This window comes from Lampetra planeri, chromosome 18, assembly GCF_965212315.1.
Source record: "Lampetra planeri chromosome 18, kcLamPlan1.2.h2, whole genome shotgun sequence".
In the NCBI taxonomy this organism is placed as follows: Eukaryota; Metazoa; Chordata; class Hyperoartia; order Petromyzontiformes; family Petromyzontidae; genus Lampetra; species Lampetra planeri.
In genome coordinates, this window is record NC_136124.1 from 9,530,389 (window position 1) to 9,674,567 (window position 144,179).

The 144,179-nt window shown below is 47.4% G+C and overlaps 1 protein-coding gene across 2 annotated transcripts; it reads left to right on the top strand.

Moving 5' to 3' along the window:
- The first annotated feature begins 8,666 nt into the window (after nucleotides 1-8,666).
- Nucleotides 8,667-95,960, top strand: LOC144723627 (tyrosine-protein phosphatase non-receptor type 14-like). 2 transcript variants are annotated; one of them, XM_078602506.1, is made up of 19 exons: nucleotides 8,667-8,868; nucleotides 14,697-14,866; nucleotides 36,844-36,941; nucleotides 39,214-39,281; nucleotides 40,391-40,461; nucleotides 48,830-48,917; nucleotides 52,960-53,048; nucleotides 54,503-54,556; nucleotides 56,488-56,575; nucleotides 59,439-59,521; nucleotides 67,744-67,810; nucleotides 73,647-73,731; nucleotides 76,557-78,307; nucleotides 78,966-79,112; nucleotides 80,685-80,903; nucleotides 85,668-85,796; nucleotides 86,415-86,649; nucleotides 87,953-88,113; nucleotides 90,771-95,960. In XM_078602506.1, exons 1-19 carry the CDS (start codon nucleotides 8,698-8,700, stop codon nucleotides 90,897-90,899), a joined length of 3,903 nt encoding a protein of 1,300 aa, XP_078458632.1. In that variant the 5' UTR covers nucleotides 8,667-8,697; the 3' UTR covers nucleotides 90,900-95,960. The 2 variants fall into 2 exon arrangements, with proteins under 2 accessions (XP_078458632.1, XP_078458633.1); XM_078602507.1 differs by lacking the exon at nucleotides 54,503-54,556.
- Nucleotides 95,961-144,179: the final 48,219 nt, after the last annotated feature.

Consider the following 144,179-nt stretch of genomic DNA (forward strand, 5'->3'; position numbering starts at 1 on the left):
AATGCTTCCATGTTCTCTCCACATTAAACCTGTGTGTGTGTCTGTTATTAAGGCCAAGACCAGTGACGGTTATAATTATTTGGACCGGTCTTGGGCCTCCTCTTGGTCGACTCGGCCTCAAATGAGTACCTGGTGCGGTGTGTAAAAACATCGCCACTGGGGAGACAAAGGCGGTCGGGCGTGGTGCTGGCCACCCACCCCCTCGTGTGCCGTGCTGGCCTTCATAGGTGCTCGCTAACAGCACTTGCCCTAACAGTCTGTTAAGGCTATATGGGGGATCTTTGTCTTTGTTTCAATTTTTTGTTAAAGTTGTACTCGTGAAATTAAGTTGGACCGGGCATATTTGCTTCCCAAGACGTCACTGTTGTTGTCACGATGCCTGGAATGCATGAATCTTGTTTTTATATACAAAGCTATGGCACTATAAAAAAGCAGCAAAAATGGCTGAGGTTATTTCTCTACCACCATCGTAATCATTGACAAGCACTTATTTGTATTTTGAAAAAATACCGAGTAACTTAACGTTGGATGTTTCAGGCAAAGGGCCCCTCTTTAGGGTAGCTTGAGAGAAATACAACTTACGTTCTTCAAGCCAGCATTTTAAATTGTGGCCTCGTTAAAAAGTGACAAGCAAAAATGTAGTTTAAAAAAAATTCAGTTGTTGTATGAAATGTTTTCTCAAAGTGTTCCGATTTTTGATAGATTGTAAACTAATTGCAACCTTGAAGATCAGTTTAACATGTAGGCTTTAGCGACCAATATTATTCATAATAAAGGTTTTTGGGTTAGATCGCGTCAGTATAAATGCGTCGAAATCCTCCACCACCCGACACGGCCAATCAGTAAGGGATTTGTCGCTTAAACAAAACTCCAAACAGTTACGACTTGAGCTCATCGGTGTGGTGAAGAGTGAATCCACAACATTTAGAATCTGAGTATGACGTTTTGCTGGTAAGTTCATCCAGCATCATCGGGCGATTTGCTAGAATGGCAGAATGGCAAATCGCCTGATGATGCTGGATCTAATTACCAGCGAAACGTTATACTACTCAGATTGTAAATGTTGTGGATTCACTCTCCACCGCACCGGTGGGCTGAAGTAGTGAACTATTTGGCGTTTTGTTTACGTGACAAATCCCTTACTGATTGGCCGTGTCAGGTGGTGGAGGATTTAGACACATTTATACTTACGCGATCTAACCCAAAAACCTTGATTATGAACCTTGAAGATAATTGCGATGCGGTTATTTGGAGGTACGATTGATGTGATGCCTTGCAGTGCTTCAATGTGGCCCATGTACAACAGCCAAGTAGGCCTCTGACCCAGCTGTATGGATTGAACTATCCCGTAGTATGTAAGAGGTGTCCTTGACTACTGCAGTTTTAAAAAATAACGAACAAGTGTTTCACCAAACAACCCCAGCAGGACTCTCCTGAAATGTCCTGGGACTTAGCTTCGGCTTCCTAGAATAAACAACTAAATTAATTTGCCCGTGACACTTCGTACGTACGTATGTTCAACTTCTTTCGCGCCGTACCTAGCCAACCGTGCTAATCGGAGGTTGTGGGGTCCACATTGCGAGCAGTGCAGCTAAATCTCTTGCCACTGTACTTCTATGGCCCCCTGCATCCTTCGCTCGCCACATTTAACCCGCACGACAAACCAGCATGCCCTAAAGCATTGTCAAATTGTTCCTATGATACTCTTAGGTTTTTTCGGTAAAGTCACGTAGGTAAAAGATTAAAATTAATAAAAGTAAAATAAAATAAAAATCACGACGTTTCGGAGGCAACACAAGCTTCCGTCTTCAGGTGGAACCGTCACAGCCCGACAGCTGTATCTTATGATGCTCCCCGCCCCCCCATTCGGTAGCGGGATTGACAAGAGGGCTGTACTTGTATGTTTTGATTACATGGCATGTGTTGTTTTTTTTAAAAGATATCACTTTACATGCTGATTTCGTGAAATAATGTTTAGAAAATTCGCACACGGCAGCAGCAGCAACACATTTTGCCGCACGTTCGTGAGCTGTACGCACCACAGACTCTCGCTTCTCTCAAACCTACCACCCCCCGCCAGTCCCTGGGCCAGCTTTGATTAAGTCATTGGATGCGGTGCAATACGACCGTAATTGTAACAAATGCCTGGCCCAATGAACGGCCATCATAAGTGCCCCCTTTATGCCCCGTGCCTTCTAGAATCCTGAGCCGTGCTGGTAGCGATGGCAACCGCACCTCACTCACCTGCCAGAGGACTGGTTAGCTGCATATTTACTGTCTGAAGGTATGCATGCTATGCAAGGGCTGTCTGCTGCTGGGAAAGAGCAGTAAAATGCCATCTCTTTCACCTTGACATGAAAAGCATGCCTAGAGTTTTAAAAGCTGCGTGTGTGTTTGTGACTTTTGGTGCAGTCAAGCTTTGTTTGGTCACTTTATATCACGATATTGTTTTTTCCAACTGTGCTATCCGCATCATGCCATGAGTGAAGAGCATCGCACTGCTCGACAACGAGAGAATGGTCCGCACAAGTGCGACCTCATTACCACACTTGGAGACAATACTTATTTATCCTTGTCATGACGTTACGACCAATATATCGCTGGAATTAGACAATTGATTGCGGATCGAAATGTACAATGATGTTTTTTTTTGTATCGTTTTTGGTGACTGGGCAGAGAGATGATGAAATCACTACGTTTGAGAGCCCGATTTAATCAAGGGTGCTTGGTAGAATTTGAACCCAGATATAAGCAGTGGCCATTCAGCGCTCTTACCTTTAATACTTTTTTTTCATAGCCCTCTTTTCAAATGTAGCAGAGGTATTTTGAGGTAAAACAAAGTGGTGGGAAAAATATACATGAAATGGTTTGTAAGTCTTTGCTATGGCATTAAATGGACAACATTGTAGGGGCTTAGTAGTATTTGGTAGCCGGTAGTAGACAATGTCAAGATGTGTGCAATAGTATTCTTGTTTATTGATTATGTAAACTTATTGTGCCTACACCGATTATACAGTAGCGCTGTATATATATCATGTAGGCATGCTATGTTTCATGATTACATGTTAACACTATGGCAATTGCTTCTCATATTTTTGGAATTCCCATTATATTTAAATTGCACCATTTTGAAATAACAAAAAAAACAATGTAAATAATTTATCTTTCCAATTGGCTGCATCAAAAAAGTGTCACAATTCGCTCACGCCCTTTATTGACCCGAACTCTAAGCTGGCTTGACCCTTACTGATGGTAATGGGACCCCACCTCCAGAGAAACCCTGTGAGACCGATGCCCAAGAGAATTGAGCAGTTGACGTCGTCACGCACGGTACAGCTGGACTCGGCTGCGTCGCAAACCTCTGGCGAATAACCTCCTCATTCCTTCCACGTGCGCGGGTCATACAGGCGCTTGAAGCGCCCATACAGAGCTCGTTTAGGGCACTGTGTAGCTGTAAAGTGGCACTTTCTGGGCTCTCGACGCCCCGAGTTGTTTTACATTACGGCATGTCAAACAGTGGCCGTGGACGTATTGTTTAAAACAACAAGTCGGCTCCTTAAGTGGCCACCAAGCACATCTACTGTCAAACAATTCATTCTGCTCCCTTGTAAATTGGGTAAGGGCGGCATTGCATGGCTTCTTGGCTGGGTTGGCAAGACGGATCACGGCATTTCGGTTCGGATTTTCTCAAACGGCGCATTCTGTTTATTGACTAGATGTGGATTAGAAAACATTTGTGGGTTAGTGACATCGTATTGGCTGTTAAAAACAAACGTGGGCTTGGGCAGGACACGTCACTAGAAGGGATTATGACCGAGACTAAAAATGGAGTTGAAGCCGGGAGAGGAAATATGCCCAAGAGGCCGTACACTGCGAAAATGTAGCGATTAGATCAGCTCATGTGCAGGTTCTGGGTGAAACGTTTACTTCGCCGGACAGTGAGCGATGGCAATTGCTTGGCCAGGTCTTTATCCAGCAGTTGCATGATCACGGCCGATGATAACACAGATCTGTGTGCCAGCGACTTGGAAGACAGGTGTTGTCGGGTTTGCGAGGTGCAAGTGGGAGACAGCACAGCAAGTAGGTTACTGACCAAATTGTGTGCTGACTTACTACGTGCATTCCATTTCTGTAGGTGCGTGGGTTTTCTCCCACCTGGAGAACAAGATACTTAAAAAACATGACTTTCTGAGACTGAATCCTTCATCACAATCCAGCCAGCATTCAGAATCACGAAAGCTCAAACTGTGCAATGCAGTGGTTTCCAACTTGTGGTCTGCTGACCACCGGTGGCTCTAGAAGGCCCGCGGAACCGTTTCGGATGCAATTTATTTTCACGAAACGCAACGGTGTCGTGTTTAGTGTACGGCGGTCTACGAAAATGTCGGGAGGGTTGCCAGCGGGGCGCGGTTCTAGAAAGGTCTGGAACCTCCGCCGTTATACCTTATCGACTGGTGAAGCGGCAGGACACCTTTCTGAGTTGGTGTTTTGACACCTTATTTTATAGTTACAATATTGGCACTCTTTGGTTCTTTCGGTAAAGTCACGTAGGTGAAAAGAAATAAAAATAATAAAATTTAAAATAAAAATGAAAATAAGGAAATTTAGTTATTTTCATTTAAATTTGCATTTTTTTATTTTTATTTTCACCTATGTGACTTTACCGAAAGAACCAAAGAGTATGGATTCTTGCAGTCATGAAAACTTCAAATCTAGAATATTGGCACTCCATTGTACATTATACGAAAACAAATGACCCCTATACTAAAACAAAGGACATTGACCTGGATGATTTATTCGCACGCATCTGTGAAAGACTCGACCCTTGTCACCCCTCTGTGCGCAATGGTATGCTCCAAATTAAAAGCTTTACACCTGCGTAGTAACAATGGCTGTGTTGACCAGGCATGGTATGCAGTTTGGAGCATTCCATTAATGATTATCTGCAGGGATCGGTGTAATCAGGCCTTTGCCGCGAAAAAGAATATGCAAAAAAATACTGAAAACTATTAAACTTGGAGAATGTGAGTGCATGTGCTAATGCTGGTGCTTATTTTTGTTGAGCGCGCAATAACAAGTCCGGCGCTTTTTTTGTTCGCCCTGTAAAGAACTCGTAACAATTTTTGTTCCGCTGCGTAATGAAAATAATTATTTAATATTTTGTTACAGCGTGGATGGAAAATAAAACCACAAGGGACTGTTTAGCAAGTGTTTATATGATATTACCCAAAGTTCCTATATTAAAAAAATAACCTTTCTAAGTCGTGCACGGTGAAATAACATCTACACATTTGTTTATATTTTTTGTGGGGGGCGGTGGGGGGGAAGAACTATGCGCATGAAAAAAAATCAGTGGGGCCAGAAGCGTTCCAGAGCGGATTGGACCTAAAATAAACTATTTTCTTTTCACCAGGTAAGGCCCACTGAGCTATGTAGCTCTTTTTCAGAAGTGACCTGGCCGCAAATGATCTTTATGGCGGTACCCCGGGGTACCAAATAATGCAAATTGGCCTAGGCAATTAAACATTTTACTTCTGGGACACTATTTTTTCCAGGGGTGTCACTTAACTCCGCGACTGGGGTACCAATCAATCCGAAATCAGTGCCACTCCGCAATGTCGAAACGCCAAACATTGGCATAAAAAACCCGTTATCGAAAAATTAAACTTTGAATAGTGCATCGTGTAGAGTCGATTGCCGCATCGCCGACCATCAACAGACTAAAAGTGACTGCATCACGGATATTATGCGAGAGCCGGGGTACTATGGCCGTGAGGTTCAAATAATAGCCCAACGAAATGGCTTATCACGTGCAAATGTACATCATCCAAATACTCTAAACGCATGTTTCTAAATTTGGAGGGGAAAGCCGGAGGACCCGGAGAAAAATCCACATGACCACGGGGAGAGAGACACCGCAAACTCCAAATATATAACAGGCGTCAGGGTCGGGATCGAACCCATGACCTCCGGTGGCGAGGTAGTTAACATCTCATGCTCGACTTTTATTTAACAGAACTAAAATGGCACTGCTTTGCTTTGTGAAAACAGCGTGTGTGTTTTGAATACCGGTGAAAGGTAGAGTAAGAGCCCCCCCCCCCCCCGGGTTGTTTGCTGAGAAATTGCTGAGATGTTTTCAGCCAAGTGAGGAAGTGGTGCAGTGAAGGGGGAGTTGGCAGAGGGTGGGGGACGGTGGTTGGGGGGGAAGGAGATGGGGAGGGAGAGGGTGGGGGGTGATTGAGAGAGTGCGGGGAATGACCGAATGACTCGGTGAGGATTTCTGGAAGTGGCTTTAAAGTGCGGGCGGCCGTCTCTGAATGCCTGGGCACATTCTCGACCGGGCCAAGCCAGATGACCTCACGCAGAGGTTGTTTGACTCGGTGTGGACACACACACACAGACACACACTGACGACAGCGCAGACAAAAATAAAAGTGGGGTACACTTATAGATTGCAGCCCCCTCCCCCCGTTCCACCCCCATCCCTCGGGGCTTTAAAACTTTGCATGGCTCTCTTCTTTAACAACGCAGCGCTTTTGAAAAACCCTTGTTCTCAATTGTAAATAGATTCGATACATCGTGATGCTCTGTTCGTAACAGACGGTGCCTATGAGTAAATGAACCGGAATGCGCCCGATCTCGAAAGATCTCCTGAAGCCGAGCCGGGGGTTCGAACCTCGGTCGTGCTTGGATGGGCGACCAACCGTGCTCAACAAATTCGTTGTTGTACTGCACTTCTGTCCCACCACATCAACGCTCTCCACGAACCTCCACTGACCTGCGTGGTGAAGTACGCTCGATAACCCCCCCCCAACCTGCGTTGGGGAAGGGAGGCCGTCGGCCAGCAGACGTGCGTAAATAGTTTCTGAATACTTTATTGTGTTTATGAAACACAAAAGGCACAGTGCACGTTTTGCAGCCTTTTTTGTGTGAAGGCAATAGCCAGCTGTTTCTTTAAGTATCGACGCTTCCTTCTAACACGTGCTCTCAGATGTCTTGTGAAAGTAGGGGTGTCGAGAGAAAACGCGCAAACAGCATTTTATTGTGCCAGGGATTTATTGATTTATTTAGCGATGGGCACATCCCAGTCTACCCCTCTTGTGCCCGTCTCGTGTATCTATGCTTTTCTTTGCCAAAAGCCTTTGTGCTCAGAACGCTTCCTCCACTCGGCTTGTGGCCTTTAATACTGTAAAATTTTGCAAATAAGGCCCAACTATAAAGGAGGTATTTTCATTCATTTTGAATGTTCTTTTTTGTCGCACGGTAACAATGAGGTCATCGTGTTTTGAAACCAGCATTTGTGGCACGGTTCATGGACAGATCTCAAACTAGTAGTGTATTTAAGGATTATTCCCCCTCCCCCCCTTGGCATTTATATCTATCCATCTATCTGCGAGCCAGCTTAGCTTTTTTTACAAAACAGTCCAGGGTCTGTGTGTGCAATGCAGAGCTAATGAAAATGATTTCCACTTTTCTATGCTCTGCGTGCACAATCTATTGGCCCCACTTGACATTACAGCCCCGGAAAGTCTGGGCTGGCTCGTTTTTTCCCCCCTCCTCTCTCCGATGCTCCACATATGGACTAAGCATTGAGCCATGTATTTTAATGAGCCTTCAGCATGTGTTCTCCCTTTTGCAGCTGCTAACGAAATTACCGTGTTGTGAATGCATTTGCCAGGGTACAAACTGCGCTAATGCGGGAAATATTCGCCGTTGTAGGGCCAACGCTAACGTGTGGATTTTTGGCAGCGAAATAAAAAAATAAGTGGCGGGCATATCTTCCCACAGTGAGCAAAATAAAGCACGTCCAAGTTGCATTTCACACTTCACTGTAGCTGAAATGGAATTCTACGTGTTTAAATAATTCTTAGTCTTTGACTGCCGTTTTTTGACCAGAGTTTATGTGTAAACTGTCTAACGCTCTGTCCTTTGTTTTTTTTTCCCCTGCTAGGTTCTTGCGGCACGGAAGATAAACAAGCTAATGGAATATTCAAGATTGTACTGATGCCTTCCAGGGAGGAGCGGTATTACTTACAAGCGTCCCGTCTCACCGTGGAGCCTCTCCCACTATAGCTGGATACAGGAGGACGTACGGTTCCTGTTGGAACTTGAGGGGCAGAATAAAAATCCAAGCATCAACGCAAATTCCTGCGAATACAAAAAAAACCTTTCCTGAAAGGGTAGCGAAGCCATAATAAATTAGGGTTGTTATTTTTCTTTTCCGGAGACTCTTTGGAAAACAGGACCCGATTTCAAAATCCCCTGCAGGACAGGGGAGTCATGAAATGCAAACGTCAAAAAAAAAGGCAAGGTTCTAGGAAATAAAAAAAAACATCTCACCCGACGTATATATTCGTGAAAAATTCAAGCCGCCAAAGAAGCCCCTGCCAGGCAGGTGAAAATTGGCCACGTGCGCAATCGCGCCCAGAGCCGACTCGGCGCAACAAATGAGTGGGGACCAGACGTGGGCGCCCGTCTGCTCGGCGGCGAGAAAATCTCTTCCGCCGAACCTTCGCGAGCGTTGAAGTGTTGACGGCTGGGGGGAGCCGAGGGCCTAGCGGAGGCCGGTGGGGGGGGGGAGGGGGGGGGTCGGGTGGGTGGGGGGGCGGCGGGCGGGCAGGCGCCAGATCTCGCCGGGGGGGGGGGGGCGGGGGGGTGACTGACGGGGGTGCGAAGCGAGCGAGGTAGCGGCGCGCCATGCCGTTCGGCCTGCTCAAGCGGACGAGGCGCTACAACGTGTCGGGCCGAGCCTGCTTCGTGACGCGCATCCGCCTGCTCGATGACTCGGTGGTGGAGTGCACGCTGTCGGCCGAGGGGACGGGCCGAGAGTGCCTGGAGGCCGTGGCGCAGAGGCTGGAGCTGCAAGAGGTGCGTGCGTGTGTGTGTGCGGACATGCATGCGTGTGTGCGGGCGGACGTGAGTGCGTGTGTGCGCTCGAGGCGCTGGGTGGGGAGTTGGAGGTGAAAATTTGCATTTTTGGGCCTCTGCCGGTAATCAGGGAAATTGGCGTCGTGGATTTAAAATTCTACCATTGGCAAAATTTTGGTTAAAGGCTCCCTTTGTAATATAGTGTCAGGGTGGGCAAACAACACGTGGAAAAACTGGTGTGTTGTAGGTGGATGCTCCGTCATCAGCAGAGCAGACCACATCAAAGTACATTGCTGTGTACTGCACTCCATTTGTTTTTTCTCCTCGTCTTCACCAAACCCACTGGATCGGCGTGCTCAAGTTACGGGTGAATACTTCCCGTAATCCGCGCGGCATGCGGAGGCCCTCATTCAATGGTGCGTTGCCAAAAACGGCCGTACGTGCGAACGTACGGCCGTTTTTTCCCTCGCTTTATGCCGTTAACGCGTTCCAAGGGAAGAGCGCAACAGAGCGAAACCGCATGGGACGGTTGCCTGCCGAGTAGCGCGCAGCGCCAGTACGCACAGACAATATTGTCCCACGTCTGACCGCATAGCCGCGTACGAGTGAATTCGGACCGCATCCAGCGATATTTTGGGTAGAAATAGGTTGGCCACATGCGTGTGCGTGCGATCAAACAAACCGAACCTGCATAAAGCGAGGGGAAACTCATACAGGGTAGAAAGGTGTGAGGCTGTCTGGAAAATGCATTTCTGTGCTCCAATGAGTAATGGAAGTTGATCATCTCTATCAATGGCTTTGAGCCGGTGGGTGGAAATTCCTCATTTTTATGGCGGGGGGTCCAGTCTTTGTGAGCGTGTCAATGAATGGTAACACAGATCCCGAACCCAGGATTCTTTTTGATTCTGGCTGTGTAGCTCTGCACGGGGATTAGTCTTCGGTTACATTATCGGAGATGTCAATTGCATTATCCTTCTTCGGTTGCTATTGCTGATAACAGCGATGACGACTGCCAATTTAATGTGTGCGAGCACCAGCCAGATATTGTGTGTGCCTTTGAAATTGTGTGCATTCCCATAATGTTGAATATGCAGTAAAATTGTCGAAGGACAACCTGGTGGTGAGATGAACTCTGAATGAACGGCACCCCACAGGCACCAAAGACAACAGCGCAGCCGTTACATAAACGACCTATTAAATAACAGGTGTCATTGAGCACATGTGATGTCCCCTGGCCTCTTCCTCTAATAAACATTTGATGGTGGGGAATGCTTGCATGGGAGAGGCAATAAATCGACCCCCCTCCTCCAGCTCCCCACCACACTGAGATCACCTTTCCATTGCGCTATGCGAAGCCACTAACACATGGCCATGCACCTCGTGGGCTGACACATTAAAGCAGGGTGCTCAACATCATGTGAGTGCATAGCGCACATGCTTTGAGTTCTCTGTGATAGACCCCGAGCTTCTCCGGTACACGCTTGCGCACGGAGATGTGCCGTACGTCGGTGGAACGGAATGCAATCGTTTGAGTTTTCAGAAATGTGTGGGTCGCACATTGTGCACGTGCACGCGTATAAATAATGCGTTTGCCGCTTGGGTGATTGCACGCAAGTTAATAAATAGAAGGTCAGTAATTAATTTTCTCTGATCATCAACGAAGGATGTCGGTTCCTATTTTATTTCAGGATGGCCTAAAATATTTCTTAATGTCAGGACTCAATAATTAATGACTTTGTAATAGAGTAAAAAATGTAATTATTTCCCCTTGAGTTAAACTTTCAAGTTTATTTAGTTTTCCTAGGTTAGAGCTCAAGAGACCAGGAGGAGGAGTCTTGTTTGCAAGAGTGACCTGGGGCATTAGGCTGCCAGTAGGGGGCGATTATCGCTATGTACAATCCCAATTGTGTAATTTGTGGCACATTTATGAACTAGTGCAAATTTGGACCCTGACGCCAGCACACAACGGTCTCGTGCCACGGTGGCAAGATGTTGACTACAGAAGGTCGTGGGTTCGATCCTGACCCTGATACTTGTATAGTTGGAGTTTGCATGTTCTCTCTCCCCGTGGTCGCATGGACTTTTCTCTGGGTCCTCCGGTTTTTTTCTCCACATTTAGAAACATGTGTTTTTATTATTTGGCTGCTATAAATTTGCACGTGATAAGCCACTTTGTTGAGATATCATTTGTGGCCAGGTTGCTAATGAAAAAGCTATATAGCTCAGTGGGTCCTACCTGGTAAAATTAAATTATTTAGTTTTTAGTTTACTCTTGATAATGACTTCAGCGGATGTTTCACATCCACTGTGAAGCAGATGGCACGTTGTGTTTGTATGGCTAATACACCTGCGGTTATAATCGGGGCGGCCGATGGATTCCAACCTTGAACCTCTGCCAACAGCCTATAAATGCGCTACCACTTGGCCATGTCATCGCCCTAAGGAGGTCAGCTGAAATCTCACATGGAGGTAAATGGTCTCTCATCTCGATGTGTTTGATAAAATGAGTACCAATTTGTTTGAACTTCAACCAATAGTTGTCCTATAAACACACTCCCCGAGATTTGAAGTTTTCGTCACTGCAAGGATTCATACTCTTTGGTTTTTTCCGGTACAGTCACGTAGGTGTTGCCTCTGAAACGTCGTGATTTAATTTATTTTAATTTTTTACCTACGTGATTTTACTGAAAAAAACTAAGAGTACATTTGCCCCCTGCCATGGGGATGTGGAATTACTACTCCTGGCTTGCGACCACCAACAGAGAAGAACAGAACCAGCTTATCAGTAATTTTTAAGTAAAAGTACACCACGCAAAACTCTTAACAACCGACATTCTATAGTTATTGAGTTACCATACCCAACCCCGAGTGCTGACGAGCTTGATATAATTTCTGACCTTTGCATCACAAGGGGGGGTATAGCTTACACGAATGGAACTTCAGATGTGAGCTTTAACGATTATCGTCTGTCTTCACTCCCGGTCTCAAATGTCATCTCTTGCGCCCATCGTCTCGCCACGCCACTGCGGAGGGAGTTTGACTTTAATGCTGATTTAGGAGCCCAGCCGGCGCCTTTATCTCGAGATTTGTTGTTCTTGAGGACACCCGTGGCAAACCTGTGCAACGGACTTGAAAGCAGCGGCTCCCAAATTCCAGGCCTCTTGCCGCCCCCGCCCCGCTCTCCGACCTCGGCCAACCACAGGTTGAATTTCCATGTCCGTCACCTAGCAGCCGAATAATGTATGTAGTTATCTAAACGACGAGTGAATGTTGCAGTGGACTGGAAAAAATAGATACTGAATAATGGTGGTGGTGGTGGTCGGCTGTTGTAAGGTTCAAAGCTCAGGTAGACATTATTTACATTTAAAGTAATTTATTGTATCAGAAGCTTTTGACATTTGGGCACGATGAAGACAAATTGTTTTGTTGAGCTCGAGTGTGGGATGGCTGAAGGAACAGACCAGGGTGTCGACTTTGCAAACGACTTGGACAAGTGCACAATACAAGTTCTTTTGGGTTAGATGGCGTAAAAAAACCCACCTCTTATTATGGATAATATTGGTCGCGAAAGGCTACGTGTTAATCTAACTCGAACAAGGAATCAAGCGATCATTCTGAGTGGTGGCACCAAACAGCTTCAGCTTTGAGGAATTCTTGATGTTTGAAAGGAAATATAAGAACTCTCATTACTTTTAGAATTGAAACCACAAATCCTATTTTCCATAATTAATGTTGAAAGATGAGGCTATTTCACTTCCGGTCATGGCAAGTTCAGTCATGCCTCGAAATCCTGTAAGTGGACCTCCTGTCCCAAATGGATCTCTTTACAGCAGAGACTCCCCGTCTCGCTGTTCTCAATGATTCGCAGAAGCTTGTGATGTTAGTGGGTGCTTCAAGATGGAAAGCTGTCTCAAAACCATTTAAACCTGTTTTGGCTATTATCAGTTGAGATACTTACAGGGAAGTAACCTCCCTTTTCCTCCCAGTGCAAGCTTTGAGCAAAACGCGTTTCAGGGAAGAGATGCAAATCACATACTTTCGTGCTGATTGTTGAAAAATTGAGTGGGCTTGATCAGTGCACATCGCTAGAAGGCATTATGGTGTACAGACTAGATCAGGGATGGCCAACCTGTAACAGACCAAAAGCCCCAAATTACCCATGAGTTCTGCAAAGTGCCAAGTGGATATATAAGTGTGTGTATACTGTATATTGACAGTTTTCGGCACAGCACGGGAGACATTTATTATTCTTCGGAACTGTGATGGTGCACTCTACATGACACCCCTTTGAGAGAGCCACATGTGGTGTATGAGAGAGCCGCATATGGCTCGGGAGACGCCAGTTGGCCACCACTGGACTAGACTAATCAAAACATTGGCAGCCGAAGGAGAGATTATGCCCCGGTACGACCACCACGGAGAGATAATTTCACGTGCAGGAGTGAGGTGGATTTATACATTACAGGACTCATGCGGGGTATGGCCACGAGAGTGAAGAGTAAGCGGTGACTTTTCACCCACCGCCCACTTCGCGACTCATTGAATTATAATTTTTTTGCATCGTACATTATTTTTGAGTACACGCACGATTGGATTGTATGTACTGTGAATGTAGGAATCGATTTTTAAGTGGCCAATCAATGCATCCTTACGTGCGCACTCGGGAGACCATCTTCCAGCGGCACATCGACAAGAGGTGGCGGCAATGCATGCGTACGTGACGAGCTACTGTTTCTCATTCCACTGCTGTATGAGTGGCTCCCCGTGCCGTGCGGGTTGTGGGGGTTATATATCCATACTGCACCACGCTGGTCGGGGTGAGTTGGTTGAAGATGGGGACGAGCATAGACGTTGAAGCATAGTGCAGTACAAAAGTTAGTTTTTGCTGCGCTTCTCTCTGCCAACGACGCAGCCCTGCTGCAAGCACCTTACAACGGCCGTGTTTTATGCATGCTGGTTATACCAACTACCCAGCACTACCCAGGCTCCACTCTGCCTAAATTCTGCAATCTGATGAGATTCGGACCTTTGTCGTTGTTGATGTGATTTTGTCAATGGCAATGAACGGGAAGATGCAGCCCAGAAATGTATTGCTCACGCCACCTCCTGGTGGATGGGCCTCCACTAGAGGGAGCTCCAGGGAGCCCCTGCGGATGGAATTTGATCTCTTCCATGCCAGCCAAACAACCTGGAAGACGTGGGGAGTTACCCGCGCTTTACCGACCTTGCTGATCGACTCACTATGGGTGCCCCCATTTCTTGCTGGGATGACCGAAAGGTGTGGGGGTTTACCGGAGGATGTGGGGAGATTTAAGAAACCTGCCCATTTTCTTGATTCTTTCGGTAAAGTCACGTAGAAGGGAAGTAATAAAATAATAAAAATAAAACATAATAAAATAATTCTCACGACGTTTCGGTCACAATGCAAGCAGCCGTCTGAATGACGCTGTCTCCCCGACAGACCTGGTCTTCACCTGAGGACGGCTGCTTGTGTTGTGGCCGAAACGTCGTGAGAATTATTTTATTATGTTTTATTTTTATTATTTTATTACTTCCTTTCTACGTGACTTTACCGAAAGAACCAAGAAGATGAATCCCTGCAGTCCCGAAAGCTTTAAATCGAAATTTAACCTGCCCATTGTTTCAGCTGTCAGTCTGGGAGAGATCAAATCAAACTGGGGACTTCTGGATTGGAAGTCCACAGTGCGCCAACCGTGACGCAAGGGGGCGGCGTTCTTCCCGCGGTCAAAGACAACGAACGTAAATCGTGACATTTGTGTGCGGTGCATTATTGTCGTCCTCGTCGTCGCCGCCACCGTCCACCGCAGGTGCTGCTCTTCGGACTGTGGTACCGGACTCGGCATCGGCAGATGCGCTGGGCCGAGATGGAGAAGCCGCTCAAGAAGCAGCTGGAGAAGCACGGCTGCGAGTCCGTGGTCAACTTCGGAGTCATGTTCTGCGTCCCGAGCTGCGCTCTACCGCAGCAGGAGGCCACCAGGTGCTGCACCGTCACACAATGGGATAGCTGTGATGATAATGATAATGACAGTCGTAATGATTTGTGTTGCGATACTGCACCCTCCTAAATGCCCGGGGCATCTCGGAGAACTTGATAGGACATCTCGTCTCAACACATTAAAATCGAGAATTCCTCCTCGGAGAGAAATGTCTTTCAGAATCAGAATTTGTATTTATACTGGAGGAATCCGATGAGCTATAAAGCTCTTTTTCACAGATGTCCAGTCGAGGCGGGTCATAAAGTTGACATAACAATACAAAAACACGATAGGATTGCAAAGTATAAGAATGGTAAGCAAGTTAGATTTTTTTTTTAACATAAGTATACAAGTACAAGAATGCAAAAGCAATTCCTGCTGATTGTCCAACGCTAGATGCAAGGTTTTCAAGGCAGCAAAACAACAACAACAACAAAAACAGCTCTAGACCACAGCAAGACAACACACTGTCCCTCAAACATTCACAAGGGCACCCCCAGTAGCAGCTGTCCCCTGTGCAGCGCAGGGTGGTAACTCGGTGCCTGGCCTGCAAAAGCGGACATCAGTCGTCCAGTAAGGGACCGTGATTGCTACGTTGCAATCCCAATTGAGTAATTAGCAAGGACATTTACATTTTTTTTTGCAAATTTGTTTTAAATGACACTTGCCTAGATTTTTCTAAAAACATTTTTTTAGCCTGGGCAGTTCAAGTGCAATTTCTATAAACCCCCACGACTTGCTTGGCGTGGGGAGGTCGTCATCCAGCAGTGGAGAGACAAAACAGCTGTACATTTTGTGAGAAGCCTATTGAGAAAAGAAGTCTCTCGTTCAAAGGAAAATCTAGGTTTAAATAATTGAGTCGGAATAAAATACCATTCTGCCAGTTTTTGTTCACGGTAAATTGCTCCAATTGGCTGAATAATAGCAGCGATTTGGCTGTTGTTTTTGTCCGTCATCTTTTTTTACAGGGATTTTTTTTCCCGATAGGTGAAGTGGGCTGCCAGATTTTGACCCAGCACATCATCCCAGTTTCAATTACTTCAAATCGTCAGCGCACATTGCATTAAATTAGAATTCGAAAATCACTCGTTTTGCCATAACTGTTCGGTGCCATAAACATACGGGAGGCCTTTTGGGTGTGCAGAGATGGGTTTGGTGAGGATAACTACGAGCCAGATATTGTCACAGTGGAGGATGAAGCAAACACATGTGATTTCAGTCTTGGTTGGTATGTGTGAAGAATTGTAACGATTATTACATACCCAAAAAAAGGCTAACTAACAGAGTATCAATATACTTTTACAGGAGGGTCATCTCCTGCATTGGGATCATTGGCCAATAATATGAATGTGGGAGGAAATTTGAGTACCCAGAGAAAACCAAAGCTCTCAAGAGAGGGTTGGTGACCGTTTGTAGCCAACCATACTAACCCATACTCTTTGGTTCTTTCGGTAAAGTCACGTAGGTAAAAAATTAAAATAAATTAAATCGCGACGTTTCGGACGCAACACAAGCGTCCGTCATCGGGCGGGACAACCTCAGCAAGAAACAATTGCTGAAGTGGGCAAAAGAGCTGCTAATAACAAGGGGTTATAAAAATAACAAGTTTTTTCTTGCTGTGGTCATCCCGCCTGATGATGGACGCTTGTGCTGCATCTGAAACGTCGTGATTTTTTTATATTTTTATTATTATTATTATTTTTTACCTACGTGACTTTACTGAAAGAACCAAAGAGTATGGATCCTTGCAGTCACGAAAAATTAAAATCTAGACATGCTAACCCATGTCTACAACACCTGGCAAGCCCTGGTTGCCACCCATTTAAACACGAAGCAGCTTCAACTCTTGCGTAGTTTCTGAGATATGATAGGATCAGCCACATTTATGGTGATACGATCCATAACATAGGTTATTTTAGTTAGATTGCGAAAATATGAATGTGTCGTTAAACCCACCCACCACCTGACACTGCCAATTAGTAAGGTTTGTCACGTGAACAAAGCGAGCCAATTGGTTACTACTTCAGCGCAGCGGTGTGTTGGAGAGTAAACTCATAAGATTTACAATTCTAGTACATCTATGGTGATATGGTTGTTGTAAGGCTCATTGAAAGGGGTTAGATGGTGATGGGACTGTGGTTAATTAAATATGATTGGATAATTGAAACCATAGATACTGTTGACCTCTGTCTGGGGCATTCCACAAATGTTCAATGCAAATACTGTTCTGTGTGCGGAGGGTCTTCACATACCACCTTTAAAAAGATTGTCCGTTTTGACAAAACGGCGTGTGGCTGTTGCTGCTGGCAGCCAAGGCTGAGAACACACACCGGAGGCTGGAGCGATGACATCAGCTGCTCGTGCGCGAGTGCTACAGATGGATTTTTGCGTCCGACCGTGAGATACGGCGACGTTTTTGGGGGGGTTGAGAGGGGTGGTTTTTGACCAGCGTCTGGGTCATGGCTGACGATGACGGTGATGACATTTGCACGGCAAATAAGTACGAAGCCGAACTGCATATTTTCGAACTGATTTTACCACAGGTGTGTGTGTGTGTGATAAAAAAAAACAAAATCTAACGCTTAGAGTTGTTTACACCATTCCCAATGTGTGACGTTTGCAGGATTTTTTTTTTTATATATTCGTCAGTCTTGACGCCCGGTGACGAAATTTCTGACTGGGTGTATCGGTCTTGCTGCTGTGACATCCACCATCTGCAGAGAGGAAACGCAAAGCAAAATGTTCCTACAGCTCTGGTGTTTGTTCACACCGTTCGCCCGTGGGTGTGACCTTTGCAGAGATCTAAAACAGCACGTGTGTGAATGTCAGCACTTTGTAAACACCTGAAATGGAACAGTTTTCTTCTTCTCGCGTATGGAATAGTTGGTGTACAGCAACCGACATTTCTATATCCAAGCTTGAAAGCCACGTGACGCCATTGGGTGAGGCTGCGATGTTCATTTGGTCGATACGTAGTTTTGGGGCCTGTTGTTCTGGTTTAAGTGGCCTTGACAAGGGCTTCTCTCAGCGTTTTAAGTTACTCTTCTTGCCGTGCGAGTGACATTGGTTCGCATGTGGAAGTAACTGCACAGGTGGACCAAGTGAAGGTTGTCGTCACCCACTTGTCTGATGCCGACAGTAGCCCGGGCTGATTTTTTTTATATATTCTCATCCGAACCGATTTTCGAAAGAATCGGACGTAAAAAATAAGTGGATTTTACTCGATGGCGGACGCTTCGAGCCTTTCGGAGAATGTGGGATTTTGGAGCTACAAGTGTTGCCGTCCCCCATACATCCACGCATTTATTTATTATTTTTCAAATTCTCTATCGTGGAGAGCAGTTAACAATGTTCGTCATACTTGGCTGTGCACGAATGACCACGTGAGGTGATTGATGGCATTGGGAGGCTTTCTTGGCTCGCGTGTGGGAGTTTGCCTTTGGTGGGAGAGAATTTATGTTTAAAAAAAATATTTTATATATATAAATAAATAGAAACCTTGTGATTTAAACCCAAAAAGTTGCCAGGGAAGTTGGGTAATAAACCAAACTCTTCAGGGTCAGGAGTGGTTATTTTTTTAATTGATTCGTGCTGTTGAGTCACGTGCGACCAAATCGGCTGGAATGCGCCCGGTCTTGGGGTTGAACTCGGGTGCGGCGCTTGGATAGGCGAACACCACGCACGGCAGGTTGCCAGAGGCTGCGGGGCTACTTTGTGGGCAGCAGGGGGCAGATCAGCAAAATTAATCGTTCTCTTACTTCTGTCGACTACGTGTGCTCCCCCGCCTTCACCCACGCACACTGACCAGCGTGATGAAGTATGGTCAAATAGCCACCACGACCCACATGGTGTGGGGGAGGCCCTCATCCAGCAGTGGATTGACAAATAGGTGTACGTGTACGTTTTTCACGTGTCCAATAATTTTCTGCTTTTCTTCAGTCATCACCAACCGTAATTTATTCTATTCGCAAACCCCACCTTCTAAGTTCATGCTCTTCACAATACTGAATTTAAACATTGGAGGTTATCCTGCTTCGAACATGGTCCTAACCGAAGCCTGCTTGTATTGTCAACACCGAAAAACATCGCCGGCCGATTTCTCTTCACCACAGTAGTGATTAGGTCAGGAGGTCGGCAAACCAAAATAACCAGAGGAATTTTTTTTTCGAATGTGGTAAAAACCTTAATGTTTAAAGAGCTGCAATGCATGTGAATACAAGACTGTGGTCTCGACAACACATTCCTGCGGAGGGAGCTGCTGGTGTATTCCGCAAATATGCCCGACTGTGAGGGCGGGCACAAGCCGGCGTGAGTAGGTTAAACGTTGAGTTTTATAAGGGCACCACGGGGTGACCAGCCCCTCCCCACTCACCCCCCACCCAGCCCCACCCTCCCCACCCAGCCCCTCACCAGCCTCCCCACCCAGCCCCTATCCACCCTCCCCACTCAGCCCCTCCCCACCCTCCCCTCCCCACCAAGCCCCTGTCTGCACGACGGACGGACACAATAATCCACTGTGGGCTGGTGTAACCTGGCGGTTCCTACCAGTATAACGAGTCATGTAGCAGCGCCTTAAAGAGCCGCGTGCGGCTCCGGAGCTGCTGGTCGCCGACCCCTGGACTAGGCCATGCTCTTCGCTCCACGTGCTCACATTTGAACGTATGCACGCCCACACTAAGACGAAGCTTCCCTGTGCAGCCATGCAGATTGCTGGGGCAAGTGCGATTTACTGAACACCTATTAAGGGTGGCACGGGGTCAATGAGGTGGACAATGCCCGGCTGCCTGTGTCTCCCCGTTGCTCATGTTTACACTCAACACCAGGTACTTATACTGGTAGGAACCTCCTGGTTACACCAGCCCACAGGGGATTATTGTGTCCGTCCGTCGTGCAGGGAGGGGCTGGGTGGGGAGGGAGGGGCTGGGTAGGGAGGGTGGGGAGGGGCTGGGTGGGGAGGGTGGGGAGGGGCTGGGTGGGGAGGGTGGGAAGGGGCTGGGTGGGGAGGGGCTGGGTGGGGAGGGTGGGGAGGGGCTGGGTGGGGAGGGTGGGGAGGGGCTGGGTTTGGAGGGTGGGGAGGGGCTGGGTGGGGAGGGGTGGGGCTGGGTGGGGAGGGGCTGGTCAACTCAACGTTTAACCTACTCACGCCAGCTTGTGCCCGCCCTCGCAGTCGGGCATATTTGCGGAATACACCACGCTGCGCCGCCGTTGACCCTGGCCGTTGACCGAGCAACCCAACGTTCCTACCAGCTCCCTCCGCAAGGACAATGTGTTAATGGCCGAGTTTATCTCGGGGAAGCCCAGGACTGGTTCACACATTACTCGCCGCCGATGTTAGCTATGGTTATGTATTGAACTCGGGTCATCGGCTATGATCGCCACTCGCTCCTGCGTGCGTGCAAAGCAATATGAAATACATAATCGCCTAATAGACGTCACAGTCGTTCCCTTGAGAGAGATCATTAAAAAAAAATGTTCGAATAGAAAAAACCTGAGCTTCATTTGGAATGCACAAGTGAAATTATTTAACTCGCGAAAATATTGTGAGACACAATAACTTCGCATTCGCAGTGCGCCATGCATTCCTTTATTTCCTGTTGAAGTTGTAAAAAAAATTGTAATTTGAGCAATAGACTGCTGCTTTTTGATTGTTTTTTAAAAGGAGGGGAGGGGGGAGTTGGGGAAATCATGCTGGCAAGCCGCTTGTGAGTGGAATAATAATTTTTCATTTTTGTCTTTTATGAAATGATGTGCTTTTTTTATTTGAGTTAAATATTCCACAGCACAGTAGTGAATCACAGCGTGGTGCCACATTGAAACCAAATCCTTTAAAATATCATACACCATGCGTAATATCACATGACACCACGTAGGTCGTGAAGTGCTTCATCTTGCTATTTGTAGGATGAGTTTGTCATACAAGCCCATGGGAAGAGCCGACTTAACGTCTCTACCGAAGGACAGGGCACATTCTGCTGTATAGAACGATATATTTTTTTATTTGACTAGATTAGGCCCACTGAGCTATATATATCTTTTTCAGAAGTGACATGACCACAAATGATCGTTCAATGAAGTGGCTTATCACGTGGAAATATATGGCAGCCAAATTGTATCAACACAGGTTTCTAAATTTGGATGGCCTGGAGAAAAATCCACATGACCATGGGGAGAGAGAACACGCAAACTCCAAATATAGAGGCGCTAGGGTCAGGATCGAACCCATGACCTGTATACCAGGCGAGGTAGTTTATATCTCACCGTCATCACGTAACCTGAAAAGTGTAGTTGATTATGCTTTGAAAAGCATTTGAAAAGCATAAGCAACTAACTGCTAACAACCTTTCAATTTGATGAAGTGTATTTGCTATGAACGTGTCGAATGAAGAATCCTTCAATAAAATAAAATCGGCGTCTATTGGCAAAGGAAGTCTTACTAAATTGAAAGCAAAGAGCTCAAGTCGTAATTCTGCTCATGAAGAGCAACCATTCTTCAGACATCCAAAGATCCTTTGGTCTACTGGCGTATGGCAATTGGATAAAAGCCATCGATTGCTGTGATGTAATCTTTTTTCACGGAGGTCTTGTGGGACCCTGTGTCCGTTTGATAAAAAAAATAAACATTCTTTTGATGTCCAGGCTTTAAAAGAAATAAATGGAGCCATTTATATTGATGTTTCCCTAATAGCGTATAAACGTCTGACACTATAATGACTTGTGGAAGGTGCAGTTGTTATTGAGAGGTCTTAATCCAGCAGTGGACTGAGAATGCTCGATGGCGATCGATAATGACTGCAATTACTCGGGGCTCTTAATCACAGCACTGTGGCTTCCTCACACAGCGGATTCGTGGCAGAGGACGTCGCTCGGCTCTAAGAAAGCCATTCGCTAATTTCCGGTCCGTTGCATTGCACTGTGATCCTACGCAGCAGCAGCAGAGAATATATATTTATTACGTCTTTGTACAGCCCAGGTGACTTCTTGCAGAGTGCATTTGAACACTCATCTCAACGGCAATGGACTCAGCCTCGCTGTTCATGCCTCGTGCCTCAATGGAAGGGGCGTGTATCTCGTGCAGACTTTCTTGGTGTTGAGGTCTACTACATTTTGATCCTGCTATCAGGCCTGGGTTAAGTGCAGTAAATAGAGGGATGGCTTTCAGGCAGGGAAGTATTGCTTTTATCCTGGCTGTGACGATGAAACTCGCCGCACACGACAAGAGCGGGGGGGGGATCCTATTCATGCGATTCTGTTTTTCCCGAGTGATCGCATGGTCAGCTCATGGAATTGATGAACACTAGGTGGCTGCATGGCATCGGGAGGTTAATGTTTGTTTTGGGGGCGGGGGGGTGACAGAGAAGAGTCGAGTGGCTATTTAAATTTCTCTTGTTAGGATCTTGAGCCGACGCGCACGTGAGGTTTTTATGCTTCGGGGTTGACGAGTCAAAAGGACGTATTTAACTTTTCATTTCGGAAAAAAAAGGTCCGCGTTTTAATTGGACTGGCTTGCCCAGCTTGTCGCCGCCCGAGGCCAACTCGTCGTTTTTTTTCACGCACCGCCGCTGATGGCTGGCAGGAAATTGAAGTTGAAATGAAAGCGGGGCGCGTGTTAAAGTGTGACCGCCAGCGGATGTGCACGCAGCCATTCCGCCTTAAATCACCGCCGGTGTGACTCCCTGCACAACGGGGCTCAAGGCACGGGAATTGGCGTTGGCCGGTTTGGCGTTCCATCCTCATTGCCTCCGATTAGGCGGTGCTGGGACGTTACCCAAGGGTGGGTGTCACGCCGCATCGTAGATTCAATTCGTCGATTCAATTGGGTTCCAACGCTCACGATGCGTGCATTAAGCCACGTGTTTGTGTGTGCGTGTGAACATTTTATTGGGGAGCGGTAGTGCAATGGTGAGCGTGCTATGTTACGAACCCGGCAATCCGAGTTCAATTGCCGTTCGCGGTCCACACTAGTGACGATTATCTGAATCGGTCCTGTGCATCCTCCAGTTCAGCTCTACCTCAAATGAGTACCTGGTACGGTGTGTAAACATCGCCACTGGGGAGACAAAGGTGGCCAGGCATGGTGCTGGCCACCCAACCCCTCGTGTGCCGTACCGGCCTTCATAGGTGCTCGCGAACAGCACTTGCCCCTCCAGTCTGTTAAGGCTATATGGAGGGATTTTGTTTTTGTTTTGCGAACATTTCAGTATATTTGATGCATATACGTTGTGGCAGTGGGATGCGGCATGTTTCGCCCCCTGCGCGATGAATCTGAGTTTGATGATATCAGTGGCGAGGGATATTGAAACCAGTCCTGCATGGTGTCCCCTTCACCAACTCACACTGACCACAGTAGTATAATACAGATAGTCCCCGAGTTACGATGGACCGACTTACGATATTTCGATCTTTCGATGGCGATAGCGATACGACAAAATTGTAAAATATTTTAAATTTCGCGCGGCAGGCAAACGCAGCAGCGTACGAGATACGATACTGGATTTTTTTTTTTTATAGCAGATAGGATTGTTTCCTGAAAAAACTTTCTATTAAATTGCAGTTCTTATAGGTAGGCTAAGAATTTACCTTGTTTTTTACTTTACATTTTACTGTGCAATACAGTGTTGTAATTAATAAATACATACAGTATATAGTTTATACTGTGCGGTACTGTAAATTGCTTTGTTTTGCTAAATTATCACCATTCTTTAAGACTCCTGGGTAGGCTAGGCCATCTTCTACTCACGATATTTTTGACTTACGATGGGGTCGTCGTAACGCATCTCCATCGTAAGTAGAGGACTACCTGTATTGTCAAACAAGCAACTATGAGCAAGACAATGTGGAAGAAGTGTTCAATCGGCAGTGGATTGACAAAGGGCCGCAAAATGTGTTCATGTTGTGTGCAACTAGTTCATGTGACCCCTGCAGCCACTAAACGCATTGCAATGCACCAAATCGTGAAGCAAAAAATAAACTTATTTCGTGGAACGGCAATGCCCGAATCGTGAACATTCACTGGATAGATAGTCGGTTTGTGAATTGTTGATCGCCTGATAGCAAACATGTACTCCATTGCATCGTTTGTATGGATGTGAAAATAATTCGTGTGAATAGGCTCCGTCAGTCTACTTCAGTGCTGTGATAAAACAGAGGCATTTTTTTCTCTCAAAGTGCCTAATTTACTGCATTACTACTTTGTGCCTGCTTACAAGTACTATTTTTCGCCTGTGATCACATGGGAGATATTATTCCAAGTCATAGCTGTCACTTCGGTAAAACCTGATGTGCGGATAACGAGGTGCGATACGTACATACGTAGCCGGGGCATGGTGGCACACGCTCGCAATCACATGCTTTGGAGGAACGAGTTGAATGACGTAGATTGATCTGGGAAACTCAAACCCGTCGAGATGGCTGCAAGGTGGCCAAGGAATGGCATTGCAGCAATCGTGGCTTTTGAACCTGCCTCTGCGGACATTCGTGGAGTTTTGACTAAGTGCTCCGTTTTTAACCTCTTACAAGAAAAACACCCTTAAAAATGAATCGGCTAAGCGTCCCAATGTTTTTAGGTCCAGATCTGATAAACAGTCCCAAGACTTTTGTTACCCACTTGGGCAACTATGATATTTGTAAAAATTTAATTTCATGAGAAAATGCCATTCTGGCTGCAAGTGTATTTCCAGGGAATGCTAGGCCGTGTATTAGTGAGCAATAATAGACACCGACAGACACTTCCGTGGAGGATACCGCATTCAAACTGCCTGCCTCGTGGCACATGCTTTAATATTTAATTTTCACTGTCACAGTGTAGGTGAACTTATATGAATTTTTTGTTTTTGATCATAGTTTACATTTAATTTAATTAAATCAGGCATTCATTTGTTTTTCTCAAAATTGCGTTCTTCTTCTTCTTGTGCTGGAAAATAAAGTCATCACGTTATGTGCCAAGCAGAGACGTCCACAATTTCAATGGGTGCGGAACTGATGGAGGCACTGTAATACGCATAATTTCATTTCCACTAGAAACAGAATGCACAGCCACCGTACGCACGCCATTGCCACGGTGCTATTTTGGAATGCCGAATGCAAATCCCATCAGTGTACATAAGGTTTGTTCTTAGTTTTTAATCCCCACTGAAGTATAATTTTGGTTTACAAATAATGGCAGCGTTTGCCGGCGTTGAGATGGTATGAGATGTCTCGCTTTCTTGTAGATTTGCAGCTGTCTGTGACTGCTGTTATGTTTGTGGATATTTGTAGAGTGCAAATTTTTCCATTCCTTTCATGGTTTTGTCCCAGTTGGTCTAAGGTGTCTGAAGACATATTTGTTGTGAGAGATGCAGTTCCCAGAAAGTTGCGTGTGGGTATGTCTTTGTGTGGTTTAGTTGTGTGGCCGGGAGTCAAGAACCATTATATGTTCACCTTGGAGTGGATGTCTTCTGGCTTTCAATTATTTAACAAAAAAATGTTTAACCACGTTTTTCGATAAGATTCCATGGCTGTACCATCAGAACAATTTCCATATGGTACAGATACAATGGGAGGTTTATCGATGCCTGAGTGCGGTCAAGGGATGGGTCCCTAACGATCAACAATATTATATATGCTCATGACCTGGTAATTTCTGCTTACTCTGAGAAAGAGTTGGAGACTGGAACCTAGAACGTGCCACTAAGAGGTAGGGCCTTACCATTAACCCCACATAAACAAAGCATCTGCCTGGGTATTATTGTCTGTCATTAAACACTCCACCCTCTCAACTCTCCATGAGTGATGGGGCAGTATTGGAGAGAGGGAAGGAGTTCCCATACCTGAGCTGGGTGCTTGTGACTAGTTCCGGTTGGGCAGCAGAGGTCTCTGAATTCAATGAGCGGCATTATCTTTTCATCAGCTGCGTAATGCTGTGTGAAAGCTACCTGGCCTGTCCCTCCATACAAAGCTCCAGGTCTTCTCAGCCACAGTAATGCTCACCCTTTATGATTACAAAACTTGGACCCCTCTGAAGGAACATCTGTGCCAGTTTGAAACATTCAGGCTGGAACTAACTTCTATCCATTTTGCGTTTACCAAGGCTAGATTGTGTGATGAACTTGCAGATCCTTGAAAGATCTGGACACAGTTCCATCAGTGAGCTCCTCCGGCAGGCAAGGCTTCATTGGTTGGGACATGTAGCTCACGTGCCTAGCCACCGCATGCCCAAGCAGCTTCTGATTGGCCAGATAGAGGCGGCTAAATGGGCATGGCATTGGCTAGAGAAGAGATGGACTGATGTGGTACAGGAGGATCTGGAGTGGAGTGGACTTGCTGATGACTGGTTCCGGCGGTATCAAGATCGGCCTCTATGTAGGAGGCTCATGACGGTTGCTGCTGGGCAGATAGACGGATGTCGCCCTCCAACAACAACGGAGAGCAGAGTAGCAACACTTAAAAAAACGAGCGGAGCACCAAGCGGGTAAAGCGCAGCAAGTTGGCACAGTAGAGAGTCCAGGTAATGCATCTGTCGGCCATCTCACTCAACCCAGAACACCTGAGGCTGTTCTGTGACCTGCCCGCGAGCCTTCGACACGTCACATGGTCTCAAAGTGCACCTAGTCTGGCACAAGCACTGGGGTGACAGCACCGTCACTTAGTGGCGAATGGCAGCTGTTGTGCCGTGTAGTGGTTAGCACACTGGGCTACGAATCTGGCGACCTGAGTTTGATTCCCGCTCATGGCGAGCATCAGTGGCGAATATCTGAACAGGTCGTGCGTGGGCCTATGAAATGTCGACTCGGCTTCATATGCCTACCTGGTGGGGGTGGGTGTACGCTTGCCTCAAGAGCCTCTATGTGTAGGCTCTTTGGGAATTTTTGTTCAATCTTTGTCTCGATGTGGGTGGATGTGTGTAGGTGTGTGCATGCCAAGTACCGAAGTGTTTGTGTAGGTGTGTATGTGTAAGTGTGTGGGCGCTTGCTAACGGAAACTACCTCAACAAGAAGAGCTTTATACGCGTATGAGGCGTGGCGACTGGGAGCAGCGAAGAGCTTAAACCATTAAGTGCCTGTTTAGTTTGGTGGAAGTGCATCCAGGCCATTACCAGAATAATCGGCTGAACATTTGGACATGCAGCAAAAAAAAACTTTACTCTTTCATTTAAACATTAATGCAACCAATTTTTTTTCTCTAAATAAATGCATTAATTACAGAAACAGTGGTGTCTCTGTGTACGATGAATAATGAAGAGTTTATAAAAAAATTTTTTTACAATAGGTGGACAGAATTTGTCATTTATAATAAAGTTAGAATAAAATAATTAAAATAAATAGTTTTCCCGTTTATTCGTCAATCCACTGACGGATGAAAGCCGTCCTCCTCATGTCTGGCCAGTCATGGGAGTTTGACCATACTTCACCATGCTGGTCGGTGCGAGTTGGTGAAGGTGGTGAGGCCCAGGACTTGTTCGCATATTAAGATATCACTCGCCACTGATGTTAGGCTGTGGCCGGGAATTTAACTTAAGTTACCAGGCTTATAGCGTTGGTGCCCTAATCACTGCAACACCACTCTACCACACCCCCCAGTAAAAGTAGAACATTGCAAGAGTAATGATGTATTTCTCAAGGGAACTTTTGAGGGTCTTGCGTTTCAGCAGTAGATCCATTTCTCGTGCAGTGTTGCAGCGTATAGGGGGGGGGGGGGGGCTACGTGCTAAAACACTCGACTCAATCCATAATTGACTGCATCTCATTCTCGGTCTCAAAATTGTTGAACCCCTTCGACTCTGCCAGTCCAATTTGGCTCGTTTGTAAAATAATAGTTTGAACATGTGCGGCCTCCTTTTTTTTTTGCGGGGAATAAATACGTACATGCAAAAGCGTGCGTGTGTTTTGACGACCGGTGTGGTGGTTAGCGCTACTCTGCTCAGAACCCCGGCGACCCGTGTTAAATTTCCTGGCAACGGTTGACGTTAGTGGTGATCATCTGAACAGGTTTTCTTTCCCAGGTCAAGTCAGCCTTCAAATGAGTACCTGGTTCGGTACGTCATCTCTTGTGAAAACATGGGGCTTCTGCGCAACCCAACACTGTGCTTGTCAGCACCGCAATGCACCGCTCAAGATTTGGCAATGCCGACACCAGAAAAGCGGTGGCCTGTGCAGAATATTTGGAAGAGACTATAAAGGTTGGATCGGTACTGGGGGCGGGAGACAAAGGCATCCAGCCGTGGTGTTGACCATACCGTTCCAGTGCTGTGCTACTACTGTGTTGGAGCAGTGCTGCAATGGTTAACGCACTAATTTGTGAACCTGGTTTAACCCCTGCCTTAGTGAGACGCTTGCTAACCGGCAGTCTGCATTACGCATGCGTGTATGTTGACGTTCTTTCGTACCATACGTAGCCAACCGCGCTAATTGGAGGTGCCGGGGGAAGGACAAGGCACGAGACACGAAAAGCAGCTCCTAAGAAACGAGTTTTTTTCCAATTTTACAGCTTATACGTGGGCCGTTGGCCGTTTTTTTTGTATTGGATGGTTGCAATGAGCTGACGTACACACCGCTGTCCTCGGTTCTGTGTGTGCCCTAATTTACGGCTGTGGGCTTTACTTTGTGCTCTCGCCAGGCATTCCCCCCCCCCTTACCAGAGCATCGTTGTCTTGCCAACAACACCGGAGGCCGCACACCCGCGTGACATCTGCAGACTTTGGTGGGATGGTGGGGGGGCCCTGCTGTAGCCGTGATTGAGTTCACCTTTCTTGCTCGGGCTTTTCAACTTGCTAGTTGGCTCCGTTATCCATGCGCATTTCGATGGCGTTAGGAATCCGTCGTTCTTGCATATCGTTTGATTCGCCGAGATATTAAATGAATACAGATGTCAAAATGAATCTGTCGAGGATGTTTGATTCGTGAGATATTTTTTCCCATTAAATGCCAGGTAGTGTGTGTCGAACCGGAGACAATCCGATGCATGTGTGTAATTATTCACGAAGAGAAGGATACCTGTCTGGAAATCAAGGAAATCTGAAAGATTCTTGAAGCTGGAAATGTTTGGCAAATCGTATGGAATAACTCGTGCGTTGGCTACAATGTTTGAGAACGCCTCAGCTCAGCGGACAAAAAATAAACGTCACTATTAGGTGTTCTAATCTTATGTTTTTAAAAAGATATACACGAATGATCTTGAAATGTTCTCCACGTTTGATGTTATCCTCGGGCGACCCAGATAGTGTATTGTATGGTGATCATTATATATTTTTTATAACATTGGTAATGGTATCTTCGGTTTATACAACTATTAATGAGATAATTAAAATTCGTTGGTTTTTTCGGTAAAGTCACGAGAGATAAGTTCTTGAACCTTTACCGAAAGACCCAAAGAATATGAATTCCTGCAGTCACGAAAGCTTTAAGTCAAGAGATAATTCAAATTTAGGACATACATTCTATTTTGCGTTTTTTGTCATTCCAACTCAAGTTAAATTACGCTGTGTGGCTATGTTGGTCTTATTTTAAATTATAATCACCGTTATGACAGTTGGGAAAATAACCGTGGTGTATCATTAACGTAATCAGTTGGGGTTACATTTAAACAAAATGCTGATGAACCATAAGAAAGTTGACATGATGATAGCGATGATGATAGTGATGAGATATAATCGATGACGACGACAATGATGATAGCGATGATGATGATAGCTGATAGTGATGATAGCGATGATAGCAATGATGATAGCGATGATGGCGATGATGATGATAGCAATGATAGTGATTGTGATGATGATAGCAATGATAGTGATAGCGATGATGATAGTGATGATGATGATCGAGATGATGACGATGATGATAGATATGATGATAGATGATGATGATGATAGAGATGATAGCGAGGATGATGATGATGATGATAGCGATGATGATAGCGATGATGATGATGCGACGCTGCCTCACAGTAAGTCCTTTTCCCCCTCACAAAAAAAAGACCTCTTGAGCTATTTACGGAAATACACTCAGCGTGGCCGCACTGCCGATTTGAGGATCGCGATGCGTCATTGATCTGCGAAACCGTGGCATTTGCTTCTCTCGCGCGCGCGTCGCGTAACAAAGGGAAAGAGCGGCAATCATTAAAATTCTGCTTCAAAGCCACAGTGTTTTTTGCCGAGCCCACGTACAGCCGGCGTCGTGGGTCTTGCCGTGAGATGACGGGCCGTGCGTCCGGGGTACGACGGTCTCCGTGCGTGGAGCGGGTCTCCGTTAACCCTGCAAGGCAGCGCCGCTCCTCAGTTGGCTCGCAGCAAGGTAAGCCGGTGTTTGAATTTGTAACAAAAAAAAATACGTTTAATTCTCGCGCCCGTCGTGTCTACAATGTCGTGGCTGCGGTGTGTCATTGCTATCCAGACTCGCAAATAAAGAGGTCATGACAGCGTGGATCATGTGGCTGCCTTTGTTCAGGATGTATCTCGCCTGAGCAGCTCCAAAATCACGTGGTGTGAGTGCGTGAACATTACCGTATAAGTATGTAGGGGGGGGGGGGTATACACACCAGGGGGAGTGGTAGTGTAGCGGTTAGCGCGGCGCTGCGCTACGAACCCACGACCCGAGTTCGATTCCCGCTCACGGCCAACACAAGTGACGAATGTCTTAACCGGTCCTGGACCTCCCCTAGGTCGGTTCAGCCTCAAATTAGTGCCTAGTGCGGTGTGTAAACATCGCCACTGGGGAAACAAAGGCGGTCGGGCGTGGTGTTGCCCACCCACCCCCTCGTGTTCCGTTCCAGCCTTCATAGGTGCTCGCTGACAGCACTTGCCCCCACAGTCTATTAAAATTATACGGGCGATCTGTGTCTATACACACGTGGGGAGTGGTAGTTTAGTGGTTAGCGCACTGAGCTACGAGTTCGGCGACCCAAGCTCGATTCCTGCTCATGACCAACATCAGTGAAGATTATGTTAACCAGTCCTGGGCCTCCCCTAGGCCAACTCGGCCTCAAACGAGTACTTAGTATGGTGCGTAAACATCACCACGACGGAGACAAGGCAGCCCGGATGTTGTTGGTCACCCACCTTCCTCGTGCGCCGTGCCGACCTTCATAGGTGCTCGCTGTCAGCACTTGCCACAAGAGTCTGTTACGGCTTCATAGGGGATCTTTGGTTTTGTATGTGTGAATGTAATGGAAATTTGATAACAGGTGTATTTGTGGATTTTGCAGCAGGAAAAGGGAAACTATTTCCAAGCAAATAAAATACTCCTGATTTGTCTGCTCAGTTTACTGTACGAGTAACGTAGTTGGCCACGATTTGCTTGACAATTTTCTTGCAAATTTTCCGACTTGATTTTTAATCGTTAACCAGCCAGTGGCCGGAAATTCCAAATATCGGGCGTAATGTATTTTGACAGGTATGCAGGACATTCATTGGCACGCGCTTTCTGCGTGATATCACAAAGCATAGGAACCGTAAAACTATAAAACGAGAAATTCTGCAGTAATTTCTTTCAAATCCCAAAAGGTGTTCATGGAGAAAATGTGGCAAAAGGCACCTGCGGTTGGCAGTCTCTCGGCAGCTTTTTGGAAGCCCCCAGGGATTTTTTTTATTGAAATCAGATTTTGTGCTTTCATATGCAAACGCCCCCCTGTGCACATTCCAAGTGCGATGTTTAACCGTACTGTACTTGTCCAATGCCTTATATATGCCACACGGATGATTGTCAATATGAAGTTTAGTGGAGAAATAAGGGTTTATTTTCTTGGTTCTTTCGGTAAAGTCACGTAGAATGGAAATAATAAAATAATAAAAATAAAACATAAAGTAATTCTCACGACGTTTCGGCCACAACACAAGCAGCCGTCCTCAGATGCTGTCTTTCTGACAGACCTGTTCTTCACCTGAGGACGGCTGCTTGCGTTGTGGCCGAAACGTCGTGAGAATTATTTGATAATGTTTTATTTTTATTATTTCCATTCTACGTGACTTTACCGAAAGAACCAAGAAGATGAATACCTGCAGTCACGAAAGCTTTAAATCGAAATTTAAGGGTTTATTATTGTCATCCAAAACGTGGAATGTTGGTGTTCACATCCCACAACGTTGGCATGTGCTTTATGCCAACATTGTGAAACACCCAAAGCAGAATATCCCTGGTTTTGATCTTCCACGAAGCTCATGGTCCACCCGAAACAGCATCTGCACAAACCATGGTAGATGCGGATATCTCATGCACAAATGGAAAATTTTAAAACTCTCCAGAGTCCAAGTCTGGTCATCCAGAACAGCCCGTAAAACATATAATGACGCAAAGCCCGATCCACGTGTACAAAGGAGACTTTACAGCCATACACTCCCCTGCTCCTGACGGGGTTATCTGGCTTGACCACCTGAATGTGAAATTGTAGTTGTTGCTGTGCATCTCCATCAGCCACACGAAAGAAGTAGAAGACGTTTTTAGTAAACAATGCTGTTGGCATGGAGGGAGAATGGAATTAAGTTTTTTCTTGTGTTCGTGTCTGCACTGCCAATATATGCAGCATGCACCTATTTGTATTGGATCGAACATCGGCCATCAAGAATCCACTGCTGGGTGAAGGCCTCCCCTTCGCCGTCTGACCTGATTGAGATTGTTTTTCATTTCTTTATCTCCATGCCGGATGTCCTCTTGGGTGTGCCCTCCCTTGGCTTCCACTCTGTTGTTATTCTCACTCACCAACCATCATCCCTTCTAGCATGGCCGGTTACAATTTTATTAGTCAATTAAACATCTTTAACTTTGGTGTGTACGTACTTTGAACTTCTTTCGCATCGTACGTAGCCAACCGTGCTAATCAGAGGTGTGGGGGAAGGACAACAATCTAAACAAAAAAGCAGTTCTAAAGAAATGAGTTTCCAATCTAGATTTAAAAGTGCATAGCTCCGGTGGCTTCCAAGTATCGGAAGGAAGAGCGTTCCAGACGGCCACAGAAGCGCCTCCGTGTGATCCCAAGCGTGCATTTTGGGAAGCTTCATTGCACACTTTTAGAGTTTTACCACACTTCCCTGATGTATAGAGTACTGTATATACAGAGGGCAGTTTTAATGGTTGTGTAGTGGGTCCAAGTAAGTCACAGACGTTGTTCCTTTTAGAGGCAACACCTTTATTTGCAACACATAACACAAAGGGGTAACTTGCCCCTTCACCAGATACAGCCTAGGGTGGTGACCACCCAGCTAACTACCCTATACAGAGGAGTTACTGCTACGAAGGGTCGGGCCCTCACTCGGGTCCGCGACCACGTGTTGATGCCTCGTAGGCCGTAGAGCTTCCAGCTTGAGACGTAGAGCTTCCAGCTTGTAGACGTAGAGCTTCCAGCTTGAGACGTAGAGCTTCCAGCTTGAGACGTAGAGCTTCCAGCTTGTAGACGTAGAGCTTCCAGCTTGAGACGTAGAGCTTCCAGCTTGTAGACGTAGAGCTTCCAGCTTGAGACGTAGAGCTTCCAGCTTGTAGACGTAGAGCTTCCAGCTTGTAGACGTAGAGCTTCCAGCTTGTAGACGTAGAGCTTCCAGCTTGTAGACGTAGAGCTTCCAGCTTGAGACGTAGAGCTTCCAGCTTGAGACGTAGAGCTTCCAGCTTGTAGACGTAGAGCTTCCAGCTTGAGACGTAGAGCTTCCAGCTTGAGACGTAGAGCTTCCAGCTTGAGACGTAGAGCTTCCAGCTTGTAGACGTAGAGCTTCCAGCTTGAGACGTAGAGCTTCCAGCTTGTAGACGTAGAGCTTCCAGCTTGAGACGTAGAGCTTCCAGCTTGTAGACGTAGAGCTTCCAGCTTGAGACGTAGAGCTTCCAGCTCGTAGACGTAGAGCTTCCAGCTTGTAGACGTAGAGCTTCCAGCTTGAGACGTAGAGCTTCCAGCTTGTAGACGTAGAGCTTCCAGCTTGAGACGTAGAGCTTCCAGCTTGTAGACGTAGAGCTTCCAGCTTGAGACGTAGAGCTTCCAGCTTGTAGACGTAGAGCTTCCAGCTTGAGACGTAGAGCTTCCAGCTTGAGACGTAGAGCTTCCAGCTTGTAGACGTGGAGCTTCCAGCTTGAGACGTAGAGCTTCCAGCTTGTAGACGTAGAGCTTCCAGCTTGTAGACGTTGAGCTTCCAGCTTGAGACGTAGAGCTTCCAGCTTGTAGACGTTGAGCTTCCAGCTTGAGACGTAGAGCTTCCAGCTTGTAGACGTTGAGCTTCCAGCTTGAGACGTAGAGCTTCCAGCTTGTAGACGTTGAGCTTCCAGCTTGAAATGTAGAGCTTCCAGCTTGTAGACGTTGAGCTTCCAGCTTGAGACGTAGAGCTTCCAGCTTGTAGATGTAGAGCTTCCAGCTTGTAGACGTAGAGCTTCCAGCTTGAGACGTAGAGCTTCCAGCTTGAGACGTAGAGCTTCCAGCTTGAGACGTAGAGCTTCCAGCTTGAGACGTAGAGCTTCCAGCTTGAGACGTAGAGCTTCCAGCTTGTAGACGTAGAGCTTCCAGCTTGAGACGTAGAGCTTCCAGCTTGTAGACGTGGAGCTTCCATCTTGAGACGTAGAGCTTCCAGCTTGAGACGTAGAGCTTCCAGCTTGAGACGTAGAGCTTCCAGCTTGTAGACGTAGAGCTTCCAGCTTGAGACGTAGAGCTTCCAGCTTGTAGACGTAGAGCTTCCAGCTTGAGACGTAGAGCTTCCAGCTTGAGACGTAGAGCTTCCAGCTTGAGACGTAGAGCTTCCAGCTTGAGACGTAGAGCTTCCAGCTTGTAGACGTGGAGCTTCCATCTTGAGACGTAGAGCTTCCAGCTTGAGACGTAGAGCTTCCAGCTTGAGACGTAGAGCTTCCAGCTTGTAGACGTAGAGCTTCCAGCTTGAGACGTAGAGCTTCCAGCTTGTAGACGTAGAGCTTCCAGCTTGAGACGTAGAGCTTCCAGCTTGTAGACGTAGAGCTTCCAGCTTGAGACGTAGAACTTCCAGCTTGTAGACGTAGAGCTTCCAGCTTGAGACGTAGAGCTTCCAGCTTGTAGACGTAGAGCTTCCAGCTTGAGACGTAGAGCTTCCAGCTTGTAGACGTAGAGCTTCCAGCTTGAGACGTAGAGCTTCCAGCTTGTAGACGTAGAGCTTCCAGCTTGAGACGTAGAGCTTCCAGCTTGAGACGTAGAGCTTCCAGCTTGAGACGTAGAGCTTCCAGCTTGAGACGTAGAGCTTCCAGCTTGTAGACGTAGAGCTTCCAGCTTGAGACGTAGAGCTTCCAGCTTGTAGACGTAGAGCTTCCAGCTTGAGACGTAGAGCTTCCAGCTTGTAGACGTAGAGCTTCCAGCTTGAGACGTAGAGCTTCCAGCTTGAGACGTAGAGCTTCCAGCTTGTAGACGTAGAGCTTCCAGCTTGTAGAATGCAGCGAACCCCGGTCCCTCTCAGGGACCCGCCTTATATCCCCCCACGGGTCGGGGCCGCTCCACCCTTTGCCCCGCCCCCTTCTGGAGCCTTCCAGCTCCCTCTCGAGAGCTCTCCCCAGACACGTGATCACCCCCTAGCCCCCCCACCTGGGGGCCTCTCTGTGGACACTCTAGATCACGTGTCTGCAGGGTCAACCAGAGTGCCGTGGCCCGGGGCAACCCTGCCCCTGGGCTGACACTCTCTCACTCCTCCCTGTGGGGGCCCGCACCACATGCCATGCGTGGTGCTCGCGCTATCCAAGCGTGCGCCAAGCCCCGCTCGGGCTGGTACTCTACACCCGCCCACGGGGTGTACGCGATGACGGTGTATCGCGTGCCGTGGCCCTCTCAGGCCGGCACCATAGTGACATCTCCAACGTCACTACACTTGTATGTCAACACACGTGCATAAGCCTCGAACACATGCATTCACATAGGCAAAGACACTTGAGCCCCATTAAACGGAGACGGATATATACGTTTGTAAGAATCGTTATGGTTGCAATTTGCTTCAAGACATTTTTTTTCTTGAGGTGGCAGGGTGACTGGGAGGTCAGCACTGAGCTCACACCGCTGAAAATCTGGGTTTGAATCCGGGCGTCCACCTTGGATTTCACAGGAATCTCAAGTGTAGCGAGTTGATGATCTTGGCCCCGTTCATAATGACTGCATAAAAAAAATCCCATCACATTAAATGAGGTGTTGCACTCGATTCTAGCTCTGAGAAATGAACAATGTTGGTTTGACCATCTCGTAGCAGAAGCATCCCATAGCAGCATGCGTGGGAAAGTGCTCTATGACTGAGTAAATAAAAAAAATATCCAGTCATTCCCTGGCACAACGGTGCACGCTCCTGTGTGGGAAACACGAAGGGGTTCTTCGCATCGTGAGATGCATTTGAACGTGCTGGAATGGTGTGTGTGATACAAGTGAGCACTTGGTACAAGGCGAGGCGACGTTGGAGAAAGTCGTGGAAGTTTGCAGGCTCGCCGGTCGCCGGCGTGTGACCACAGCGGGGGGTGGGTGTTTGTGTTGCGGTAGTGATGCGGTTGGGGCACTGCGCTACAAACCTCGTGACCCGAGGCCATGAATGGAAATGGAACAACATTGGTGACGAATATTTGAACCGGTCATGGGCCTGACCTAGGGCAACTCAGCCTCATATGACTACCAGGTGCTGTGTTTAAGCATAAGCACTGGGGGAGACAAAGGTGGCTGGGCGTGGTTTTGCCTACCCACCCTCTTGCGTGCCGTGCCGCCCTTCATTAAGTGTCCCTGAACAGTACTCTTAGGTTTTTTCGGTAAAGACACGTAGGTAAAAATATATAGTAAAAAATAATAATAAAAATAATAATAGAAATAAAATAATAAATGACGACGTTTCGGGCGCAACACAAGCGTCCGTCATCAGGTGGGACAACCACAGCAAGAAACAATTTCTGAAGTGGGCAAAAGAGCTGCTGTAACAAGAGGCTATATAGAACAGTGGTTGCCCCAATAGTCTGTTGTACGCATGTTGAACTTCTTTCGCACTGCACATAGCCAACTGTGCTCATCGGAGTTTAAGGCTTTATGGATGATCTTCGTGTGCACCTCTCGCTCTGTACAGGTACCAGTACTACCTGCAGCTGAAGAAGGCGGTGGTGGAGGGACAGCTGCTCTGCACGTTCGAGCAGGGCGTCCGTCTGGCAGCTCTCTCCGTTCAGGGTGAATATCCTCACGATAGCCATGTAGCAATGGATCCCTTGCGATTTGAATAATCGCTAAACTCGCAACAACTTTTTATTTTACCAGGTCAGGTCCACTGAGCTATGCAGCTCTTTTTCACAAGCGACCTGGCCCCAAATAATAGCTCGACAAAGTGGATTATTGTATGGAAATGTATAGCAGCCAAATACTCTAAATGCGTGACATTGATTCTAAATGTGGAGGGAAAAACCGGAGGGCCCGGAGAAAAATCCACGCGACCACGGGGAGAACATGCAAACTCCAAATATACAAGCGTCAGGGTTGGGATCGAACCCACTCCCTCCTGTATACCGGGCGAGGTAGTTAACATCTCGGCACTGAGGTGCCCATATAAGGAGAAAGCAAACATAATTTTGTCACGGTTTGGGGTCACGGTTAGTTTTAAGCTTTGGGGGTTTTACATTTGTTGGTCCCTTATGTACACTCTTACACTGCGCGTCGCATTTATAATGTCTCGTTAGTACTGTCCGCCTTGGTCTGCGTTGCTCGTGTGGTTTGTAACATCGCGTTTTCATTGCCTCGTTGTGCCGTGTCCGTTCTGTGAGCCTACATGTAATGTCATTGATTGCTAATACACGTGATTTAATCCATGTGTCGTGAGAGCAATAATTGATTATCACGGGATGTGCGTGCCGTGAAATCATTACGTGCAGCTGACTTGTCATCCGCCCATGCGGAGGAGCACCCTCCCTCGGGAATGGTTGTAAATGCAGTGCGTCTGAAGGTGGTGAGTGAAGTTTTCCGCAGTGATCCGCAAAGTTAGTGACTTTTGGTTTTTAGAGTGGACTTTTATTATTTGGTGTATAGTGATCCCAGGCTTGTCCTGCAATTTAATGAATATTAATTTGAATTAGGGGTCGATCGTTTCATTCAACAGTTATTTTATTTTGCTCTCTTATCTGTACTGTTAATGTGTATTATTTGTAGGGCTGGTTTGCTCCATGAACCTACACCTTTAGCGTGCACAGTGGAACACTTCTTGTCCATCCTGCTATAGGAGAGTGGCTATTGACGATTACTATAATTTGCTCCTAACCGTAAACATGGCTCCTGATATTTTGCGCAGTTTTTTGTGGTTAAATGCCACAAAATACGACGACGACGTTGCCATCGTCACTCATCTCACGTGCCCAAAACGAAAAGTTAAAATAGAAATATACATCCACCAATAATAGTGGGTAGTATGTTTGGCGCATCTGGTTGGGCCTTAGATAATGGAAGTTACAGGTGAATAGGGCTGGAGGAGGAGGCTGTCACATGGATCTGTGGCTATGTGGGATGAAGTCCACGCACAATATAACATTGACAAATATGTATTATAATTTTTTTTATGTCTTGTGCATCTGGTGCTCTAGCTGTGTACAAGTCACGTGTAGAAGCAATCGCTAAACAAATGGGTCCTCGGATAAGAATTTCCACCGTAATTTTAATAAATTGTAAATTCACCATTGGAACCTCCTTTGCCAGTAGCAAAATATGATAATTGTTTTTTTACCCTTTTATCTGGCAACAAAACTGACACCTTTTTTTTTAGTGCGCCTTTTGGCGTCATCTGGTCCAACACCATGTGAGACTAGGCTCTAAGAAAAGCTGTCTCGGGTGTGGATCAATCAATTTCAAGGACAGTGCATACATTATCAGAGATGTGGTTTTGTTTGCATTCCGACCGCAGGTATTGTGGTCAATGCAAACATGACTCCTTGTAAAAAAAAGGTCTCAGTTTTGTTGCCAGATAACAGGGTAAACAACCAATTATCAAATTGTAAATTGTCAATGTTTACACTCACGGTGCTTGTATCTTGAACATGAGAATCAATTTTAATGGATTAAGAATTGGGTGCCTACTGTGTGGTCTGCTTTGTCCAGTGTCTGGATTAGGCCTGCTTTCCGTTTGTTGGGCAAGCGGTTGGCTTATTTTTTTTTAGGCCAAATGCTGCAAATTGTATTGACAACAGCCACGCATAACAAACTGTGGATAGCTGAGCACGTGTCCCGTTTGCAGCGTCCATACCCATTGATATTGTAATTCACCTCGCTGTCAAATAGGAATATTGAAATGGAAGTTGCGCCATATAATGTGCAAATAATGTATGCACACTTTTACGTGACTCTATATGCTAACGTGCGCTTGTTCTGAACAGTTAGTGGAAATGATTGCTGTTTTGGGATGTGCATATTTTTTACGCGGTTATCTCTGAAGTGCAAAACTTGTTTCGTTTCCCGCCTGCAGCAAATTTCGGAGACCACGATCAGCGTGAATCGCAGGACTTTCTCCGAGACTACGTGCTCTTTCCCCTGGTGAGCCAAACGAAAAGTTAATTCGCTATTTTACTGTGGGCCGTGAATCTCTGGGTGTGCGATAAACATAGCTTATCTTTTCTGATTAAGTTATTTTTCAACCAAGTCTTGGAATTTTTTTTTTCTTTTGTCGCAAGCCACCCATTGCCATTGTGGGCCAGTCCCACGGAAGTGCATTTATGTTTGTAGCACAGGAATTTTGTGTGTCATGAAAGAGTGGAGTTGTTTTTAATTATTATAATATTTTTTTCAATCAGGGCTGTTTACAGAAAAAGCACCCGCTTCAATGTGCCAGTTTATTTAGTGAGCCTGCCAAAGGCGCCAAATCTACAAGAGTAGATGGACAACATTTTTCAAGCCTCGGGGAACAGTGGTGGGTGTTTGTTTGGCCTCGTGCTCTTCGAGTTGATCTACAATCCAGCCCAAAGCCACATTGGTCAGGGCGCATTGGTAAAGGTGGGGAGCAGAGGTAACGTAGGTTTAGAAGTGCAGTACAACAATAGATTGTGTCCGCACTGCACTCCTGCCACTCACCACGTAGCTACGTAGCCTAGCACAAACCTACTCTTAGGTTTTTTTTTTCCGGTAAAGTCACGTAGATAAAAATAAATAATAAAAATACAAATAATATAAATAATAATAGAAAAAATAAATAAAAATGATTATTATTCAAATTATTATTAGTGATTTATAATTTTTTCTTTTTTAATTTCTATTATTATTTCTATTATTTGTATTTGTATTATTTATTTTTTACCTACGTGACTTTACCGAAAAACCTAAGAGTATGAATCCTTGCAGTCACGAAAGCTTCAAATCTAGAATTAACACAAACCTGTTTGTGCTTAGTGTTCACCCATCGAGGCGCACACTATCCAGACTCAACGCTGCAGAGCTGTCTGTTGAGATTGTGTTAGTTCAAGCTTTGTTATGTTATAACCCATTTGTCTTTCATACCGTGATGGTCTCTCCTCCATGTGGTGGGTTTGTCGCAACCCGGCCTGGCTTATACGAGGTGACAATTTTCAGCTTAAAGGTGATGCGACTGCATGCATGCTCGTCACATTGTACGGAACAGTCGGCGAGACTGATTGACATCTCTTTCTTAGGCCTGGTCTCAGGATGATCGAATAGTGGAGGAACTCACGCAAAAGGTAGCTGCCTTTCACCAAAAGCACAGGTACCACTTTTTGATATACACATTTTTGTTTATTGTTGTGTGTTTTGTGTGTAATGTGGTGGCATGGTAAGTTAGTGCGTAGCAATAACATCTCCATAATGTGAGTTAAACTCCTGGGCCTTCTCACCTGGCGCGATTGCGGCCATCTGAGCCCAGCGTTAGAAACCAGAATCTTTATCCTGGAGAAATCCAGTCAGCTATGAAGCTCTTCTTCACAGGTGTGTCCAGTAGGGGTGGGTCAGAAAGTAACAACAACAAACAGTAAAACAACGATTGGAGTGCAAAGTATAGGGAAGGTAAGCAAAACACGAAAACTAGATAAATATACATAAAATATATACAAGTTCCAATCGCTGTTTTATTCTTGGCCTGGGTTTCCTGGAAGTGTACCGAGCATAGAAATCCAGTCGAGGCCTTCCCCGATGTTGACCGAGTATAACATGAACACTCGCTGTATGACACCTGCACTGAGAAACTAAGGAAGGCTGGGGGCATGGTGTGGCTACACACTGCCCTGTGCCCTGTGCTCAGCTTACCTGAAGAAATCGGTGCTCACAAACAGCCCTCTTTTAACCAGTCCTTAAAACACTTTACCCATTGCTGAGTTTATTATCAAAGGTTTTTTTATGTGTCTCACTTGTTTGCTCATATACTTTATAGTGTTCTGGAACTTTCATGATCACATGTATATTGATTTCCTAATCACGCGTTTGCTTTCTCCTTACATAATTTAGCAGTGCGGGTAGGATTAACTACATTTGCACATTTTTGTTTAAATTAAAGAGCCTGTTTAGACATCCATTTACAGTCCTAAGTTTATTTTTGCCTGGATCTGGAACGTATATTTAAAAAAAAACGCAACACATTTGTCAATTATACTGCTTTAAAGAGAAACACTATATAATAGGCCATGCGTTTGAGTGCATTGTTGTTATTTGTGTGCTTGTGCACCACTGCCGCCAACGCTCGCCGTTTCGCCAAATAATCTGTTAAGCAATCTTGACTGCAGGAATCCACACTCTTTGGTTCTTTCGGTAAAGTCACGTGGGTAGAAATAAAACAAAATAAATCGCGACGTTTCGGACGGAACACAAGCGCCCGTCTTCAGGTGAAAATCGCGATGTTTGCTGCGAGCAGCACGATGTCTGCTGCCTTGTGATCTGTTAAGCAATAAGACGACGATGCCTGCGGTGCCTCCCAAGGAAGGCACTCGAAGTCGCACAAAGCTTTGCACAAACGTGCAGGAGAGAGTGATTTAAAAGCGTTGTGATGCCCACCGTGCTTAAACACAGGCAACCAGTCGAGCACATTAAAATGTGAAGACTTCAAGTCAACAAGGTGCCTTTGACTGATTATAACCCTTATCGAGAACAGCCATTCTTGTGGCTCTCCGTTATCAGGTTTGCAAGTGGCAGTAAAATTGTCGGAATTTGTGGAATTTATTTTTACAATTGAAGAGCGTTTTTCTCTTTTCTCTGCCCCAAAATACACACTGAAGAATAAGATACTTCCTTTTTGCAAGGTGAACCCTTAGTCTTTCGTGTTTGCCATATAACTTCAGTAGAATTTAGCTCCGTTTAGCTCTGTTCTTTATTTAGAAATCTTTACTACCCCTGTTGACTCTTAATGCGTTTTATAGATTTGGCACTTGAAAGAACAATTGTGCAAAAAATCCTTACAAATATGATGCTTCGTTTCCGCTTGCTACGTTCACCAGCATCTCTGGTGCCTGCGCTGACTCGCCAACAACACATGTGTAAAATGTTCATAGACGAATTAAATGGCGATACTGTGTTGGCCCAAATAACGAAACCCCGACACCTTCATCAACAACACTGCCTTAACAGTGAAATAAATGTAATGGACGACGAGGTTATGGGGAATGGGGGGCCCTTCTTTGTAGCACATAAATTATCTGGGTGCTGTTCGGGCGCCCCCCCCCTTTTTTAAGTCCGTGATATTGGCAAATGTGTTTAGTCTTTGTTGCGTATTGGCAGTATTGGCAAACCGCATACAACAATCTATTTGTGCTAAATTAACAAGAGTTTGTTGGTTTGTAGCCACGCATTAGTGTGTACTAATTTTCTAGTTTGAGTCAAAATAATGAGTGATTGGTTTCTTTTGGGTTAGGTCGTTGTGTAAATAAGATGCGTGTCGTAAAACTTCCTGCACCCGACACAGGCAATTAATCAAAGTGTCTCGTGGATGAAACGTGGCCAAATGTGTCACTGCTCCAGCTGCGCCACCGGTGTTTGTTGGAGAATAACCTCACGACATTTAAATGGACGTTTTCCAGGAGATTGTATCCAACATCATTAGGTTGTTAACAGGAGCTCAGATCGTGAGTGAAAGCGCTTCCTGACCCTGGTCCTTAAGTTGATGCCGATGGTGCCATCGCCACCATCGGCACGGTCATGAATGTGATATAATTGAATAATTTCATCATTTGTAAACCAAATTTGAATTCTAATTGTGTTGTACTTCACAGGAAGACAAGATGACAACCACGCAGTTCTTCAGGAACTGCTAATAGTTTTTGCATAATGCACAAAGTCTTATGGGTTTTCTGGTCTGCACGATGATCCTGTCATGATGGGTTTTCTCGTTATTTACAGATTCGATTATCGGTCTTGCAGAGCCACAGATTGTGTATATGCACCATTTGCTAGGACAATTGAGCAATGGTTATCTCACTATGCTGTGAATCCAGCAACCTGAATTTAATTCCTGGCCACAGTTGACATCAGCAGTGATGCGATATCTGCGCAACTCCTGGGGGCACCCCCCCTCCCTTTCATGAAACCAACTATGACCAGCGAGGTCAAGTAAGGTGATACAACAAAAACAAAAACCCACCACGAACATGGCATTGGGAGACATCCAGCAGTTGATTGATAAGGTGATGAAAATTATTACACAACATTTCTCATCACGCAGTTAGTTGTAAACCTTAATGATTAGATGCAGAGCCCACATTCTTATTTGTTTCAGACAGAGAGCACATGATGTGTCGTGGCCAAGAAATTAACATATCCTAAGCTATAAACACAACCACAACAAGGATTAAGTGGGACATTGTTCCAGTTATCCAAATAAGTGGATTGGATATTCAAAAGTATCTCCCATCCACCCTTAGAAAATAGTATGCAGGAAATGAGATAATACACCTATGTGACCCACCCGAGTACACTGGCTGGAATATTAAGTCTATAATCGCCTTGGAATTGTACTATCTCTTGGCAGACTGAAACTCTCACAGAGAAATACAAAATCAGCAACAGTTGCCGTTCACCATTAAATTGTAGTTGACGTCACCAAGGCATCCTGTATGTGCGTACTCTTTGTTGAACTTATTTCGCACCGTACATAGGCAACCGTGCTAATCTGTGCCAGGCTAGGTTCTCAACAGACCTACATTCACACATTCACAAAGATCCCAGTACAGAAGCTGCCGGGGCAAGTGCTGTTAGAGAGCACCTATTAAGGGAGTGGCTGGTGTGGCCGGCACCACACCCAGCCTGCTCAAGTGCTCACGTTTGCACACCGCATCAGGTACTCGTTGAAGACTGAAATCAACTTAGGGGAGGCTCAGAACCAGTTCAGATATTTTCTTGCCGCAATTTTAAGCCGTAGCTGGGAAGCGAACTGAAGTCGTCAGGTTCGTAGGTCAATGCTCTCACCACCCACTGCATGACCACCTCCCGCACACAAGCATGGGCACACGTATACATTCAGGATGTCGTATAAGGTTTCAGTAGTGGTTAATAGGGGTTACGTTTGTTGCTGCTCAGAATAAAGTACACACATTTCCAGACCACCGGAGGAAAATTACATGGTAATAGCAGCTTAATGTATGCTAGGGAATGGAAATTACAGAGTTAATGTTGTAGTAAGTAAACTATTTTGTTTTCGTGGAACACAAATCACGGAGACATTTCTGCGACGCTGCTTTGGCTGTGGTGCACAAATAACAAAACCTCAACACTTTTGACTATCACGAAAAGAGATGGCCATCCTTCTGCTACGAATAAGGGCTATTGTCCAAACATCGCCTGTTATATATTTATTTCATTTAAGGCAGTGTTTATTGCCAAATGTGTTGCGAAATGACTGAGTAAAGTGTTATAATTATACACAACCACTGTTATACCGCACCTCCAATTAGCACGGTTGGATACGGTGAAAAAGAAGTTTAACAGACATAGACTTGCAAGATGTCTAGAATTCTAAATGTTTAAATCCATTTACACTATGAGATCTCTTTTACCAGTGGCAAAATGTAGTAGTAGGTTTTTACCCTTTTAAACTGGTACAAAACTGACACCTTTATTCAAGGCATCATGTTTGCAATGACCACAATACAAGTAGTCAAAAAAGCAAACAAAAAGAAGCAACTCTGATAATGATAATAGGACAGTGCATATTATTATCATTATCAGAGTTGCTTCTTTTTGTTTGCTTTTTTGACTACTTGTGTTGTGGTCATTGCAAACATGATGCCTTGAATAAAGGTGTCAGTTTTGTACCAGTTTAAAAGGGTAAAAACCTACTACTATGTTTATATCCACCTCTGTATGAAGTTGAGGTTTACTGTAAATTGCTAAGTGGGGTGTCGCTGTGGAAGAATACCCAGCTCAAATCCTCAGCGTTTGGCTCGGCCCATCATCTCTACCTGGTTTATAAAATGAGTACCACTTGATGGAAAAACAGCAGTGGGTGTCCTATGAACGGTATGGATGCCACTATGCGCCGATTAATTTATAAAAATCGATTTGATAATCACGATTATTCCATTTTAGTGTCTAGGAAGGGTCTGTTATTGACGATTCATGCTACTTATATGCAAATTGTATGTATGTATGTTGAACTTTTTTCGCACCGTACGTAGCCAATCGTGCTAATCGGAGGTGTGAGGGGAAGGACAAAAAACTCAAGACAAAGCAATTAATTAAGAGACGAGTTTTCAATCTCGCAGCTTATACGTGGGATGTTAGCAGTTTTTGTGTTGGAAGATTGCAATGAGCTGATGTATACACAGTGTCCTCCGTTCTGTGAGCACGTAACTCCAGTGGCGTCCTAATAAAATTACGCACTCGCGTTACATTTTGGTTAATAGCATGAGCAAAACTGTACAAAATGAGAATGGGGATTTTTTTTTTACAAACATGACCGACGAGACACAAACACGTTAAGACGAGAAATAATCTCTGCTGGAATCGAAATCGTGGCACCCGAATGTTGCGACAATTCATGGGATTTCTGGGCTCGGGGTAAATTTTGTTACACGCGGAGCGGACAGATTGCGCTTTGCCACAAGAATGCGGACCATCGCCTCAGACCACCAGCGGAGATGTTTGAGCAGCCCAGCGCTCGTTTAATTACAGGGACACACTTCGACGCTGTGCTAATGCACCACACTCTGTTGTGCAACACATTATCTCGTGTGATTAATGCACTGATCGCTTCCGAGAATGTAAGCAGCTAGCCAAAGCATTACAGCAAAACGTCTGTGTGGTCCGCAAAGGGCTGTTTTATAGTAAAACAAAAAAGTTCTCTGCTGCTTGATTATCCTTCAGAGTTCCGTGATGTCTTGCAATACTGGTATCATCAGGATCTGTTGAAAAAAGAAAGACATGTCTCTGCTTGGCAACATTTATTTTTCAAACCTCGATTTCTGTGCAGCTGCGTTAAGTTCACTGGAATCCAAAAATGCTCTGGGGCCTCTAAATCAATTTTCGTCTCGCGCTGCTGCTTGGACTTGTTACGTCTGTTTTTCTGCCGATTTAATGGAATGCGACCTTAATTACCACCAGGATCACAATGTAAACAAAAGTTGCGTCCCTTGGTGGGCCACATGCGCAAAATATTCACCACGAATCGATAAAATAAATATTTATTTGAGCTTTGGACTGCGGATAATTTAAATTGTCTCTAACACAACATGCTAAACAATTGCATTCCTTTAACATGATGATACATGATAGAGGGTGATAATGCAGTGAGTTGCATTGCTCTGTCTACCCATATAAAAGTAACAATAGGTAAATAATAAATGTATACTTATTGTGCCACGTGTTGCTCGGCACGGTGTCCGACGTTTCGCTCCAAGTGTCAGGAGCTTCTTCAGGACTCGGGAATAGTTCCTCAATTCCCGAAGAATCAGAATCGTTATTTATCCTGGAGAAATCCGACGAGCTTCTGAAGCTATTTTTTCAGAGTCGTCCAGTATGGGGTGGGTCAGCAAGTTAGAACAACAAACAGTGGAAACAACGGGAGGAGTGCAAAGTATAGGAAAGGTAAGCAAATCACAAAAAATATAGTTAAAATAGTTATTAAATAAATTAAGTATAGAAGTTACAATTACATAAGTACGCCAAGTCCCAAGCTTGGGCAAGGCGGCAAAACAACAGCGAAATCGGTCCCAGACCACACACAGTCGCTCGATAAAATTGCAGATGAGCATTGCAGCTCCCATCACGCAGAGTGAAGCGTCAGACATCACGCCGACCAACAGGCGGTAACAGCGCCAACACACACCGGGAGGAAGGTGTCCAGCGCAAACCTCAACTCGAAATCTTACTTGAGTGGTTTAACACGTAGGCTTTCGCGACCGATATTATTCATTATCAACGTTTTTGGGTTTAGATCGCGTTATTTTATAAATGTGTCGTAACCCTCCACCACCCGACACGGCCAATCGGCAAAAAAGTGTCACGTTGACAAAAGACATAGTTCACTACTTTAGCCCACCGGTGTGTTGAAGAGTGGCGAATTGCCCGATGATGCTGGATGCAATTACCAGCGAAACGTCGTACTCTAAAATTGTAAATGTAGTTGTTTCACTCTTCAACACACCGGTGGGCTAAACTAGTGAACTATTTGTCTTTTGTCAACATGACACTTTTTTGCTGATTGGCCGTGTCGGGTGGTGGAGGGTTACGACACATTTTTAAATAACGCGAGCTAACCCAAACACCTTTATTATGAGTTACTTGAGTGGTGCCGTAACATTGCTTGCCGATTTCACCGTTCCGTTAATCTTTGACCCCCGTAAGCGAATCTCTCACCTCCCTCGCTGCATTGTGCCTATGTTTGTTTGGGGGGAAGCCTGCAATCAGAGGGAGGAGGAGAGTTGGAGAAAGAGTAGGGGAGTGGGTATTGTGGGCCGCGGTGAGTGCAGAGAGAGAAAGTAATGGCCATTGTTGTCAGGTTCATTCTACTGAACATTTGTGAAAAGAGCTTTATAGCTCATCAGATTCCTCCAGGACAAATACATATCCTGATTGTGATTTGTAGACGTTTGTCTGCCTTTGGAGTATAGTGGTCTACATACTGCAAGGTACAACCATTGTGTCTACATGTTGATTAACACGGCGATCCATTTGTAGACACCCCACTGTTTTATCATGACCCTTTTTGTACTCTGCAGGTGATCTCATCTTGAAAAAGCAACGGCTGCATATTTTAATTTTACGGATGAGAGATTGCGTTAAAAATATTTAACGAGCGGATTCGGATCTCTCAGAAAGATGTGGTCGAAGCTTTGAATTCAAATGCAGTTTTGTTCTCTGTTTAGCTGTTATTTTGGTGGGGTATCTGTAAATGCATCGCACTGCTACAGTAATCAGGGTTTTTGTTTGTTACTCGTGCATTGCTTGTGGCAAGTACGAACAAAGTTTTGAAGAAGAATCCTTCACTGAACAAGGTTAAGCCTGCAGTCAAAGCAAGCGATCAATTTCATAGTCTCTCCCAAATGAAATTCAGAGGTGGAAAGTATGAAAAAAAATATCAGGGCTTGTGCAATATTTGGCAAGCATGACTCATGAGGCAATTGAACATTCAGTTATATTTTACCAGCCTGGTCGTCTGTGTGGCATGATATAGGCAAGCTTGTATGCGGTGCGTGCAAATTTCTTGTCTCTCTAATCGGTGAATAACGCTGCGTGGATTAAACATATTTCCTGGCGTATTTACAGGCGTATTTGCACGCGGGTGTGAGGTCGTTAGCCGCATGAGCGCAAAGCGAAATGAATAAATTAAATATAAAAGGTCCTCTGTACTGGGAAGCCTTGTTGCTCACTGAATAAAAAAACTCTCCCACAAAGCATACATATTTTATCAGCTCGGTGAGACCGTGGGTGGGTAGGGGGGGGGCGACTTTTGCACTTGTATATTGGGAGCACATAATGGAGCCCTCGGCCATGGCTGGTCATAGGACAGCTTGTACGACTATTCTGGGACCATTTTAAGATCATTGTTTGTCAGTGGGTGTTCTGAAGGGATTTGCAGGGAGCTTATTCCGGGAGAAACCATTTCTCGGGCAGCTCGTGTGACTGACTTTGTCCGTATATCCCCCCCCCCCTCCCAGAGGCATGAGGCCAGCGGAGGCAGAGCTGTTGTACATCCAGGAGGCAGAGAAGCTGGAGGGCTATGGGGAAGAGAGCTTCTCAGCCAAGGTGAGGCCGGATGGGACCATGTGTTGACGGTGAAACGCAGCCCGAAAAAAAACGCCTACGTTTTATTTTGTTCTCAAAAAGCGAGCGTCCGTCCATTGAGGTCGCGACGGTTTTAAATGCGTCGCGTAGATTTTGAGGCGACAGAGGGCTACGACACCAAGTTACTAATGAAACGTGCAAGATGTGGCCGGTTGGCTCAGGGGCAATGAGCCCAGCACTGCTGAGAAATCCTGGATTTGCAGATGGGTAGCCACCCATCGGTAAAGCTAGTTCTCAAGCGTTGTAGTGAGTTTATGTTAGTCTCGCCAGTGAATGCACGCAAAAGAATACACCATCGACATTATCTTCCAGCTCTGGGAGAGAGAGGAAAAAAAAACATATCTGCTAGACTGGCGTGCGACAATCGTCTCAAGTGTAGCAGTGTATGTGGGAAAATGCTCCCCCTAGTGCAGGGGTCGGCAACCTACGGCTCCGGAGCCGCATGCGGCTCTTTACGGGTTGCTTCTTGACGATATGTACGTGAGTAGTATGTACTCAGATGCATTGCGGCTCTTGAAATACTGAATTTTGTACCGAATTGGAAAGAAATGGCTCTTCTTGTTATTTTGGTTGCCGACCCCTGCGCTAATGTGTGCATGAAGTGAAGGTCGCTTGAAGGGATCTCTGAAGCAGTTTTTGTGTTGTTGCGACATCACTTTCCATGGGCTGCCCTCCAAGGCGCTGCTGTTTTGGACAGTTTTGAGTCTTTGCCTCGTGGCACAATGGCGGTGGAAACTGTGGGGAAAGACAAAACATGAATCACTTTTCTGGAAAAGGAAAATTCCCCATTGTCTTTTGATTTGCATAATCGCCTCCCTAATCACAGTTGTATTAGGTGATTTGAATTACCCCAGTGCATTATGAAATGTGTTGGTTTAACACAGGCAGCTCCCACCATGCACTTCATGTCATAACGTAAGCCTGTTGTTACCGGCAATAGCAATCACATTGGTGCGATGCCAAAGGAGCTCACGATGGCATTGGCCCTTGAAAATTACTTTCAAACTTGCTTCTGATAGCCAGCTTGGTACATAGTCTAATTACAATTTTTTTAGGTCTTTTCGTTTTTACTAAGGACATCAAGTGCCCACGCTGGCTTCTATCCATGCGCGTAGGTGCATTTTTCATTGTGGCTCAAATGCATTCTAACCCATGTGCTTTTGTTCTGTAGGTTCGGGTTTCACTTTATTTCAATGTCCTTTTAAAATGCCTAATATTGTATGGGTGCTGCCCTCTTTTTGTCATTTCACTGCTGGATGACAGCTGCTCCACCCCACCCGTTGCTCCTCTTTTGCCCCCTGTGTGTACCACTGTCGACTTGCATTGTAAAGCACCCGGGAAAGGGCGCTAGATTAATCCTAATTAAAATATAATAGATGAAGGGCCCTGCCCTCACTGCATTTGGTCGTGCGGTTTATTTGAACCTACTTCACCACGCTGGTCAATGTCAGTTGGTAAAGGCCGGGAGCATAGACGTATGGAACATTGTGCAGTACAACAGTGGATTTAGTTACACTGCCATCTGCTGCCCACAGTGTAGAGTGGGGTGGAAAAGTGCAGTGGTTGCCCAGGCCCCACTGGAACAGAACTCGGAGGTAGCTCTGTGGTGTCCGCTTCCACGGGTCATTCTCAAACATGAGAGGTTGTGCGAGAGATGCGAACTTATTCCTCGTCTCGTAACATGATGTTGACAGCACGACGGGATACAGTTTGGGAAAAAGCCTTTTTTCCCCCCTCTTAAAGAAGTAAAAAATAAATACGTTTACAAGGAACGCTGATGACAGAATAATAGCAGAGGGGGCTGGACAGGCAGGGCATTTCAGCCGTTTCCAATCACGTTGCGACGTGTGTTGTATCTTTCCAGCGATCCACGAGGAACCAACTGCAGCAGTTGAGTAGAGCTCGTTGTGAATTCGAGCAAATTAGAACGTGTACAATGCATGCTACGTCAGTGCAGCACTGATAATGGCGATGTGTAATGTTGATGTGTTCAATTTTAGCGGTGATTTCTGGAGGTTGTTGCCTAGCAATATAAGTGGCCTGCTATGGAAAGTGATGAAAAACACAATTATATTTAGACGTTTGACGGCTTAATTATTTATGCATTCATTTTTTTAGTATGATTTGTATCTCTTCTAATGGCAGTGGGGAACTGTAACCCCACGTATAGCTCCCGTTTATATAACGCAGAGACCTAAACAATGCTAATACAGCGGTGTTCCTAATTTATTTTTAAACGTGCATGTCCAATTGTGCGCATCCTCTCACTTATTACGAGCAATGCTTACTTTTAGCGAGTGCCTTTCTTAATAGGGAACATGAATAATTCATGTGTTCGCTCATCTACCAAGTCCCATCAGTGAGGCACATCAGCCAATTGAATATAGAGCCCTCTGAAGCCATTGCTGCTGTCCTACATTTTTCTCAAAAGGGGAAAAAACGTGTCCACTGCTCTGGTACCGACTGAATTCAGTGGCTCAAACAATTGACATAAAATGACTTGAGCATTCACGTTCATAATAGCTGCGTGGACCGGGCAGAGTGGTTAATTAATAGTTTGACTCTAAATTTCGATTTAAAGCTTTCGTGATTGCAGGGATTCATATTCTTGGTTCTTTCGGTAAAGTCACGTAGAAGGGAAATAATAAAAATAAAACAATAAAATTCTTTACTCCGTTTGACTCTAGTCCTTGTGGCGCCTATTACCGGTGGGGTTGCCGTTTTAAAAAGGGGCCAGAGTAATCGACCTAAATAAAGCAGTCCTTTACAATTCATAGTCGATGAAGCTCCCACTTAATTGGCGAATTGTTCCAGCTCTAATTATACCGGCACCGTAAGTGTGATTGTTCGCTGCTCACCCTTCCGCTCCACGTACCCTTTTTGAATCCTTTATACTAAGTTCACTTGCTTGCTTGCTTGCTTACGACCGTGTAAATCTTTCGGTCGTTTTTTAACCCACTTCCCGTGATCCAATCGAGCTGACATTTTGCACACAGACTCGTTGTGCGTGACAATGTATTTTCGTGAAAATTTTTTTCAAAAATTTTACACCTTTTAGGAAAATGTTTTTATATTTAATTACCAATTGCTTAATGGTGGCAGACAATCATCTGACCCATAGGTGGCAGCCATCTCAAGCCAGAGGACGAGAGGACTCTAGCCGCCCATTTCAAAGACCAATGTGGGCTGGGTTGTGGCCCATTGAACACGCATATAAAAGATTTATAGTGAAAAACTTTGTTTTTACGGGTTAATTTTTTCCTCCTACTTCACCATCTCCCCTCCATCGTGCTCTCCCCTTTAGTCACGTCTGTTTGACCTCTGGCCACGATGTGACGGTTTGGGCGTTTGGAGCCGAGGGCGCCGAGTGGTCACACAGGACCTCGATGGCAGCGAGGCGCGGCTCGTGCAAGGCCCCTTCGTTGAGGGGTGGGGGGGTCCTCTGCGCTTGTGGCATTTTCACCTCTGCGCTTGTGGCTGCAGCAGTGGAAATGTCACGCAATTTTTTTTTTTAACTCTCTGGCTCTCTTGCCCTTTGCGGTGTTGTCAGAAATGCTTAAAATGAGGCCGAGAAAAGTTACCATGTTATATATTATTTCGCGTTCGCCAAGCGGAGGCTCGAGACGTCCTTGATTAAGGCTAAGCTTGCGAGAGTTGACAAGCTTCTAGAATTGAGTCGGGCTACGTGAGCTTTTCCAGTGCTGAGCTGCATTTAACCCGCTGGATGCAGTGCAGACGAGAGCCAAACACACGTAAACTGTGTTGTAGAAATCTGCGCTACGGTCGTGTGACGGTAGCGGTAGAGGAGGTGACGGATTGACAGAGAGACAGTGGCTGTACAGTGATCGGTGTGCGGACAGCTGTACGTTGCTTACTGCCTACCGGAGCTGAGCATGCTTTTTAAGTCGTCAAGCAAAACTCCTCGCCAGTGAAAATGAAGTTGTGTTATTTTTCTCTCGTCAACGAATAGCTGTGCAAACCTGACAGCCATATCTTCTTGCAGGACACATCCGGCAGCGACGTTCTGCTGGGGACTTCCTACAACGGAGTGTTTGTTCGCCACCGGAACGAAAAACCTCCCGTCACGTTCAGGTCGGGGTGGTTTCCTGGATTCTCTTCTTTCAGTCTCTCTCAGTCTCATGCGTCTTTCAGGGAGGGTCCTGCCAAGTGTTCGCAGTAGTTGGGGCAGGGGGAGGGGTGGTTTGGTTGGGACGATGCTGCTATGTGTAATCCCGAGTTAATAATTTGCAGGAAATTTATCAGCAATATTACGGGTTTTTTTGCGTTGGGAGGAAACTGGAGAACCTGGAGGAGACCCACGCAGAACAGGGGAGGGGGGGAGAACACACAAACGTCATGCAGAAAGTCGCCCGAATTGGGAGTTGGACCCAGGAACGTTCTTGCTGTGAGGCACATGTGTTATCACTGTGCCATCCAAACTTAAACTAAGAGTTGCATATCGTAAGAGGGCTAGACCAAGTTACCAGTGAACACCCCAAGAGGTGGTTGGGTGACCTTAGGGGTCAGCAAAGTACTGAACTGGCACAGCGAAGATCCTCGGTCCGATCCCGATCCTGACACCTGCTGTATATTTTGGAGTTTGCATGTTCTCCCCGTGGTTGTGTGGATTTCAAGTCCTCCGTTTTTTTCCCCTCCACATTTAGAAACATGCGTTTTATGAATTTCCACTTGATAATCCACTTTGTTGAGCTATCATCTATGGCCAGGTCACTTCTCATGGGCCTTCCCTGGTATAATAAAAAGTTTAGTGACATTTTTTGTTTAGATCTGGGCAGACACCTGTGATTACATTGGGCTCTTAAGTGCAGCAATTTGATGGTCTCAGGCCTGGTCACCAAATTAAAATAAAATGTTTTTTTCACTAAATTGGACTAAATTCCATCTGTGAGACTTCAACATTGCAGTTTGTTTGACGTACAGTGAACCCTCTTCGCGGGGTGTGTAAAAAGGCATAATCCTAGTGTGTATGAAGATGCCTTTTGAAGTGAACTCAGAATTAGTTCTGTGATGTCATCTTCCGGGCCCATTTTATCTGACACATTGCGATTCACTGCAAGCTGCAGAGGTCCGAGTGGAAGTTTCATTGTCCAATGACAGGATGCTGATAGCACAATTGTAATGTGACCAGGGTAAGATGTAAAAACAAACACCATTTTTAATGCAAACACATGCATGCATGTACCTGTATAATGGATGTGGTAGCTCATGCCTGTAATCTAGCAACTTAGAGGTGTGGTTACATATCAAGCGGTGAACACACACACACAGCAGCTAAGAACAACAGGGGGTGCCTTTAGTATGCAGTCGAGAAAGTAGATTCCTGGCCTCTCTGCGAATAATTTGAGTGTTCTTCCTGTCTCTGCATATATCCGTTCAGTCAGTGGTGAATATATAGTTTCACTTGTGCAATTTCCATCACCATTTTCCTTTGTGGGTTTTTTTAAAGTTAGAATTACACTGTGTTATTACATTTCACAATGTCTAGCCACTATTTTAAAACGTCTTGCTTTTATATTTCTCGGTAGAAAAACCACGATTAAGCGCCCGCAAGACCCAAACTCACGCTTTCCCTGTCGGAAGTGAGTAATGAGGGTGAGAATGCTGGTGTGTGTGCTGTTCCGTTTGCTCCTGCCAGGGTTGGCCACTCGGTCGAGTGAAGGCTTTATCTTGCCTTTCCTATCACACAAAAACCATAATAAAACATCCGCAGGGGCTTTTTACAAGCAGCTCCCATGGGCGATCGCGTGGAAGCTTCTCATAAAGGATTAAATAATCGTAATAGTAAAAATTTCTAATTATTGTTATTATTTCAGTAACGCCTGGGGGCGCCCGTATTATGAGTCACGGCTCGGCTGAGCATTGGCTGTAGTAGCTCAAGCGAAGACGAACTCAAAGTCACGCTCAACTTTCAGCTGCCCTGTGAGCATGGTCCCAGCCGTGCTTGGGAATTACCGTGAGCTGAGCCTGAGCCGAGCCAGGGCTGAGCCGCTCGAGCATCTTCCGAGAGCAACAGCTGAGCCGGTTCAAGCGTGAGCCGAGCCACGTGAAAGAGGCAAAACCAGAGCCAAGCCGTGACGGGAACAAAGCCCGAGCGGTCTGTTTACCTGCTCAGCTCAGTGTCGGGCTTGTTTTCTTCTCTGTTGGCGGCCGAGAGCAATTGGTTGAAATTCAACATTGCCATGGCAGTGGTTTAAAGTACACTCAAGTCAATGATGTTATCATGACTGTTTGATCTCAGAGGGAAAAATAAATGTTAAGTGAATGCAGCATTCGCCTGTGACCAAATTATACAGGATATGATTGGTGTGTCTGATCTTGGATAGCGCTTGAATTGGTTACAGACATTCATAAAACAGGTGTTTTGGGCTGCATGGCTACGTGGTGGGGCAGCAGAAGGCATTGCAGCAAAATCAGTTGTTGCACTGTACTTTTATGTTCCTATGGCTAATGCTCCTTCCCCCACCTTCAACCAAAGCCGCACTGACCAGCATGGTGAAGTATGGTCGAATAAAGCCCCTCCCCACGATCCTGCCCGGCGTGGTGAGACCCTCATCTTGACAGATGATTGTGACAAGGGCTGTACATTTACACGGAGCATTGTACGCTTGTTTTAAAGTATATGTTTGGTCACTTTTGTGGTAATTGAATTTACAATCACACTGCATATATGTTACACTTTAAAATGTGTTTGATATTTGGCAACTTGTTGTTTAAGCATATTTATCTGATAAAGCTCCCAAATCTGATGGCTGATTTTTAAGCTTTGCGCTTTCGGTTGTTGTCCTTTTCCGTAATTCCATTTCGGTGAAATTGAACATTGATCAAAATGCTCATTCGTCTGCGGTTACCTTTTATTGAATCAGTTGCACAAGTTGTCGACGGCTTGGCGTCGAGTTGTTGCAGCATGATCGCCGTGGTGGCGATCATGCTGCATATACAGGATTTGAAGCTTTTGTGACTGCAGGAATCCATACTTTTTGGTTCTTTCGGTAAAGTCACGTAGGTATAAAATCAAATAAATTAAATCACGACGTTTTGCCCACTTCAGCAATTATTTCCACCTGATGATGGGCACTTGGGTTGTGCCCGAAACGTCGTTATTTAATTTATTTTATTTTATACCTACGTGACTTCACCGAAAGAACCAAAGAGTATGGTATACAGGAGGTCGTGGGTTGAATCCCGACCCTGACGCCTGTATATTTGGAGTTTGCATGTTATCCCCGTGGTCGTGTGGATTTTTCTCCAGGTCCTCCGGTTTTTCCCTCCACAGTAATCAACATGCGTTTAGAGTATTTGGCTGCTATAAATTTCCACGTGATAAGCCACTTCTATGAGCTATCATTTGTGGCCAGGTCGCTTATGAAAAAGAGCTTTATAGCTCAGTGGGCCTCACCTGGTAAAATAAAATAAAATAGCTTATAGTTTAAAAAAACTAAGATCGCGAACGTTGTTGCCTTTGGAAAGTCACCGAGCGGCGTCCGCTGCTTTCTATTTGTTCGACGCGCAGGTGGAGCAACATCTCGCACGTGTCTCATAGCAAGTCCGCCTTGGTGATCGAGCTCACCGGCCGTGTGGAGAGCCTGCATTACCAGCTGGTGAGAGAACGACGCAGCGCGCACAAAGTTCGAGGATTTTATGCAGCGTCTCGCTCGACGAGAGCCCGGTTTTCTCAACTCGCAAGACGCTGGCACAGAAACGGTGGGCATTGTTTGTTTTAATGAGAGAGGGGGTGGCAAGTCCATGCTCGGCAGAGGAAAGGGAAAACATAGGAAGGTCTTGCACCTGGCCTTAAACAAGGGCAGGGAGTCGATTGCACAGGAGGCTGGTGGTAAAGGGATATACCGACTATAGGGAGAGTAGAGTGAGCGACTTCCAAATGTTGGACAGAGAGGAACAATGCACCGTCTAGTGGCATTGATAAAAATGTCAACTTAGAGACCTTCAGATTCAGCCTCTGGGTCGACTTGATTCCCCGAACTGATTGCGATTGTTCTGTTGCAAAAAAACTATGGTTGATTTGATCGCAAACCAAACGTCAATCCCTAGCATTTCAACTACGAGTGAGCTCCCAGCCAGAGTAGATGTTTCCAATGCAATTATTACCCCTGCAACACGAACTGAAAGCGCCGATTCAAACCGTCACAACACAAACCTCCGCTTGTTTCCGGCGCCTGCACGGAAGATTAGACAAAGAAACAAAAAATGATTCCAAGAACTTAACACGCCAAAAGAATTGCGGTATATTCTCCCAGATTGCAAATACGGTTGTTGTTGTTGTTGGCCGCGGCGATGGCGGTTGCGTTGGTCGCCACGTTTAAAAAAAGAGTTCTCGGCAGTTGCACCCACACGTGGAGTTACCCGCAGCATTCCGGCGGCGACAGTCACGCACACGTTGCGGAGATGATAGGCTGCCGCGGGAATGTGACCGCACGCTGCGGCGTGCCGTGGACATAACGCACACTGGGAGGCTTGTGGCAGCGCATGCGGGCGCCGTGCTTTGTACCGACTTCGTGTGGCTTGTAGTGGGTTAGATTGTTTCGTCGTTTTTGTTTGTGTTGGTGGTCGAGACAGCAGGGGGGGTGGGTGGGCGCTTCAACCTTTAGTGAGTGGAACAGCCAGTGATTAATGCTTACAGCTGCATGCATGCCTCTTCCATTAGCGGCGGAATGTAGCGTTTGTGTATGTGTTTTTTAAGAGGTACGTTCTGATATTGCACCTCTGGTACACCATCTGCCAGTGTGACCAAGTTAAAAGCATTTACAGTGATTAGTTCTTTACTTTCTTTATTTCATCATGATTACTTCACTTAGTGGTAAGACCCCCCCCTCCCCTTCCTCCCCCCCCCCTTCCCCCCCTGGTCAGTTGCTGTTGGTATGGGTTTTGTTTTTAGCATGTTGAGTGTTTTTGTTTTGGTGCTGGAATCTTTGGAAAGATTCCACACGTACAAGGCGTGGACACTTAAACTCTGCAATTAAAGTTCACAAACATATTTGCTGTACTGTCACCTAAAGGTCACCTTCACTGTAAGTGGGTGCTTTTTGCAGACCGCAGACTTATCCATGATCCGTCAAGTTGCTGTAGAACCGGCTGTTATTCAGAGTGTCCCTGAAGGTATCATCAAATATGAAATGATAATAATCACTCGCCAGTTTGAACTGCTGAACTTGAATTTTGAGCAATGCATCCTTTCTATACTTACGTATTTTTTTGTTTAACCAAATGGCTTAAGTGAATTTCAGCAGCACTCAATAGAAGAATTTGAAACCGTCACAGCCAAGATGGGCTCCCAAATGTTGTTATGATCCGTGTCGCCGATGCCATTGCAAACATGTGGAAGATTATCGAGATGAGACTGGTGTGATTATATATTCATATCACCAATTGTGTATGTATATATGTATATATATGTGTAAGATGGGTAGTGTAGTGGTTAGTGCCCTGCGCTATGAACTCGGCAACCCGAGTTCCATTCCCGTTCATGGCCAACACCAGTGAAGATTATATGTACTGATCCTAGGCCTCCCCTAGGTCAACTCTGCCTCAAATGAGTACCTGGTGCAGTGTGCAAACATCATCACTGGGGAGACAAAGGCAGTTGGGACATCCATCCCCTTGTGTGCCGTGTCGGCCTTCATATTGTTGGGGCAATGCTGTAGCACTTACCCCAACAATATGTTAAATGCTATAATCGGGGATCTTTGTCTTTAGACATATATATAATGTAATCGACCTAGCTCGGATTGTGCTCTGGTTTTACATCTTTCTTTTTTAATCCACCACTGGATTAAGGCCTCGTGTCATGTCAGTCATGGGGTTTTTTTGACCAGACCTCACCATGTTGGCCTGTGTTAGGTCGTGGCCAAACTTGGGTGTGGCTGGATTTTTACTTCAGTGCTATAACTATTAAACTATGAAACTTTTTTTTTTATTTTACAAGGTAGGGCCCACTGAGCTATATAACTCTGTTTTAGAAGCGACCTGACCACAAATGGTAGCTCAACAAAGTGGCTTATCACGTGGAAATTTATCGCAGTCAAATACTCTAAACGCATGTTGATTCTAAATGTCGAGTGAAAAACCGGAGGAACCAGAGAAAAATCGACGCGACCACTGGGAGAGACATGCATACTCCAAATATACAGGCGTTAGGGTTGGGATCGAACCCGCGGCCTCCTGTATACCAGGCAAGGTAGTTAACATCTTGCCACCGTCGCACCACCACTTCATAATTATGATTTTTTAATAACGGTTGTACATTCATGACCACTCTGCACAACTCTTACCGAGTAACCTGTGGCCTGCACGACAAAGTGAGTAACATCGCCCGTAGCACAGGACGACTGCGGACTGAGCGTCCGTCTCGGGCTCGCTCGCACCAAAGACCCTCGGCGCCTTTTGTAAACAAAGCAAGGGGTCGCAAGCAGACTTGACGCAGGCAAACGTTTGTGTCTGTTGCAGGAGGACATCGAGACCGCAAAGTACCTGTCGCGGGTAATCGAGGCGCGTCACAAGTTCTACACGCTGAACAAAAACCTCACCATGTAAGTTGTGGCTGCCGATGTTGTGGGAAGCGTAGCGGTGTCGGCTATTAGAAGTTACGCGCGTTTCCCCCCCCCCCCACCGCCTCTTCGGAATCTACTTTGTATTCTGGGTTCTTGAATAAAAGAACAAAATTTTAATAACAAGTATTAGCATGCACGGTACTTTGTACCTAAATGCCAAAGCATCTGAAAATGCAAATGAGTAAAATGTCAAAAGAAAGGATAGAGGAGAAAGATTATAATGAGACGATGGAATAACTAATGAACTACACGTAGATTCATAGTCAATTAATATTATCGAGCAATATCGATTACTAAGCTCGCGTACATGCATGCATTAGATTACAAACATAATAATTTTATTAGATTTGTACATGTTGCGTGTAATGGAAAAGTGTGCCCCATGCAGCCACTAGTGGCCGCTACATTGACCACAATATTGAACTCAATATTCGATTCTCAATCGCAGGCTGACATATCCCTGGCTCCACACTTCCGAGTTGCCAATCGAACATTGTGTCCGATGGGTGAAATATGCGCAGGTTATGAATTGTTTGTTATTGTTTATTATTCATCATTGAATGGCTGAGGGGCAGTGGTGGCTGAATTGTTACACCCCTAGCTTCCAGCGAGTAATCTGGCGCATATTTACCCCACAACTGGCGAGTCAGAGGGTAACCCCCGGAGTATATGTTTGAGTATTATGAGTGTTTAGAAGATGAGGTGGAAGCTTGTGCAGCATAAATACACGGCATGGAATATAGGGTTTGTCAGAGTTAATTTAGTTTGTGGGATTAAGGCCAAATCCATTTTTCTTTGCAATGTTTGTTAGAAAACAGTTCAACTGCTGGGGTGTTTGAAACATGTTTTCCTCAATATTTACATAAAACCCATTTCCACCAGCACATAAATTGGACGTAAACGTGTCAGCCAACAAATTGTGTTCATAATAAGTCTTGGAAAATCTCAATCTGATGGCAACATTGCATGCATGGAATTTGTAATTTTTATATTTTCTCCTGATTTTTGTCACTTTCATTGATCTCAAATGCCGCATACAATAATTAATTAGCATTCTTCACCGCGTATGTTGTTGTGGTTTAATTTTTTTGTTAAATGTGTTGGAAAGATGCATTTCTATAAATTATTGACCAGCCATTATAATCCGCAAGCGAAACATCGTTTCATGTGTTGGTGTCGTTGTGGAGTTGTTTTGCTCATGGCAATGAAATTGTGAAAAAAAAAACTCAAACAGGTCATTTAATCTTCTTGGTTCTTTCGGTAAAGTCACGTAGAAGGGAAATAATAAAATAATAAAAATAAAACATAATAAAATAATTATCACGACGTTTCGGCCACAACCCAAGCAGCAGTCCTCAGGTGAAGAACAGGTCTATATTTCCCTTCTACATGACTTTACCGAAAGAACCAAGAAGATGAATCCCTGCAGTCACGAAAGCTTTGAATCGAAATTAAGGTCATTTAGTGTTAATCAACATTACACGGGGCAGACACGAAACCACCATAAAAAAAATTTGGGACCCACCAAATTATCGGGAATGTACCCTGAAATCAACAGCATACCCAATATAAACAAAGGCTCATTGTGGCGTTGACCTGTGCGATGATGAGCAGGGGATACACAGCTCCTTGGGTTTAGCTCATTCTCCAGAGGAGAATTGACACACACTCTCCCCTTTCGCAGAGTGATAAATACGTGTTAGATTCCTACAACTGGCTGGTGTCTGTATACACTGCTGCAGTTAACAATAAAACAAACATGCCGCTGGTTTTTCGTGCATGGTTGTGGGATCTTGTGTCACCGCTGCTGATGGGTGTCTGGAAAATGGTCTTGAGATTGGTCCTGTAACTAAGCCAGCTTGCTTTCGGTGATGCCACAAACTGGAGTTGATTGGACAGGCATCTACTACTTCTTCTTGGTTCTTTCGGTAAAGTCACGTAGAAGGGAAATAATAAAATAATAAAAATAAAACATAATAAAATAATTTTCACGACGTTTCGGCCACAACGCAAGAAGCCGTCCTTAGGTGAAGAACAGGTCTGTCGGAAAGACAGCGCTGTCTTTCCGACAGACCTGTTTTATTTTTATTATTTTATTATTTCCCTTCTACGTGACTTTACCGAAAGAACCAAGAAGATGAATCCCTGCAGTCACGAAAGTGGAACCACTGGCCATTCATCGTCATCATCATGATCCATGGGCAGATAGGCCGTAGGTGTCCACTGCACATTACTTTCCTCTGTCTTGTGCCAATATGCTTAGGTAGTGCCATTGGTCTCATTAAAGTCGTAGCAAATTAAGAGCAAAGAGACTGATAGCCTGTACTGTGTACGTTGAATTTCCCTTGACGCGTTTGAGCTGTAAGAAGACGTAGCTATTCACGGTCAATGTAGCCAATGACAGTCAATGTAGTCAATGACACTCAGCAGTTGGCTGAGTGATAAGTAGATCATGGATAAAAAACTGTTTTTGTCTTTGGAATAGTCCATTCCAAGCCTAGCCGGATTGAGTCCTGTAACGTACAACTGGAGCAATTCCAACAGATCAATCAAAATTAAAATTATTTGTTGACTAGTGTACGTGAATAGGTTGTACCTATCATATGGAGAGGAGCAGTTGCAGAGTGGTTAGCGCACGGCACTAATAAACCCAGCAAGCCGAGTTCTATTCCCAGCCACGGATAAAATCAGTGGCGAGTAATATTTGAACCGGTCCTGACCGCCCACTTTCGCCAACCCTCACTGACCAGCATGGTGAAATATAGTCAAACAGCCCCCTTGAAACGGCACGGGGAGGACTTTGTCCAGCCCCCATGGCTTGTACAAAGGGCTGTAAACACGACGCTTTACATTGATATGTTTTTTAATAGCACCTGCCTAGACTTTTTGGCACGAGCAGTTGATGTTCAATTTGTACGGATGCTTGCTTAATTTTTCATGCATGCCAGCTTAAGCATGGTGGATTAGTGTTTTAAAGCATGTGCAGCATTGACACAATTATAAATCCTCCTGCCCTTTAACCCCTTCGCTCACAGATCCCACACATGAACGAAGCCATAATATGAAATAGCAGCAACCAACTCCGGACTTGTCCCAACAGCTCGTACATAGACATGGCATGGTTTTACGTGATAATTCAGTTTAATACAAAAATGGACATGGATTACACTATGTAACACAATTTTTGTTCCTGGGTAGTAAGTGTTATTTCGTAATTGCTTATGCCTAAAAAGTATAGAAAATGGCTATTATTCCTCACAAACTTCGCTTTTGTGACCAGGACAGTGATGTTTTTTTAATTTAGCTATTTTCAGTGAGAAAACGGGTGAATTTGTTTATTTTCGTTCACAAAAAGATTTAGATGCGAGTAGTTTTTCGAGATTGTTCCTCCCCCCTCCACACTTATAAACAAACATGCGTTGAGTATTTGGCTGCTATACAATTTCCACGTGATAAGCCGCTTCGTTGGGTTAGCATTTGTGGCCAGGTGTCTTGTAAAAAAGAGTTATAAAGCTCCAGTGGGTCTTACCTGGTTAAAATAGTTTATTTTAAAAGAAAAAATAGTTTAGTTTTAGTTTATTATCATGGATATGTTTTGTTTCAGATGTCAACGGTAACTTGGAGACACATTGCAGCGATCCAGGGCTTTGAATTTATTTCCATGTAATTGCTCAAAAGAATTTGATAAATGAAGTAACTTGGATGGCCGTGCGAGGTTAATTCCTCTTGTCAGATTCTACGCCAGCACTTTTGAGATATTGGGCTCCAGCCAGTAGGCTGAGAAGAGAAAACAACATTTTCAGTTTGGAAATGGTTTTCACATGGCAGAGACTTCAGAATCAGAATCTTTATTCATACTGGAGGAATCCGATGAGCCATGAAGCTCTTGATCAGTAGACTTTCGATAGTCGCCCCACGGTAACGTGTCATTGCATGAAACACATCTGGCACGCAACGTTTTTCCTGATAATCTTCGCGCTCCCGATAAGGAACTTTACTTTGATTCATCGAGTGGTCTGTTCTCTCACTCACTCCTGAGAATCTTGCATATAGGTGACCGGCTGACTCAGAGCTCAGACCGCTCACCTGTCTACCGATTTAGATTCTGGGTTCCAATCCAGGTAGCACTCTGGGAGTTAAACCATATTCTCAAGTGTAGCGAATTCATGGACTCAGTCCGGTCTCCAAATTACTGCACAAAAAAACTGTTACTTTAAATGTTATTCTGCACTTAATTTTGTATAGATTCCATCTCTGAGAATTGAACGTATTGGTTTGACACTGTGTGGGTGGGAGAGTGCTGCACTCTGCTGTGTGGACCGGGGGGGTCATGTGAAGGGATTTCAAAGGTAGAGTTAGTTGATAACCATTTCTCTTGGCCTTTTCTAACGTGGAAGGTTGCAATGCTCTTGAGAGATTTGAATGGATGCTTCATCTCATGGGAATGGCGTGGATAGCACAAGAGGAATACAATTTGGGAAATAGGCCAAACAAATTAATTCTAAATGTGTCATTTTGGATTGGGCAGCTTTTGGCAACTTCTGGCGCTTGAAAATGTTAGCGTGATGATCTTTCTATGTATTATGTACAGGTAGTCCTCTACTTACGATGGAGATGCGTTACGACGACCCCATCGTAAGTCAAAAATATCGTAAGTCGAAGATGGCCTAGCCTACCCCCAGGAGTCTTAAAGAACGGTGATAATTTAGCAAAACAGCAATTTACAGTACCGTACTGTATAAACTATATACTGTATGTATTTATTAATTACAATACTGTATTGCACAGTAAAATGTTAAGTAAAAAAACAAGGTAAATTCTTAGCCTACCTATATGAACTGCAATTTAATATAAAGATTTTTTCAGGAAACAACCCTATCTGCTATACAAACTTTTAACATGCATGGAACACCGAGACAACTTAACTCCGTTGACCGCTGGTGAGAGTGAGGCATCACCACACAAGGCGGGAGATGCGTACATCCCAGCAGCGTCCCCAACGTACAGTATCGTACCTCGTACGCTGCTGCGTTTGCCTGCGAAATTTAAAATATTTTACAATTTTGTCGTATCGCCATCGTAAGATCGAAATATCGTAAGTTGGACCATCGTAACTCGAGGACTACCTGTATTTATGAATGCATATGTTTGAAGCAAGTGGCCCAGGCAGTGTGCTCACGAGCATTGTGAGGTCATGTGTTCTTAACTATCTCCTTCATGGCACTTTCTTTGCCAGGTGTGTCATGTGGAACATATTGATTAATCCATTACTGCAATTGACATGTGGTTTGGAAGATGCAACATTGGGGCAGACAAAGCACAACAGTAGGCGACTGCCATGGTTAAATAGCGCCCTCTATGAAAAAGTGTGGATAAAGTAAAAAAGTAAAATGTTATTGACAAGAACTTACGCGTCCACTATCTCACACGCGTTTGTAGGAACGTCGGTGTGTGTGTGTGCGCTTGCTTGTGAAAGAAATTTCCATCTTTCCATACAGTGCCGTTTCCTTTTCAGTGATAGTGTAGCGGTTAGCACGCTGCACTATAATCCCGGCGACCCAGGTTCGATTCCCGCTCACGGTCAACATCGGTGACGATTATCTGAACCGGTCCCGGGCCTCCCCTAGGTCGACTCAGCCTCAAATGAGTACCTGTTACGGTGTGTAAACATCGCCACTAGGGAGACAAAGGCGGTCGGGCGTGGTGGTGGCCACCCACCCCCTCGTGTGCCGTTCTGGCCTTCATAGGTGCTCGCTAACAGCACTTGCACCTACAGTCTATTGAGGCTATATGGGGGATCTTTGTTGTGAAAGAAATTTCCATCTTTCCATACAGTACCGTTTCCTTTTCAGTCCCTTGAAATGACCGCGTGCTTTGTTTGGCACTCCCGTCGACTTTCCTGCATTTTAGCCGCTACCTGGCAAGCTGTAGGCGACGACTGCTTTGCTCAGAGTGCACATTCTTACAAAATGTTCTCGTTCAAACACCGTTGTTGAATGTTTTTTTCTGGTTTAAGCCACGAGTCAGCCAAGTGTAAAAATGCCAGCGGAGTCTTTAATCTTCCTTATAAGTGTATTGAGCAGGAACCATGAAAATAAATGGGGGGGCGGGGGGAACAAAAACGGGAGTGCATAACTGAGAAGCAGTGAATTTATCAGCTCAGTCTTGTGAACGAGGACTTGCTTTAGCGGCGTTTAATTGGGTGTACAAAAGAACTGTCACATTAAAACGTGAGCGCGTTTAAAGTCAACATCATCCTGAGCTAGCGGGCTGCCACCGTGGGACCGAGGATCGGAATGTGCCAAGCCAGGAAGCGCGGTTCTTTTCTCAGCAGTGAAGGGTTCCGTTGCTGAGAACTCGAACACGAGTGGGCAGCACTCATCCTAATTGGATCAGCGGGGCTTTGAATCGGCGGACGACTTTTGACGCCAAACTAATGTCGCCGGTTCGTGTGTTGGCCCGCGCGGTAATGCGGCGGTGTTTTTACAAATAATTGTACATAAGGAAAAAAAAAGCTAAATATGTACACGTTAAGTAATAATATTATCATCATATGATACATTTTCCTAAATGGATCACCGATCCAATGTAAGGCGGATCGTACACGTGAACTAAAAGACCTCTGTGACATTTGTTCAATAAAAAAGCCAGCAGTAATTAAGGAGACACAAAAGCGGATGTGTCATTAGGAAATGTGGTTACATATAATGTGCATACCATTAGCATGTTGTTGCGCGTGTATAGGTAGGCATGTTGTGACGGATATACATTGTGCTTTCAACTCAAAAGGAATCTGAAACCCATGCAAATGGATCATCGGGTACCATGTCCACACCTAAGGGAGCAATGGCCTGTGTGTGCATGAGTAGCTGATAAGCTCTCTATGTGAGCACGGCACATGCAGCTATGGCTTAGTCAGCATTATGCCTGAGCATATTTGTCTTCTTAATGCTGATGTTGACACAGGCACCAGGCACTAATTTAAGACTTAAGTTGAGCCGTCATCAGAGGGATCAGGACAGGTTCAGATACCACTTTTCACTGGAGGTGTGTGTCCATACGCGGTGCGTTTACCAATGCCATCACTCGTGTGCTCTTCCGGCAATGATAGGCGCTTGCTAACGGGCGGCTCTTGTCTCTGCAGGCTGTACAGACTGGAGATCATCGTGTGTGCTCTGTGTGTTTGTGACCGACTTAACACTTCACGCAAGTCGAGGTCAGCGGAGAATGATGTGTGCAGGGCACTGCAGTTAAATCCTCCTGCAACTCCCCTGCTCCAAAAGGACCAATTGGTTTTGCACGGCCTTTGCTGCAAAGCAAAGTCATATGTGGCTGATGTCATCTAATTGACTAATAGCGCTTGCATGCCACTGACCTTGGGCCCCAGGGAAAACCCGCGCGGCTTCTCGTCCCCAGTGAAGAGAACGCATTGTAACGATTGTAGCGATCGATACGGCCTCGTCAATGTTTCATTGAATGAAAAGGTCTTCGTCTGACCCGACTTGTAACAAAGGAAAGAGAAAAAGAGAAACAAATAATGAATGAATGCTCCGCAAGGAATATTAACGTTGGAGGCATTGCAAGGCAGGGTTGAGTTACGTTAATTTGCAGGGATTAACCTCCATGCCAATTAGGCAAATGTGCATTCCATTCGATTAAACGGAAGTGCAATGGCTCTCCTGATGATCTGTGCCGATGACACCCTTGGCGCACGTATCTGGCCGATGGAGGTGTCATTGAGGTTAATGCCTCGTGTTGCCATTAATAACGCTCGGCGTGCACGACTTGCTTCTGCAAGCCGTGCAAGCGGGAGCCCAGCTTGAGAAGCCAGTGGCATCTGTTCATTATTATGCTAATGGATCACGCCAGGTGTATTTGATCGATGTAACCGAAGGGTTAATGTAAGAGTAAAGAACCTACCAATCCGGCTCGCACTCAGCCGTGAAGCGGCATCTGGCAGTAAATTTAACCCGGGGCCAAACGGCATTGCCCTTCCCAAACCCAGGCCCGCGTCTCGCCACCGCCTAAACTCAACGCGCCAACGAGAGACCCATGCCTGCGTTGTTCGCTGTGCGTCGCCGACCCTTCACTGCCAACGCGCGCCTAACCCCCCTCCCCGCTTCCTGTCCTCTCCCCACTGCTGTCTCCTCCTCCTCTCCCCCTCTCTACCCCCATCGCTCTCCCCGGCTCTCCCGCGAAAGGCCAAAGCCGCCCGAACCGTCCCCAACCGCGGCGAGGCGCAGGACCACGCTGAAGCGCATCCCGTCGGTGAGGCCGCCGTCTTGTCGTGAAGGCTCGGAGCGCCCTCCCCACTCCCCCCATTCATCCCTCCCCCCCACTTCCCAACCTCCCCCACTCCCCCTCCCCACTGATCCCCACACCCCCCCACCCCCCACTCCCCCCCACCCCCCACTCCCCCCCACCCCACATTCAACACTTGCAACTCTCATCGCGGCTTAACTTTCTTACTGGGGATAGAGAGCGTGGTGAAGCGCATGCTAACATGGGTGACGAGTGATATCTGGACCGGTTTTGGCGTGTCGTGTTACATGGCACACCTGTAAACGGGGGGAAGGGGGGTGGAACCTACGCAGAAATATCTCGGTGTTGTATTTCAGAATCGGAATCTTTATCCTGGAGGAATCCGACGAGCTATGAAGCGCTTTTCCACAGGTGTCCTTTAGGGGTGGGTCACAAAGTTAAAACAACAAACATCACAAAAACCGATAGGAGTGTAAAGTATAGGAAAGGTAAACAAGTTTCTAAAAATAAATCAAATAGAGAAGTACAAATTGCAAAAGTACATCGAATCCTGCTGATTGGTCAACACTAAATGCAAGCTTGGGCAAGGCAGCAAAACAACATCAGAAAACAGTCCCAGACCACACCAAGAAAACACACAGTCCCTCAATACAATTGCACGGTCTGGTAAGGACGAAAGTTGCAAATCAGTTGAATGACATGATTAAGATCGGGAAGTTACAAGGGGCATAGCCGTTGATGCCATCACCACAGCTCACTGCCAAAGCTTTCTACCCTCTGCCAGACCCCATAGCTGCTGCACAGTAGACACGCAGCCACCCTCCAAGATCAGTCCGAACAGTCTCCCACCATCTGCTCTTGGGTCTACCCCTTGGTGGTCGGGCTCGTGGAGACCACTCCAATAACCGTCTCGGCAATCGGCCGTCCGCAGTGCTTCACACGTTGCCCCACCAATCGCACGAGAATGATGCATAGCAATGTTATTGTTGCTTCTTGTGCGAAGTTAATCGAGCAGTCGGTCTTCCTTGCCAATGGACGGAAGGCCAACTTAAGCGTGTAAGAATTGACAGGCTTCAATAAGAGGACTTAGCTCCCAATAATTTGAAAATTATAATATGCACCATCGGATCAGTTGGGCATTCGGGAAAACCCACAACGGGGGCCACCCAAGTCACACTTAAGATGGTCGTGTGGGTGTCTGTTTAATCACATGTTTCTCCACATTCCTCCGTCGGTGGTGGCCGCACGTTACTCATTAACCACGCTGCACCTGGCGCCATCACATGAGAGAGCCTTTCCTTCGTAGATTTTATTTCAGCTCGACTACCTACCAGCTTCATATATTAAACGAGTTGCATCCCAAATCAACGAGAACAGGTTTGTTTCATGTGCAAGCCTTTAGTAATGGCTGATAGTGTCAACTGATTAGTTTTCATTCTATTACTCAGGAAATCCTGAGGGTTTAAATCGTGGACAGCTGTGAGGGCACTTGCAGTAGAATCCATCGTTGTGCTGTACTTCTTTGCTCCCATGTCTGCTCCCCCCCAGCCTTTGGCAACCCTCACAGACCAGCATGGTGAAGTATGGTCAAATAACCCCCACGACCCGCGTGTTATGCGAAAACCTTCATCCAGTAGTGAATTGACAGAGGGTTGTATATGTATGTACTCAGACAAGCTGCTCTGAGTCTCTCGACCTTTATTCAGGCCTTGCTGGAATAGGCATTGCTTGAACAGGCCTTGCTTGAATGATCTGGCAGTTTATCTTTGATTATGTTTCTACGTGGAAGGACATGGTGCCCGATGAAAACCCCTCCTCTTGAGAAAACCGAACCAAAACTCCAAAAAATAGGTCTGAGTTACTTGCTGGTACTGCCTCTTACAGGCATGTCAGGTGGGTATCTGCCACAATGTACATTTCTGCACAATCCACCAACATTAAGGGTAGTAAAACAACACATTATTGAGATGCATCACCTTATGTATAATGCACACAAGCCTTATTTTAAGCCACCAAGATTAAAGATCGTGGCCATATTACTTAAGGCAGCGGTAGAACATTGAGACGCCGTGGTGGCGAGATGTTAACTACCTCGCCTGGTGTACAGGAGGTTGTGGGTTTGATCCCAACCCTGACACCTGTATAGTTTGGAATTTGCATGTCTCTCTCCCCGTGGTCATGTGGATTTTTCTGAGTCCTCCGGGTTTTCCCTCCACATTTAGAAACATGCTTTGAGAGTCTTTTCCTGCTATACGTTTCCACATGATAAGCCACTTCATTGAATGTCATTTGTGGCCAGGTCGATTCTGAAAAAGAGATCTATAGCTCAGTGGGCCTTACCTGGTAAAATAAAAATAGTTTACTTCAGACAACTGTATATCGGCTTAATGTTTGTAATCGTCAATTACGGTGTAGCCATCATTGGATCACAGATGTGTTCCACCGCACTTGATCCAAATGTTAAACCCAAGAACCAGCCCCCCTGATTTTTTTACGCAGGATTTTGCCAGTGAAGGCTTCAGAGTTGTAAACATGCATTATCTCCGTGAGCTACCCAACCTCCTCCCAACTCAGAATTGCATACGTAAGACAAATCATCACAGCACTTTGGCCATTACCAGTTCGCTTATCTTTATGCTTCACCACAGCTTCATATATGTAAGGGTAATGAGCACCAAATTAAATTTAATAGACTACATTTCTTATCATGTGTAATTCTACTCCACCGTTCTGCGTAACTTTTGCAATGTTAAGTGTTGTGCGAGAGTACACGGGCCTGATCTGCCTGCTGTGATGAGACATTAAGCCAAGCCCCTCTCTCTCTGTTCTGTAAGCATTAAACATTACACATAGTAGTATATTTTATTGGCATGCCAACCAACTCTGGGCAACGTTTTTAAGGCTTTGAATTTTTATTTAACTCGATTTTAATGTCCATTTAAAGCTTTTGTGACTGCAGGGATTCATCTTCTTGGTTCTTTCGGTAAAGTCACGTAGAAGGAAAATAATAAAATAATTAAAATAAAACATAATAAAATAATTCCCACGACGTTTCGGCCACAACACAAGCAGCCGTCTTCAGGTGGAGAACAGGTCTGTCAGACTCTGCCTTCTCGACAGACCTGTTCTCCACCTGAAGACGGCTGCTTGCGTTGTGGCCGAAACGTCGTGAGAATTATTTTATTATGTTTTATTTTTATTATTTTCCTTCTACGTGACTTTACCGAAAGAACCAAGAAGATCGATTTCAATGGTCACACTGAACTATGAAACCCCATCGGACGTGAGTTTGATTCACGGCCATGGCTTGCATCAGTGACGAGTGATAGTCTCAACTGGTCCTGGGCACCGGCTTGACCAATCGGCACCGACCAGCGTGGTGGAGATTTGCCAAACCCCCTCCTCCCCAACACTGACGTAGCATGGAGAAGGCCGCCTTCCAACATTGGATTGACAAAGGGCCGTAAATTGCGTGACTAAAAAAACAATTTGCCTTGTACAGTGAAATATAGGCTCAAAATCCACGTGACTTAACAAGCAGTGACAAATGGCTTGCCAATGCAGGTTAACACACGTACGTAATTTTAACAGAGCTTGGTGTTGTAGGGTGTGGATGTGGGTAGGTGGCTGCCAGGTTTTACGTGCACATAAACTGTTGGCCAAAGGATTGAGTCAAGGTTTACCCAGGGTTTGGCTATTTGAATGGAAAACTTAAATTTGGCCAGGGCATAAATCTGAGCCATCAGAGATAGACTTGGGTTGACACAGCTTGTAGCGTCTACGCCCATTGAAGTCGACTCTGCTACTCCTTTTTATATTCTACTAGCGGGAAGTACCCGGCGTTGCCCGGGGGAAGAATATATTTAAAAACGTCTCTTAACATAACATACAGACACAAATGCGAAGCTATTGTGAAAGCCCGGCGTCCCGTTTGTCTGTCCATTTGTCCATTAACAACATTATAAGAGGCTTGTAGGAGTCCAAAAAGTTATAGAAAGTGGGGGGCAAATAGTTGATCTAAAAGGTTTAAAAAATTGTTGACCACCCCCCCCCCCCCACGTAGGCATATACACACCCTACGTACAATAGAGTGAGTAGTATCTAGTGACGCTATAGTAGTATCTATTGACTCTATAGTAGTATCTGCTGACTCTGTAGTTGTATCTGCTGACTCTGTAGTTGTATCTACTGACTCTGTGGTTGTATCTACTGACTGTACGGTAGAATCTACTGAGTCCAGTAGTCACTACTGACTGTACAGTAGTATCTACTGACTGTAGTGGTAACTACTGACCATAGTATCTACAGGCCCCTACAGTAGTATCTACCGACTATAGTAGTAATTACTAACTCTATAGTAGTATTTGTTAACTCTATAGTAGTATCCACTGGCTATAGTAGTACCTACTAACTCTATAGCAGTATCTGCTGACTCTATCATAGTATCTAATTACTTTGCAGCAGTATAAACTGACTATAGTGGTGTCTACTGACTTTAGTATTATCTACTGACCATAGTAGTATCTACCGACCCTACGGTAGTATCTACCGACTCTATAGTAGCATCTACTGACTCTATAGTAATGACTACTGACGGTAGTAATATCCGCCGACTATAGTAGTAACTACTAACTCTACAGTAGTATCTACTGACTCTATAGTAGTATCTACTGACTGTAGGAGGATTTAATTACCATAGTAGTATCTACTGACCGTAGTAGTATCTACTGACTTAATAGAGTGCCGTGGTGAGGCCTAGTCCCGTGCAGTGCCCCCGGCCTCGCCGAGCTTGCCCAGCCGGCCGAGGTGGCACTTTTGCAGGCTGGGGTGCTACCCCACCCCACCATCCCCCTGCCCGCTCTACAGTAATAGTATCTAAGCACTATAGTAGTCTTGATTTGAAGCTTTCGTGACTGCAGGAATATGACTATAGTAGTATCTACCGACCCGATAGTAGTAAGTGCACACATTGGGGTGGGGGGGCGGAGAAGAGGACATCACACTGTGAAGAATTTACGTAAGCGTTGTGTATTTTTGTTGTTGCATTTTTTACGCAAACGTGAATTCCCCCCTCCCCCCACCGATCACGTGTGTGCATTGCCAGGGCAACCACCACCACCACGAGCCGGTGTTCTTGCGCATGCCCAGATGCGTGCTCTGGTGCCACTCTGTGCTTATAAAAGGAATACATTGATAATTTAACTACTTTAAAGTTGACAGACGTGTAATATTAATAGCGCTTTTTTTCTGGGGCATATGGCGTGGCATCCGTGTACTTTTTTGATACGTTTACACCACAGTTTGTCAGTTCAAAACGTCTCAAGGTATCCGCACAGACAGACAGACAGACACACAGACAGACAGATACACAGACACAAAAAATGACTTACACATAAGAGGTTTGGCTAAGAGAGCCGGCCTGTGCATAGTGATGTAGGACTCACAATGCCTCGTAATTAACACTGCTGAGTAATTAAACTGCTATTCTTAGCCCCCAGTACTGGTGCTATAATTAAGACGGCAATCGCGCTAAGCAGGCTTCACGGGAGACAGGTCGCCCAGAGGCGCAGAAGGCACTTCCATTCCGTGAAAAAAATGAGCGGAGTGAGCTGTTGAAGTCTCGGAGCACGCGATATCACTGTGAGGAAAAGGTGTATGATACGACGAACGTTGAGGGAGAAGATAAATTCGGTTGGGCTTTTGTAGTGGCCACGCCAGGTGTGTGTGATTGTACTTTTTTGAATTCACTACGGGGTTATTTTTAAGCGGGGTAAGGTGCACACTTCCATCGTGTTCCGATGCTGGCTCAACATTATGTTTTTTTTGTCGGTGGTGAATTTAGCAGGTGCAGAGCCATCCCATCGTTCCGGCTCCCCTGCAGATTCCCTACGGCAATCGCTACCCGGAACCACACCTGGCCTCTCAAGGTATGTGGCTAAAGATAACCTGCGCTGTCTTGTTTCACATCTCTCGATCGCAATTTTGGCCGGTTAATTTCAAATACAAATGTATATATTTCGACTAACACCGCCCGCATGTTTGCGCACCCTAGCCCGTCCATGCATGCGTCGTGTAAGAATTTAGCGTGAAGTACGATGACATCATCACGGTGTCATCGGTAATGACGTCATCACGGTGTCATGCGGCCCTGTAGGGCGACGTCACCGCGGCGAAGCGATAGGCGTTGTTTAAGGGACTGTGACATATGGAACGGGTTTAAATATAAGTCAATAGGGAACCGAACTTCCAGACAATTCTATCAATAAAACGCAAGTCGCTCTCCTGGAAGACTTTGGCTCCCATTGGTTTGTATTGGATGTTATTTTTCGTGATGTTGGGGGGAGGTGGGGGGGGGGGGAAATGCTGTTAATTGAGAAAGGCAACAATTTTGTGGGGAATGTCCTCACCAAGAGAAAACAGTTTTGTTGTAAAAAAAAAAATCACACGACGAATCATGTGCGAGATACGGAACGTGCCGGACGGACACTTGCGCATTGTACACATGTTTTTATTTCATATATAGATTGTGCTATCGATGCCAAATCAGAAATTACCACTTGCAACTTTTATGTAAAGGATTGTTTTCTACCCTTTGTCAGAAGTGTCACTGAAAGGTGGCAGTTTGGAAATTCTTCTGAGGTCCCGGTTATCCGGCGATGAAGGTGCTTGCATGTCCTGCTATCGAGGTGTTCTTAGCAGGGAAATCGGGAAAAAAATAGCCCTCGACGATATAAGCCAATTGAAGTCAACCTCAAATTTAATTGCTTTCTTCAAGCGATAATTGGTGATTAGGCTTGGAGCATGCAACTCACTAAGCTGGAGATCACTGCTAAATCACTGGTGGATGATACCCAGATTTAAAGCCAACATATCAGGCATATCAGCGAGGTGTTCTGACATGATATTGGACAAATTATTTTGGTGGTACTGCGTTGGCAGTGATGCACGAGCACAAATAACACAAAAAACTCAACATGGTTGTCAATAAAACTGCATAAAAACGAGATTTCAAATTATGGGGTGCTGCAGTGGCGAGATGTGAACTACCTCACCTGGAATACAGGCGGTCGTGGTTTCGATCCCGACCCTGATGCCTGTATATTTGGAGTTGGCATGTCTTTCTCCCCGTGGTCGCATGGATTTTTCTCCGGGTCCTCCAGTTTTTCCCTCCACATTTAGAATGAATGCGCGTTTGGAGTATTTGGCTGGTATACATTTCCACGCGATAAGCCACTTCTTTGAGCTATCATTTGTGGTCAGTGGTCAGGTCGGTTCTGAAAAAGAGCGATAATAGCTCAGGTGGGCCTTACCTGGTAAAATTAAAACATTTGTTTCATGGAATTGGACCTTCTTCACAGCACATAGAGAGGCCGGAGACTTAGTCATCAGCACACATTGCCCAAAACGTAACCTATGATATACTTTTCAGTTTTAAAGGCCCCACAGTGTTTTTGACAAATGTGAATGGACATTTCCTCTGAATGGGCAGTGCGTTAGCAATTGCGCCAGAGCAATTGAATCGTCACCCGCTGTTATTTGCTGAATGCGGCGTTTGCAGTTTGATTTCTGTGCAAAATGCCCTGGTTAGCCATGAGGTCAGCGGTGAATGAGAAATGATTTGTGTTCAGCCAATGATGAAAGTGGTTGTGGCCGAGTGGTTCCAGTTTAATTATTGTTTGGGAGTCCAATTACGCTATCGGCCGTTCAAATCAATGAGATGAGTACCACTTTCTGAGAAGTAGCGGCAGTTTACGTACAATTTGTGTAAATGTAGAGCCTGTTCATGAATGCACTGCTGGAAGAGGCGTCGCCTACGCCCTGCGGGTCGTGGGCTTTATTTGACCATACGTCACCAGGGATCGACTGGTTCCTGTCATATGACCGTGGAATTTTTACATCTGAATTAGGACCAACTATGGAGCTGAATACCACCCAGGATATTTTCTTGCGTGCGACACTTCTGGTTTTCACTGTAGATTTTACTGTTGTGCTGTACAGCTCTGATCTGATTTTGGTTTGTAACGCATGCTATTTAAACTATAAACTAAACTACAAACAATTTTTATTTTGACCTGACCACAAATTATAGCTCAACGAAGTGGCTTATCACGTGGAAATTTGTAGCAGCCAAATACTCTAAATGCATGTCAAGTCTAAATGTGGAGAGAAAAACCAGAGGACCCAGAGAAAAATCTGCACAACCACCTGGAGAGCATGCACACTTCAAATGTAGAGGCGTCGGGGTTGGTATCAAACCCACGTCCTCCTGTATATCAGGCGAGGTAGTTAACATCTCGCCACCTTGGCACCCTCAAGGGATTATTGGTGGATTGTGCAGAAATGTGCATAGTGCCAGACGCCTACCTGCTTGACAATGAGGTGCCTGTAAGAGGCAGTACAGCAAGTAGCTCAGACCAATTTTTTTTATTCTCATGAGCAGGGGTTTTCCTCGGGCTCTGTGTCCTTCCATATACAAACATGATCAAAGAGAGGCAGTTAACATCTTGCCACCGTGGGTCTTATGTTTGCTTACATCGTGTTTGACATGATGTTCAACGTTTTGACATTTATGTCCGAACCGAGCCGAAGCTCCCGGCACGTCGAACGCAGTGTCGGGCATCGTGCCCTAAAGTGCGCGGTTCAACCAGAAAAAAACACGTCGGAGGGCTAAACCTCCGACGTCATAAAAAAAACCCGACGTTAACAACAGCATCCCCGCAACGCATTTCCTTTGCCGGCTGCCCCTCAACAGACAACATCTTCTACCCCAACGAGGACGGCTACTACTACCGCTCGCAGACGAGCCTGGACCACGTGCACGTGAACGGAGGCGGTGGCAGCGGCGCCCGCCTGCCCAACGGCAGCGTGTACAGCGCGCCCAGCGTCAACTCGCTGAACCACTTCGCGCAGGCGTCGCCCATGTCGTCCGACCTCAGCATCCCCGGCAGCGAGGGCGCGGCCGGCGTCCCCGCGCGGCCGCCCGAGCCCCTGCAGCAGCGGCACAGCGCGCTCATCATGCCCTCCTACCGGCCGACGCCCGACTACGACACGGTGATGCGGCAGGCCGGACGCTTCGGCATGCCGTGCCGGGCCGACGGCAACGTGGGGTACGCGGCCGGCGGCGGTGGCGGCGGCGGTGGCGCCGCCCGATCCGGCGGTGGACCCTGGCTCGGGGAGGCTTACGCTTACGGCCGCGCCGCAACTCTCGCGTACAGCCAGCCGGAAATCCGGCAAGGCCAGTACGAGCAGCGGCCACCTTACTTCTACCTGCACCAGCAACATCAGCACCTGCATCAGCAGCAGCAACAGCAGCAGCAACAGCAGCAGCAACAACAGCAGCAACAAATGTTGTGCATCAAGAGCAGCCACCCGCAGCACCCGTACGGACATCAGCAGCTGCCACCTTTTGGCCCGGGTGCGCCGTCGCAGCTGTGTGCCACGCAGTCGGTGATCGGCAACGCGGAGATCTTCCATGCGGTGAGCACGCCGGAGCTCGCCGTCGACCCGTCGCAGTACCCGCCGCAGGTGGCGGCCATGCTGCGCAACCACTTCTCCCGCCCGCCTCCGCCCTACCCGACCCCTCGTCCCGCCGCGAGCACGCCGGACCTCATCAGCCACCAGCGCTCGTTCGCGGGCGCCGCCAGTGCTAACGGCGGGTACCACCACCACCAGCAGCACCACCACGAGCGAATGTTCGCCGAGCCCATCGTGCACCCCATCTACCGGCAAAACACCGTTCCCCAGCTCCCGTCCGGCGGGACCGAGTCTCTGACGGCTGCCGGGCAGTCCCCCGCGGAGCTGTGCGATGCCGCTGGGGTCGGCTACGGCGGGGGCGGTGGAGGAGCGGGGCCGACTCGTGAAGGGGCGCTGGGCTCGTCGCGCAGGAGGGGCGCCGCGGGCGTGCGCAAGCGCTACAGCCTCGAGGTGAACAGCAGCGTGGTGCGGGACATGGAAGCACTGTCGCTGGGCGACCGCGCCGTGTCCAGCTTGGCCATCGGAACAAGCAGCCCCTACCAGCAACAGCAGCAGCAGCTGCCGGCGCATTACTACAACGGGCAGCCGCTCCTCGTCGGAAACGGAGAGCACGCGGACGGGCTCCAGGCACCCCCTAGGCCACCGTTCGAGCTGCCTGCGCAGTCCTACCAGCACAACCTCGCGTACAGCCCGCAGCTGCAGGCCATGCTGGCGCGGCTGCCGAACAAGCCCCCGCCGGAATACCCGCGCCGCGAGGCCACGCTGCCTCCTCCGCCTCCGCCGCTGCCGATGATGTCGGGAGGGCGGGCGCCGGGCCACCACCCCTACTCGAACGGTGTTTCAGACGGGAGCGGCGCGGGTGGGGACGGCAGGCACTTTGGCGGCTCGGCGATGGTGCCGTCCGTGTCGGAGCCCGACCTGAGCACGGCCGTGAAGACGCGGACGAGGGCGAACCCGGCGCGCGAGCGGCCCGTGTCGGAGCTGTTCGCCGTGCAGGACAGCATCGTGGAGAGGGAGTTTGTGCTCCGCGTGAGTGGCACCCACCGCACTGATACGTCGATGTGGAATTGAGTGGCATCCCCACCGCACTTATTCGTTTTTGCTAAATAAAGTGGCACCCACCGCACTGATTCTTCGTTGTTAAATGGGATGGCACCCACCGCACTGATTCACAAAACTGAGATTTCCTTGCGACACCTGCGAAACTAAGACTAAACTATTTTTATTTTACCAGGTAGTGCCCACTGAGCTATATAGCTCTTTTTCAGAAGCGACCTGGCCACTAATGATAGCTCAACGAAGTGGCTGATGTGGAAATTCATACCGGGCAAATACTCCAAATGCATGTTTTTAAATGTGGAGGGAAAAAACGGAGGTCCGAGAGAAAAATCCACACGACCACGGAGATAACATGCAAACTCCATATGTATACAGGCTTCAGGGTCGTGATAAAACCTACGACCTGTGTACCGGGTGAGGTAGTTAACATTTTGCCACTGTGACGCAACGGCCGTGACAGTAAAACGGCGCCAAACGGTCTGCCGAAGCCATTAAACAAAAACTACAAAAAAATTACTGCTTTTTGTTTTGCGCAGTGACTCATTCGGTTGTGGCGTTCCTCTCCTTTAAAACAGTGTCAGCTTTTGCTGGCCGCTGTTAATAGGTCCGAGTTATTTTTCCATTATAGAACATGGAGAAGAGAGGCTCTGGGCCAGCTGACATTTCCAAGCTGGGTCCCCTGAAGCTGGCCGCTCTCAACGGCCTGTCCATCTCACAGCTGCCCGTGCCCGAGGAGAGCAGGGAGGAGACTGCCAGGGGACAGCTGGACGAGAGGGTACGCTCCGTTCATGGGTTATGTCCAAGTGGACGGGTACACGGGCCTTCTATCTTGTATGTGTGTCTGTCTCTTTGTTAGCTGGGCCTCTCTCCTGTACGTGTGTAACGAACTGCTTTTTTTGCATTTAGTTGTCTACCTTCTCCCCCCCCCGTGCCTCCGATTGACACAGCTGGCTACGTACGGTGCGAAAGAAAGGTCAACGTACATGCGTACATAATGCATATTGGTCTGTCTTTCGCTAGATTTCTGCCTGTTGTCAGATTCTGTGCATTTCTGTTGGTCTTTCCCATTGGCTCTCTGCCTGACTCTCAGTTTCTCAGTCTGTCCGTCTGTAACTTGGACTGTCTGCCTTGCCTGGTTGTTTTCTATCTTCGTCTGTCTGTTGGTATCAGTAGTTTTGCCCGGCAGATTCTGTTTGATAATATTTTTTATTGCATTGTTTTTCCATGTCCTGACTTACTCTGTCGGGTCTCTGGAATTATTATATGTAACCATGATTGCAACTAAGAGTTGTACAGTATAACATCTGTACCATCACAGGATGCCCATGAAACAGAGCCTAACATCCCATTGGGCCCTTCCTGCTGAAATGAATACAATCTTATCTATTTATTATGTCTGCTGGTCTCTCACTATCTGTCTTTACGCATGTTTTGCTGTCTATTTGAGTATATGTCCTGTCAACCTAATAATTTGTCTATTTTCATATATTTCTCTTGCTGTTATATGTTTAATATCGGTTTGTATTTTGTATTGTTCTTTTATTCATCTGTCCGTCTTTGTATCTGTCTATATTGCCATCCAGCACTGCATTTTCCTTTGCATATTCTTTACATATATGCCAAAATGGATTGGTTAACATTCAGTCTGGTTCATTAAGAGTCTAAACGTTGCTTTTGTAATTATGATTGTCACCGTGTCCGTCCGCTAGTACCACCACGGTTGAGTCCCCAGGTGTTCGCGCGCTGTGCCAGACCAACGCTCCTCCTCCATACCGTTCAGTGGCCAATCCAACCCCCACCTCCCACCCCCCACGTGATGCCATCCCCTCTCCATTGGCCACGGCGCAGTAGCGCGGCAGCAGGCGGCCATCGGGCCCCCACCCCCGACCCTCTCAACTTGCTCGGTCACGCATGCTCCGTTGGGATCGTTTGGTTCGGCGTGTCACGAAGTTCGAAACTAGTGTGCGTGCCGTGGAATTAAAAGCGTACATTTCTCTTCCGCCCACCGCCGCCACTGCCCTGCCCCCCAAAACCGCCCCCCCGTGCAGCCTTAACAAACTGTTGGGGCAAGTGCTGTTAGTGAGTAGCACCTGTCAAGGCCGGCACAACACACCAGGTACTCATTTGAGGCCGAGTCGACCTTGCGGAGGAAGCACCAGGACCGGCTCAGACAATCGTCACTGATGGTGTTGTCCGTGAGCGGGAGTCATACTCGGGTCGCCGGATTCGTAGCACAGTGCGCTAACCGCTGCACTTCCGCTCGCCCCCCCCTTCTCCTTCCACCACCACCGCCGCCGCCTTGCCCTTCCCTTTGCCCCCCCCCGGTATCTGGTACGGGGGACGACAGTGCGCGCGCTTGGAGAAGCGGGTGGCGCGCGGCCTCGTGTCGGCCGAGTACGAGTGCATTCCGCGCACGCGCCCGGACCCCGTCTACAGCACGGCGGAGCTGCCCGACAACCAGGAGAGGAACCGCTTCGGCGACGTGCTGCCCTACGAGCAGACGCGCGTCGAGCTGCTGCCCAGCAAGGACAACCCGACGGGATACATCAATGCCTCGCACGTGCGGGTGAGGGCCCCGGGGAGGTTGTGGTCGCGCACTCGAGGGAGGAGCGGTTACCGGCCCAGCACGATATAAGCCGCGGTGGCGAGATGTTAACTACTTCGCCTGGTATACAGGAGGTCGCAAGTTCGATCCCTGTTGTAAATTTGGAGTTTGCATGTTCTCCCTGTGGTTGCGTAGATTTTTCTCCGGGTCCTCCATTTTTTCCCTCCACATTTACAATCAACATGCGTTAATACTCTTAGGTTTTTTTTTCGGTAAAGTCACGTAGGTAAAATTTTTTATTAAAATTTATAAAAGTAATAATAGAAATAAAATAAAATAATAAATCACGACGTTTCGGAGGCAACACAAGTCTCCGTCATCAGGTGGGACCGTCACAGCTAGATTTACTGTATCAAGTGTATGGCTGCGTGTGTTCCATGCATGCGAGTGTATGGCTGCTTTAAATTTCCACCTCAAGTCACTTCGTTGACCTATCATTTGTGGCCAGGTCGCTTCTGAAAAAGAGCTATATAGCTCTGTGGGCCTTACCTGGTCAAATAAAATATAGTTTATACGAGTTCGCAACGTCGCAACCGCCGCCACCACGGCTGCCATTAAAATGTCACCGCCGCCACCACGTTCAGTCGTCACCACCGCAATCAGCAAAATGGCCACTGACATGTACCATACAGCTTTGTTGGCAAGCTACTGCTGGATGACAGTCTCCTCGCACTGTGCAGGCCGTAAGAGTTGTTTGACCATACAGTAAAACCTTGGATTGCGAGTAATTTGGTCTGCGAGTGTTTTGCAAGACGAGCAAAAGTTTTAAGTCAAAATTAATTTGATAAACGAGCGAGGTCTTGCAATGCGAGTAGTACGTGCATACGCTTTGTCTGCCGAGCGTCACGTGATCACAACTGATATACGAGTGCTTTGGATTACAAGCACGTTTCCGGAACGAATTATGCTCGCAATCCAAGGTTTTACTGTACTTGACTACGCAGTGCGGATTACTGAAGGCAGGGAGCATCAACGTTGCAGCATAGTACAGTACAATAATGGATTTGCTGCACTGCCCTCTCCTGACATTGTTTCCACACAGCAACCTAGAACACCTGTTCCATGCATGACTGGCCACCTATCTAAGCACTATCCAGGCTCAACCGTACTTGGCCCTCCGTGATGAGAATTGGGGACATTCATGGTGAATTGGTCAGACAGGGACTCCTCTGCTTAGGAACATTCGACTAACGAACTTCCAGAGAAACGAACAAGCCTGTCTATATGTCCCGTTTCCAGAACATGAAGAACCAGTGGCTTCTACAGGCGATTATACAACTTGTAAAGTCATTGCCCGTGTTTAGTGTCCATGCCATACAGCATAATTTGGAATCTACAGGGGTAAAGTTGGACAAATTGACTTACGAAGAGACCTCTGGAACCTAACTCGTTCGTAAGTAGAGGAGTCCCTGTATGTGTAAACGAGTGTTATGTATTGCAGAATCATCTCCATATATATAAAAGGCAAAGTTGTGATTATGTGTGTCTGTTCAAAATGTTTAGCGTACTTCCCGACATGCAACAAACTTGAAATTTGCCATGTGGGTACTTTCCAGACTGTACAGCATGCAAAAATTATAAAAATATACTTTATTTTTTTGGGGGGGGGGGGGGGAGCTCAATATTGCATATATTTTTTGCACGACAAGTTTAGCTGTGACGTCAAATTTGTCATGTGACCCGCGCATATGGAAGCGTAACGCATTGTAGTGTAATGGTTAGCGCGCCGCGCTACGAACCCGGCAACCAGAGTTCGATTCCCGCTCACGGCCACCACCCTTGACGATTATTTGAACCGGTCCTGGGCCTCCCCTGGATCGACTCAGCCTCAAACGAGTAACTGGTTTGGTGTGTCAACATCGCCACTGGGGAGACAAAGGCGGCCGGGCGTGGTGAATCCAAGTCCCGGGCGAAGCCGGGTAGTAATGCTAGTTTGTAATAATTTGCATGTTTTACATGAAAACTTGTGTACGAACCTTTCGCTTGGGGTCGGTAATTCCAAGTGAGTTAATGGAAAGACTTAAAAGCGGTTTATTTTGTGATCTTCAAAACATTTGTGGTCGCTGTAGTTTAAATATATGTATGCTGAACTTTCGCACCATACGTATTCAACCGTGCTAATCGGAGGTGCAGGGTGGAAGGACAAACTAACAGTGTGATACCCAACTATAAGCCAGGCTCTATCCTCTCTCTCTATTCTTCGTGAATTCCATTACCAGAAACATGACCCTGTTGTATAAACAGTGCGGTTGTTTCTGTTTTCAGAGCAGTATTGGTTTGTGGAAGATAAAAATAAATTCACTAAATGGCCAGCGGATGGAGTAGTTTTGCCTGGCCGAAGTAACATGGATCTCCCGTGGACAAAAGAGTATTTATCATTCCATTTACATCTATCTGGTGGCAGCAGTCAGATAAAACGTACATTTTCTAAGACCTTGGTAATTGCAACAAAGAGAGATAATTGTTGGTACTTTTTTCCCGTGTGTTTTTATTGGTGGCCGATTTATACATTTCACACGAGTGCAAATGGCGTAGCGCTTGGCAAAAAACTAACCAACGGCTCAGCCCGGCTGCGGAAACAAACCACCTTGTCACGAAAAAAAAAGGGGTCACGTCACACCCTACTTCACATTACGATTGTGTAACGATCATTATCTATCACTGTTCTTTTTTACGGCCGCGCGATAAGTTCACAAGTGCCGCCCGCCACACAAGACCTCGCCATTAACATTCAGAATGTGCCTTTTATGGATCGTCGTCCCAATGCCCGTGATATATGTATATATTTTAAACTCTATTTCCAGAGAGTGCACACATAATCGAGCAAAAGACAGCGTGTAGATTGTTAGGGCACGGTGCTATTAGTGAGCACTTATTAAAGGCTGGCTCGGCACACAATGGGGGACGGGTATTGTAGCTGTCACGTCAATATTCGTCGATTGCTCCAAATAATTATTTGTGGTGGCCCAGGACATGATTAGTTACAATAAATGCTGTATATGAGCACACCATTATACAAGCACGGCTCTAATGTGAGAAAACACATCCTTACATTGCATTGGTGGGCGGGAAATCATGGGTGATTTCTAGTACAAGCACACGACTTCGGATGTTAAGCACAGCTCCCCCGTACTTACTCATCATGAGCAGGAATTGAACCTGGGTTTACGGGATTATAATGCAATGGGCCGATTTTGCGATGCTACTATACGCACACGCGTACGGACGCGCAAGAGCGTGTATACGCACACGAAAAAAAACACGCGCACACGTCATATGCAGCACTCACGACTACACGGCACGGCGCTCAACAACAACAACAAAAACCCCATCGCGTTAAAGCCAATCAATCGGCCACGCCGATCCGCGATTAAACAATTAAATGTTTGATTAACGCTCGTTACGGAATAAGTGGCTCCAAATGAACGGTTCCACGCTTGCGGTTTCGGGCGTGGGGGGAAAAAACACCCGCCGTGGCGCTCCTCCCCGTGTCCCGCATCAAAGCGCCCGGCCGTCTCGGGTGGCGTGGAAGTGTACCCCGGCAGTTGTCAGTAATTGGCGCCCGCGGGCGAGAGAGAGAGAGAGAGGGCACAGGTGTCCCGTCCAGCCAGCCCCTGGTCGGTGGAGTAAACAGGCGCGTGCCGTTACGCATTACACGGCAGCTGATTTGTCGCACAGCTGCGATGCATTATTGCCGCCCCGTGAAAACGGCGCTTTGCTGCAATTGCGCGCCTCTTGCACACAAAGCGGGCACACATTAGTCGGGGTTTTTGTTTTGTTTTATTTTCTTTAGCCGGCCGCTGGCATGTAAAGAACACATGGCGGCGTGTCCCCCGAACACGTGAAAGTTAGGTTTGGAAGTTTGGAAATAGAATGCTTGTAGAGTTTGTTTATGTATATGTGTGTGTGTGTATAATGTGTAAGTATTTGCTGAAAGGACATGTGGCACATTAGACATCTCAGCTGTCAGTTCCTCTTTCAAGAATGTATTTATTACCAAGTGTACGAACTATGTACACGTTTTGAAGTATGTACGTTATTCGGGTAAATTGTTATTGTTTCCGGAATAATAAATGTGTTACGTTACAGAGAATTTAACAAAAAACGTGAATAAAAAGAAAAGAAAAAATTTGGAGTAAACATTTGTAAATTTAATTTAAAACAACATTGTATTCTTTTGAAATAGAGCATCTATATATATATGTCTTAAGTGCTTATGTGAAAAACACTTTTTTGTTTTTAAATATTTTTGTAAGAAGGGAACATAAAATTATTGTTGTCATTAACAAGTGCAAGTAAGTTGGCAGTGTAGTAAGAAGTCCCTTTGCATATTTACATAAACAGCTTTTTTTTGGCAATCTACTGGTGGATTTAGACCTCCACACATCGTGTAGGTCGTGAGGGTTATTTGACCATACTTCACCATGCTGGTCAGTGTGTGTTGGTCAAATAAGGGAACATAGATGTGGAAGTATAGTACGGCAATCGATGTTACTCCTCTATTGAGATATCCACAGATGTTTGTATTATCCCCATCCTATGGGTAGGCTTTCACGGTATAGTCTGGTTTCCTATTCCGAAATGAACGCTCATTAAGGAGTTGGCCAAAGGTTCCAAGCAGGACCCTCATGAAAGATTATTGAGGCTTTCCTGGATAAAGTAAAGGCCCTGACACATGATTGCTATTGTGCATGCATATGCGCGTGTGTCCGTGTGTGCGTGCAGGTCAGGGTAGGTGGTGAGCAGTGGCATTACATCGCCACGCAGGGCCCTCTGCCCAACACCTGCCAGGACTTTTGGCAGATGGTTTGGGAGCAGAGTGTGAGCGTCATAGCCATGGTCACACCTGAGCAGGTAGGACCTCGAGCAAAGCCACGGTGTGGGATGTGTCGCACACGACTCTTCCGCTTAATGTTCTCCGCCAAAACCATCGCGCAAACTCCGGTCACCCTCACAGCGGCAGCTTTTGGCTAACCATCGAACAAGCGTGGTCACCTGCATTGCGTGCTTTCAGATGCGCTCCTTCGGCCGTCTGGAACGCTCTTCTGATATTATGAAGCCACTCGAACTATGCACTTTTAAATATAGATAAAAAAACTAATTTCTTTAGAACACCTTTGTGTATTTAGTTTTTGTCTTTCCTCCAGACCTCTAATTAGTACAGTTGGCTACTTATGGTGCAAAAGCAGTTGAACTTACATACAATTTAAATTTCTTGTTGACTACGCTAGCCTAGAGGAAAAGAAACAGAAAATACCGATCTCACTTATCCTGCGGGTTGTAAATACACTTACACCGACTGTGTGTCCCAAGTTGTCTGACCATCTTTGTTCAAGCGTATCCGAACGGGTAGCGCTGTAGCCCGAGACCTGGGTTCGAATCCCCAGACCGGCGGTCACCTCGGCCCATCGGCGCTCACCGCGGGACAACTCTTTCACGGCCGATCGCCACCCCCCTCCCCCCTCTCAACAGGAGAGCGGACGGCAGAAGTGCCACCGCTACTGGCCCAAGCTCGGCTCCAAGCGCAACTCGGCGAACTACGGCGACTACCGCGTCACCACCAAGTTCCGCACGGACTCGGGCAGCTACGCGACGACGGGTCTCAAGGTGAAGCACCTGCCCTCTGGGCAGGAGCGCACCGTGTGGCACCTGCACTACCCGGACTGGCCCGACCACGGCTGCCCCGAAGACGTCCAGCGCTTCCTGGGTGGGTGACCGCGCGAGCCCCGCTGTGCGTCGTGTCCGCGCGTAATGTTGTATCTACGGTGGCAAGATGTTAACTATCTCGCCTGGTGTACAGGAGTTCATAGGTTTAATCCTGACCCTGATGCATACATAGATGCAAATGACCAATTACTTTGAGTTATGTAATAGAGATACCAATTACAGATTATATGAATGTAATACAATTGCAAATTAAAATCACAAATAATGTAGATACCACCCTATAGATATGGATGATAATGTGTATTGGTTTGTACGTATGTACGTATCTCTTTATGGGGTAAATATTCTAAACTCCAGTCCTTTATGACACTGCATTATATGCGTAAACTGAAGATTTTTACATTTCACCTTCCACAGACCACCGGTCACTTTGACTTCAAGTTCGATCAATAGACTTTTTTTAACCGTGCCAAGACTGCTTGTCAGAAACCAGCTAGCGGAAGGAATGGAGGGCAAAATCAGCACCAATCCCCAGCTCCTTATCGCAAATCCCACAGTCTGTCCACCTGGCTCCAACCCGCCACGCCAGCATTATTAATTGCAAAGCCCGTGGGCCACTGGTAGCCCTAGTGGCCTTTAGTGCGGGCCCTGACGTACGGCCTCCAGACATAACTTGTAAAAACACCCCCATTGTGCTGGCAAACCCAATGGTTTGTGTCTCAGCCCTCATATCGATGTCTTATCTGAAAATTAGTGAAGAACACTGGACCACGCCATCAATGGGCCTCGCTTAGAGCTTCCGGACAGGGCATGGTCTCTGTGCAGCCAACCTCCACCGTTGGGGTCTTCATGACAACCCAAGCTGGCAGCTGCGGCACCGTACAAGCAATGTCGCAGAATTGTTGACGACTGTCCACTGGCTAAGTTCGGCAGAGCTCTACGAGAATCACACATGGCCACCTAGGACGCTGTTGCGTGGCTCGGCGATTACGCGCACGCCGAATGAACGAGTAGGTGTTTTTTTTTTACTTGGGTCCGAAGACATAGATTGTAAATTGGTCATCATCGTCATTGCCTTAGGTCTCCCATCCCGTTCATTCAGAATGGGCCCTCAGTCTGTTGGATAGTCACTATTTGTGCGCTGGAGACTTAACAGACTCGCAAGCAACTTAATTACAATGCAGATGACGATTGCTAAGATGGAAACCACCCCGTAATTTAACACCGGCCCTGCCCATCTCTCATCCATCCCCCCCCCACTCTGTCTGTCTCTCTACTCTGTCCATCTGTCTCTCTACTTTGTCGGTCGTCGGATCCTGTGTGTGCCCCCTCCACCCCGACAGCATTTCTGGAGGAGGTGCAGTCGGTGCGCCGGCACACCAACTCCATGCTGCCGCCCCACACCGCGAGCCCGCCCGTCGTGGTGCACTGCAGCGCCGGCGTGGGCCGTTCCGGCGTGCTCATCCTCACCGAGATCACCATCGCCGGCCTGGAGCACAACGTGGTGAGCGTCTGCCACGTGCAGCCACGCGCGCAATGCCACAGGCCCCCTCAGCCCAGCCACTCTCTTGTCTCTCACGGCTCCGGGGGGGTTGCCCCGAACCCCGTTTGCGTGCGACCTTTACAACGACGCGGCGAAACGATCGCTTCTCGCGCACCGTCGTTCAGTGACGTGGACAATGGATCGATGACGTGTCGTCGATCCAGCCTCGCCGGTTGACTGGGGTGCACAGTGTAGGGTTACAGACGTCGTTGCGCCGATGCAATGAAAATGCAACGCAGTTTTTAGGTGCGCGTAATGAACAAGGCGCTAATGTTAGTAACCTTGACGCCATCCGTAATTTATTGAGAAATATGTTGCGAGTGTAACGTTTGTAAACCCAACCTATTCAATTATTTAACGTGTGCAAGTGTTTTCAACATTTGGCCGTAAATATTGGCCTGTCGCCTCAAAGCTTCACGCAATCAGCTGGCATTTGTGCGTTCTATTAATAGACGAAGCTACGTGAACTAAATCATTGCATCATTAGCTCTTCGTTAGTGTCTGATTTACCTGCTGCTGCTTGATTTACCAAGGCCTTTTTTTATCACCGATTCCAGCTGACGTTGCCTCTCTTGCAAGACAACGCACACGGTCATTACTTAAAAAAAAAATTCTCAGTCGAGGTGTGAGAAAAAAACACAGTCATTCACGGAATAAGCGAAGGCCGTGCGGTGCCGTCTGTATTTTCGGCACACACCTTACGGCAGTGTTGAAAGGAAACGACGGACGCGCCCGATTCAAAATGTGTCTCTCTACAGCCACTGGACTGTATTCAAATTCACCCCTGCCACGATCGTCGTGAGCCTCCTCGACAGAATGGCAGCCCCAGCGATCGCGCGCGGGGGCCGATGGGCTCTGTGCCGCCGGTTTGAGACGGTGCCCTGAGTGGCCATGGTCGAAGGACGACGCAAGGCAAGGCTGCCGGGTGGGCTGCTCAGTGGGCAGAATGCCGAGCTGTAGCCTGTACCGCTGAGAACATGGGTTCGATTCTAGGTTAAACCGGGTCCTCCAGTTTAGTGAGTTGATGGTCTCAGTCCAGTCGCCAAGAACTACGCAAAAGAAAAAAATCTGAGCCCCATCTCCAAAAAAATGCTATCCCCATTAGCTTTGCTTTACTTTTGCTTTAAAAATCTACATTTCAGCTGTTTGAGAATCAAAATGTTCAGTTTATCTGTCACATTAATACAAAATTTTCGTAGGGGGCCATGTAGGAAAACGCACGGCCCTAGTGTCTGGATATGAAAAACAATCACTTGAATGGATTTCAGAAGCAACTCTGTATCGCCTTTCGCAGACCATTCTCTTAGCACAAGATCTGCCACCTTGACTGCCGCACTTCAGATCAGAGGTAGAGTGCACGGCGCCACGTCCGTGTCGTGCCACGCAGTGCTTAGAGGCAGCTGGCTATACGGTGTCAATATCAGTCGTTGCGTGTCGGTACACTTCAGACCTGTGATGACCGCGCACTGGACTGAGGCTGGTCACACACGGTTTCACAGGTGAATTGGCAGTTCGTTTTTTTTGTATTTGCAAGAGCGGATTTAACCCCGCTGCATAGTTCTTGGGTCGATTGTTTGTTTCGGTAATGACCCAGAATAGCCACCGATTGTTTTTTTTTGCTGCATCTTTCTGCAAGTTTCCAGGTTTTTAGTGTGAATTTGGGCAGGTGTTGGTGGTGCGTGCCTGTAGCGGTGTCGTGAAGGGGGGAGGTGGGATTGTTGCGTTGCAGAGAGACGGTGCTGACATACACCCGTAGGGGGGCGAGAACATCAAACTATACACAGGTGCAAGAAAATCTGAATTATATATTTCCTGAGTAAGGCCCAACGATCCCTCGCTTTAGCCTTAACGTTGCTGGGGCAAGGGCAGTTAATGGGCACTTTTTTCTCTTTTTTTCGCATTCTCAACAAGAGCCCGGTATGAAGCGCGAACGATAAAAAAGGGAAGGGGAGCACGGGAATTCCTCGGATAGAAGCCCGAAACGCGACGGTGCTCACGAGTTGGGGAAAAGGGAGGGAGGAAATGGGCTCGCTCACCCCACTAGCGTAGGGACTCCAAGCGGTGAGTGAGCACCTTTGAAGGGCCTCACGGCACACAAGGCGATTCTGAGGCCAGCACCATTTCCAACCACCTTTTGTCTCTTATCAGTACTGATAATAACGTCAGATCTTATCCACGGACCGCACCTCCGATTAGCACGGTTGGCTATGTACGGTGCAAAAGAAGTTCAACATACATACGTACAGTTAAACACGTAGGCTTTCGCGAGCAATATTATTCATAATAAAGGTTTTTGGGTTTGATCGCGCTATTTATAAATGTGTCGGTGGTGGAGGGTTACGACACATTTATAAATAACGCGATCTAACCCAAACATCTTTATTATGAAAATATAAGTACATACTTACGCATCTTTTGACGAAAATCGGCGTGCATTCACATTCACTCACAAAAAAAGAAAAAAAATCTTCCAGTAGGATTTGCGAAGTGTGTGTTTGTCAACGTGCAACAAAGCAAACGCCGAAACGTGCGCGCACGTGACCGAGCCTTTGCCGCCGCTGCCGCCGTTGCCTATACCGCTCGTGACGTCGGCGCCTTCCTCCCCCTCTCCCGTGCAGCAGCTGGACGTGCCACAGGCGCTGGGCGTCCTGCGGGGCCAGCGGATGCTCATGGTGCAGACGCTCCCGCAGTACCAGTTCGTCTACCAGGCACTCATCCAGTTCCTCAACAACTCGAGGCTCATCTGACGACGGGCCACCGCCGGGGAGGGGCCGGCACCAGCTCGCCAGGGCCCCCCCCCAAACCTCGTCGAGAGGCCAAAGTTGTCCTTCGCAGGAGTTCCTTGCTGCGGCCAAAATGTCTTCTCTGCGCGTTGGGTGCTCGCCGCTTCCTCGGGGCTCCGCCGCAGAAGAGCGGCGTCGCTTGGGATGAACTTCCACGGCGCTTCTCATTTGGAGGAGCGAATTGAAAAGGAAACTGAAACTGCCCAATCTGCCCTTTTGGTGCTTTACGCTCGACAATGTGTGTTTGCCGCCCAGCATTGCAGTAAGGTTGTTCTGAGAACCGTGCCATCTCAGTTTGAGGGCAGGCACAACTTCAGCTTTTACAATCCTGAGAACGGGGTGCTTCCGTGAATGAAATTGTTTTGTATTCTGTATCAAAGTATCGCAATGAAACGCGAGGAAACCTATCCCGAGGATGATACTTCTCGCCAAATGAAGCCTTGGCTGCTGCAGCATCAGCCTCCGAAGCGGTTGTGGGGCGACATCTTTCGTAATCAGAAGTTGTTTCGCTACAAGTTTTAACTCTCTCGTTAAACCGGCTCTTTTATGCGTGGTCTTTTTTTTATAAGCAAAAGAAAAAGTCTTCCCATGAACTGGCTTTTGTAGAGTGTCTTTTTCGATGAATTGTATTGATATTTCTTAGTCCCCCCGTGAGTTCCGATTGCTTCTTTCTTTTAGGCCACTTACATCTCCTTTAACGAACGAGTGCCGAGTTCAGTGTTTGTTTCTGCCGACGCTTGGAAGGAGTTCCATTACTTGGCTCAGTCTGGCCCTGAGCTTCAAAATGATTGATGCTTCAGTCATTCCCACGGTCCACACGCATAGGACAGCAACTCTTTCTTCGACATCCAGCTGCTAATTAAAGATGGTTTAAACGCGTAGGTTCCTTTTTGCTGTCGTGCTGCGTGTGTGTCTCCGATAATATACGTGACTTGCGATAGCAGTCAAGGGCGGTTGGTCGGTCGATGCATTTGTTAGACACATATGAAATGTCCTGTATACATTTAGCAGTATTATTTACACATCTTCTCGCCTGCCTGTGCATTTACCGTAAGGCAGCTAAATATTTACACTCGTGTAAGTTTTCTTCTTTTGTATTTTGTTTTCGTCGGGAGTCTGACAGAACCTTTTTTGCCACAAAACTCGTACACATCGGAGTCCACCGCTAACAACCTTGATGAACATTGGCTTGAATTCGATTGCAATATGAACTGCGTGTATTGAACTTCTAACATGAAGTTCCATGAGGGGGGGGGGGGGTTCTATTGGGGCACCACGGTGGTGAAATGTTAACTACCCCACCGCGTATACAGGAGGTCGTGGGTTCAATGCTGACCCTGATGCCTGTATATTTGGAGTTCGCGTGTTCTCCCCGTGGTCACGTGGATTTTTCTCTGGGTCCTCTGGTTTTTTTTCCCCGTCCACATTGAGAATCAACGTGCGTTTAGAGTATTTGTCGACTATAAATGTCCACACGTTATGCCACTTGGTTGAGCTATCACTTGTGGCCAGATCGCTTCTGAAAAAGAGCTGTACGGCTCAGTGGGCCTTACCTGGTAAATAACAAAAAAATAGTTTAGTTGAATCGTTTTAAATGCCCTGGCCAGTTGCTGTCATTGCTCCCCGCGGATTGGGAACGGTGGCACCTTTTGACGGCGTGAAAGCCGCGGCGACCCTCTTCGCTTTAAAGCAGGTGGTTCTTAACCTGGGGTGCGAGATGCCCTTTCTGAGGGTGCGAGACATGGCCAGATTTCTTTAGAAGGTAAATCATCGAAACGCAAATTAAGCACGGGCATGTAAGTGCAACTACTTGGTATCATTAAACCCTCTGTGTATTTATTAACAAAACATTTTTTTTTTACGACTGAGAGCCAAAGGGGTGCAAAGCTGCAGTAAAGGTTAAGAATCGCCGCTTTAAAGGGATCGCAGTGCGTTGTTCCCGTCGTTTTGTACGGGAAGTCTTCTATTTACGCTGCTCCCGTTCACATCGCTTCACCGTAACATCGCCAACGAATGGAGGGAACGTAATCCGGTTCACGACAGCGTTGTTTTGAACGCTTGACGCGCGAAAAGGGGAGCAGTGGTGTCCTGGGCGGTGTACGCGACGACGCGCTACGCCACGGCGCTCCCAATGAGGGCGCCCAAGCCTCGGTGTTTACAACATCGCCATACTGTGACGTGCATACGTTGAACTTCTTTCGCACCGTACGTAGCCAAACCGTGCTCATCGGAGGTGCGGGGGAAGGGCAACAAACTTAAACACAAGAAGCAGTTGTAAAAGAAATTAGTTTTTCAATCTGGATCTAAAAGTGCATAGCTCCAGTGGCTCTACTACTCCCTCTAAATGCAACCTCCGCCGCCCTCTCTAAAATTACATATTTAAACTTGTCACGTATTTTCTTTTCGGGGGAATCTTTTGCTATCTTTTTGATACTTCATATTTCTCTGAAAATTCTGAACCAAAACATGACACCCCCCACCCCCCCCCCCCCCAAAGGAACGTATCGTAAATGTGTATAAACATTAAGTCAATGGTAAGTTTGGTTTAGATTTTCGATGTGTTCCAGGGACACATCCCCCCAACGTACGTGGAGGACTTACTGTCTTAAGTAAGCAACACAGGTTACACGATTAATCAGTAGAGCTTAGTCTCCCTTTTGTCAATCATCGTCGGGTTAAACAAAGTTGTATTTTAAGTGTTTGTGTATATTGTGTACAGCATATATATTTTAAAATGTTCAAAACAATTACCAAAGCTTTGTGGGACCACAAATGTCCATGTACTCATACTATGTACCTCAGTGATGCATCCATCAATCCACTTAGCACTTATTCTCTGAGATTAATAAAGTGTGCTATAATTGCCAATGATATTGCCATAGACAAAATGTTAAACAAAAGTAAATATATATGTGTATTGTAATGATGAGAAAAGCTGGAGACAATTTTACCAATATTTATCATTGGGCATGGCAGGTCGGTTACCTGCAAAATGCAGTGCTGTTGGGAACCAAACGAGGTTTTACCTTCTGAATGAATTTCAATGTAATCATCTCTGAACTTTTATCCTGGCCATGTTTAAATCAAGTGCAGTAACGGTGATATGTCTGCAGTGTTAGATATGACTTCACTAAGAAGTCATTTTTAAGGTTAACATTTTAAATTTGAGAACAAGGCCATTTTTTTTAAAACATCGACATCAGATAATCAAACAGACCCACGGTTATATATTGGGTTTGAACTAAGCGATGAATTGGCATGATTCAAGGACAATTCATCATTGAATGCAAGAACTGAATCCGAACGTGTGGTGAATGGAATCGCCTCTTGTGGCTGCACGGGTGACTTGAACCCATTGCATACCACGTTTATTACAATTGTAAACATTTAAACATTTTCTGAGCATTAAATGTGCCTATCACGAGATGGACAATGAATCGATGCATTAGTGTCCGACCCTTGCTGGGTACGATGTAGCTCACAGGTATTATAGCGCTGCCTAAAAAAACTATATAATTGCGCAATTAACAAGGCATTAATTGTTACTAACCATGACACCATCCATAAGTTGTTGAGAAATATGTTACGAGTATTCATTTTGTAAACCCAATCTATTCAATTATTTAATGTGCTTGGTGTTGTAAACATTTCGCCTGTCGCCGCAGACAGCCGGCAATTGTAAATTATATTAATAGAGCGAGGCAAGCAACAACATCATCACGTGATGAGCTCTTCCTCCTTCGTGTCTGATGTTACTTGCTCCCGTCATCTACCGAGGACTTTATCGCTTTTTTTTTTTAGTTTTTGGGACAGCTTCACGTTCGTTGCCCGTTGGACGACAAAACGAACGCGACATTCGCAACGCCAAAATGTTCGGGCAAACAACCAACAATGAAGTCAAGGAATGAGCTATTAATCGCTTGGCGCACCGGCTCGTAAAGGCACAGACAATCGATGGCTAATGAGGGGCTCGCTCAAGTACAATCCGCACCTTTGTCCAAACATTCAAGACGTGCGGCGAACCCTCCACTACCCCCCTTAAATAGCCGTCAGCTGAGATGGGGGGGAGGGGGTGGGGAAATGACAGATTTTATTTTAAACAAGTCGGCAGGAATGAGCAGCGAGCGACCCCGGGGTTACTAACAGAGCAGAGAGAGAGAGAGCGGTAGTTGCGTAAAATTTGACGCGCAGCAAAGAGAGGAACGCCCCGAGGGACGTGGGTTTCTAATCGGTCGCGCTGCGCAGCCTTCCAACAAGTCTCCGGGGGGGCTGTCACGGCGCCATGTCCGACGTTTCGCTGCACCTGCTTGGGGGAAGTGATTTTTTTAAAGAACACACGCGACGCGCGTGCGGCGTAAACGTCGCGACGTTGTGCCGGCACGACGCGGTAACATCCCCCCAGAGGTCGCAAACGGGTTTTGATTCCTTACCCGTACCCGGCCGCACCAGGGTCGCAAACGGGTACCCGTACCCGGCCGGGTACGGGTAGCCGGGTATCGGGTAGGGTACGGGTATCGGGTACCCGGTTGCGACCTCTGCATCCCCCCCCTGGATAACCGGCATCCTCTAGAGAGCTGGGGCACAATTGGATATCGCCATCGCAGATGGTCCTGCCGGGTCCGGTCCGGTGTGGAGATTTAATCTCGCCGTGCCAGTCCACGTGCACGCGCCGTCAGGCAAGGGCTCACGCACGGGCGGCAAGGCCGTGTGGTGTTTCCCTTCGGCGTCCTACTAACTGACCGCCGTGCCGAGGAATGCTTCACGTTCTCCAGTGGGAGGGCGGGCGGGCGAGGGGGCAAGCAGCTGTTGGCGTTGCTTACCCGGAGCTAACAGAGCAGCATTGATAGCTGCCTTGGGCAACAAAAATGTTGCATCTCCTCCATTAGCCACAGCCAAGAACCACTCCCCCCCCCCCCCCCCCCGTGGGCTCCTTTGTATTTTTAAGAAACAAAATGCCATTCATAAACGATTGTATTTAATTGTGCATAGTAATATTAAATCGCAGTAAAAAACACATGAACACCCTTTGGTATGATACAATGTTGTTTTTTTTACGTTAAAGAGATATGCTGTGCTTTGTTTGTTCGTTTGCAGTATAAAATAATCAAAAATTGAACAGCGTGTAGAGAGTTAGACGTAATCGTTTATAATTTGTGCAAATCTCTTCTAAGCTATGCATGTTTCTGTTTCGCTTTCACCTATTTATTACCATATCGTCGTGGGCTTCTTGGTGGGTTCCAAACAAATATTGTTATTATTCTTTTGTTTCTTCCAACCTTTTATTTGTAACCAAAAAAACTACAGAAACTGTGAGGTCACTTGACAGTATTTTTTTTTTAATCGTTTAGTAGACCTACACGCGCTTGTGCAATTTAGCTAAGCTTTTAAAAAAAACACAAACCCCCCTCCCTCTCCCCTCCTTTTGGAACTCCCCCCCCCCCCCCCCGTGTTCCGTATTTGACTATGTTATTTCACTTTGTTTCGTGTGTACAGACTTTTTTTTTTATATGTCATTCGTATATTCAGAATAACCGCGGTGTGGGAGGGGGGGTGTGTGTACATAGTCCTTCATAAAAGAAACAAGTAAATGAAATGTTTCGTGTATTGAATCTTTACAAAGTAATAAAATGTCCTTATTGAATGTATAACTTTCGCGCGTGTAAGGTGTGTGCTTGTGTATTGCTTGGCCATGACCTGTACCTTTGCATGCAATTGCGGGCGAGTGTCTAAATCACACCGGAATTTCTCTCCGTCCGCATCAAGTCTCAATGGCTTAGCCTGGATGTTTGTGTGTTTGTGTGTGTGATGAGCGGTGGTGCAGCGGTTAGCACGCCGCGTAACGAACCCGGTCCACCCGAGTTCGATTCCCGCTCACGGCCAACACCGGTGACAATTATCTGAATCGGTCCTGGGCATGCCCTAGGTCGACTCAGCCTCAAATTAGTACCTGGTGTGCGGTGTGTAAACATCGCCACTGGGGAGACAAAGGCGACCGGGCCTGGTTGCTGGCCAACCACTCCCTCGTGTGCCGTGCCGGCCTTCATAGGTGCTCGCTAACAGCACTTGCCCCAACAGTCTGTTCGAGGCTATACGGGGGGGGGGGGGGACAGCTTGTCGTAGTGCTGCAGAGCTACTTGATGTGCAGTAGGTGGCAGTGCAGCGAAATTCATTGTCCTGTACTTCTATGTTCCACCCCCTCTGTTCCCGATGGTTTTCACGAACCAGCGCCAACTTGCACGTCCAGCAGCGGATTGACAAACGGGGCTTCATACGTACGATGGCGTAGGTTACATAACGGCCTAGTCTTGCAATCAACCCAGCTACACCTTGTTGATTTGAGATCTGAAGAAGCCCACTATAACGAGAAATACACGGAATGCTTCCGGGCTGTGTAAGTCATGCTGTATTAGAAACACTTTTCCTGCTGGCTGGCTGGCTGGCTGTAAGGAAGGGACCGAAAGTCGCGTCCAAAGCACGTGCGGGCTGTCGGTAAGGAAGATGTAAAGTTTACAGCCCGTTGTTCGATCTCTGCCGAAGGTATTGCCTCGCGCCCTTGGGGTTATTTGAGCAGCCTTCACCACGCTGGTCGGTGCAGGTTTGAAGGGGTTCAGAGATAACACTCGCTCACAGCACGGCGCACAAACCACAGCACCACCGGTCTTCCCAATCTGTATGCACGCATACGTCTCGTGAGTGCATGTATGTATAGAGGCAGATTGTAACGGTTAAGAAACTGTATGTGGAAAATAGAAGAACATGGTTCAGAGACATTTAATGTCGCAATAAAACTAAAAACGAAACTTAATTTTACCGGGTAAGGCCCACTGAGATTATAGCTATTTTTCAGAAGCCACCTGGCCACAAATCGTAGCTCAACGAAGTGGCTTATCGTGTGGAAATTGATAGCAGCCAAATTCCTCTAAACGCGTGTTTCTAAATGTTGCGGGAAAACCCAGAGGACCCGGATAAAAATCCACACGGTCACGGAGAGAGACACGCAAACTCCAAATATACGACAGGCGTCACGGTCGGGATCGAACCCACGACCTCCTGTACAACCAGGCGAGGTAGTTAACATCTCCTAGCCACCACGAAGATATGCTCATCGGTAGTCAACACTAACAAAGGAGGGAATGGAACACGCCCGAGAAGACGTCGATCGTAGCCAGGCAGTGATAAAGTCAACTCGTGGCCAGACGCGAGTCGCATTGTTGTGTTGCCGAACTGTGGCGATGGCTTGGAGAGGCCTTCATCCAGCAGCGGACAGATCTTGGTAGATGACGAGCGTGGCTGCAATCCACTCGCGCATGCGGGTTGGGGCATTACGGCAGTCAATCAATGTGCGTTAGAGACGAGAGGAAACTCATAGTATTGTTAGTTTATACATCGGCGTTATTAGCTCACGAGAGGAAACTCATAGTACCATCACTTTAGATTTGAAGCTTTCGTGACTGCAAGGATTCATATTCTTAGGTTTTTTCACTTGATACAGCTATCGTGCTGTGACAGTTCCACCTGAAGACGGAAGCTTGTGTTGCCTTCGAAACGTCGTGATTTTTATTTTATTTTACTTTTATTAATTTACATTTTTTACCTACGTGACTTTACCGAAAAAACCTAAGAATACCGTCACTTTATACATCGGCGTTATTAGCTCACGAGATGAAACTCATAGTCTTCTTGGTTATTTCGGTAAAGTCACGTATAAGGGAAATAATAAAATAATAAAAATAAAACATAATAAAATAATTCTCACGACGTTTCGGCCACAACGCAAGCAGCCGTCCTCAGGTGAAGAACAGGTCTGTCGGGAAGACAGAGTCTGAATGAATAAAATGAATTAAATCGAAACTCATAGTGTTATCACTTTATACATCGGCGTTATTAGCTCACGAGAGGAAACGTTCCGCACGGCTTCTAATTAATTAAACAAACCAGTGTCTCTCGATGTATGAAATGAATGGTCTCAACCGGGCAATCGAAAACAAATATATAATCGTATCGTTCAATGTATTTGCGATTTGCGCTTAAATTCCAGCTCTGACGATGTATAGGATCGCGTTGACTGCCACGTGACAGTATAATCGCAGAGTGCACGCGAATGTACGCCCAATACTGTGTAAGAGAGGATCTAGGGCCCCCCTTGAAGGAGATTTTTTGGGGAGAAGTTCAGTGGAAATCAAACCTCTTGCACGGGTCAACGTTCCGACAACGATGAGGCGAGCGGGTCTGTGAGATTCGATCTCATGACGCCGCCGATAGCACGGTTGAAATTCATCGTGGAAGAGAAACAAGAGAAAAAATTGACAAATCAGTTTACCTGGAATTTAAAAGTAATACCGGATTATGCATTCAAGAACGCTGGGTCAGCTATTACAGCACCCCCGACTTGTTTCAGGTGTCAATTATCCAAACCTGGTCTCTCACACACAGCTACGGAATTGTGAGACGCGCCCCCAACTTTTGCTTAAAATATAGGAGGTAATAATGTCTCCATAGTAGGTAATAGGTAATCGTGTCTCAACAATAGTAGGGAGAGATTGCAGATTGAAGATAAGATCGAGGTCTCTGTGCGTGTACCACGCCACGGACACGGCCGCTAATTGCTGAGGAGCGCGTCGCTTGGGCCGTCTTTAACAATCATCGGGCGCGGCATAAAATGAGTACCTGGTGCGGTGTGTAGCAAACATCGCCACTGGGGAGACAAAGGCGGCCGGGCGTGGTTGCTGGCCAACCACCCCCTCATGTGTACAAAGTTCAGTCTCCAACGCTTATCCATTCAATCTCTCCAGCGCCTCGAATTGACGCGCTATGAAGAAGGGCCATTGCCCCAAAACGTCGCCTGTTATATTCGTTTCATATTAAGGCCCACGGTGCTATTGACGATTATGTTTGAGCTAGTTTGTTTTTTAGCTAATTGTGCTTGTGGCGCGCCACTGACAAAACGCATCCGCAGCAGCAGCAGCAGCGCATCTACCAACTAGCGCAGTGAGCAATCACGGAGGGGGGAGGTCTGGTCCACAGACCGCTTGGCGGCAGTATAGCCGTGCGTGCGTGTGGATGGAACGGGGCCGAGGACGTTGTATCCCGTCTGCCTCTCCGTACGTACTCGCCGTAATTACAACGTGACACGACACACACTGGCACACCAGAGAGAAAGATAGATGTCAAGATACCCGGGCAGCCTCCGGCCGGGCACACCGTGGCGGCAGAGTCGTACAGAGCTTTGTCGTGGTGGTGGGGGGAGGGGTGGTGCCGCGTGAGACGTAATCTTGCGAAAGCTGCCAATGCAGATATTTTTGTTGCGGATTGTTACTCCCCGCCAGGTCTGTAGCTCTCGCTGCTCAAGCCAGCCTCGTCACATGTCCACGCGGCCACGTGGCTTTTTTGTTGTTGTTGTTGTTGTTTGTTTGTTCTCCAAGCGGCCAAGGGCAAAAAAGCGAAAAGATGTCACTTGGCGAGAGAACATTGACGTTGGGGGGGGCAGGGGGTGGCTTTAGTGGGGGGGGTCGTGGTTTTGGGACGCCTCGTGACGTTCTGAAGGTTATTGGCCCGAGGGCAATGCGGGGCTGTTGGGGATGGGGGGTGGAGGGGCTTGTGGGGGGTGGAGGGGAGTGGGAGGGAGGGGATGGAGTGAAGGGGAGGGACTTGGAGAGGGCAGAGTGCCCGACCATTATGCAGCTGTCACTGACGGAGAGAACTGGGAATGATAAAAGCCGAAGGCTGATGCTGTGGAGGGGAGGCATGCCGTGCGTGACCGGCGAATACGGCGAGTCGCAACCTCGAAGGGTTGCCCCATACTCCCAAATCCACACACCTCCCCACGCTTGGGGGAGGCCTTCATCCAGCAGTTGATTGAACATGAATGATGAGGGTTAATACCTTTTCCACTGCATCAATTTGCACGTCGGTTAATCAGTATGAGGCAAACACACAAAAGCATGTGTTTTGATATATTATAGATGATGTATGCACAAGGTTGTTGGGGTGGAGCGGTGGTGTAATGGTTAGCACACCGTGCTATGAACCCGGCTCTTACCCGCGTTCGATGCCCGGCCTGTGGTGACTGCTTTCTCAACCTGTCTTGCCCCCCCACCGCCACCTTCTCCATTCTCCCCCCCCCCCATCACCAACCTGCTCCCTCAACTGCCTGCAGGGAACGGGGAGGCTGAACGTTATTAAAATTATTTTCATATTTTGGGTCGTTTGTGCATACCAAAGGCATTTGTAGACAACTCATGTTTGTTTTATTAATTACCTGAACATGCTGCATACAATAGTTGATGTACGCCAAACACTATTTACAGACTGAATCTTGATTTGAAGTTTTCGTGACTGCAGGGACCCATGCTCTTTTCGTTCTTTCGGTAAAGTCACGTGACTTTACCGAAAGATCCAAAGAGTGTTTACAAACTGCTTCAAATATACGCAACCCATAGGCTGTCTCCGTTAACCAAATGTGAGTTACTCCGCCGGATGTGTGAGGACATGAACCAGCTGATGTATAAACTATAGCACTGAACCTGGAAACATAATAGGTTGATGGTCCAAATATATATTTATTTAAACGTGAAGACAAGTAACACTTCTGCTTGTATATGTATTTACACAAAATGCCCCATAAACAACACAATGTCCTTGTAAACAATGTTTCGTTTTTGTTTTTGAACAGGGCCCAACTGTTGAGATGGGGAATGTTCTTGCCAATAACGTCTGGTAACCCAGCAAAATGTGCTTAACAAACCTGCTGATTCTTCTTATGAGACACAGAAGGTTGAAACCGGCCAAGAACTAGCTTGCTCGATTGCTTTGACTCGTGCTGCTGGGTAATACTTGTCTGGGAAGCCAATATGCCGATGAACTAAAGCTGCAGATTTCAGTTTTTTTAAATATTTTCCCACTTTCATTTCCACTTCCAATCGTGGATTAACGCAAGCGCCATTTGAAGATCATATGACACAGTATGCCACTGCAGATAGTTGCCTGCCATTGTGAAGGCACGTAAATAAATACAAAAAACTTGCCAATCGGGCCATTAGAAAGTTGGACCGTTTTAAAAATACAATGTTCCATTCGTTACTACGGTGACCCCCATCCGTGTTCTTGTTAAACATAGATGGATGGATAGATGACTTCTATGCGATAACCAAGGTGGCAGAGTTGGAGCAATGAGGTCGGATCGTGAGCAGGGCCCTGATGGATTGTTACGCTGCAAAATTGCTCCGCGAGGCATTCAAGCAGCAGTGGGTAGATCATGGCTGCTGCTGATGATGAAGAGGCCTAGATTAGAGCTAATACTAATAACAACCTCATATTCCACAAAGCGCCTTTCACATTGAAGTTTCTCCAAAGCGCTGTACATGAAAATAAAGCTACACTCGCAAGTATAACGTGTTATCCCAATCATATCTCACCTCATTAAATTATAAGGTCCAAATGTATTCGGTGAGATCCTGTCATCTCTCCAAGCAAGAATCTCAGGCTAATTTCTCATTTAAGTTCGGCCGTGCCTTTCTCATCGTCCTCATCACCCGCCATGGTCACTCGATCGCTTGATTTTAAACAAAAAAAAAACAATCTACTGCTGGATTAAGGCATCAAAGCCACCACCGTCACCTCGTCACGATCCTGCGACTGTAATAATCTCCCCAGCACCGCCACGTGAATTGACCCCATTGCTCCATCTCAGCAATGTACGTCCTGTCGGATTCGTTTCTATTCCTTGGCTGCTTCACAGCATTTATTGTTTTTCTTGACCATCGGCCACCATCGCTTGCAGCAACGTGTCCTGCCAAAGCCCGCCCGCTTGTCTTAACGGATTCAATTAAGCCATTAATCTGCGTACGTTCTTCTAATCCATGGTGTGTTCCTCTCGCTCTCTTGCCTCTCAATGCGCCTTTTAGCTCCGTTTATCGATAACAACATTCTCTATATAAATCCGTTGCAGCACCGTTTTTCGTAAGGCAGGGGCAGGGGGGTGGGGTGCTAATCGCGGCTTATGCAGTCGCCGCGTGCGTGGGCAGTAGTGGCGCCCCGAACGGTGGACGTCTGTGAACCTTTCTGGACGTGTCGGTTTTGACAACGTCGGCTTGTTGCGAAAAAAAAAAGTGTCCATAATATTTATTTTGGATCGAAACAGGGAGTAGACTTCTTCACGAAATATGTCCGTCGCCTGATGATGAAGCTGTTTGTAATTCACCAGCGAAACGTCGTACTCGAAATGTAAATTACGTGGGTTTACTCTCCAACACACCGGTGTGCTGAAGTAGTAACTAACTGGCACGTTTTATTAACGTTACCAAACCTTACTCATTGCTTGTGTCGGGTGGTGGCGGGTTTAACGACACATTTATATTTACACAATCAAACTCCAAAAAAAAAACTTTATTATGGCCACTGGGACATGTGTAAGTAAAAATGAAGAGCTTCATAGCTCATCGGATTCCCCCAGTCTAAATACGAGATTGTGCTTCTGACAGGCCACAGGCAGTGCCGGATTATCCTCGTAGCATGAGTAGCTACATGTGTAGTAGCTACAACACATCTGGCTACTACATATGTAGTAGCTACATGTGTAGTAGCTACGGGCCCTGCACTTTCAAGGGCCCCGCGCTAAATGCTTTCAAGCTATCAATTCCGGTTCAGTGATTCTGCACATGCTCTACTACTGTAGTACTATACTGCCTTCAACTTTAATGAACGACTGGGTGTTTAAGGTTCGCGATTTGTCGTACTATTTGGCTGTATAGCAAATGAAAAAATACAATTACTTTACTATGCAAGTAAAAAAATGTGTGTTTGAATATTTACGTGCTTTATTTATTTTAATTTAGGGTCTATTTATGGCACATGCTACAGGCCCCGCACTAGCTTCATCTGGCTCTGACCACAGGGGCTACAGAGAGGATGCTCTGGGCGATGGTACAGACCGCCACGGCGCGTCGCTCCCCACCCTCTCGTGGCTTCCTTCCGTGCCCTACTCCTTTGGTTCTTGAGACCCAGCCCGGGGTACGTCAATTGGTCGGCAAATACCCCGAGGTGGCACCACGTTTTTGGTGGCTCCAAAATGTTTTTGTCTGACGGCGCAAGTTGCGTACGGCGCGCAAGAAGTTCGCTGTGCATACGCACGCGGACCCACCGCTCGCTCGCCACCACTCCGCGCACGGCGCTTCATTTCTCCCGGTGTGAGGATGGAGGTCGTAACTCCACTCGGACAAGAGGCTCCAGTAGTGTGTTCGTGTGCGTGCACGGCCAGTGGGAGTTAATTTCGTACAAGCGCAGATCTTAAATATCGCCTCGTTTTAATGTTCTTTATCGCCCTCCCACCGCCACATCACAGGCGCAGGAGGAGAGCGAGAGAGGAGAGAGATGAGATGATGGCTGTGCGCGCGCGCGTGTGTGTGTTGGAGGGGTGGGGGGGGTGTAAGGGTTAGCGCGCTGCGCTACGAACCCGGCGTCCCGAGTTCGTATTCCCGCTCACCGTCAACACCAGTGACGATTATCTGAACCGGCCCTCCTCTAGTTCGACTCGGCCTAAAATGCGTATCTGGTACGATGTGTAAACATTTCCACTAGGGAGACAAAGGCGGCCGGGAGTGGATCTGGCCCAGCACGCCATCGTGTGCCGTGCCGGCCTTCATAGGCGCTCGCAACGGCACTTGCCCCAACAGCCTGCTAAGGCTATACGGGGGGTCTTTACCTTTGGGCGGGTGGGGGGGGGGGGCTGTAGAAGAGAGAGAGATCGGTGGCAGTGACAGGGGGTGCAGAAAGAGGATCGAGGCGAGTATGGTTGTCGTGCGTGTGCGGGGGTGCGTGTGTAGGTTGCCGTGAAGAAGAGACATGTGGGTGGGTGGATGGCGATAGAGAGACCGAGAGAACGGAGGAGGATGATGATGGTTGTGTTTGTGTGTGTGTGTTTGTGTGTGTTTTGTTGGGGGGCGGGTGTGTAAAAAGAAGTGTGTGCAGTTGGGGGAGGTGGTGGTGGGGGGTGAGAGTGAGAGAGAGACACGGAGAGAAGAGAGATCGCTGTGATTGATGGCAAACAGTCAGTGGAATTGCACCGTGATAACCTGTATCTTGCCCACAGTCGCGACAAGCCAGTCGCCAGCCATAGGTATAAATCACTTGAATGCCTCGGCAGCTGCAGAAGCCTGATATTGTATAACGCGCAGTGCATGCGAGGCGGGTTTATAGGGTAACGCGCCTCTGCTGCTGCCACACTATAGAGCCACCGCCAGCCCCCCCCCCCCCAAAGCTATCATCTACCCCCACTCCAATGGGGTCTTTTTTTAAAAAGCGGAGGTCTCCTCCTCTTGCTCAGAATGGGCCGTGCCCCTCTGATTTACCGCTCTGCTCTGACATAACCTTGCGTCCAAAGGTTATCTGGTGGGGGGTGGGGGGGAGACCGTGGCTTGCAAAGAGAAGGTTGATGTGAGAGTGAGAGGAGGGATTATTTTGTTAGTGAGCCCTTAACAAGAGGGCTCTGGCGTGTTGTGTGCGCGCGCGCGCGCGTGATTGTGTGTGTGCGCGCGCGCGTAACTGAACGGTGGCGCAGTGATTAGCGCACTGCCGCTACGAATCCGACGACCCGAGTTCGATTGCCCGCTAACGACCAATGACGGTGGCTGGCGGCGATGATTTGTAACCATTCAGGCGCCTGCCCCTCTAGGTGGACTCGACCTTAAACGAGTACGTCGGTGTGGGCTGGACAAAACCATCGGCACAGAGCGCTTCGTGTGCTGGTGCCAGCCTTCATGCGAGCCCGTTAACAGCACTTGCCCCAGCAGTCTGTCGAAAGCTACACTGAGGGAGGAGGGGGGAGAGAATCTCTGTCTTTGTGCGTAACTCGCTCTATTGAGCAAGCGAGCAAGCAGCCCAGCTGTTCGTGACGCAGTGCTGTGGGATGTTACGCATGGCATACCGCGTTATCCGGATGAAAAGACGCTTCGGAAAGTAAGAACGCGCCCATAACTTGTGCCCGGTGTCAACAACTTTTTTTTTGTTTTTACAAATTTCGGTCGTGCGCGAACACCTGCCGGACTGTCAGACGCACCTCCCAACCACTGCTTTAAAATACATGGGTGAACAAGTTCGCCTTAATAATCCGACGAATACGGGGACGTTTGATTTAAAGCTTTCGTGACTGGAGGGATTCATATTATTGGTTCTTTCGGTAAAGTCACGTAGAAGGGAAACAATAAAATAAGAAAAATATAAAAAATACAATTCTCACGACGTTTCGACTGCAACACAAGCATCATAATTTTCTTGCTGTGTTTTTCACACCTGATGATGATTACTTGTGTTGCAGTCGAAACGTCGTGAGAATTGTATTGTTTTATATTTGTATTATTGTATTGTTTCCCTTCTACGTGACTTTACCGAAAGAACCAAGCATATGAATACGGGAACTGTTGCGTTGATTGCCTCGACTAAATCACCAGTCGGGTGTGGGAAGCTCAGCAGGAGCCGACTCTGGGAAGGTGCTTGGATGGGCGACATCCAGTAAAGTGCAGACACAAGTGTTCATAGGCACCGTGAGCGGTAGAGCGCAGGGCTGCAAACCCCATCGCTGTAGCCAGCCACCGTTGTCCGTCTGCCCGCATGCGACCACCACCTTCACACAACACGCATTGAACCAGCGTGCGCTATGGAACTATGGTCCAATGACCCCTCGATCCGCAACAACGTAGGCAGGCCCTCGTTCAGCAGTGGATTGTTGATCGCTGTTTGTAAAGACTTAAAATATTTCTCGTCTCTCTTTCTTTTTTAAAAAAGATGCGTGCAATGGATGAGGCGCATGGTGCTCTTCACGAGTGTGAACCCAGTAAACACGCCAACGTTGGCTCAACATTGGCGTGTGATGGACCAACGTTGGACGAACGTTTCGAGTTATATTGGGAAGCTTCATTTTACGACTAAAACATGCTGTAAATAATTGTCAGACTCTCTTTGCTGTGATAGCGCCGCATTACCACCGGTCGTCTTTCCCGTCAGCCATGATCTCTCCACTGCTGGCTGAAGGCCTCCTCCTCAAGCAGTTTCCATCTCACGACCGGCGCGCTGTAGCGACATCGGTGCACGTGACATCGCCACAACGACCAATATGACCGTAACTTTAAAGTATATCTATATATATTTTTGCCGTTTGACGCTGCCTCGTAAGGGAACTGCCTCGATTCACAAATACGAGATAAGAGATGAAGTAGGTTTTTTCCATTTGTAGTAGAATTATATATATATATATTTTTACATTCTTTGGCGCTTCTTCAAAAGCATTTCAGTGAATCCTTAAGATAACCTTCATATCCGAGAATTTCAGCCTCCGTGGAGATGGAGCGATGAAATCCGTTCATATGCCCGCCTGCACAGCAACCGATTGCAGCCCCGCGAGACGAGGTTGCAACGAATGCAATGAGGACATTGGTGTTAATAAACGGAGCTAAAAGGCACCTTGAGAGACGAGAGAGAGCATGGATTAGAGAAGGCACGCAGATTAATGACATAATTCAAACTGTTAAGATGAGTGTCTGTAGGTTTCGGCAGGACGCGTTGCTAGAAAGGGATGATGATGATGATGGTGATGGTCGACCGGAAAGCACACAGAAGGAATGGCAGACAAGAAGGAAAATGTAACGAATCCGAGGGGGAACATCCACATGGCAGATCGAGCAAATGCAATTAATTTATTTGCGGGTGCTTGGTGGATTATTACATTGGAGGATCGTTCGAGGTGGTGGCAGCGGTTTGGAGAAGTTTTCATCCAGCAGTAGGTTGAACATGGATGATGATGTAAGATAAGCTTGTGTGTATGCGGTACCAGTCGTGCTATTCGATACATAACCCCCCCCCCCCCCCGCAGCCAAATTAAATTAGGCCTTAATTAATTCGACAATATAATTTGCAACGAATTTAGATTAATTACACCCGTGGACTTGGAAAGTCCATTGTTTAATTACGTCGATCCAGTTTAAAATAGATATTTTTAAAGTCTTATTCTTTTATACATTATTGCCAAGCAAAGAGCTTGAGAAATTGATGGCATTTTATACAATTAGTTTGGAAGAAGGAGCTACATTTAGTCGTCTGCCTAATTGAGGGTGGAGTGGTGGCACGGTGGTTAGCGCACTGCCCTGCGTACCTCGGAAGCCGAGCTCGATTCCAGGCCAAAGTGCGCGTGGTATTGGAACCGGGCACGTGCCAACACCACCTTCCGTCACCAAATCGCACTGACCAGCGTGGTGAAGTATGGTTGAATAAAACAAATCCACGACCAACATGGCAGCGTGGGGCAGGGGAGGGCTGTCATCCATCCAGCAGTGGATTGAAAAGGGCTGTACATGTTAGAAGTAGTATATATTTTTTATACTCTTTGGTTCTTTTGGTAAAGTCACGTAGGTATAAAATAAAATAGATCACGACGTTTCGGGAAAGCATGCTTTCCCACCTGATGACGGACGCTTGTGTTGCGCCCGAAACGTCGTGATCTATTTTATGTTCTACCTACGTGCCTTTACCGAAAGAACCAAAGAGTATGGATTCCTGCAGTCACGAAAGCTTCAAATCAATATATGTTTTTGTTTTGGTCTAATGTAAATTGGGCACGTCTCATTTTTTTTCAACGGGTTTACTTAAATTGATTCCTGTGTCGTGGTCAAATCTTGTAATCTACATTTCGTCTACTTCCCTTTGTCCAATCAATTCCACATTTTGCACACGTACTCAGATCCGGTGACAATGCGTGCCTCTATCAAAATCGGCATCAATTATTTCACGGTCATTCGCGTGTTCCGTCGTCACCTGTTCGGCACCCTTGCGATGCGCATTGGCTAAATGACGTCTCTCGTCTTGATTTTTAGAATGAAAACTAAAAAAACGTCGTTAGCCGTGGCCGCACCGCAGGAAGGGCGCGGTAACCATCAATGATGGAATGGGTGGCGAGATGGAAAAAGGAATGCGAAAAGGAAGAGGGGTGAGCGAGAATGGGGATTGGGATGAAAACTGAACGGGTAAATTTGAACGCAAAAGGGTGGGGGGGGGGGGGGCAGAAGGATTAGAATGGCGATGATGTGAGGATGAGAATAGAGAGAATAGTGAGGATGTGAGGATGTGAGGATGTGAGGCTGCATGAAGACCTCGGCGCTGCTGCGCGGTGAGGCAGTGCACGGCGGGGGAGAGTTTATTCAGACAAGGACAAAGATCCCCCGTATAGCCTGTCACAGACTTTTGCGGCAAGTGCTGTTCGTCGCGAGTCGCAGTTCCTAGGAAGGCCGCAACTGTGGCACGCGAGGTGGGTGGGGTGACCAACACCACGCCCGGCCGCCTTTGTCTCCCCGGTGGTGATGTTTACTGCACACCGCACCGGGTACTCATTTGAGGCTGAGTCGACCTAGGGGAGGCCCAGGACCGCTTGACATGATCGTCACTGGTGTTGGTGGTGGCCTTGAGCGGGACTTGAACTCGGGTCTCCGGGTTCGTCGCGCAGCGCGCTAACCACACTCGAAGTTACGTGATTTACGGGACCTTTCAGCGGATTCGATATATGGATACGGTATACGATGTCCGGTGTGTGGCAATATGCGCTTCTGCGGCCGTCTGGAACGCTCTTCCGATATGAGGAAACCACTGGATGTGTGCACTTTTAAAATCGTCTAGATTGCAAACTCATTCTGTTTTAAAACTTTTGTGCGTGTGTATAGTCTGTTGACCTTCTCCCGCACTTCCGATTGGCTGCGTATGGTGCGAAAGAAGTTCAACATACGTACAGGATCCTATGCACGGGCTATTTGCTGTACTTTCTATGCACGCGATTTAAGGGCGGTGACGTGGCCAAGCCGTAGCGGTAAGTGCGTTCGTCGATGCAGAGCCTCGCGGTTCAGATTTCGGCGGCCGCCCCGGTTAACACTGCGGTGTGCATCGAACGTAAGGTTAGGGCGGCAGTAGTATCACGAGCGTGGGGACAAGGGGTGCCTTGCCCCCCCCCCCGCCCGTGGCCAAAGCTACGAGTAGGGGGGGCCCCAATTACAACCACCATGCGAATATGTTTTCAACAACAGTGTAAGAGAACAACACATCTTATTTTAAACGCGGTTGAATTTTTGTTCATGAAAATGCTCGATGACGATGACGATTTAGGCAAGAGGAGCCTCGGTATGACAGCCTCTAGACGCGAGCGTGGGAGACTAATCAAACATTGAGGCCCGACCTGACGAATTGCCCCCCGCCCCCCACCACCGCTGAGCTGATTAATGTCGTTGTTACTGCGCCGCTGCAGATGCCCCATCTGCTTCGCAGTGGCATAAACTGCCGTTGGAGCGAAACGTCGGGCATCGTGCCGATCAAACACGCGGTACGACGCGAAACCACATGGGAGGGATCAACATTGTCCGTGCGTGGTTTTTTTTTTCCCTCTTCGGGTCATGGCCAGACGTGCCACTTGCAGTAAATGATACTTCCCGGACGCAGCATACCCAGCTTATCGTGAAAAAAACAAGCTGCATTCAATCGGTTCAACGCACTATATTATTATCAAACGCGACTAGTGTCTGTGTGTGTGTTGTGTTTGTGTTTTGTGTGTTTGGAGCGGTGGCGCAGTGGTTAGCGCGCTCCGCCACGAACCCGGCAACCCGAGGTCGATTGCCGGCTCGCGACTCCCCACGACGGTGACGATTATCTGAACCGTTCCCGCGCCTCCCCTCTAGGTGGACTCGGCCTAAAAATGAGTACCTGCCGCGATGTGATACACATCAGCACTGGGGAGACAAAGGCGGCCGGCGGTGGTGTTCCACCCGTCCCCTTCGTGCGTGCTGGTCCTTCGTGGGCGCTCGCTAGCAGCACTTTTTCTAGCTATTGAAAGATGGACATCATGTGCGCGTGAGACTCAGAGCCACGCCACTGTTGCTGCTATACCCCGGCCATGCACAACGCCAGCTGAAATGTGACACTATCCGGGACCCCTCCCCCCTAGGTCGACTCGGCCTTTGTTGAGCAAGCGCATGCGAGTGCGGTGTACAAACATCGGCAGTGGGAAGACGAACGCGGCCTGGGGTGGTGCTGGCACCACCACCACCACCAACCATCACCACCAACCACCACCACCAACCACCATCAACCCATTCTGTGTTGAGCGCCGGTGCGGACCTTGATGTGTGCTCGCTAGCGGCACGCGTTCCTACGCTCTCTAGAGTACTCAGGAAAAACGGGCTTGCTCTGTGTGTCGTACGTGGAGTCAGAATCAGAATGTGTTTTTTGTACTGGAGGAGGAATCCGGTGAGCTGTAAAGCTCGTTTTCACAGTCGGGGCACGAGGTAAGAACGCTACAACAACAGACGCGATACAAAACCATGATAGTATAATACAGCAACAAAAAACATGTTAGTCTAGACCTTGGGTCGCCAACCAATATAACAAGAATTTTTATTTTATAATTCGGTAAACGAAAATAATTTGAGAGCCGCAATGCACCGTGTAAGAACACGAGAGACGTGGTGATCATTAATTAATAACGAGTCGCGAAGCAGCGGTCCTTAAAGATCCGCACGCTGTTCCGGAGTTGTCGGCTGCCAACCCCTCGAACTCTGAGACTCTGAGACTCGCACGCTGTCCATGCTGTCACCTTGCTTGCTATGAGCTTGTGTGTGTGTGCGTGCGCGTGTTTTTTTGATGAGCGGGTGGAGTGGTGGCCCAGCAAGTTGGTGCGCTCCGCGCTGCGATGAACCCGCGATCAACCCCAACTTCGATTTCCCGACCATAGCCGGCATCGGTCGGCGGGTGAGAACGGAACAACCAGTCCTGACCAGCGCGGTGAAGTATGGTCAAAGCAACGTCCACGATCGACACGACTTGGGGAGGCCCTCCTCATCCAGCATTCGATTGACAAAGATCCGTAAATACACGCGTGTGCGTTTTACACGAGTTTAATGTATGTGCACGGTGGTTTTTTTCTTCCAATACTTCACTATCATTTACACTATGAGACCTCCTTTACCAGTGGCAAAATATAGTAGTAGGCTTTTATCCTTTAAACTGGTACAAAACTGACACCTTTATACAAGGCATCATGTTTGCAATAACCGCAACATATGCAGTCAAAATGCAAACAAAAAGAAAAAACTCTGATAATGGTACAGTGCATATCATTACCATTATCAGAGTTGTTTCTTTTTGTTTGCATTTTGACTGCTTGTGTTGCGGTTATTGCAAACATGATGCCTTGTATAAAGGTGTCAGTTTTGTACCAGTTTAAAGGGTAAAAACCTACTACTATATTTTACTATCAGACAATAGCTTTGATGCCTTCTGTGCAGTTGAATGTGTTGCGGTTTTATATGGCTGGAAGCAAGGGTTGGGTTGGTGGATCACGTAGAGATTTGTGAGTTCAAACCCCATCGAGGGCTGGGGGGGGGGGCTGAGAGGCGAACAGGAGATGGCAGTAGAGCAAGTGGGTTCATGAGACCGCCTAGACATCTGTGAAAAAGAGCTTCATAGCTCATCGGATTCCTCCAGTATAAATGCATTTTCTGATTAAAGTGTAATCCAAATGGAATAGTAAAGACAACGATGATTATCGTTATTATTGCATAACGTTGTACAGGCTTGTAATTCGATGTGCACGTGCATACACTGTGTAAATACACATCTAATGAGTTTCGCAATCTGTTGTCGTATTCCTATAACGTGGATGGTTTCTACTTTTACAGAACTTAAGCTTGCGATGACGTCTTGCAGTATATTCGGTACAAGTGACCCAAAGGACCCGAACGTCGAGAATGAAATGGCTTGGGGGGTGGGTGCGGGGGGAGTTCATCATCCAGCAGTAGATTCATCATCGTGGCCGATGAGGTTCTTGAATGACGGTCGTTGTGACGGCCCTTGGCAATCCACTGCTGGATGCTTCACCAGGCTGCTCAGTGTGGGTTGGTGCAATGGGGAAGTTTTTATTTTGTTTAGTGGAGGGCGTGGATGTGGATGGGCATTGCAGACTGAGGACCGGTTCAGGTGTAACTCGCCACCGATGTTAGCCGTGACCTTGAATCGAACTCTGGTTTCCCGTGTTCCAAGGCCGTAATTATAATATATATTGGGGAGGGGACACATTATGAGCATATTTGAATATTTACATATGCTCAAAATGTCCCTCCCCCCAATATATTGCTATAAAATAGATTTCTGTTTATATGATTGTAGTTATGGTTGTACTTTATTAATCCCTAATCTCTGCCATTACATACAATGAAACAAGTAAAGGTAAAAAAAGAAAAAACAGAGCAATGTAATACAATACACTATTAGACATTATTGGAATACATAAAAGTCCATTCTATGTGTTAGTGAATATTTTTTATATTTTAGGCAGGAAATGAGTTTTCAAATGTAGATTTTTTTGGGGAGGGGGGGGGGGGCCCAGACCCCCTGGAAGATTTGGTCCCCCCCAATGTTGACTCCATGACTACGGCCTTGCCGTGTTCCATCGCGCGCAGTGCGCTAACCGCTGCGCCACCGATCACGCCACCCTTCCCCACGTGTTTGTAACGAGTAAATGGTGTTGATCGCTGTGGCTATTGTCATTATCTGGCGCGCGCATCCGCTAGGAGATTACTCTTGCCCGTATATAAAGCCCAAAACACGCTTTCCGGGAAAACCAGATCCACTCTATCGGTTGGCGAACACTGCCACCCAAAATGTACCCCCCCCCCCGCCCCACCTCTCATCCATACACGAGCCACTCTCGCTTACCACTCCTAGCACTCCCCACTCCACCCCCCTCTCATCACCTCTCTTCCTTGACCACCTCCGCTATTCACGCTGGTAAGCCTCATTCACCTCCTCCTACCTGGTGATGTTTTGCCCCCCGCCCCCTCTAAATGGTTAATTAAATAAAAACACGTTTGAACCATTCTAGATTTGAAGTTTTCGTGACTGCAAGGATCCATACTCTTTGTTTTTTTCGATAAAGTCACGTAGGTGAAAAATAAAATGTTGAACGCGAGATGGCAAATAACCCATGGGGGGGGGGGGGCTGGAGGGGGCTTACCTCCCCCCACTCCCTGAGGTTTTCTATGCCCCCCCCAACCCGTTAAGCAGGGTCAACGCTCCAGGGCTGCACCCACGGCTTGACACAACCACGTGGTGCGGGAGAGCGGTGGCACAGTGGTCAACACGCCGCGCTGTGAACGGGAATCGAAGTTCAATTTGCTGGCGAGTCGAGACTGCGCACCGTCCTCCAATACCACCCCCCCCCCCATCACCAAACCACACTGTGACCAGGATGGTGAAGTATCGTCAAACAACCCCCCATGACCTCCGTGCGTCGGGACGAAGGCCGGTGGTGGGAGTCCCCTGGGGTGAGGCAGATGAGAGCCCCAAGGAGGTTGAGCTCGGTGGAGAGATAGAGTCTACAGGCACAGCCCGATAAGCCGATCGACTGAAACGTGTATTTGTCTCTGTATTGATATAGTGAGGGAAAAAAGTATTTGATCCCCTGCTGATTTTGTACGTTTGCCCACTGACAAAGAAATGATCAGTCTATAATTTTAATGGTAGGTTTATTTGAACAGTGAGAGACAGAATAACAACAACAAAATCCAGAAAACGCATGTCAAAAATGTTATAAATTGATTTGCATTTTAATGAGGGAAATAAGTATTTGACCCCCTCTCAATCAGAAAGATTTCTGGCTCCCAGGTGTCTTTTATACAGGTAACAAGCTGAGATTAGGAGCACCCCCTTTAAGAGTGTGCTCCTAATCTCAGCTCGTTACCTGTATAAAAGACACCTGTTCACAGAAGCAATCAATCAATCAATCAGATTCCAAACTCTCCACCATGGCCAAGACCAAAGAGCTCTCCAAGGATGTCAGGGACAACGATTGTAGATCTACACAAGGCTGGAATGGGCTACAAGACCATCGCCAAGCAGCTTGCTGAGAAGGTGACAACAGTTTGTGCGATTATTCGCAAATGGAAGAAACACAAAGACCTGTCAATCTCCCTCGGCCTGGGGCTCCATGCAAGATCTCACCTCGTGGAGTTGCAATGATCATGAGAACGGTGAGGAATCAGCCCAGAACTACACGGGAGGATCTTGTCAATGATCTCAAGGCAGCTGGGACCAAAGTCACCAAGAAAACAGTTGCTAACACACTACGCCGTGAAGGACTGAAACCCTGCAGCGCCCGCAAGGTCCCCCTGCTCAAGAAAGCACATATACTGTACATTGCGGGGAGCTATAGTAAAGCTGTTAGGCACGCTCCGCTACCAACCTCGGCGACCCAAGTTCGATTCCCACTCACGGCCAACGCCAGTGACGATGATCTCAACGGGTCGTGGGCATCCCCTAGGACCAGCCTCAAATGAGATGTACCTGGTGCGGTGTGCAGTCAACATCGCCACAGGGGAGACAAAAGGCGGCTCGGGCGTGGTGCTGTGGTGCTGGCCACCCCACACCCTCGTGCGCCGTTCCGGCCTTCAGAGGCGCCGCTCGCTAACAGCACTCGCCACAACAGTCTGTTAGGGCTACACGGGGGAGCTTTGTCTTTGTGGGAGGGCGTTCCACTGGTCTGGGACAGGTCGCTGAGTTTTAGAGCGCAGGGCGCTCACCACTACACCCACCGCTCCCCATATTGAGCAAAGGTAACGGCGCAACCCTGAAATTGCTTGCTCACGCCACTGCCGGCAGATGGGGGGGGGAGGGTCTCCTCTACAGGGGGGAGCTTCTAGAAGGTTGCAGTATTTGGCCTACACTTCCCACGCTGACAACTTTGTCCATACCACACGCGGCTTTGCCGGTCGAACGGTGTGTACAGTACCCATTTAATGCGCACCGCTATGCCGGTGATGGCAAAACGAACTTGGCACCGTTGTTTTAGCTGGTACGCCGGGAGACGGAATCGAACCCCGCGGCTTCTGGATTGAAGGTCCAGTGTGCGCCAGCCATTCGGTCACCGTGACGGCTCTCCCCTCCCCCCCACCCTCCGCCCATCGACTATATATTTATACATTTTACCAATGTATTATTACTGAACATTTCCGCGCGGTAGGAAACCGCATGAGCAGCAGAGCCACCCGCCCACGCAGTAATGCGAGGGACCAACACTCAAAACTCGGCACAGGTAGGGAGTAGGTCAGGGAGTGCTATCTCCACCGCATGGGCTCTTTACATGTGCCAGTCTCACGCACATGATTCCATTGACTGCGTGATCCGCCAGCCCCTTGACAGCCCCCACCGCTGCCCCGTCCTCTGTACGTTCTTGGGTGTTCGTCGCAGTCAACGTAGCAGCACGAGACCGCAAGAGGCTTGTCCTGTCTGAGTGGTATACACGATGTCGTGGGTTCGAAACCGACCCGGACGCCTGCAATATTTGGAGTTTGCATGGTCGCGTGGAGTTTTCTCCGCGTCCTCTGACTTTTCCCCTCCACATTTACAAACATTGCGTTTTGGAGTATTCGGCCACGACTATACATCTCCACGCGATAAGCCACTTCATTGGGCTATCGTTTGTGGCCAGGTCGCTTCTGAAAAAGAGCTATTAAGGCTCAGTCGGCCTTGACTGGTAAACTAAAAAAAAAGTTTAGTTTAATTCGGATCGAGACGAACACGGCACACAATCATGGTCAGGATTAAAATCGCCTGTCTTTTCAGTTTGCAGTCGCGCGAACTGCTCATTGTTACCGGATGTGCCCGTCGATGGCAGCGTGGATTTATATCCTGTCAAAATACCACTCACTCTCGAGACGCCGTCTTTAGAGAGAGAGCGAGAGAGCGTGAGAGGTTCTCGCATATTTATCTTCGAGGTTAGGCACCCAATTCGTCGGCAGAAGAGACGATGAAAACGTCTTTTGGGTCTCAATATGGGCATGCAAGTTCGGGCTGACACAACTGCCGGGTTACAGCAGCAGCGTTCGCTTCAAGCCGAGTTGGTCAAACATCCCGATGCAAGGAGATCCTGAATATGATACCGAGAACTCGGCGAGGCTTACTTATCAGGATGCACAAGTGCCATTGTTGGTACTGCGATTCTAGTGGCATTGACAATGCGATTGCATGGGGTGACACAGCTCAATAGGTCCGTGATATATTTATATTTTAACAGGTGAGTATTACGCGGCGCTCCATCGCCTGCTTCCAGCACTGAGCCAGTGGTGTAAATTGCACATAGGATAAAACCACTGTTTGACTTCCGCACTAAATAGTACTTATATTTGTATCGACCCCGGAGGGATGATGGGTCGAGTCAACGCCCGCCAATCGCGATTTGAATTCGCCTACCCTCCGATTGGGAGCCGCTCCCTACATCGCCGAGTGGCAGCTCGCAGGCATCGAAGCATTGACATTGAGCCAGAATGGAATTGAAATGAAGACACGGCACGGTGGCTTTGGTGTGGCCACCTTCACGAAATTGATCAGAACGCGGGAGCTACCCCGTGATGAGACAACCCCGTGCCGACATGGAAGGAAACCTCGCGAACTCTGAAGGTGGTGAAATGGCTTATTGACGATGTCAACTGGGCCCGATTAACTCATTATGCACAGGGGTACACGTGTACTGTATTCACGATGCAGTACATGGTACTGCATACGAAACTCGTCCGCTACTCCTGTTAATTATCAGTGGCAGGCTGTAGGGTCCGCAACAAACACAATCTGTAGGACTATTTCTTTCTGTTACCCACAGTTATCCGCGACTTTACCAATAATCCATATCAAAGCGACTTCCAAAAACTCCCAGATTGTTTTGCCACGCGGATAGGAGGAAAAAGATAACCCAGCGAATTAGGGGCCGTCCATAAATGACGTCACGCGATTTTAGGCGATTTTTGACCCCCCCCCCCCCCTCGTCACACGGCGTCACAAAAAGTCAGACCCCCCCTCAAATATGACGTCACAAAGCTCTGCCCCCCCCCAAAACCATAAAAACATGCTTCAAATCGCTTTAAACTATTGTCATTGTAGTGCGTATTCAATATGGCGCTGCACTCTGATGTTGTAGGAGAAAACATTTATCAAAAAGTATATTTAATTAAGTAGAACGTGTTGTCTATATTTATTTAAAATTGCGCATTTTGATGTAACGCGATATTTCTCAACCCCCCCCCCCTCATCACACATCGTCACAAATGTCTGACCCCCCCCCTAGGTGCGTGACGTCATTTATGGACTGCTCCTTATAGGATCCGCGATACTGCACACCCCCATATCACTACAGATAAGAGCAGTAAAATCGCAGGTTATAGGGTCTGTGAAATAGGTCCTCCATATCGCCACGGATGAGAGAGAGAGTTCTGTGGTACATTCAATCCAACGAACAAGGGATTGGATACTTGGCAACACCGTGAGATCGTTATGATTGCTGACATAACGTGAGTGTTCTAAACTAAACTTATTTCACCGAGAAAAAAAAAATACCAGGTAAGGCCCACTGAGCTATATAGCTATTTTTCAGAAGCGACCTGGCCACAAATGATAGCTCAACGAAGTGGGAATTTATAGTTGCAGCCAAATCCGTGCAACCACGGGGAGAGCGAGACATGGAAACTCTAAATATACAGCAGGCGTTCATGTATACCAGGCGAGGTAGTTAATATCTCTCTACCGCTAAGCGGAGGTATAATGCATCAACACAAGAGGACGTTCCATGAGGTGTGTTCATATTAAACGTGCGATCGTTACAATCAAATACACATGTTCTTGGTTATTTCGGTAAAGTCACGTTAGAAGGGAAGTAATAAAATAATAAAAATAAAACGTAATAAAATAATAATTAATATTATTTTATAATAATAAAATAATAATTAATATTATTTTATTACTTCCCTTCTATGTGACTTGACCGAAAGAACCAAGAAGATGAATCCCTGCAGTCACGAAAGCTTTAAATCGAAACAAATACACATGGTTCGTTATAACGAGGTGATGCTGCATATCCCCCCCCTTCCCACCAACACCTCCACCCCTCGTGTAAATATCCCCTTGCATGGATGACACATCCCCCATCGAGTGTGGCCGAAGGCTATAGGCTATATATATACGAGCGCGAGTCTTCACACACAGACGCGCACGCGCGTATTGGAAGCCGTCGTATCTGAATGATGCATCTCTTTCTATTAATGGCCGTAATTGGGCGTTTTCGGAATTTTATATCGTGGGACCAGCCGATGAGCGCTCGATTAAAGTTGTCTACACAAAGACGTTACATCTTGATTTGAAGCTTTCGTGACTGCAGGAATGCATACTCTTTGGTTCTTTCGGTAAAGTCACGTAGGTAGAAATACAATTGTATTTCGAAAGAACCAAAGAATAAAGCCGTTAAACCTCACAACGGCGAAGTGTCAGGGCTGTGTTGGCGTGGTTCTGACGTCTGTCGAAAAAAAGTGTTTTATAGCTCATCGGATTCCTTCGGTCTAAATATTCCGCTTTCTGATCCCGTCGCTCACCTGCTCCCCGTGGGCATCTCAACGTCGGACAAACCGCGCATGCACGCGAAGACCCCCCGTGTCGTAGACTGTCGGGGCAAGTTTTTATTAATTTTAATTTCATTTTTTATCTACGTGACTTTACCGAAAGAACTAAGAGTATGAATCTTCAAATCTAGAATTGTCGGGGCAAGTGATTGTGAGCGAGCTACCTTGGGAAGTTTGGCATTGCACACGAAGGGGTGCGTGGGGGGTGGTCAGGACCCCATCCCCGGCCGCCTTTGTCTCCCCAGTGCTGATGTTCGCACATCGCACCAGGTACTCATTTGAGGTCAAGTCGACCTAGGGGAGTCCCCGTACTCGTTCAGAAAATCGTCACCTGGTGTTGATGGCCGTGAGCGGGAAATGGAACTCGGGTCGCCGGGTTCGTAGCGACGCTCACCGCTACACGCCCCCTCGCCGACCGTCACCACGCACAAGAACAAAGACACATTTCCCCGTCTAGCCCCAATATACTTTTGGGGCAAGTGCTGTTAGAGAGAACCTACGAAAGGCCGGTCACGGCACACGAGGGAGATGGGTAGCCAGCACCACACACAGATGCACGCCGTGTTTAGGGACGGTGGTCGTCATGAGCTTTCGAGAAAGTTTTAGAAACAGAAGTCGCGTGTGAACTTTTAAAGTCGGTCCCATTTTTGTATGCAAATTGTTTGGTGATGCTGCTGCTGCTGTGCTGGCAGTGGTGCACAGTTAAAGAAAAAACTTCACGTGTTCATAACACTGGGCTGAAAGAGGAAAATGTATAATAGACGACGTTTCAGGCAATCGGCCTCATTTATAATAAATAAAATGTGTGTTTTTAGAGCAGTGTTATTTACGAAAGTTTGTATTTTATTTGTACGCAGGCTACTCAGCGATATAGAACAATAATATATTTTACAACACAATTAGCATTTGTAACACACTGAGAAGATTGTGGAGCAGTGGCACGATGGTCAGCGTCCTGTCAAGGTGAGTTCGTTTCCACGACCACGGCTAACAACAGCAGCAGCAGCAGCCATTCTTCTTTCGTACGGCTGCAGATGCAGAGCGAGGACTACAATTTCACATTCAGGTGGTCAAGCTCAGATAACAACCGCGTCGGGAGTGGCGAAGTAGTGTATCGCTGTATGCAACCGAGCCCTCCCTCCACCATCCCACACTGGACCAGCGTGGTGAAGTATATTCAAACGGTCCCTATGACGCAATATACGGAGAAACAGAACCGTACTGTAGTCGTAAATCAGAATATTTTATTTGCAGGAAGAATCCGATGAGCTATAAAGCTCTCTTTCCCAGGTGCCCATTAGGGGCGCGGGGTCAGAAGGTTACAACAACAAACGACAACCTGCCTACTTTCTCTTAGGTTTTTTCGGTAAAGTCACGTAGGTAAAAACCTGCCTACTTGCTTTGCTGCTTTTCAGTGGTTCGTTGACCCCCCCCCCCAACAAACAACATCCCCCCTACCCTACCAAGTTCCATCTCTGCGTGATCCAACAACCCCCCCGCCCACCTTGCCCTCCAAGTGGCCGGATTTCAAGCGCAAGCTCCACGGAATTTGTTTTTTTTTTAAACCCACTCCGTGACTCATCATGGCGAAGAATTATTGCATAACAGAAGAGAGAGAGAGGCGGGGTGAAGGGGACTTTCATCACCACCGTGGCGTGTTCATGCCACTTTTAAGCAGGATATCATGACACGTGGTCCTGGCTGATTAATGACACCGCAATTAAAGGCTCTGCCCAAGAGAGATACATGGCACGGCGAAACAAAAAAGCCGGTAAAGGTGCAGCCCTGTAATTACTTGCTCACGCCACTGCTGGCGGGAAGGGCTTTCACTTCAAGGGGGCTCTAGAAAGCACCCCTCTCTCTCTCGAGGGTATTTGGCCTACTCTTCCACGCTGACCTGACGTCTAGCCGGTGTGGTAGAGGTGGGAGTATCCACACAATCGCCGCACTGCACGCGGCCCCATGAACAGGTTGCATTCATGATTATTAAATTACTTATCGAGAATAAAAGAAAAAATATATTTTTAAAATAAGGTGGAGTATGGATGTGGCGAGCTAAAAATAATTCCGAATTATGTTTTGGCTGAAGTCAGGAATACACCGATTGGAAAATTACATGTCTTTTTTTTACTTAGTTATGGTCTTGGGCAACGGAGTTCGAACAAATATAGCAGCCGTAATATTAAGGGATTTGTCATTAATTGCCCTTGTTCGAGATGAAAAAAGCCTCGGAGAGAGAGAGAGCACGGAGACCGCAAGACCCGCAGAGTCCGAAATAAAGATTGCAATAGCGCCCCAAAATAGCTGCCCGAGTGATGGCTGTAATTGCGCAACCGATACTAACTTCGCGTCCCATCCATCTCGGCGCGACGCACCGACCCAATCGGCAGTGGTAGCGGCGGCGGCGAGAGGTGAACGGGGGGAGTGAGAGGTGTCCCAGGCACGAGACAGTACAGCAAGTAGGGTGACTCGAGCGCCTCCTCGATTGCTCTCCGTGGCCGAGCTATCGAGTGTGCAGGTGGTACAACTGCACCCGGGACACAGCAGATGCCCAGACCTCTCTACGGCGGTGAAAACTTAAAACGAAACTTTTTTTTTATTTTACCCAGGTAAGTGCCCACTATTCGTTCTTATTCAGATGCGACCCGGCCAGAAATGAGAGCTCAACGAGGTGGCGGCTTATGTGTGGACATTTCTGGCAGCCGACTACTCGAAACGCACGTCGATTGTGAATGTGGAGGGGAAGAAAGCGGAGGACCCGGAGAAAACTCCATGCGACGACGGAGAAACATCCAAATATACATACTCTTTGGTTTTTTCGGTTAAGTCACGTAGGTAAAAAATTATAGAATAAATTAAAATGAAAAAAATAAAAAAAAATATTTTAAAAAATTTTTGTATTTGTTTTCATAAAAAATGTTTTTCAATATATTTAATTAATTAAACTAAAAAATGTGTTTGAATATTTGCAAATAATTTTATTTGTTTTCATTCAAATTATTTTTATATTTTTTTACCTACGTGACTTAACCGAAAAAAACCCCAAATAGTATGGATCCTTTCAGTCACGAAAACTTCAAATCTAAAATCCAAATATACACCAGGCGTCCGTGTTGGGATTGAACCCACGAACTCCTGCATAGCAGGCGAGGCACATAACATCTCGCCACCACGAATAATCTGCAATGAATTAGTCAGCCGGCCCCATGTCTATTCCTTACACGCGGGTCCATGCCAACCACTGGATTGTGGTTTGCCGTGACATATAGCGATACCGCCATTATGTCCTGCGATGTGAAGGTTCACGATAATCCTATCGTCCACGTAGCAAAACGTCGTGCATGCCTCGTGATCCAACAGTATGGAGGCAGCGAGGGTTTGTGGATCGAACAAATGTCGCCGAAACTCCCCTTCCGGTGAGCGTCGGGGTTGTCAGCTGTACGCGGCACAGCAGGCATGGACCAACCTCCGTCTGTCCCTTCTGTAATAAGTGTAGAGAAGTGTCCCGACGGACGTACTCGGAGACGAGCTAAGTTAAGGGCTTCCTCCAGGGTTTATTAAAGCTGTTACAATATTACACAGCAGGGTACACAACTCCCAGGGGCTAGGGGTCCTACTCTGAGTCCGGGTCCCTGCCGGCTAGCTCCAGTCTCTCTCTCGTGTCGGATCGTGGACTCTGCCGACTCCACCGACCGGAGAGAGAAGCACCTCTACGGCTACTACCACCGGCTTCTCCCCAGACTCACCACTCGATCCCTCTCTCTACCCCTGATACCCTCTTCACCCTGCTTACTCTGCCCGTTCCCACAGTGACCCCGCTTACGTCACATGGTATCCCTTAAGTACCCTAGGAGACGTGACGTCATCGCACTGAACGGCACACCTGACGTCACGTCCCCATTTTACTCCTCTACATAAGGATAGGGCGTTGCCCCCTCGCACGTGGGTTTCCTGCGGCTGCTCTGGTCTCCCAATTGTATAAAAACGCTCATTTATTGACTGACTGATATCATCTTTGATGTGCACGTGCGTCCGTGCTTTCCGGAGTGTGCGGCGTTCGTTGTGTGTGAGACGCAGTTGCATGGCCGCGATGTAATACTTCAAGAATAATGATGAGATTCTTCAGCGTCATTTCCCAACAAACATTTTGTGAAATAACAAACCCAATAATTGAGGCTCTAAAATAACTAGCTGTTACGAACGAAATGAGTGCATTGCGACATATCTTCTCGGAGTAATTTACGGTGTGATGGTTATATTTAACCTTGATTGTCATAGTAAATGTAATTGTTCAATAATAGCGTCTTGTGCAACTGACGGCGTGTTGCAGTGTAAGCGGTGTAGGTCGTAATGTTACCATGATTAGCATATGCATGGCAGGCTTTCTGTGTCGTGAACTGTAGTTGAAGTGGAAGTATCAGGCAACGTGGTTGCACCATGGGAATTGTACGCAAGTAATGTTGAACTCATTTCGTACCGTACGGGGCCAACTGTGTTAATCGGATGTGCGAGGGAGCAGAGTCCGGGAAACATTGTATATAGATAAATAAAGGAAGGGGAAAGTGAATAGGGAATAGAAAAAAATAGGAAATAAGAGGGAAAAGGCTTGAGATGGAACTGAGATATGGGATTCAAGGGTCAGGTTAAGTTGATGGGGAGGAATAAGATAAATGAGGACGCTGCTGCACGGAGCAGCAGCGTCTGTTTTCACAGTGGGCGTGGGGTGCCTCAGAGTGGGTGTGGCTATACAAGTCACTTGATTTACGAGTGGCCTGAGCTGAATTGTATAGCTTTGTGTAGAATTCATCTAAATTCACATGTTTCTGTAAAATAATTTTCCATTGCATTTTTTAAAAATAATTAATAAAAGTCTACTTTTGTTATTGGGGAGAAATGTATTAATTTTTTATTCATGTTCGTTGCACTGTTTTCGATTTTTTTTGAAATGCGATTTGTTTTTGCACTGATTTATAGTTGCTTCATTGTTGTGTTTTTAGTTTTCATGCTACGACTTTTGTCATTTTGGTGACCCTGGTTAGTCACTCATGCAGAAGATTGGGTAAATAACCTTGTCTCTTTTGAAAAGTTCCCATCTGGTTAAACAGAACCAAACTTGAGCCTGAAACGTGCATTCGTACGGGAAGAACAGCAAAGCGCACGCGCAACCGAAAATAAATAAATACACCGTAAAACCCGATTATAAAGTTACTAATTCAGCGAAATTACGACAATCATCATCATCGCCTTCGCATCCTGAAAATTAATACCGTATATTTTGCAATGATATCGTGGCAACGCTGTACACACAGGTTACGGGGCAAGGCCTCTGTCAAATCAACCTTCAGCACGCACCACGCCCTCCCCCGGGTTCAAACCTGGCCCCCTCCGTATCTCCGGCGCGTGCTGGCAGCTTTCCCCGGTGCGATCGCAGCGTTAGTTTCCCCACAGAAACCACAGTGTCCGCCTCCGTCCTCCTGCTTGTCGCGGATCGTGTGGACATCGCCACGAGAGAGAGAGACAAAGGCGATCAGCGCGTGGTGTTTGGCCACCCCCTCTTGTGTGTACCGTACCGGCCTTCATAGGTGCCACTCGCTAACAAGCACTTGCCCCCACAGTCTGTTGAAGGCTATACGGGGGATCTTTGGTGGGTGGCCAACAAGCGCCATTCGCCACTAAGTGGCAGTGACGTCACCACGGCGCTTGTGCCAGGCTACGTGCACGTTGAGGCCACGTGAAGTGTCGAACGCCCGCCGGCAGGAGGTCACGGGGCAGACCCATTTGCCACGGGTCGACTGACTGAGATGACTGGCCGATGCACCACCTGTGCCCCCCTACTGTGCCAACTTGCTGTGTTTTATCCGCCCGGCGCTCAGCTCGTTGTTGTGAGCGTCGCTCTCCTCCGCCCTCCGTTGTTACTGGAGGGCGACTGCCTCCCAACTGCCCAGTAGCAGCATCGTCCTTCACGAGCCTCCTCCACAGAGGCCCATCTTGACACCGCTGGCACCGGCCATCGGCACGTTCGCTCAGCTCCACGTCCTTTCGTTAGACATCGCTCCATCTCTTCTCTAGCCCGTGCCGCGTCCGTTTAGCCCCCTCTATCCGGCCGAACAAGCGCTGTTTTTTTTTAGGCACGCGTCGATCAGGCAGGCGTGCGTGTTAGGTGACCCAGCCCACGACACCAAATGGACGGACGCATCAACGTTCCCTACTGAACAGAAAGTCTCGAGTTCTCCCTCGCCTGTTGGTGTCCAGCCGCATTTGCCACGCTCGCACCGAATGCGGCGAGACACTCGTCGACCAGTGAGATTCACAAAACGTCTCCGTGTCCGATGGTGAAGTTTAGTCGATGTGCGTGGCTACTCGGGCGCGTGTTTTTTTTGTGCTAACGTAGAGAGGCGTTGACAGTGTTCTGCTGTGGATAACTGCGTTTTGTTTGTGTTTTTTTTTGAGCCAACGGGCGAATGTGGGCGTTGTTGATAATATATGGGCCGGTACTAGCATAGATTTATCAATTTATCGGTGACTAATTCGTAAGTGCTCTGTGTGTGTGTGTGAGAGCGCGCGTGTGTGTGTGTGTCTGTGTGAGCGTGGGGGGAGCTGTGGTGTAGCGGTTAGCGCGCTGCGCTACGAACCCGACGACCCGGGTTCGATTCCCGCTCAACACCAGTGACGATTATCTGAATCGGTCCCGTGTCTCTGCTAGGTCCACTCAGCCTCAAACGAGTACCTGGTGCGATGTGTTAACATCGCCACTAGGGAGACGAAGGCGGCCGGGCGTGGTGTGTTGGCCACCCACCCCCTCGTGTGCCGTGCCGACCTTTCTCCCGAACAGCACTTGCCCCTACAGCCTTGTTAAGGCTACACGGGGGGTCTTTGTCTTTGTGCTCCACCTCATTTACAGAGCTCCTCTCCTCCTGCACGGCGAATCTCTTGTGAATAGGTTCTGAATAGGCTAGCCCTACCAACAGAGCCCTATTGTTTGCTGCAGTAGCGTATATTCCATTGAGGAGGTGTCATGATTCTATTGTTTTTTTTTTATGAACAGTTGAATGCTATATGTGTGTGTGTGTTAATTAATGTTAAAGAACATTGGTTCGTCTAATGTGCGTGCCTGAATGAGCTATTTAATATCCCCATGTCCAGCTTCAAACACAAGTGTGGAGTGTGTGTCCTGTGCGCACACGTGGGAGTGGTGGTCCAGTGGTTAGCGCACTGCACTACGAACCCGGCCACCCGAGTTCGATTCCCGCTCACGACCAATAACAGTGGTGAATATTTTAACCGCTCCTGGCCTTCCCCTAGGTTGACTCAGCCTTAAATGAGGACCTGGTGTGGCGCGTAACCATCGGCACTGGGGAAAGGAGGCCAAGCGTGGTGCTGACCCACCCACCCCCTTCTGTGCTGTGCCGCCCTTTCATGGGCGCTCGTTAGCAGCACTTGCCACAATAATCTGTTAAAGGCTATATTGGGTATCTTTGTCTTCTTCGCGCATGCTAAACACTTACGTTTGCAGTCCACTGTTGGATGAAAGCCTCCCCGACTTTTAAGGCTGTTTGACTAATCATTATTCGGGCAAAGCGATTAGGTATACTGGATGTAGTGTGACGGATTCCGGTATATCTTCCGGGCCGCTGACCCAGACAGACCTGGCTGATATTAAGACGACTGCTTCCAAACGATGTAATCTCGCCCACATCATCTCCCTTGCTGATGAGATATCCTTGACCGCACGGCCCATCCTAACAACGACAACAACAACCGCCGTTGATGGTCAAACGAAGCATGTCAACAACTGTGACATTTAACAGGGGCGCGTGTTCCTATTTAAACATGGGTCTCTATGCACAGGCATCACTTGAAAGTGTTTAGATCACACACAGACAAAGATCCCCCCATATAGCCAGACTGTTGGGGCAAGTCCTGTTAGCGAGCAGCACCTAATGAACGGCACACGAGGGGGTGGGTGGTTGGCCAGCACCGCGCCCGGCCGCCTTTGTCTCCCCCAGGTGACCTCACCAGGTACTCATTTGAGGCCGAGTCGACCTAGGGGAGGCCCATGACCGATTCGGATAATCGTCACCGGTGTTTTTGCCGTGAGCGAGAATCGAACCTCGGGTCGCCGCGCTACGAACTCGGGTCGCCGGGTTCGTAGCGCTGCGCGCTAACCGCTCAACTGCCGTTCCACCTCCCACACACACAAATGCGCGCGTGTGCGACTGTTCGTTTTGTGTCGGAAATGAATCCTCACCCTCCAAGTTTGACCTTTTTAGCCCTCTGATATTTTGATCACGACCCAAGCCGCTATATTAAATGCACTGCTTCGTCTGCTGGAAGCGCACGCGAGGGGTGTGCCTGTCTGAGTGTGCGCCGTGCGTACGCGTAATGTGTGTTAAACTTCTTTCGCACCGTACGTAGCCAACAGTGTTAATCGGAGGTGCGGGGCGCTTTCCAATAGCGCACATTTTGGCGCGTCAACAGTGCCGGCTTTTTTTTTTCAACCCACGAACACACTCGCTTTCTCTCGCTTCTCTCTCTCGCCTCTCTCTCTTGCCTCTCTCTCTCTCCCGCCTCTCTCTCTCTCTTCCCTCTCTCTCTCTTGCCTCTCTCTCGCCTCTCTTTCTCGCCTCTCTCGTATCGTCGTCCCGTGCATCGCCGGACAATGCAACAGGTGCGAGCCCCATGTCTGCACGCTTGCGGTTCCTTTTTTTCCCTACATTGAACCCATTTTTGTTTTAACATTGGAAAGGTGTAAACATGCCCTTGAACCCCCTTCCTCCCCCCCCACTCAAACAAACCCCAAAAAACTCGCCCATCCAAAGCGAAACAATGGGCGTGATAATTACATTCGAGCACTTGACATCGGCGAGGGTTGACATCGGCGGCTATGAGCGGGTTTTTTTTCGTTCTGATTGTTTCGCGGGCCCTGCGAACAAGTTTATTGTCCTCGATTAGATTTATTTTTTTGGAGTGGCCAAACATTTCGCAAATGCGTTTCTCCGCGCGCCCGTCCGCAACCCCCCCTCCCCCACCTACTAATTGCGCGCTACGTCCCGCCATCTCTTAAGTGTGGCTGTCATAATGCGATCCTGGGTTTAACAAAGGCGCTTTTAATTATCTCAATTACGCACGAACCCCCCCCCCCCCCTACACCGGTATAAATGCGCTGCAGGAGGGGGGCATCTAAAAGAACAATTCCCCCCCCCCTCCCCCCCAGTCTTGTTTTAGTGGTCGTCATTGATTTGCACGACTGAATGCTCGCGTCTAAATGAATGCTGTAGGGCACTCTCGGTTTCTCTATCTCCTTTCTCTTGGAAAAAAAGAAAGGGGGGGGGGTCTCCAGTGCGGTTGAAACGGAGAGTGGGCCGCGAAAGAACGCGCACCACGCTCGGGCAATTTCATGCGCACGGAAGCCGCCTTTTTTGTTTTATTGTGCGCGCGCGTGTGTGTGTGCGTGTGTGTGTGCGTGCGTGTGTGTGCGTGCGTGTGTGTGCGTGCGTGTGTGTGCGTGTGTGTGTGTGCGTGTGTGCGTGTGTGCGTGTGCGTGTGTGCGTGTGTGTGCGTGCGTGTGTGTGCGTGCGTGTGTGTGCGTGCGTGCGTGCGTGTGTGTGCGTGCGTGTGTGTGTGTGTGTGCGTGCGTGTGTGTGTGTGTGTGCGTGCGTGCGTTCGGCTGAATGGATCGTGACTGCACAAGTAGTTGCACAGGGGAGGTGCGGGAGACGTGGGTTGATTAAAAACAATATGGGTTGGACGCGCAGAATCATCGTCGGACTGTGTGTGTGTTGAACTGCTGTTCGCACCGAACGTAGCCAACCGTGCTAATCGGAGGTGCGGGGAGGGGGGGAAGGCCAACAAACTAACGCACACTCAAAGCAGTTCTAAATAAATGAGTTCTCAATCTAGACGATTTAAAAGTGCATAGCTCCAGTGGCATCCTAATATCGGAAGGAAAACTGACAGATAAGCAGATGATACGTCGTCTCTTCCCCATATCTGTCTCGGTATTTTTTCTTAATATTTTTTTTATTTGACACTTCATCAGCACCACGGACTTCCTTCTGCACCGGCAAGTAAAACTCTGCACTGGTTTTGACACGCAGGGTCTCCGCCAGCGGATTCGGGCTCTCATGAATATCATGCTGGTGAGCTGCCTGGAGCTATTTGGGTAAGACCCCCCCCCCTCTCTCAACTTCGTATATGGGGTGCCTTGACCTCGCCAACTTCGACCTGTGCAGCTGGCAATGCCCATGTACATCCCACTGTTGGATTTCCACGCCGGTGGAGAGGATTGTTTGACGATGCTTGGCCACGCTGGTCAATGCGAGTCTGTTGAAGGGAGGGCTCCCCAAGACTGGTTCCGATATTGCACACCACTGGGGAACGCAAACTCTGGCCACAAGCTTCATAGTCGGAGGTATCGGACCTCCGATTTAGCACGGTTGGCTACGTAAGGTGCGAAAGAAGTTCAATATGCACGTCCAGTGACAATTGAAGCCCTGCCAATTAATGTTTGAGAGAGGAGAGGACATTTCGATGTCAAGCTTTCGTGACTGCAGGGATTCATCTTCTTGGTTCTTTCGGTAAAGTCATCACGTAGAATGGAAATAATAAAATAATAAAAATTAAACATTAAATAATTACATTTCGATTTAAAGCTTTCGTGACTGCAGGGATTCATCTTCTTGGTTCTTTCGGTAAAGTCATCACGTAGAATGGAAATAATAAAATAATAAAAATTAAACATTAAATAATTACATTTCGATTTAAAGCTTTCGTGACTGCAGGGATTCATCTTCTTGGTTCTTTCGGTAAAGTCACGTAGAAGGGACGCTATCTTCCCGACAGACCTGTTCTTCACCTGAGGACGGCTGCTTGCGTTGTGGCCGAAACGTCGTGAGAATTATTTTATTATGTTTTATTTTTATTATTTTATTATTTCCCTTCTACGTGACTTTACTGAAAGAACCAAGAAGAAGAGTAGAGGGAGCTTTGAAATGGTGGCGTTAAACGGAATGGGAGGGGTTCCGGATCTGTGTGCGTTGTATAGTTATGTACACAGTTAAGCTGACGTTGCAGTTTGCTAGGGCAGTTGGTTTCGAGCACAATTGACAGACGTAAGAATGTTGCCAAGGTCTCTGCGTCACGCGAGCACGTGTTGGCGGCAGTAACTGCCGTAACAAAACAAAAGTCCCTCCTGTTGCGCAGATGCCAATCAACAGCTCGTGTTCGTGATCCACTTTAACCAGTCGGCCTCTCTGCCAGAAGGAAGGTGGACCCGCAGACAGCGGTGGTAGTGTTTACACTCCAACTCTGGAATGTGCACCCCTTTCTAAACCTTTTGATCCAGGCCACTGCACCGCCAACCACCCCCACCCTCCAGTTAAAACAAGCTGACCCTCTTAAAAGGATATTTTGGAAAATAGGTCATCTGGTCACCAATTAAAGAGATCGCAGCAATAATAATAATAATACTACTTGTCTTCACGACACGGGTGGAGCAAAGGGGCCTCTGTTGTTAGCACACCCAGCGACCCGAGTTCGATTCCCATTCATGGCTAACATCCGCTGTGGATTATATCTGGACCGACTAGTAACAGACCAGCATGGTGAAGTATGGTCATGGGATTGGGAGGCTTTCATCCAGCAGTGGATTGACAAAGGGCTGCGAAAGGAAAGGTGTTTAGCCCGTGCAACGAGTGCGCAAAGACAAAGACCCCCCGTATAGCCTTAACAGACTGTTGGGACAAGTGCTGTTAGCGAGCACCTAATGAAGGCCGGCACGGCACACGAGGGGGTGGGTGGCCAACACTACGCCCGGGCCGCCTTTGTCTCCCCAGTGGCGATGTTTTACACACCGCACTAGGTACTAATTTGAGGCTGAGTCGACCTACGGGAGACTCAAGACCCGTTCAGATATCGTCAACGCTGTTTGCCGTGAGCGAAAATCGAACTCGTGTCGCCGGGTTTCTTAGCGCAGCGCACAACAACAACAACAACAGCCGCCAATCGCCACTAAGTGGCGGTGACGTCACCACGGCGCCTGTGCCAGGCCAGGTGCACTTTGAGGCCACGTGGAGTGTCAAAGGCTCGCTGAGAGGAGGTCGCGGGACAGACCCAGCAGGTGCCATGGGTTGACTGACTGAGATGACTGGCAGATGCACCCGCTGTTGTACCCCCTACTGTGCCAACTTGGCTTTCCCACCTGATGACGGACGCTTGTGTTGCGCCCGAAACGTCGTGATTTATTTTATTTTCTACCTACGTGACTTTACCGAAATAACCAAAGAGTATGGATTCCTGCAGTCACGAAAGCTTAAAATAAAGATTGTGCCAATTTGCTGCACTGAATCCACCCGGCGCTCCGCTCGTCGTTGTGAGCGTCGCTTCTCTGCAGCTGGAGGGGCCACTGCCTCTAACTGACCAGTAGCGTCCTTCTCGATCACACGCACACTCACGCACCACAATTGGTTATGAAACGATTAAACAGCTGTAGGATATTTATTCACGATACTTGTGTCCGCTACTCGGTCAAAGGGTCCGGGGCTATGGGGTGCATTCTGCAGTGTGACGCCACCACCACCACCCTCCTCCCAGTCTCTCTCCACCGCTAGGACAAACCATCCTCGGCAAAGCGCAAGCAAAACGATCCTCCTTAAACCTACCCACTTATATTTCTCACTAATAACAAGGACAATTAATAACACACACACACACAAAAAGCTTTTCTAATAAAGCGCAGTACGTCGCGTAAATATATAAATTAATCGTTGGCCAAGCTGAAGAAAGATCTAAGAAGTATACAGGAACTCATTTAGCTGACTTGGAGGCCTGTCTCTCACTCCTTTGTTTCTCCATCGTCTCCCCCGACTTCTCCCTCGGCCGCAGCCGCCGTGGACTTGTCAAGAGAAGCGGCGCTGCAGCGTCCGGTGGACTTGGTTCTGCCCATAATAATAAAAATTGTGCCGTTCCTGGACCCCACCCCCCTTCAACCATTATATATACGGAGTGGTATCTCTTGTAATCTCTCATTTACTTGATACAGCTGTCGGGCTGTGACGGTTCCACCTGAAGACGGAAGCTTGTGTTGCCTCCGAAACGTCGTGATTTTAATTTTTTTAATTTTTAATTTTATTTATTTCATTTTTATTTTACTTTTATTAATTTTAATTTTTTACCTACGTGACTTTACCGAAAAAAACCTAAGAATATGGCAAGGGGGTGGGCGAGTTGTCGGGGGGGGGGGGGGGGGCGGGGTGAATCTTGCGCAGTGTCCACGTGTATTCATCAAAAGTTCTGCCTCTGAGAGGGCTTCGGTGACCGACACGGGCCGCTTCGCAACTGGGCTGCCAGATGGCTCTTTAAGAATGAAAAACAGTCGTGACGACAATTGTGAGGTTTTTTTTTTACACACGGGAATCTTTTTTTTTAACCGGGAAAATTCATCAGGTGCCATTTCCCCGCTGCTGTTGTGTTCTGTGTGTATGTTAGGATGTATATATCCTCCACGGTGGCGAGATGTTAACTACCTCGCATGGTAGACAGGAGGTCGTGGGTTCGATCCCGATCCTGATGCCTCCTATGTTTTGAGTTTGCGTGTTCTCCTCGTGGTCGCGGGGATTTTTCTCCGGGTCCTTCGGTTTTCCCTCCCACATTTAGAAACACGCCTTTAGAGTATTTGGTTGCATATAAATTTGCACGTGATAAGCCACTTCGTTGAGCTATAATTTGTGGCCAGGTCGCTTCTGAAAAAGAAGCTAATAGCTCAGTGGACCTTACCTGGTAAAATAAAAGGTTTGGGTTTATAATTAATTTTATGTTGAACTTCTTTCGCATCGTACGTAGCCAACCATGCTAATCCGAGGTGCGGGAGTAGTACAACAAACTCAACACAAATTATTTCTCGAGAAATTCGTTTTCAATATACATTTATAAGTGCATAACGCCAGTGGCTTCCTAATATCAAAATGAAGAGCGTTCCAGACGGCTGCAGAAGTGCGTTTGAAATTGCGCAATGCAGTAATTGTCCTTTATCCCATGGCTAGCCAAAAGCCGCTGCGAGGGTGACCGGAGTTCATGTGATTGGTTTATGCTCCTTGAAAGAGATCAGCAAGGTATTGTAGTTCATTTGTGGCAAGCACTTTGTGTCTAGTGAGTGCGATCTCGTGATTTATCCCTCCGGCAACCTGGACGCAAATGCAAGATGATTGGTTCATCTGCCAATCATCGGTCCAGTCGACCCATAACACCTGGGTCTGCTACCAATGACCGACCAGCGATCCTTCCTCCTTTCGCGTGGCACCTAGCCTGGCCCAACAGTCATGGTGACCGTCACTGCCACATAGTGGCGAACGGCAGTTGATTTTTCGGCATGGGTCAATGGGTGTGGTCGAGGTGGTCGTCCAAAGATATTTGAGACAACTCTTGAAAAGTTGCTTGTGTCCCGCTCCGTCCTTACATCCGGATTCCCCTTCGAATGTTGGTTATCTCTTCCCCACCCCTCCTCTCCGCCCCGCCGACGGAAGAACCCCATGTGTTGGGGCATCGAGCCTACCACCCTCACCTAAATATGGCTATTATACGCCGATAGCACTCCCGCCGCGGGGTTTTCTGTTCCCGCACCCATCAGTCGTACCGGGCCCGTGTTCTTACAACATGTGCTCGTGTGTTTGCACTCCTTGCCATTGCACTTGGTCTCATCGCAAATAGTAATCACAATTCGCTGCCTTTTTTTACCACAATCCACTGCTGGATAAAGGCGTAGCCCACCCAGCGGTTGATTGTGTAGAAATCGCAGACACAAATGTGGTGCACGAACCGTACACATCGTTGGCGTGTACATTTTGTGAATGTAATTTTGTTTTATACAAAGGACTTCTTCATTTAGAAATACTCTACACTTTAATAGTTTTCGGGGTTGTCTGATAGCCAATGGCTACTATTCGGTGCCTTTTCAATTGCCGCCAATAAAATAAGAAACTGGTAAACAGAAAACTTTGTAAAAATTAAATATTCATCAGGGTCCTCGGACCCACGCTGTGACGTTTCATATCCAGCTGTCATCCACTCCGTCTCTGTGACCTCTCTGTGTACTTGCTATAAAGAAGAGCCATTGCCCGAAACGTCACCGATTATATATATTTTACCTCTGAACGTCACTCAGTGTTATCGTTGCACCTAATGATGGTCGACATGGCACACAAGGGGGTGGGTGGCCAGCACCAAGCCCGGCCGCCTTTGCATCCCGAGTGGCGATGTTTGCACACTGCACCAGATACTCACTCGAGGCAGAGTCAACCTCGGGGAGGTGAAACATCGGTTCAGATGAATCATCACTGGTGCTGGTGGCCATGAGCGGGAATCAAACTCAGGCCACCGGGTGTTAGTAGCGCAGCGTGCTAACCGCTGCGCGCTGACACGTGCACGCAACAGCCACACATTTCATAGCAGGGCGACCGAATCAAACCCAGTGTCAAATTTGCTAATACATTTGTTAGTAACATTTATGAGTTATTTTGTTGACGAATACATTCGTCGGCGAAGTGTTTGAATCAACCGATGCGTAATTCATAACCTGGACCGCGTGGACGAAATTCGCCCCGCGTGACCATTGATGTGGCTACTGCACACTGAAGAGGCGCCCAGCGCACGCCGGAACCACGACCATGGGACACCAACTCGTCGCGTTTTTGAAGACTCAAACGGAGATCGCGCAGCAAACATTACGAAGAGACAACGTTCAGTTGTGGACCGAGGAGAACCGACGGTGGTAATTGGATAATGTATGTGTGTATACAAATACTTAGTGGAGTTCGCTGATTGGCCGACCTGATGATATTGTGCGGGTTGGGTGTGGGGGGGGTAAAAATTTCACGCCCCATCACAATGAAATGTAATAACGAAAAGTGGACGAAACGGGTTGACGGCTCACGTTGACCAACCTAAGAAAATGGATCATTCCATTGAAATCGGAAGAAAAAACCTCTCAACTAAAATTCCACAGATTGTTGTCGAGGCCGAGAGAATGACAATGTAATCCACGGCCGATTTGCTAAGAATTGACAACACAATTCCACAGGTTGTCATCAACGAGCCGAAGACTGCGGCGACTTAAATAAAAAAAACAATGCTGACCGGATTAGTGGCTGACTCGAGTCCATTGCTGGAACGAGGGGGGGGGGGGTTGGGGGAGGTTGGGGGAGGTTGGGGGAGGGTGGGGGTATGAACAGAGGGGTTGGGTGGGGGGGGGTGCTGCGGAGGGTGAGGGGGGGGGGGCTGCGGAGAGAGGGGGGGGGGTTCAGGAGGGAGGGGGGGGGTTGGGGGAAGGAGTGGGGGGTAGCTGCGGGGGGAGTGGGCGGGGGGCTGTGGAGGGAGGGAGGGGGGGCTGCGGAGGGAGGGAGAGGGGTGGGCAGGGAGAGGGGGGGCTGCAAAGGGAGTGGGGGGGGGGCTGCGGGAGTAGTGGGAGGGGGGCTGTGGAGGGAGGGAGAGGGGGTGGGGAGGGAGTTGGGGGGGGGGCTGCGGAGGGAGAGGGGGGGCTGCTGCCGCTGCGAGCTGTGGCGGCGTGGACGCGCATAATCGCGGCAGCGTTGCACCTCGCGGCGGGGGCGACGCGGGCCTCTGTTGAGCCGGTGGCAAAGGCAATGGGGGGGGGGGGCGGCTCTGCGACGCAAGCAGCTGGCAGCAGGCGCCTCCTAATGAGCCGGGCCGCATGCGCCGCGGCTCCTCCGCACGCACTCCAGGCTCCCTCGCTCGCCGCTGCCCCAGCCGGTGCCGATGTCATCCCTGACGCCGCTCTTCGTGACTTCCCCCACCCCCCCCTCCTCCTACCTCCCTCCTCCCCCCCTCCCTCCTCCCCCCCTCCCTCCTCCCTCCTCCCCCGGTGAAATGTAAATTGAATCGTTACGCGCTGCACGAGCCTGATGCTTGCTCGACCGTCCCGTGCGCGACACATCGTCACAAATGTCTGCCCCCCCCCCCTCCCAAGGTGCGTGACGTCATTTATGGACGGCCTCAAAGGTGGCCGGGCGTGGTTGCTGGCCACCCACCCCCTCGTGTGCCGTGCCGGCTTTCATAGGTGCCGCTCGCTGACAGCTCTTGCCCCAAACGTCTGTTAAGGCTACACGGGTGACCTTTGTCTTTGAGATGTGTGGCTAATGTGAGTCTACGAGTGATATCATAACTGACACCTCCGCCCTATCTTAGGCCAACCCAGCCTTAATCACCTGTGCAGCGTGAATAAACCATGCGTCACACCATCCACCTCTCTTATCCGTGTCACTTCCCCCAACAGTCTGCTGAAGGCTGTATGGGGGGGGGGGGGTAGCAGTCATCAGGCGCGTGCAGTGCGTGACGGCGTGATTCCTGTCTGAACGACGACGATTGGTCACCGTGGTAAAGAGGCAGACTGGGGCGTGGGGTCGCGAGGACTGGCGTCTGGCAAACCGTGGCCTGAGCAACGCACCGTGGAGTTACAAGGCCCTCTCCCAAACACGCCGTGGGGTCACCTGCATCACCCACAGCAGAGTCATTGATTTCGAAGGCGGTCTGATTGCCATGTACGCGCGTGTGCATTGAACTTATTTCGCACCGTACGTGGCCAATCGTGCGAATCGTGACGGCCACTTAAGTATCGGTGCGTCCCTTGGTACATGGGAACAATTTTTGAAGTTAATTGTCAGAGAGCAGCCCTGGAGCTAATGTTGAGAATCCAAGAGGTGTGGGAGGGGGGGCAATGAAATAAATTGACGGCGCAGCGTCAGGCTTGCCTCCTGCCCACTGGCGTAGCTGTGTAAGTATGAATGTATCTTGTACTTTTTCGCACCGTACGTAGCCAACCGTGATGATCGGTGGTGCGGGCAAGGGCAACAAACCAAACACAAAGATCAGCTCTGATAATGTGCACTGTCCTTGAAGTTGATTGGTCCACACCCGAGACAGCACATTATCAGAGTTGTGTTTTTGTTTGCATTATGACTGCAGGTATTGTGGTCTATGCAAACATGACTCCTTGTAAAAAGGTGTCAGTTTTGTTGCCAGATAGAAGGGTAAAAAACCAATTATCATATATTTACTGGCAAATGAGGTTCCAATGGTGTAAAGTCACGTGACTTCACCGAAAAAACCCAAGAGTGTGAACGTTCTCCACCTTCAACGCCGATTGCGTGCCCCCTACGTCGGCTCCCCCATGTGACGGCTCCTGGCCAATGAGAGTCGGGCGCGCTGTTCAAACTCACGAGAAGCCCTTAGACCCGGTGGGTGTCCTCTTTTTTTCATTTATTTCCTAATAAGATTTGCCTCTCGGTCATCCCTGACAATTGCAATCCGATCGCACCCTCGTTACTTAGCAGGGAGTCTGTATCAGTCGCCCTTGCGCAGACAAAATGTTAAACTTGCCCAAGTCAACACCACTGCCTTGCACGTGTGTGCACTTGGGGGCCGTCCATAAATGACGTCACGCGATTTTGGACGATTTTTGACCCACCCACCTCGTCACACGGCGTCACAAAAAGTCAGACCCCCCCCCAAAAAAAATTAAACATGTTTCAAATCGCTTTAAACTATTGTCATTGTAGTGCGTATTTAATGTGGCGCTGCACTCTGATGTTGTAGGAGAAAACATTTATTAAAAAGTCTATTTAATTAAGTAGAACGTGTTGTCTTTATTATTTAAAGTTGCGCATTTTGATGTGACGTCACATTTCTCAACCCCCAATCTCGTCACACATCGTCGCAAATGTCTGACCCCCCCCCCAGGTGCGTGACGTCATTTATGGACGGCCCCTTATGCGGCCCTTTCTCGATCAACTGCTGGATGAGGACATCCCAACAGTGTGCAGGTTGTGGAGGGGGGGGGGGGATGTTAATGAAATCATACTTAACCACGATGGTCACTGAGAGTTGCTGAAGGTGAGGAGCAGACGTGGGAGCACAGAAGTACAATACAACGATGGGCACAACTCTCTGATGCCCACCACGCGGCGGGCAACAAGCAATTGTGTGTGGTGGACGCCCATGCGAATTCTAACCAGGCCCAACACTGCTTAGCTTCTGAGATCCTATGAGAACCGACAGCATTCTGGACGAAATGTTCAGTGTGATGAATGGGTAGGTGATGTATTGCTTCGCTGTTCTTATTCATAGCGGAGAGTGCATAGAGTGGAGTGAATGGACTTAAAATACTCAGTTTATCGTTCATCTTTACGATCGCATTTGAATGTTACTCAGAAAAAAAAAACCTTCTGTGACGTCGCACGATACGACGTAAGCCATTGCACATTGTCGCCGCTGTCCAGTGACTGGGCAGTGTTTGCATATTACCACCCAGCATGAGGACCCCATTGGGCCAGCATCACCCCCCCCAGCCACCTATGTTTCTCCAGCGCTGGTTGATCGACATCAACGCGCTTACGAAGAAAGGGCATTTGACCAAAATGCCACCAGGCAGTATTATTGATGAACGTCGTGAGTTTATCATGTTCATATCTACATTCGCTCATTTCGGGATGTTAAAAGACCTTTTGCGGCGGACGGATAATTTTTATAAAAAAAAACTTTTCCAATTAAATATATTTGTTCGTGGTCATATATAAACTATTAACCTATATTTAGTTTACCAGGTAAGGCCCACTGAGCCGCATAGATATTTGTCGGAAGCCCTGACCACAAATGATAGCTCACCGAAGTGACTTACGTGGAAATTAATATCAGCCACGCATGCTTCTAAATGTGGAGGAGAAAAACCGGAGGACCCGGAGAAAAATCCACGCGACCGCGGAGAGAGAGAGAGAGACACGCAAACTTCAAATCTACAACAGGCGTCAGGGTCTGGATCGAAGCCACGAACTGATGTATACCAGGCGAGATAGTTAACATCTCGCCACCGCGCCTCCAATATAACATTTATGAATTGCGAGCGCAGCGCGGACGGCTCGGCGCGTGGGGGGGCGGGGGCGATTACGAACTTTCCTACAGACATTCCTTTTAATGTCACGGCCGCTTTATTTTAGGATGAACGCGCGCGCGCGCGTGCGCGAGAGCCCATGGTTGCATCGCCCACGTGGGCCGTATTTGGGGTGGGTGGTGGGGGAAATACCCTGGAAGAAACGGGCCGTCAGCAAGCTCTGCGCGTGGGTGTTCGTTCGTGTTTGGCAACGCAGTTCTTTAAATTTAGCTCTCTTTTTTGTTTTTAGGGGTATTTTTTTGTTCAACATTTTTTTTATTCTGTTTTGCAAAATCGGCCAAAAATAATAGTTTCCTACATACGTTCGCTTCGGCTGGTGGGGGTGAATATTAAAGGTGTTCAGAATAATATCGCTGGCAGGAATGACTTGCCCGGCAGGCAGATACCGTTAATTGTGGCAAGGGTGAGTAAAGAGAGGTTGGGTTTTGAAGCCGCAGGCTTTAACAGATCCCATCGAGTTGGCAAATCTGTGACATAATTGGGTTGAATTGGAGTACAATGCGCAAAGCGAGCAAATGTTCGATTGAAGGGTTGATCAAGATTTTATACACAGAATAACTTCGCGACTCATCGCTAATCCACTAGTGGGTAAAGTCCTCGTCATGTCGGGTCACGGGTGTTTGTGTATTTTTTCCACCATACTTCACCACGCTTGCCAGTACGGGTTGGTGCTAGTGGCGTGTGCGCACCCAGGACCGGCATCTATATTACTCGCCGCTGATGTTAGCCACAGCGGAGTCTCTGTTGATTATTATGATTATTTAGAGCTGCATCCCATTGCTCCATCTCGCTCCGTCTCCACAGTTAGAGGTCAGCTCGGAACGCATTCCATTCCTCTGCTGCCACTCCATCATTGCCCTCCACCATCAGCGGTCGTCCCTTCTAACCACAACTTGTTCCTGCCAAAACCTCCCCCGCCCCCCCCCACCTCCCTTTTGTCTGAAAGGTCAGAACGAAGTCCTTGACCTGTGACCTCTCTTACTCTGTCTCTCAGCATCATTTACAGCGTGCATCTCTCCACGCCTCCTTCGCTGCACACACTGAGGTTGTTTTTTTTTCACATCCAAATTTCCGCCGTGAACCGTGTCGTCAGTCGCTAATTAAGAGAAACCAAAAGGCAAAGCCGAACGGATACCGAATGGCAATCGAAGCACTACAACTGCGTCCCAAGAAGCTGCACTCTAACTAAACATTACTTACTTAGCAAGAAGACTACGCTGACATCAACCGCCGTTGGTCTAAGTGCGACCCTCCAGCCGCTGAAATGATTTTTCCCCACGATCCCTGGAGGTAACTGTTGCCTTATCAGCGCAGAGCTTTTGAAATCCAATGGATCTTTGCGGTTCGGAGCAGGTGCAAAAAATAAAACTCTAATTCTGAAGAAGGTGCCCAGAGGGAGCTTCTCGTGTACCCCGGGAGGCACTGAACATCAACGCTGTCAGAAACAATCCTGGCATGAAAGAGCCATAATTGTGGTGTGTGAGTGTAGTGAGAGGTCCGATGGGGGTTACAACGCATTGATTAGAGAACATGCTGAATGCATGTTGAACTTCTTTCGCACGTACGTTGCCAACCGTGCTAATCGGAGGTGCGGGTGAAGGAAAACAAACTGAACACAAACATCAATTGTAAAGAAATTAGTTTTCAATCTAGACTTAAAAGGGCATCGCTCCAGTGGCTTCCTACCTCGGAAGGAAGAGCGTTCCAGATGGGCGCAGAAGCGCATCTGAAAGCACGCGATGCAAGCGACCGTCTTTGTTTGATGGCCAGCCAAAAACCGCTGCGAGGATGACCTGGAGTTTGCGTGATGGTTTACGCTTTGTTTCCAATGCCATCTCCATTGCCTCTGTGTATGAGCCAGGCGCTGTTGCGCTTGCATCGTTTGTAGTTTTCTTTGAGAATTGACCGTGCAAAGTACTGCCACGTGTTTCCCTATTTCATCTGAACGTGTGCATTTTTTCCCCCACTTTTATATTCTTATCGTCATCTTCATAGCCGCCGCCTGCCATGGTCTATCTACCGCTGGATGAAGGCCTCCTCCATGCCGTCGCCATCTCCCGTGGTTGTGCGATGCGACGGTTCGGCTGACACCCGCGAGCGTGCTGATCTTGTGAGCTGGGGATGCCGGTTGATGTCGTCTCATCAGCTCGCCCGCGTGAGCCGATCTTCATCTCTTTGGTTGGACATCGTCTTCTCTGGTTGCTTATCCGTCATTAGTCTCCATCAAATGGACATTATTCTTTCCAGCAACGTTCTCTGCCCTGAGCCCTCTCATGCTCTTCTTGACAGTCAATACGATGATCTCGGATCCACGTTTTTCCTCCTCCTCCTCCTCTTCCTGGGTCTCATCGTAAGTCCAAGTGGGACAATCCTCTTCGCGCTTCTCTGTGCACCTTTCATCCTTTGTCCTCGTTTCCTTGGCAGTGTCCACGTGTCCAATCCACGTGTCCGTAGCAGGTAATAACTGCATGTTAATGTTTGAAAAACACAGCATTTTATATCATGCAATTTAGTGGGCAGATTAACACGTGGGCTTTCGCGACGAATATTGTCCATAACAGAGGTTTTTTGTGAGATCATGTAAATATAAATGCGTCGTTATACCCGCCACCACCCGACACAGCCAATTACTAAGGTTTCTTACGTAAATAAAACATGCCAATTCGTTACTACTTCAACACACGGGATGTTGGAGAGTAAACCCACAACATTCACCATTCGAGTACGACATTTTCTGGTAATAGTCAAGTTTTTACTTTGCCTGTAACCTTTAATAGAATTGCTCGTCTCGTCTGTATTGTCTTTCCCTGGTGTATATTTGAATATTCGTTTTGGTTTGATATATTTTACTTTGCTTACATGGCTCCCACACTGTGGAATTCTATAACGTCAACAGATAAGTCGACAGCATGACTGTCTAAAGTTTTTTTTAATAAAGGACTTAAAACGTGAACCTGTTTAGCCTGACGTTCACGGATGATGAGTAAATGTAGTGTTATCCAAGGTATGGTTGTGGACTGACCCAGTTACGATTTTAATTGCATGCTTTTTTTAATTTCAATGAAGGATAATACATTAGCGTAAAGGGGCCTTGGTTTTAAGAAATGTTCCTTTTAAAAGTTTCATTGCTTGATTTAGCTGTCCTCATTTTGGTCATGATGTATTACGTAGCTGTTGCTAACGGTTTTAAATGTAATTTGATTTGAACAAATGGTATGTAACTATCTTAAAAATGTGTCTTGTACTAGTAACGAATTGGCATGTTCTGTTCACGTGACAAACCTCACTAACTTGCTGTGTCGGGTGGTGGCGGGGTTTAACGACACATTGATATATTTACACGGTCTAACCCAAAAAAACCCTGTATTATGGATGATATTGGTCGCGAAAGCCTACGTGTTAAACTTTCAGACATACGAACAAAGCTGTCCGTATGTCCAAGTTGCCTGTTCGGACCAAGCGTCGTAAGTTCAATCTCCACGCTATAGATGGCGGTGGTTGTTCGGTGTTATTACCCAGCATACTCTTTGGTTTTGTCGGTGAAGTCACGTAGGTAAAAAATTTAAATAAATTAAATCACGACGTTTCGGGTGCAACACAAGTTTTCCCCACCTGAAGAAGGACGCTTGTGTTGCGCCCGAAACGTCGTGATTGAATTTATTTTTTATTTTTTCACCTACGTGACTTTACCGAAAAAATCAAAGAGTATGAATCTTTGCAGTCACGCAAACTTCAAATCTAGAATTACCCAGCATTCCCAGCACTTCCGCCATCGTCTGTTGTCATGTTGTCGCTGTGCGTTTCACTGCAACGTTCTCTCTGTGCTCTTCACGAACATTATCAACCCCCACCATGTCTCAGAAGCGTAAGAGTGGTGAAAGTGTTGAGGATGGGAGTAAGAAGAACCGATGGCAACTACATGAGATTGTACAATTTCTAAAGCCATTCCCCGTGTTTTTAGTGTACATTGCCGTACAACACGTTTGGAATCGACAGGAGTAAAGTTTGACTTACGAACAATTCGAGTTACGAACAGACCTCTGGAACCGAATTCGTTCGTAAGTAGAGGAGTATCCTGAAATCGCCCCGTAAAGCAGCAGCGCTTACACGGGAATTGGGGCTTGCCTCCCTCATGCCCCCCCCCCTTCCTGAACCCCCACCCCCTCCTGCACCCCCCCACCCCCCCCTCCACCCCACCCCCCCGCCGCAATCCGGTGACTCACTGCCGCGATAGCTCGCGTGCGCAAGTTCACCTTTTGCGTTTTACTTTTCGCTGCAGTCGACTGACGCTTTTATGGGTTTCTGGGTTTTTTTTTTTACGAAGAAATCAGAGAAGGTGAAAAAAAACTCACGCGCAACGCCCCGGAGAGAGGGAGGGGGGCTGTGTAACAACGCGTTACAAACCCCGCGCGTTACAAGCCCCACGAATTACAAGCCCCACGCGCCTCCCCGCTTTTCGGACGCGCCGAATGGCAATCGCGACGTCACGAGCGGCTCCGAGACAAATCGGCCAGAGGGCAAAAAGCCCCCGGTCAGTTTCGTCGCGCTTTCCTCTCGGAGACGTCGCCGTTGGAACTTCGCATTTTCTCTGGGAAAAGTCAATAACTGACCAATTATTTTCGGGGGTCTCACGGGGGGGGGGGGGGGAGGGGGTGGGTGAGGGAGCGGTTGCCCTGATAACCCCCCCACCCCCGCGTCGAATCCACCAGTTTTAAAGTGAAATTTCATTCACATTGGATCGTCTAAACAACGACCGCCATTCGCCGCAAAGTGGCGGTGACGTCCCCGCAGCGCCGGTGCCAGGCTAGGTGCATTTTGAGGCCACGTGTAGCG

Coding starts and splice junctions, on each gene's coding strand:
- LOC144723627 (XM_078602506.1), top strand. CDS start 8,698: ATGCCGTTCGGCCTGCTCAAGCGGACGAGGCGCTACAACGTGTCGGGC. Junction 8,869..14,696: donor AGAGGCTGGAGCTGCAAGAG/GTGCGTGCGTGT, acceptor CGTCCACCGCAG/GTGCTGCTCTTCGGACTGTG. Junction 39,282..40,390: donor ACTACGTGCTCTTTCCCCTG/GTGAGCCAAACG, acceptor TCTCTTTCTTAG/GCCTGGTCTCAGGATGATCG.